General features: G+C 36.5%; 2 protein-coding genes across 5 annotated transcripts; one reads left to right on the top strand and one right to left on the bottom strand.

Annotated features, from left to right (window-relative positions):
• Window positions 1-10,171: 10,171 nt before the first annotated feature.
• On the bottom strand, window positions 10,172-118,378 carry LOC6572985 (headcase protein). 4 transcript variants are annotated; one of them, XM_001999051.4, is made up of 6 exons: window positions 116,785-118,378; window positions 72,070-72,166; window positions 13,868-14,056; window positions 12,821-12,909; window positions 12,615-12,714; window positions 10,172-11,943 (listed from the first exon to the last, which is right to left on the bottom strand). In XM_001999051.4, exons 1-6 carry the CDS (start codon window positions 118,050-118,052, stop codon window positions 11,770-11,772), a joined length of 1,917 nt encoding a protein of 638 aa, XP_001999087.3. In that variant the 5' UTR covers window positions 118,053-118,378; the 3' UTR covers window positions 10,172-11,769. The 4 variants fall into 4 exon arrangements, with proteins under 4 accessions (XP_001999087.3, XP_043863423.1, XP_043863422.1 ...); XM_044007488.1 differs by lacking the exons at window positions 10,172-11,943; window positions 12,615-12,714; window positions 12,821-12,909; window positions 13,868-14,056 and adding exons at window positions 32,337-34,562; window positions 50,407-50,457; XM_044007487.1 differs by lacking the exons at window positions 10,172-11,943; window positions 12,615-12,714; window positions 12,821-12,909; window positions 13,868-14,056 and adding an exon at window positions 50,386-50,457.
• On the top strand, window positions 76,897-79,137 carry LOC116804135. Its single transcript, XM_032730326.2, has 4 exons — window positions 76,897-77,976; window positions 78,038-78,129; window positions 78,188-78,323; window positions 78,385-79,137. Exons 1-4 carry the CDS (start codon window positions 77,868-77,870, stop codon window positions 78,477-78,479), a joined length of 432 nt encoding a protein of 143 aa, XP_032586217.1. The 5' UTR covers window positions 76,897-77,867; the 3' UTR covers window positions 78,480-79,137.
• Window positions 118,379-119,672: the final 1,294 nt, after the last annotated feature.

The raw sequence follows: 119,672 nt of genomic DNA, 5'->3' as shown, positions 1-119,672 counted from the left end.
AACACCCTAAATACTCGCTGAGATATTCTAGATATTCAAGTTTAGATTAGTTTCTTTTCAAATGCATTTTCCGTTAACCGTTTTCTGTGGGGGTTTCTGGGGCAGCTACCTCTAAAATTTTCACTACAATATTTTTTGTTTGCTTTTTTGTTTGTTTTTGGAATACGAATTTCATTTTCGTTTTTATATGGCAGCTTTGATTTTGGCAGCATTAAATAAATAGATATATATATATATATATATGTAAATATTGGTTGATGATCTATGACTGTTCACATATATATACATACATATGTATATGTGTTTTACTCTTAAGTCTGGAAACGTTTAAAAAACCCCTTAGTTCATATTGTTTATTAAATGGCTCTTGAATTTCACTATTAAAAAATTTCGCATAATTTGCATACAAGTACTGTTTTTTTCGTTTTGGATTTTCATTTTAGGTGTCTTCTTCTTGATTTATAGTACGTACAATATTTTGTTGTTTTTTTTTTTATTTTTTTTTTAATTTTTTTATTTTAACATTTATATGTATATAGGTATTTTGTTGTAAGAATTAAACTAGAAAAATTCTAATTTGAGGTATGTATTCCATTATTTTTGTAATTGTATTTTTGTATGTGTGTGTTAAGAAATTGTTAATGACAATTCGATTTGCTTGACCCAGTATGGGGTTTACTAAGAAGCGTGCTTAGTCTAAACTCTAGAGCTTACTTAACCTAGATATACATATAGATTCCTATCCGAAGCGATATATATATATGCTATAAATAATGTTGACACCGAAAGCTTAAGATTGTGAGAATGGTATCGATGGATCAGTATCGATAATCGTATGTCGTTTATGGGTTAGCGTTTTATATTTTTAAGCAGCCACAAAACTATTTGCAAAATGAATTTTGATTTGCTCTGTGAGCAACATATTAAGAGTTTCCTTTCGGTTCGAATTTTTCACAGTTATGAGTAGTAAGGATGTTCTTTTTTTTTTTCAATTATATAAATAATTTAATGCAATGATTGTTTTCGATAAGCTTAATCCAAAATATATTCCAAAATAGACTGTGATGTCTATGGGAAATTTTATTAAAATATGACATCAGATTATCTGGGAACGCTCACTTCAGTAAATACCACATATCCATTGCTCATGCTTCACAGATCGAATCCCAAATTAATTTTTTTTTTAATTTTTTTTTTTTTTAGAAAAATATTTTTTAATCAAAATCCAACTTAGATGCTAAGCCAATGCTCACAGTTCGAATCCCAATTCAGTTTTGTTTTTTCTTTAGAAAAATATTCGATCGTCCGACAATTGAACTTAAATGCTAAGCGAATATGCTCACAGTTATGAGTTTTACAGGGTATGTCCAATGCTCTTTGCTCATTTTACAAAATTTTGCTTTTGCTTTTCACATTCTTTACCAATTAAATATCACATATCGGGGAGCTCTTTTCAAGGAAAACTTAGTTTTTTCTTAAACAAGAAAATCCAAAACAAACGCAGAAAAAAAGAAAAGCTTTTTCCAATTATGTTCGTGAAAAATGATTGTTTAGCCGAGTTGTTTGTCATATTTATTATTTATACTTTTATTTGATTTTTTTTTTTTTTTTTTTTTTTTTCTTAGATTTCTCTTACTTATTTGTAGTGCCAATTAATGTGAAATATTTTTGTGGCTGGCCTAAAAAATATATGTACGTATATATTTACTTCTAAAACTATCAAACTGATTTGAATATTTGTATATGTGTATCGATTATTATTATGTGGCGTTGCTTGCTTAAATATCGTACGATATCCGAAAATGTATGAAACACAAGATACGTTATGCTAGATGTGTGTAAATCTATTCAGAATAAATATTTGGTGTTGCGTTCTTGAATATCGTATTTCTTACGATATACGAAATTGTATGTAAATCAAAATCCAAATCAAATGATATATGCGTTATGCTAGATGTATGTGTGTAAATCTAGTTAAATTAATTATTTGGTGTTGCGTTCTTACATATCGTAATAAAACGACTTTTAAAATGCTTAGAAAAAAAGTTTGAAGAAATAATAAAAGTTAACCGTGTGTGTGTGTGTGACTGATAATGCATGACGAATGACTAATGACTGATGACTGATGATTGATGACTGCTTGTTGACCGACATGACATGAAGTGATAATTATTTATAAACAATTAGCTTATGTTTATAAAACATCTACATTCATCGGTGGTTAAATGTGTTTTTTTTTTTAATTATTATTATTTTTGTTTTGTTTTTATTTTATTTTATTTTTTATTTATTATTATTATTATTATATATTTTTTTTTTTTTGCATTGAGGTATTTGGGCTCTGCAACACATTTTTTTATGTAGTTATCAACAATGAGGTAGAAATTTTTGTTTGCAGTACGTTGCATTTGAATTTGTATCTCATTTAGTCTCTATTTTAATATTTTGCTTAAATACATGGAAGTCCATTTGAATGTTTCGTTTTTGCTTTTGTCTTTCAAATACCTGAATTGCTTGGATGTTATTTTTTCATTTTTGTTTTCGATTTATCAGATACGTTTCTTAGTCTATCTATGAATCATCACGAGTTTCCATTGTTTTTTTTCAGTCATTCAGTCTTTTTTATGCATACACTGTTTACCGTTAGCTCGAACAGTAACTGTTACGTTACTGTTATTGCTGCCTGTTGCTGCTGCTGTTATCATTACTGTTAAGGCAAGCCTTGCATACTTTGCGGCACACTCATCACATTTTCTCATTAACACACACACAGATAGCGAATGTTGATCTTAACTTTTACTTCGATTTCTTTCTTCTTCCTTTGCTTCGGCTGATTTGCAACTTAAGACTAACCCAATTAAATACTCATGCTTATAGTTTATAATTCTAGTTTATCATATAGAACATAAAGCGTAAAGCACAGAGCACTACGACAAGAACCTAAGTACAACACATACGACCCTTGGCTTGGAGACTTCTCTATATATATATATATATATATTGAGAGAAATAAATGGCAACGATTGTTCGACAATTCATATTCAGAGATTGATTTTCCCACAAATTATATTTTAATACATATATCATTATATATAATGTGTAAGCTATATGATTATTATAGTATTTTATGGGGAATTTTTTTGTTTTAGTTCGCGAGACCAGGCCACGGCGCTTCCCGGGGGAATTTGTGGCCTTGTTGGGCCCTCGCTCGTATTGCTTGCTTAACACTTTTGCTTGCTTTCTATTTTACTGAATCAAAGCCTAATGCTAATTACAAACATACAAATGCGCATGTATGCGTATGAGTTTGGGTGTTAAATATAATAACTTATCATGATTTATGTTTATGTTTATGTTAGTTTCATCGTTAGCATGTTTAACCGATTGGTTGGTCCACTTTACCAGCGGTTCTTGTACCCATGCTGACCAGCTATCGGTTTTTCTTTTTGGTTTTTATGATGTAGTGCTTAAAGACGATCTGTATCTAATATAATAGTATGCTAAAAATGCATATATATTTATACCAATTAAATCCGAATCTAAATATATATAGAGCAGAAGAATTTGAAAGGAAAATTCGTTTCTAGCAAAACCTTTTCGATGCCTCTACAAAACTGGGCTCTAAAATAATTATTCATATGCTTCTTCTTGAATGAATCTCTTAAACATTTACACACAATATATATGTACTTAAGCACTAACAAAGTATTCGAGTAATAAGTATGGTTGCCTACATAGCTAATATTATCATGAGAAATTAAATGGAACTAAAAATCGAAATAGGGATTTTGAACTCGAATCTGAAAACGAGCGAGTCGCTGCTGGCTTTCCTCTAACTTTCCTTTACTATAATCAATGTTTACTCACTCCTTGTCTCTCTCTCTCTCTCTCTCTCTCTCCTTCTCAGGTAACTCAAAGGGTACGTACACTTTGTCATTTAGGAATTACAAGGAATTGATTTAGTTTGTTTTGTACTTTGGCAAGAAATTTGTAACATAACGAGAACAAACGTGAACAAAAATTCGACTACAACATTGACAAAGACAAAGATGACAAAATTCAACTAAGAAATTGATTTAGTGCAGTTTTCGTTTTTTTAGGGGTCGGGAAACCGTTAAGGGGATTAGCACACTAGGCGGGGACATGTACAGGTAACTCAGTAAGTAAGTTTTGCTAAATAATAAACCTAAAAGCAAAAATTCTCTTTACCAAAAGCAAAAACAAAAACTGTTGCATACGCCGAGGCGCGACTTCAATTGCTAAGCTATTTTATATGTATATGTATATATGTGTGTGTGTATTTGTGTATTTATGCGGCGATTAACATGTTCCTACGTTATACAAGTTGCTATTTGTATCTGTATTTAAGTAAGGAATTGGGGAACTTAAAAACAAATTAAGGTATAACACATAAAAGTGAAAGTCGGATGAAACCGACTACGTAATACTCGTTCATGAAACAGAGATTTAAAATTGAATTGAATGTGGATATTTAATTGTCTGTATGAAAAGAAGTTGTAAACCGTAAAACTGTGGAAGAAGTTTTTTTTATATGCTATATGGATATATTCATATTCATATTCTTTTAATATCTTCAAATTCAAGATTTGTCAAGACAGACAAACAGGTAGATAAACGGACATTGCACGGAATTAATAAACTCTTCTTCACACCTTGAACGAGTATAAAACTTAGATAGGCCTTCAGCATCTTCCAATAAATACTATACAATACACTTCACGGTAAAGGTATACGAATCGGATTGGTCTAGTCTACCGATTTAAGTACTCACTAAAGGGATTTTTACTCACGTCTAAAAAGTATGCAAAACTCGGCAGTTTGTCGTCCGGCAAATTTATATAATTCAATTTTTAAAAATACTTGCTTTAATAAAAGAAAATTTATCATACAAACCAAAGTAAACCAATACTAAATAAATTGCAATAAACAATAATAAATAAAAAAAACAAATTTTTTAAATAATACAAATATTTCATTTAATCATTTTAAAATTCAACAAAAATTGTATATTTATTAAATGTAATAATAATAATAATAATAATAATAATAATAATAGCAAAAAGTTATTTGTAGTTGTAATTATTTATGTGATTTTTCTTGTTTTTCTCTGTTTATATGTATATATTTTATTGATGTATAATTAAATTTATTTAGTTTTCAATTATGAATAGTCATAATATAATAAAAAATCAACTAAAATATTCAACTAAATTACATTAAAAAGTAGACAAAGATGGGATTTTGTTTCGTGTTGTTTTTATATATATATTTTTTTTTATTTTTTTTTTATATTTGTGGGCTTGATGAAGAAACACAAAATGAAAACAAGTTAGAAAGTGCTCCAGCCGGGAATATTCGACCAGAAAATACCCTGAACAGTGCGCAATGCTTGAATTTCCATCATTTATAAGTTTTTTTTTTAAATACATTTTTAGGGAAATGTAAATAAAAATTTTTATCGATGTTATGCAAAAAAGAGGTTTGAAAGATGGACATGCGGATAGAGAAAACATATATTAATATTGATATATATTAACTATATATTTTATGGGTGTGACCAGGCCTACTGCTGCTCTTTGCATTTGCACACACGATTTCAGGGTATCAAACACACTGGGACTTGCCTGCTTCTTTAACATAAGTGAAAAAGGTACAAAGTATTATATTACACATTAAACAAATAATGCTTAAACCAAAATAAAAAGTGTGCTAAAAATTTTGTATACGATTAGAAATTAGAGAGTGGGGGGCAGACAGATATACCGAAAAATAAGAAAAATTGATTTACAAATGAATATATAAATACATGTGAGGGGAAGAGATAAGTAAATATCTATTAATACGATAAAATAAAAAATAAAAACAAACCGAAAACAAATATCTGCTACGCTTTGAAATACAGTTTCTTATTAGAGACTGGGCACCCCCTCGCAACAAATTGCCAAAAATTTCGACCAATTTGTACATTTCGTCATCAGATGATCTGAGAGAGCTCATGGATGCTACTTGAAAGTCCACTAAAAATCGATCGTTTGGGGAGCTATCAAAAATTTGGTGTGTATGTTTTTTTTAAAGAAATTTTGGCTGAAGTTTTAAGCAATTTGGTGATATATATATATAGATGATTTTTATGTGGGGGTACGAAATTTGAATATATGTATATATTGAAGATATTGTTGAAGCCATATAAATATAGTTTACTATATATATTATATGCAAAAATTTTGGGCAGCGTGCAAATATTTTACTTTTCATTTGAATCAAACATAAAAATAAAACAAATTTCAAAATTGATTTTAAAATTAAATATTTCATATTTAAAGTTAAATAAGACTAAACAAAAACTGTCTTCATTTTGAAATATTCTCTTCATTTTTTTTTTTTATAAATTTTGTTATATTCTTTATGATTTGTTATTGATTTTTGCTAAGGAGGTAATATAAATTATATTTAAATGTTTTCAATTAATTAATATTCATTTTTTAGTTATTTAGTTTTTTAATGTTAAATTATTTATTGCTATTTGCGTGTGTATTGAAAGTTGTGACTACTGTTTACTTTATTTATTGTTTATTTAAGGATTTGCGTTTTTTTAATTATTATTATTATTTTTTTTTTTTTTAATTAATGGTTTGTTTTTCTTGGTGGCTGAGGTGGGCATAAGTTTTTTATTTTTCCTTATTTTATTTTTAGTTAGTTTTTACGCTTTTTTTACTTTGCACATTGAACTAAAACAAAAATAAAATTCAAAACTAAATAAAAAAACTAAGCAAAAAACGTTATAAACACGGGCTGACTTATATCATAGTTGGTAGTGCGTGCTGCTACTGCCTTTGACCTTGCATATAGGGTATGTGTGTATTTAATCCTTGAGGAATATCTATAAAATTCTTAGTGAGTGTGAGGGTATGTGCGTTTGCCAATTAAATGTCTAGGTGTATTTGTGTGTGTGTGGGTTGTATATATATATATATATATATATATATATATTAATGTATTTTATGAAAATTTTCTTTTGAATTTATAGATAGAGTTAAATCTTAAATTTAGACGAAAATTATATACGCTTGTTTGCCAGATTCATATATATCTAAATATATATATATAATTCTCTCAAGTAAATGCCAAAAGTGTTGTTGTTGGGAGTTTTCTTCTTTGTTAATGTTAGGGTATATATACTATATGTATATATGTATTTTATATACTTATAAACTTAAGCATAATTTTATATAGTTAAGTATGCAAACGAAACATTTCTTTTACTATCACTTCGTTCATTTTTCCCCATTTTATTTTTCCTGCTTGAATGAATATATTTTGTTTTTGTTTTTTGGTATACTTAAATGGCGGCAAATTCAGAAAAACTGCCAAGATTTTCAGTGTTGGGAATCGCGGCACATGCACAAAAATCCGTTAACTAATAACTATAGCCCATAGATACGTAGTCCCATCGAGCTTTTAAGGTATTTCGGAGTGAAACCAAGCCAAAAAAAAAAGTCACCAAAAATGTAGGGAATTAGGGAAGAGGGCAGGATTTATTTGTGGTGGTCTATAATATCAAAAGTTTATCACACTGTTAAATATATTTTTATTTTTAATTTTTTCAAAAAATTTCTACGTTGCGTAGAGTTTACACAGGTATAAGAGAGGGAGATTGAAATATACAAAATTGTATAACAAGACTGAGAAGAACGGAAAAAGGAAAATTTTAATTTAAACTGAATTTAATTTTTGCAATATTTACAATTTTTCCACGTACACAATGGACTGAGATGGAAAGAAATTTGCGAATTGTATCACAAGACTAAGTATGAAATTAAATAGAAAATTTGTTATAATTATCTATTTCATATAAGATACAAATAGAAGAAAATATACAAAATTGTATCATAAGAAAGAGGAGAAGGGAAAATAAAGTGGGAATTAGAAAACAAATCAAAAGCAAATTCGATAGACTTGCTTAATCTCTAAATGAGTTCACAGTTATTTGAGGCTGGGTTTTTAATATATTTATAAAAAAAAATTGTTCGCAACGAACGAGTCACAAATTTTGAATTTGGTTCACAGTTTTGGCTGTTATTTTTTTTTCATATCTTATCGAGGCAATTGTGGTAAATATTTTTAGACATTTTTATAAAATGTTTAACACAGGGGATGGGTCGGGATGATTTTTAAATTTTTATAAAATTTCTTGTCACAGGCAAATGTTAAGTGCGAAGCGAACCAACTTTGGAAATCACTAACAAAAGGATTCAATGGATGCGACGCAATTCACAGATAGTTTGACGAAAACTTAAGGAAAGAAATAAGTCTGATCGCTAGAATCATGACGTTATAAACGCAACACAATACACCGATCGAGGTTAATTAAAGTTAAACGTTTAACACAGTTTCTGCTGTTTAGATAGGACCGAATCATTCGCTGTCACAGTTGGAATTATCATTTTGGTTTATCCTTCTAATTCAATTAAAAGTATAGATTGAAATCTTTTGAAATTTTCACACAATTTGGAGTTGATTTTTGAAAGAATTTCACAGTTGAATATCAGATTTGGTTTTTCCTTCTAATTTGATTCAAAGTAAAGATTGAAAATTTTTGAAACATTACCACAATTTAATTTTTTATTTTATTTTATTTTTTTCACAGTTGGGATCAAATATCAAATTTGGTTTTTGCTTTTAATTTAATTAAAAGTTCAGATTGGAAATCTTCAAACATTTTACACAATTTATGAGTTGGAAAGGCTGTTTAGTAGAGGGGGGAATTTCTGGTGACTTTTTTTTATTGATGCACAAAATTAAAACACAAAACAGGAAACATTGAACCGCTCTTTAAATTGTTTGGGATGTTTGCATACCATATAAGTATATGTATATATAGTAATATCGTAAATTGTTAAATTTAGAAAAAAATACTTGCTTAAACCTAGAAAAAAGCCCTATCGATAGCGATTTGTGATTTGCGAGTGCAATGCACACAAAACACACAAGAGATCCATCACAAACGGCTGTTCTGCTACTAATTTGTCTTGCTGCTAAACAATTACTACAGATAGATACATAGATACACGAATATGATAAAGATACAAATATAGTGGGGAGAGGGAAATAGGTTGGGGGAGGGGAGAGAAAATGGTGCCGACCTAAACATATTCATACATAGTACAAAAATGATAACCTAGCCGAAATATGAAATACGAAAATTTTGAATTGATTTTTCATATTTCTTAAGGGGGAATTCTTAGCTTATTTAAGACTTATTAATTAATAATCACGCTGCGCCGAAAATTTGTTTTTTTTTTCTTCTTTGTTTTATACTTTTATATAAATAAAAACAAAACTTATATCTTAGGATGGGCGGGCAACTGGTTCTCCTCCTCAAATACCATTTGGGGATTTTTTTAATGGGGCTTTGAACTATTTTCGGATTGCATGTGCCGGTTCTAACTGAATTATTGAATTTGTTGTGGAGTGCTTAAGGGTGGATGTGAGAGTGAGGGTGGGGGTTGGCCTGGGGTGTTTGTTGGTTGCAACTGCTTTTTCAATTCGCTGACTATAATCTAGAAATAATTACCAATCGTTTAGGTAAAGATGTGCAACTTATCGCTTAATTTAGTTAATAAATTTATGTGTAATTTTTGTTTTTCGTAATTATATATAAAATTGTAGCAAAAATTTGTTTTGTTTCCTTTCTCATTATATATTATTTAATTTATATATTTTTATATTTGTTTGTGTGTGTGTTTTATTTTTTATGTTTTTATTGAGCAGCACAGCAAATTTTCATCTTGTTTCAACGAACCTTAAATGCTTTGCTTTCAATACATTTTCACATCATTCTTCATACTCGCTAAATAATAGAAAAAAATTTCATGCCAAAAAGTAGGCGAATCGTTTTCCTCTTCTTTCCTTTTTTTTTTTTTTTTTTGGTAGATTTTTTTGTAGTATAAAAATTTCTTTTATAATATAAAACTAAGAATTGCTTTCATTTAGATTTTGTTTTCTTCATTTTTGCTTGTGTGTGTTAAAAATGTTTAAACTCAACAAAAGTAACAGAAATATTGTTTTTAGTTACGTTTTGTTTTGTTTTTGTTTTTTTGCTTTTTTAGTAAAATCGTTTTGACGTTTTTTGTTAGATTAGTTTAAAAAGAAACTACAGCAACTTTTTTGCTGGCAGGGGGCAAAAGTAGTTGGTTTTTCTTTATTTGGATATATTGCTATAAAAGTTCTTGTTGGAAATTTGCTTTTACCTGCCTGTTGGTTGTTTGTGTTGCCGTTGCTCTGTTAGTATGTAATGTTACTGTTAATATTTACTGTTAATGTTAATGTTACTGTTACTATTCTCTGTTAAATTTGGCTAGAGTAACATTTGCGGCTTTAGTTGGTCATGTTTAGATAGTCGTTGAAGAGCTGCATGCAGGCAGCGCCACCTGCCGGCTCCTCAAATAGATGCTGCTGCTGCTGGGGCATGGCATGTTGCATGCTGCTGCTGTGTCGCCAAATGTTGGCCATCTCCAATAGCTCGCCGGCTGCGGATGATGAATTGGAGCTCACATCTGAAGCATCGTTGAGCTTGTTGATGTTGTTGTTGTTGTTGCTCTTGTTGCTGCTGCTGTTGCTGCTGTTGCCATCCTGGCTAATATGCAGATTGCACAGGAGATCGCTAAACATGTCCTGAGCAGTTGGCAGCTCCCAAATATTCTGCGCAGCACTCAACTTGGCATAGTGTGCCCCATTTCCATTGCCCCAGCCATTGCCGCCGTTCGAGGAGGCGCCCGAGGAGCTGGTCAACGATGCCGTGGGGGAGGCAGCATGCGGCAGCATTAGCTCCTTAGCTATGTAGAAATTATCCCTGAGCTGGGCGCAACTGGGCGAGGTTTGTGTCCAGAGCAACTCCTTGCTGTGGCTGCTGGTCGGACTCAACGACGGCTGTGAGCCGCTGCCCGACGAGCAGCCGCTGGTCGAGCCGCTGGTTGAGGCATTGCTGGCGCAGCCCCACAATGCGGATATGGCCTCCGCCTGGGCCATGTGGGCGGCGGGTGCCGACTGTGACCAGGCGCTCAATTTGACGCCATTGTTGCCGTTGCTGTTGTTGCTTTGTGAATTATGGCTAATTAATAAGTTACTAATACTGCTGCTAACGCCAATGTTGTTGCTGTTGTTGCCGTTGTTGGCGTTGCTGTTGTTTGTGTTGCTCAATAAAAGCCCGTTGGCATCGTGGCCCAGGCTCAAGTGGCCCAATTGCTTGAGTGGCTGTTGCTGTTGTTGTTGTTGTTGTTGTTGTTGCTGCTGATACTTGCTCATAACATCCGCCATGGCCATCAGACTATTTGAGTAGCTCAATTTGTGCTGCTGCTGCTGTTGTTGTTGTTGCTGCTGGTAGCTGGCAGCACGAGCAGCAGCTGTTGCTGTTACCAAATATGCAGCTTCTGGTGCACGTTGTGTGGCAGCCACTGCTGTGGGGGCAACTGTTGCTAATTGCTGCTGCTGTTGCTGCTGCTGTTGCTGTTGCTGTGGTGGCTGCTGTTGCTGCTGCTGTTGCTGCCTTACCTGCTGATGTTGTTGGGCGTGCGGATGGGCGCCAATTAAGTCGGGATTAATCTGCTGTTGCAGGGGGGCGGAGTAGTCGATGGCCGCATTATATAGCGGCTGCTTGGAGGCCGTTGAAGCACCATTGCCACTGGCTGTGACTGCGTTCGCATTTACATTTGCGCCAGCAACCGTTGGTGTCTCCAACGGGGCCTCATGTTATGCGATCGCCTGCAGCCGCGTCGCGTTGCTCTTGGTGTAGCAGTAGCTAAGCGGCTTAACAAAGTGAGTGTCCTGCGTGTTGCAATAGGGGCAAGTGACGCCGTGCGAGTAGTCGCTGTAGAAGCTCAGCCGCTGCTGTGGATGCATTAGCATCTTGAAGCAATTATTGCACTGCAAGAAAAATACAAAAAACGAAAAAAAGAAACAGAAATGTAAATGAAAACGAAAATTTTATTTAGAGATTAGCTGGAATTGCAGAGGTGGTTAAGTAGTTAAGCATATGAAAAGCTCACGAAAGAGCATAGAGCAATAAAGACTATTTGGATTATGTTAAACTAGTCTAGGCGACTTTTTAAAGTTGAGCAGGACATGCTTCAAAGTTGAGCTTTAAATATTAAATGAGGTTGACTGTCTTCGAAAAATGTATTAAAGGCTTTGAATTTTGGCTTAGTTGCTTTGGCTTAGCAAATAGTTATCAAAACATTCAGATAAAAATATGAATATGAATATGCCCATGAAGCCTTTATATATAAAATTACATTTAAATTTAAAATGAGATTTAAAAGCTGAATGTACTTTTTAAGTTTACTGGATATCAATAAAATAATTGAGGAATATAATAATTTAAGCTCTTAATGAACTTTTAAAGCTCTTGAACTCTAACGATTACCCAACTCTGAAATCATCCTCATATATGTTTATTATTTATTATATTATTTAAGCTTGAGTGCAATTAAATCAGCTTAATTTCTCTTGGCTCTTATAACTCTTTAAGTTATAGTATAATATTTAACATTGCTTTAACATTAAATGTTCACAGCTCAAACTTAAATTTTACTCACCTTGAAACGCTCAGCACAGCAAGGCATAGCCGCAAAGATATCGTAGGCGTACATTGTGCCAAGCACCAGGTTGGAGCCATCCCAGGGCTCATTGCAGAATCTATAAGAGATAATCGAATTGATTGAATTACATTGAGACATGCAGGCAAGCAGGCAGGCAGGCAGGCAGGCCGGAGCCTTCTTGAGCTTCGTCTCAGAACACTTACCGGCAGCTGATGACACGACAGCTGGAGGTGCCATCCAGGCAGCTCATGCATACGCAGGTCAAATAGAGCATGCGTCCCTCGTATTTGACCTGGAATGGGAGAACAAGAAGAACATACACATTGAATAAGCTTACTTGGTTGGTAAGAGAACAAAAAAAAAAAAAAAAAAAAAAAAAAAAAAAAAAACGGAGCTCTAGTTCAGTCGCATAATTCATTCGCTCAACAATGAAAAATTATTTCTTTGCAGCTTTCTACATGGAAAAAAAGGGCTTCAACTGGCGACGCGACATAATAATTTCAAATAAAATGCAAAATGCATAGCAAACGCCCACGAGACGCTGGCCCTCCGACGGTGGCAGCCAGCAGTCGAGGCACACTGCACAGAGCCAGGGCCCAGACAAGACCCAAACAGACCCAGCCAGACCAGACCAGGCCCGGCCAGCTGGCAATGAATTATAAATCCAGGTTTAAATTAAAGCGCAAACAAGGGAAGCGGGAAGCCATGTCAGCCCAGGCATGACAAAAAGCCAAAGGCTGGCTACGTAGGTTGCTCATGCTTTTGCTGCGACTCTGTTGCACGTGGGTCGTCGCATCGGTTGCTTCGTGTGCGTCTGTGCTGCAGCCACTGCAACTGCAACTGCAACAGCAACAGCAACACTGTGCCCGCTTGGCAGTTTATTAGGCGCTGCTGTAATTATGCTGACTGAATTGGGTCATAAATTGCAAATGCTATAAAGGCGACTTAGGTGCGCCAAGGTGCCCGCTCGCAGCCCCTCTGCTTCTCCTCCTGCTGCGCATTTCACATTTCACCCATTGTAAAGACACATTATACATATATATGTATATAAATCTTTTCTGCCTGCTGTCAAATTTGCAACAACTAATTGCAGCTGAAAGTTCTGCCTGCGCCACGTGGGCGAGTGAAAGCGGACCGAGCGTGGGTGTAGCCCCAGCGCCAACATTTGATGGTTATTAATGATGAGCATTTAGGGTCGACAAAGAGTAAAAGAAAGAAAGAGATAGCGATAGAGAGAGAGATGGACTTACCTCAATGCAGCCGCTGGAATGCTGCTTGGGACTTAGAAAGAAGGAGCCATCGACCAGGGGATAGCGATCGAATACAAGCAACGGCTCCTCGCACAAGATGCAGGCGACGCGACTCATCTGCGACTGGGCCAGCGATGAGAGTATGAAGAGGCGTGTCTCATCATTGCCATGATTGCCCTCGTCCTCAATCTGCAAATACAAAGAGAAAGAACGAAATTCGTTTAGCATATGTGTCTGTGTGTCGGTGTTCGTTGAATTTAAAGTTGAGCTTCGAATGGTGGGGGGAGCAGGAGAAGCATAATCAAATATTGAGCGGGAATTTATGGGTATCTAAGAGAAAAACTATAATAATGCCAAGGTGCCAAGGCATAAGCACAATATGTTTACGTACTATACAAATATGTTTGTAAGTGTGTGTGTGTGTGTGTGTGCAGAAGCAGGACGTTGGCGTCTAAGCGCAACAACAAATGAACCATAAAATCCAAACGTGCCCAGCCATTCAGCCAACCAAGCAGCTAGCGACGTGTGTGTCTAGCTGGCTAAGCCAAATGGCTAACAGGATGGCTAAATTGAAAGCATACATGCACACACACACACACACAAACACACATATATACATATGTATATATACAATGGCTAGCGCAGACCTGAGTCAGGCCAATTCCCCAATCGATAATCAATATGGCGAGCCGCAGCTCTAATAAAGCCGTCAAGCAGCCAAAGTCAATAGGAATGCCAAAATAATAAGACTGCATGCACGAGGTTAACTGCATCAGAGATACCCTGTAAGTCAGCTGAGTATGGGTTTTACAGCCACAGTGAAGCTTAATTTCAATCTGAGATTCAAGTGAGTAACAGTACAGCTTAGGCAGTGTCTGCTGTATCTGTTGCATTGATCTATGATCAATTTCTTTGTCAAGTGCGATATTTTAATATTAAAGTAAGCTTTATAGATTCTAAAATAATATGGAATATGAAGAGAAGAATTCGAAGACTCAATATGTCTACAAGAAAAAGACGCGACATGGAAACTATCGATATTTATCGATTTTTTAAGCCGGAAAGTACAATTAAATTATCCACTGTCATATGACTAAATCAAATGCACATTTCCTACTTATCAGACGTATATTCATCAGCAATCTCTACATTTTTATACAATATCAACATTCTCTACATTAAATTTACAGGGTATATGCGCAAGGTGTTGAAGGATGCACAAAATATAGCCAAATACATAAAAGCTACAGCAGACACTAATCAAAGTTTGAGAAGCTTCAATACCACACAGGTAATTGCCGTTTGCCCAGGTGACCGAGCACTCACACGCACACAACAGCACACACGCACACCTGTACACACTCTCACCCGCCCGCATAACGACACAGACATGCTGCATTATTTAGTAATAAGAGTTAAAACACACACACACAAGGACGCCAGGACACGTACATCCTAATCAATTGCAGCAATGGGAATTGAAGCACTACGTGTTTATGTGTCTGTTCCAGCTGCGGGACAAGTTTAATGCACTTTTAATAAGACGCGCTCAAGCCAATGCAGATGAACCGATAAATTGTTGTGCAAATATTTGCAAAGAACTTTTAATCACCAGCCCGAGAGCAGAATCCCGTTGAATCGAATTAACCAAACAAAAACAGTCAAAACTAATGCGAAAAACAAAACAATCAGCAAATTAATATTTGCACAAGGTGCTGAGACTCTTGGCCTCTTCCCAAATTCTATTCTCTAGGCTGAGCTAAAAGGGGGCAGCCATTCAAGAGTCCTGCTCTATGTTTGTCTGTCTCATAAATTCGCATCCAACAATGAAATCAACGCGAGCTGGCGCACTAAACTCGATTAATCAATGTTTGCTTTAATTTTTGGCCAGGCTTGTTTGAGTTTTGGGGCGTGGACATGGGCGTGGGCGTGGTGGCTGTTGTAGAGTAAGCGATACGAAGCACAAATTTGACTCATTAAACAAAAGCGCTTTCGGTATGGCAGACACGCTTAAGCCGCAATTGAGTTGATTGAGTGAGGGCTGGGCATAAAACAATTGCATATTCTAGGGTTACACAAACAACAACAACGGCAACAGCAACAGCAACAATAACAATAACAATTCAAGTTAAGCTCTAGCCAAAAAGCACTGCCAAAGACACGCCATCAATTTCAGACAATGCCTTTGGTCAATAAATAAAGAGAGAGTGAGACAGAGTAAGAGACAGACGTATAGAAATTCCTATACAAAGAGTGAGAGTGAGGGAAATATCTATAGACATTTCTATATATTGCTTGGCTACGTGACAATTTGTTAATTTGGCTGCCCAAATGGTCAAGTGGCGCAACTAGTTGCAACTGCCACAAAACGCCCTGCCACATCATTTATGAGTGTCGCGTGCTTTTTTTTGGGGGGCTTTGCCCCAAATGCTCGAATGCCACAAAATTTTCATAAGCATGAAAATTTATTTTTATTTCTCTTCACTTGAGTTTGCTCACTTTTCTTTTTTATTGTCAAGTTTCGGCAGGAGTGCGTTGCCCACCGAAATTGTTAAAGTCAAAAGTCGAAGTGCAATAAACTTGGCCAAGTTTGCTGGCGCTAATGAAGCCATTCAGTTGTCATTTCCTTGGCCAACAGCAGGCACACAGCCACACAGCCACCCAGCATAAATCAGCTTAGACAGCGTGCTTCCCTTTGACCATAAATATTCACATGCTATTAAAGGGTCGTCGCGTTGCTGCTGCCACACAACGAATTTGGTAACTCGTAATTGTACTGGCCACAAATCAAAGTCCAGGCGGCGCTTTGAATACTCTTTAAGAGGTTATTTTAGCTAGGCGTCTTCTTTTGGCTCACAGAGCAGAGCAGCATTTTAGCAATTTTAATGGACTATATGGCTTTATATATCTAGTTTAAAATGATTTTTTCTGAAAACTAAAACCATTTATTTCCAAAAGCAAAGCCTATATCATCTATATATGAATAATATAGATAGTCTTGAATAATCTGATAGAAGCTGAACTATAGGAGGTATAGTTTTTATTTACAACATTCAACACTCAATCAACTTCTATGCTAAATTTAAATTGTATAGCCAACTTATCTATTGTTAGTGCATACAATAGTCGTCTTGTCCGCTTTCTACTCTACTTTTTGTTTGCACTTACGAGTCGACAACATGTGCCACACCCCCTATGCAGACAATGGCAATTCAATTGCCGTTGCCAAGTGCTACGATTTTCATAAACACATTAAATTAAATTGCAATTCAATGGGCTGAGCTGTGCAAATGGGGAAGCTAAGCGAAGGGATATATACAAAGATATATATGTATATCTACATTCTATATACTTCATATACGATGTATAGTTGCCAAGTGTCTCAAAAGTTGGTGAAATCCATTAAAATTGTTACTTTCGATGGCCATAAATATTTGAGAGCGAAATTTCATGAGTTTATCCCCCCTTTTTGGTTACATTTGGCGCCACTATGCAGGCTGAGCAAGAGAGAGAGAAAGAGATAGTATTAGAGTTGATTCATTTAAAACTTACGCGTTATTTAACTTTATTTTTCTTTTTTTTTTTTTTTTTGCTGATTTGGTTGATTTACCATTAAATGTGATTTAATTACTGAAATCAATATTCCAATCAAATTTAATTCCATTTTTTTTTTACAGCAGACAATTCAAATTGTTGTACAGATTTCAGTTTAAAAATTTCCTTTTTTTTTATATTATAGTTTTAAAAAATTTACTATTTTGATATTTCATTTAATGCATGCCAAGCATGTATTATGTACAATTTAGCATGAATTGGTTAATATTAATATTTAAATTATTTGTAGTAAATTATGCGGAAATTATGCAGTCAATAAGAGTTGGCTTTCATTTTTGAATGGCAAAATATGTTGCAGGCAGTTTGAGTGCATTGAAATGGTTGCATGGAAATTACAAAGTGTTTACCATAAATATGTGAATAAATATTTTACGCATATTTTATTTCATATATTTTACTGTATGAACATTTTAAATTATAAACATATTTAAATGCATAAATGTCTATTTTATACAGCCTTATTTTCGCCTTTAATCATATCTTCGAATTAAATTCTTATGCAAAACTTTTGTCACAGACTTTGCTGCCTTGGCCGCCTCTTAGCCTTTATTAAAAAGTTAACAAGTATGCTTCTACATTTACAACGTATTTACTTTTCAGCAAGTTAAAAACTCAAAAGGTTACAGGCCTTGCACATGAATACTTCTATGTGTGCAGGAGTGTGTGGGTGTGCGAGTGTGTGTGTGCTTACGTGTTTTGTTTGTGCAGACAGTAAACAAACACGAAACTCGCTTTTAGCCCCTTTAGGCAGCTGGCAGCAGCAGCTAGCTGTTATTAAATATTTTAGTTGCTTTTTTGGGCGATGTGAAAGAAGTGTAGTTGTTTAATTTATGCGACACTGTGTAACGCCTCATTAATCGACAATTGATGTTGCTAGTAGCAGCCTACATGGTGCCGGCACCACCAAACCACCACCACCAACAGCAACTGTGGGCGTCCTCTCTTAGCAGCCATTTGATGTCAAACGATTTTATTAAGCCTGCCTGGTTGCTTGCCTGCCGGAAAAACTATCAACGTCAATTGACGATTGTCATTTGTGGAAATTGAAAAATTGTATTGCCAGTTGAGTGAAGCACGAAGCAAATGAAACGGCTTGCCATAAAGTGGGCGACAACAAAGACCAAAGACAAAAGAAAGTTGCAACAAAAACTGAATTACAAAATGCCACTCAAGGTGCCAGTGGGCGTGGCAGTAGGCAGCAGGCAGCAGGCGATACTCAAGAGGCAACTGGCTCTGCTGCTTAATTTGGCCAAGTGGCAGCCCAGATACAAAATGACTTTTAATATTGCGGCTGCTCAGCCAAAGCCAGCTGCGCCTTTCCACTACAGATTAACTGGCAGCATTCAAAGCCAATGACAAGCCAGAAAAACAAGCAAACGTCGTATGACACTGACAATGAAATGGAATTGCAAACATGCCAAGCCCCAACTGTTTAGCTAGAAATCTCCCCCCACACACACACACACACACACACACACACACACACACACACACACACACACACACACACACACATACACAACCAGAGACAACACTCTTGCTAAGCAACTGCATCTGTGGCTGCAGCACAATAATCTTTAAAAGCAATCCAAGCGAGCAAACAAGCCACAGTTAAAAGGATATGAAGTAGCGCATAAATAGCAATGAGCATTAGCCAGATACCCTGTAATTGCTGATAAGCTGTTTTTAGAAATTATACAGGCTGCAGCACAATAATCTGCGAAAACGATCAAACAGTTTGGCGTTAAAAAAGGATTTGAATGGGTTAAGGTAGAGTGAACGATATGTACATAGATACCCTATACTATGCAGAATAATAGATCTGAATACCTTACACAATAGGTACTGTATATCCTTGGATATGAAAGGAGCAAGTGCTCTCCAGGAAGTACTAGAGCTAGGCCTAAAACTGTTTCGAATCTAATTGTGTTAGCTTAATGAAAATCACACAACTATAATAGAGATCGTTTATCCACACATTTCATATAGTCAGTCTATCAGCTCATACAATCTGCCTCAAGCTCAACTATCCAACTTACTCACAATTCCTACCACTGAGCATAAAAATGGTAGCATAAAAATATTGTCAAAGAACATTGTACAAATAGAGGCAAGGACCGTCACTAGATACGAGAGGAGTTTAGGTTTTAGGTGAGGATTTGACAGGAACACGGGGCCATAAGGAACTAGCAGGCGGCACTCTTATAAATGAAATGGAGTAATAATATTTTGCGACAACAAACGCTGCGAGAGGGCCACAAAAAATACAATATCCACAGGAGAAAAGCAGCGGGTGAGCATAGGGATACGCTATGCGGCGCATAGGAGCCAGGACTCTGGGCGCAGCTGTGCCATGGCATATAACAATGCAACCAGCAGCAGTAGCAGCAACAGCAACGAATGCAGACAAACAAACATTTCAATAAATTCAGAGAAGACAAAAAGGAAAACCCAGCAGACAGACAATGGAAACAAAAAAAACACGCAAAAGGAGTGCCAAAGCAGCCAAGCAACGAGCCAAAGCGACCAAAACAGATACCGAAGCCAGACCAGACTGAACCAGACCAATGTCAGACGGAAGCAGTCCTTACTCTTTGGTTAAGGCAAATGCGGGGCAGCCGCACGCAGCTGGAGGGGCACATTTGGGGGTTAAGCGCTACTCGAAGTGGCTTAAAAGCGTGTCGTTTGTTGCATGCCCCCAACTACAGCTCCAGCTCCACCTGCAGCCATCGTATCATTTGCACTTAATTCAAATGCGCGACACAATTGCTAAATGAAAGCTCTCTCTCACTCACTCTCTACATCTCTCTCTCTCTCTTTTTGGCAAAAACAAGTGTAAAATTCTATTGAAAATAATGCAAAATGAAATTTTGCTGTTATAACTTCATTAGGCACTTTACCCGTGGTTCAGTGAACTTGAAGTTTGCTTTTGACATGAAATAATTCTGTTTGAATTTTTCATCTTGGACACATGCCAGTTGAATGCAATGCTGAGCAACCTTCTTTAGCTTGTCAAATGCCAAGCGCTCTTCAGTTACAACTGTTATTTAATTTGTATTTTTGAAAATATTTGTATATATGCTTGCTAAGGGCATTCCAGATCTGTAATAGCGTAGGTAATGCATAGCTTAAGTGACTGCTGTTGATATTAGATTAGCCATGTAGTAAACTTGATTTATAAGATGACCTGCATGAAGTTGCGAATTATATTTCTGTTTGTATTGAAGTCGATTTAAGTAGCTCTAGTTCATATGCAAGTATATATATAGTATATATTATTTATATCTATGTACTAAGAATTTTTAAAGCTATAGTTTGCTTTTTCTTAAAACTATTAGGTCAGCTAAATCTTTTTTTTTTTAATTTATAAATATTATAAGCCATATAGAGTATTTAGCCTCGTCACTTTCTTAATAAATATTTCAACTCGTTTCCATTTCATTTGCCTCATGTTTTGCTTTGTTTTGATTTTTTTTTTCATTTCGGTTTTTCAATGACATTTTTTTGCATTTAGCCATTAGCTTTATCTCGTGTTGTTGGGTATTCACTGTCTTCTTGGCAAATCATTTATTTATGCGCTGACTTCGCTTTTTGCCTGGTCTGACCCTTAAATATCAATTTGCAAATAAATTGTATTTGCCCTTTATGTTGTTGTTGCTGCTGTTGTTGGTGCTTGTCCAGTCTGGTTTATTTATTGTGCGTTCAATGTTCTATAGCATAATGGCCTTTTATTGGCAAAGCCAATGCCAATGCCGATGGCAAATGCTAAAAGCTAAAAACTAAATGCAATCTCTTGAAATACCATTTTTTTTTTTTTTTTTTTCATTTTCATTTTGCTTTAGCCTTGACTGGCGCCCCTATAAGTATGCTTAGAAAATTTTTCCGTCGGCATCTGTCGAACAGTTTATTGAACTGGCCCCGCGAGCGAACGTCTGTCTGCCACATTTACGTATTTTAAAATTGGCCCCGAAAGGCAATTATAATCATGTTTAGCATAAAGTACATAAATAAACCTTAAAGTTGCCACGCCCACGGCGTTTAAGCATGCCATTTAAATGCATTTGGTGGCGCTAATAGTTTTCTTATGGAAGAAATTACCAAACGACAAAAAAATGGCAGCCAAATCATAAAATTTAATTGTTTAATTATTTTTCTATTATTATGTTCCTTTTTTGTTTTTTTTTTTTTTGGTGAGTGTTCCTTGAGTCCTTTGCAGTCGTAGTCGCAGTTGCAACAGCATGCGTTTTATGTTCTTACAGTAGATTGCTTTGATTGGAAGTTAAGCCCTAGCATATTACCAGGCCAACTAAACGAACTGTAAGCCATTTGGCTGGCAGAGACAGAAAAGAAATTACACGCTGTTCTCTCACTCTCGCTCACTCACAGCCTTTCTCGCCGACTGTAATTTCTTCCACTTAACTTAATGCCCTGGCGATTTAGCGAGTCGTCTGCGTGTGTGTGTGCTACAATGTGTGTTACTATGCAGTTGCTTGATGTTATTTTTGTACACGCTTATCAGGTCAGAACGAGCACACGGTGCGTATGAGTGATAAAACGAAACTATTTTTATATGGCAGGCCTTATCGCCGCTGCGGATCAATGAACTTTAAACACACACGCAGAGCACAGCAAACAGCACTAATAACTCGTTCTGCTTGCATTGCGTTGCTCAACTGATAAGCAGCCAATAGGCGCAGCAATTCGCATTGCATTTTTATCACACACAGCTGATAAGCAAACTGCTTTTGTTGCACTTTTTCAGTTTCTATTTTTTTTTTTTTTTTTTTTTTTTTTTTTTTGCAGTCAACTAATTGGTGACCAAACCCCGAGGGCAGCAACTGGGGAGCAGTTGAAGTAAATTACTATTTTTTTTTTGCTGCCCCCTTTTTTTTTTTATCAACTTTGAACGCATATCTTTATAATTGCAAAAAAAAAAAAAAAAAAAAAGAAAATTGCAAAAACAAAAAAAATATATTTGTATATAATGAAAGGAAAGCAAAGCTAAGCGGAAAGCAAAGCAAAACTGAAATGCCAAATGGCTGTCTGCATTTTAATTACACGGGCACAAAAGAGCAGACCAAATTCTAAACTCAAATGCTCAAATACAATAGCGCCAAGAGTTGCATTCGCCCGAAAGAAGAACACAAAGAGAGAGGGAGAAAATAACGTAAAAGTGAAAAACTTCATGGTAAAAGTTTGATTAAGAAAAGCAACCAAGTTCAAGTTTTCATGTTGAACTTGCATTTAAATTGTGTATATATATAGGATATTATATATATTATATACATTTCGGCTGCAACTTTGCAGTCGACACATTTCAGACACATTTCAGCTAAGCCAAGAGTTCAAAATGTGCGGCGTGAAAACAAAATATAATTAAAAGCAACAACAGCCACACAAAAGCAAACTCGAGCGTAATGCAGACAGACAACAGGCAAACACGTACACCCACACACATACACATAATGAAAATGTCAAAATAAACACGACATTAAAAAATGAAATCTCCTTCCTCCAAAAAACAAAAACAGAAACCGAAACTTGAAGCCAGTGCACTCACTTCGAAGACATTTTTAAGAAGGCCAATAAAAGTCAAAGCAGCGCAGCAGCAGCTAACTAGCAAGGCAATAACCGCAGACACACACACACTCAGACACACACGTACACATACACATATGAGACCACTAATCGACTGATACGCTGGCAAACAAAAGGTAGATGCGCTCTCGTTCTAGGTGTGCGACATGGCGTATACGCAATGTCGCTAAGTGGCTTTGCCACGCGTTCTGATTAGCATTTCTAATTAAGGCGCTAGCATGTGAGTTAGCCAGGATAATGACAGCTGCCAGACAAACTAACACCAGCTCACACACACACACTCACACACATCCTTTTAGTATTTAATTAAGCACAGTATTTTTTCGCTTTGAACAGCTTATTAAGCGCAGTTTCTTTTTTTAGCGGCTGTCCAGACCTAGCGCCACGCCCATAAAAATGTTCATCATTTCAAGCGAAAACATTTACATAAATAATTGGCGACACTCTCAAATGCGGCTGCTGGTTTTTCACCAAGTGCCGCAGAAAACTGCAATTAATCAAGTGGGCGGGGCGTGGCATTAAAAACAAAACACAGAAAAAAAAAAAAAAAAAAAACCAACAAAATACTTAAACACACCCAGCTGCCCGTGCTCCAACGTCTGGCTGACAGTTTAACTGACTAAACAAGGTGCGATAAGTGTCCAGCGCAAAATCAGCGCAGGACAATGACCAAGTATGAAGAGAGGGAGGGAGAGATGGAAAGGGGGAGGGGGAGGCAAAGGCAGAGCGCTGCTAGCAGCCAGCAGCCACAGCAGCTGCTGAAAATGAAAATGATTTAAAGCACATGGTCGTTGGCAAATGTGCGAGGACAGCGCCCCAGGATAACCTCCGACGGCCAACGGCTGCTGCTGCTGCCGCTCCTGCTGCTGCTCCTTAGATTCCTTTTGTTAGCAAGTTTGCAGCAAAAGTTTTTGCTGCTCTTTAAATTTCAGCTCAAACGCTTTACAATTGTCTTTTAAGTGGAGTTAACCAGCCTTCAAGCGAAACCACAAATTGAAATTCATGCGCTCAGCGACGACATTGTGGATTGTAATCAAACTAATGAACAGGTATATATGTATATATGTATGCATGCATACATATTTAATAGGTACACAATGAGTTGATGCTGACAGCATTCATCAAATAATGATTCACAACAAATATTTAAATATATGTATGTACATACATGTAAATATAGTAGAGTCAAAATATATAGGAAAATTCTAAATTTTTAAAAAATATATACCCATTTATTTATTAAGATTTTATAATATAACTAAAGATCCCTTAACATCCATTTATAATCTCTTTCAATTTTAACGCTAATAGACGAATAGACCTAAAAATTATTTGAGATTTTTGGTCAGTTTTTGCCTCTTAAAAGACTATGAAACTAAGGGAGAAACTAAACTAATCACAAAAGACTATAAAATTATTCAAAATTATCACCATACCCAACACCCTAACACTTGCTTAAAATCCCATTCTCTGCCAACTTATTTATTCCATTTACTTATATCCTATATATATATATGTAAGCATACGCTTACAGAAATCTACTTTCATTCATAGGCAGCTTTCACTGTACACATGCTCTGCACACGTCAGAACAGCAACCTATGCCCTCAGCTTCCTAGCTCGCCTCTCATGAATATAATGCAGCTTCTTGCCAAAATGGCTAAATTGAGTTTTTGTTGTTGCTCGGGTTAAATTTGTGGCATTCACACATACACACACACATACATACATATGTGTGCATGTGTGCATGTGTACTCTCGAAATACCAAAGGCAACCAAAGAAAGTAATTAAATTGCAGTTGCGAGCAACTCGGCGGCTGAAGGACGAATTTTGAACCTGAGTTGGACGACCATTGATTGGCTGTCGAATGGAAGGACTCAAGCAAGAGCGAGGCAGGCAGACAGACAGGAGTTGCCTGCATGTGAGTTATCATTGCAAATAATTCCATTACACGCACACGCGTGCACACACAGAGTGAGATGCAGTCGTGAGAAACAAATAAAATTCAAGACAGAAAGCGAAAAGAAAGAAAACTTCAAAGCAGACAAAATAAAAGCAAAAAACAAGCAAAGGGCGTAACACGATTGCGTTTTCAACAACCAAGAGACGACGGCGAGGGGCGTGGCAAACAGCACTCTTCGATAATTAATTTTGCGCTCAAGGACTCGCGCTCGCATTACATTACAAAACTAAGCGCCTTATTGGTAATGAAGAAGCTTGGCTAAAAGTAAATAAATCAGTCAACAGAAAAACAGCGAAGCCGAAGACAAATCAAAAACCAATAAAAGGCAATACAATAAAAGTAGCATGCATGCAGTCAGGACATGGCCAGGAGGCAGGCAGGCGGAGCAGGAGTCGGCTGTCAGGTTCAATGCACCACGCGAGGCGCTTTATTTGACTTGATTTTATTTTTGCCATATTATGCTTCGCAATTGGTTTTTTTGTTATTTATTTAAAAGATGCTTAGACAACGTGGCAGGAGGCTGGCGAGCAGCTCAACTGATAACAGAAGAGGAGACAAGCAGACAGTCAGACAGTTAGACAGTCGGCCAGGCTGGCAGGAGAAAGCAACGCGCATAAATTTTGCAAACGTTGCACAAATACAGAAAGCAAGAGCGTGGATTCAAAAAGGATAAGTGCGCCAGTAACAAATAAGTGTGGAATGAAAAAAGGATATGCCAAAGAAATTGCAAACTTAAATCAATAAATAAAGCATAAAGCGTAGCTGAGCAGATCAGCGTAGACCGAAAGTGAGTTTGGTGTAGCTCTGGATGGATTCTGGTTAGGGCTGAGGCTGCTATGGCTGCTATGACTGCTATGGCTGCTAGCGCTGCTGCTGCAGCAGCTGGGAGTCAAAGGAGTCGCGTCAACGTCATTAAATCAATGCTGCCGCCTGTCGTTTGCCGGCAATAGATAACGAGCCGGCAACGACAAGGACCGAATCTCGATGACGGCAACGGGGTGGCGGGGGGCACGGCGACTGCAGCGTAAAACTTTTGCCAAGTTTACCAAGTGACATTAACACAAACGACACAGGACTCGGGCAAGCAGCAGCAAGCACATTAAAATATTCAAGTCGAGGTCTCTCCAGGACGAGACAAGTGTCTGCTGCTGCTGTTGCTGCTGTTGCTGCTGCGGCGTCTGTTGAGATGCTGTCAGCGACAATGCGTTAGACAATGCCAAAAACACAATTGGGGCGTGTCCAGGACATCAACTGAAGTGCGCATTAAGTGCGGGCTGAAGCAAGCGTCTACTGCCAGTCAGCCAGCATAGACTGAAGATAAAAGCGAACACGGCAGCAGCAACACAATTGTTTTTATGCATGCTGTGGCAGAGGAATTTGATTGAATTGCAAGTTGATGGATTGGTTTAATCAAAGAATATATACATACATCTGCATGTATGCTCGTCGGCAACAATGTGGCATGTCCTTGGCCTTCAAGCATGCAGACAGCCTGTCTGCCGGAAATCCTTGTATGTTGTCCTTGGCCATGTCTTAAAGCCTAACACAATGTTGCCGATAAGCCAAAACGAAACAAAACAAAACAAAGCAAAACTCGCAAATGTCCTGTAAGAGCCGTTGGCTACGAGATGCTGAAATCCTTTAATGTGCTGTTAACGATAAGCCGCCGGGATATGCAAAAGACTTTGGCCAAAACTAGCGAGAGACAACGAGCAGCGAATATTAAAACAAATAAGCCAGCATAATGGACTGGCCCCTAGGACATGCACAAGAGAGAAAGAGAGACAGAGAAAGAGGGTCAGAGCGAGGGCAGACTATAAGCGTTCCAGACACAAATTGTGTGGGCTGTTAGGGGGGACGTGCCTGGGCTGAGCAGCCACACTGTGACCCATGTCACAGCAAACAACAAGTTTGAACAGCTAAGCAAAACGTTTTGTGCCAAAAGTCAATTCAAGCACTTTAATGCCCCGAACTGAACTGGTCAATGACATTTGCAAGCCAAGTTAGTTAGTTGATTTAAGTGACTTTCATATAGAAATATACATATACATATATATATATTTGGAAAATCAAATAAATGCCCAGCATGCAATGCAAATGTTTGTGGAGAGCAGAGGATGCGACTAATTGGTGTTAACTTGAAGCTGTCGCCATTCCAAAATTAATGGACACACATTTTTTTTCTGTTACCTGGCCGAAATGCCCAAAAATGGTCAACATAAAGCCTGCCTGGCTTTCAGGTAGTTGTTGCTGTCGGGGTTCAACAAACTTTACCTTTGCCTCGTAAAAATCAATAGGCGGCGGCGGCGGCAGCAGCAGCAGCAACTGTCCGCCTGTCCAGCTGTCCGAACCGCCGGCTTCCCAAGTTTTAAAATACATTTTTGCCCAAATGGCCGAAACAAAAAAACGAAATGCGCATCAAAGGCACTTCAAATATCAGCATAATCGTTGCCAGAAAATGAGCTCCGAGCCAACTGAAGCTGAAGACGTAGTAGGTGATGCAGGCACCACAGGCAGTTGCCACACCAAAAAGTCGAAACATTAACATGTAAAACTATTCAAATTTGATGGGCCTTCAGTTATCCTGTAGTAGATGAGAGCAGCTGGCAAGGATATGTTATATGTGCATAACACAGGTAGAAAGATATGTAATATACATATGTATTATACATGATGGAACTGGTCTGATTGATTCAGTGTTTTAATCAATTAAAAATTAGATTTCATAGATCATGTGACCCCTGAGGTTGTACTAAATATAATTTATTAAGATCTATAACAACTTACAATTAAAGTATTCCCCATAATATAATATCTATATATACATTGGAATTTGGAAATTTCAACGACTTCTGTTACATCATTAACATATTTATTGATCAGCTTGTTTAAGTCACATTTATAGGGTATCTGGAGCAGGCTCTTATGAATGAATAAGGGCAGCAAACATAAGCATTCACACACACTCACTCACCCGCTCATATTCATGCCCATTCCCACAAATCACATAAAACCGAATGAAGTGGAAGTTTGCGGCAGACAGCGCGGGTTTCTTCCTTTTGTTGTTCTTGTTTTTGTTGCTGTTGTTGTTGCAGCTGGCTGCGTTGCCAAGTTTTTAAAAGCTATTTTTAGGCAGCTTCGTTTTTTTTTTTTGTTATATGAAGCAAGACATATGAGAGCAGTGCAAGCGAGTTTAGCTGACTGCCTAATATTTGTTCGATGTAAAAGAAAAACTGAATCGGCAAACATAAATGCTAATGCCAATAAGCTCTTTCACTGCTCATGACAGAGTATCAATGTAATGAAAACGAAATTTGCAAAATTAATTTCGTGCTACAGCTAGGAGCAAAGGGTGCCCCAGCTGAATGGGGGCTTGTGGCAAACGTTTCTGTGGAAACGTGACAAAACTTGTGGCAAGGAAATGGACGGCAGTTGGCGACGATTGGCAGCAATCGATAAAACACGATCATGACCAGCAGCAGCAGCAGCAGCAGCAGCAGCAGCAGCAGCAGCAACACCAGCAACTGTTGCACTTAATTGAGTTGTGGCCTTACAATTGCCCCAGCGGCGTGGCAATTGTTGAGTTGTTGCCACAAAATGGGGCGTTGAACAATTTGCTGGCCGGCCTGCAGCATTCGGCACGCGCGATAAGCAGCTGCAATATAAGCACCTCTTATCGCAGACAGATGCAACTATTAATTGGCACAGCATGTGCGCCAATGGTCTCATGCCTCTTAGCTTCAGCAGAAATATTACCGAAAACAATGCTCCCCGTCCGTCCGTTCATAATCGGAGTGTTGTGGGTGTCTTGTTGTGCCGCTGCTGCATCGTGTACCGTTAACTTGCCACAAATATGGCCGGTGTTGACCCCCCGGGGAAGGCGTTGCAACCATTGCACAACCAAATGCCAGCGACAACATAGTGCAGAGCAGCAGCAGCAGCGGCAGCAACAGCAGCAGCGGCAGTGGCAGCGGCAGAGGTGGAGACGGGGGCGGACAAGAGTTAGTCAATTTGATCGACTGCCTTTAATAGAAATTGTCTAGCCAATTGGCAGCTGGCGGGTCGAGCTGTGTAGGCAATGCATTTATGTACATAAGTAAATTTGTCCGCATTGCCAAGTCAAACAAGCCATCAACAGCTTGGCCAATAAACGTGCCCAGCGTTGCCAACTCTTTCAACTGTTGCCAACTGAGCTAATAATGACAAAGCTCACCAATGCTGCAACAACAACAATTGAGCAACTGATGTTTGTCTACAATCAATATGCATTTATTTATGATTCATGATGTGTCATGATGAGAAATTTCCTTAAACAAATATACCTTCATATTTGTCTTTAGATATATGTGCAAAATATTAAAATTGAAAAAAAAAAAATCTTCCTTTTGCGAATAACTCGACAAAAATCGTTTAGTATGGAGTTCGTAAACTCCCTAAGGTCTGCTTGCATAGCTCGTGAAAGCTACACCAAAGATGGGATATTTGTTTGCTTAGGGAATTTTATATAAGCTTAATATAACTTTATCTACATGGGGCTGTTATATGGTATTTAATAGATTGATTTAGTAATATTTGGTTTCTTAAGGTACTCTATATAACTTAGTTCTCAAACTGTTCTAAATGACTGCAAAGAAATGAAATTGGACATCGATATTAATGTTTACTTTTTAAGAGTATATATATTATCTATTGATTCTAATCTATAGATACAGTGTTCTACATTTTATTAGTACATAAAATTTTTTGGGTATATACATATATAAATAGATTATGATCTACATTGTTTTAATATATAGTTTTTCTATAGTTTTCTATTGAGACTTTTAATTATAGTAAAAATATGAATCCATAATTATTCAAATATAAATTAATATTTTTTGCAATAAGACTAATCAATGATTATTCAAATTCAAATGTCGTTTATATTTTGCAGCAAAATTGGACAAAAATTCATATTTTCTAAATATGCGAAATCACAGCGAAACTTGAAATAAGCTCAAAAATTGTCGTTCTTGAAGCAGCTAAAAATCAATACAATCTAAAGCAAATTATGACAGTTGTTTGATCTTGTGGCAAAACTTGATCTTCAAAAACAGGCTGCGATCAATTTGTATTGATTAATTTACGACTGATTTAAAAAACCATTTTTTTTTTTTTTTACTTTGCATTGCTAAATGTATTGTCTACTTTTTGGCTGGCCTTCAAAAAGCGTGTGCTGAGAGAGTAAAAGAGAGAGAAAGAGAGAGAGTGAGTGATTGAGCATGAGAGGCAAAAGCTGTTGGCTAATTGCGTCGCAATCAATTCGCTAACAGCAACAACAACAACAACTACAAGAACGGAACACCTTAGCAAAGCACATGTCATTTTTTTATTATTATTATTTCATGCTTGGTTGTTGTTATTGCTGTTGCTTGCTGAAGCTTGCTAATTATTGTCATAGGTTAGTGTAGGCAGAGTCCAACAGCAACAGCAAACGAAAGTCATAAATAAAAAAGAGCAGAACTGAAAGCTGATGTTGTTGTTGTTATGGCTGTTGCTTTTGAGCAGCTGAAAGCAAAAGTGTTTTCAAGTTTCAGTCTCAATAGTTGTTGTTGCTGTTGTTGCTTTGCCATTTTTATGGCACTCTGTTTGGCATTTTAAGCATTTTTACAGCAACAATGTTGCCCACACACACACACACAGAGGGACACACACAAGCTCATATAGAATATACAGCAGTCGCAATAATTACCAACTAACAACAACAACAACTGAAACTGGCCCAAGCATTAGGCAATAAGCAAAAATTTTCTGGCCTGACATCTTTTGTGCTTCAATTTTATTATGTATTTTTTTTTTTTTTTTGTATTTTTTTGTATTTTTGTATTTTTGCTGTTGTTGGAATTACATTTTTAGCATGTTTTTAAGTGCTTTGGCAGTTTGTTTTTTTTTTTTTTTAGTCTTTTTTGGAGGGCAACTGCCGCTGCTGCATATGTTGCCACGCATTTGAGTTGGCATCTTGTCAAAGTGAAACATGTGGCAAGCAGCAACAGCTTTATGATTTTATTTTATTTTATTTTTTTTTTGTCGTCGTCTTCGTCGTTGTTGTCCATCAGCTTATAAACAAACATTGCATTGGGTCTGTCATTAGAATGGATAATTGTGGAAGACGGCACAAACGGAACGACTTGATTGACAGCCATAAGCGGCCAGCCAAAGCAGCTGGTCAAATGCGGTGGCCGGGGCGGAGCGTGTGGCAGATGTCAACTGACTTGTTGGCGTTTTATGTGGCATACACAAATACACACACACACACACACGCACGCACACGCAGACATGCTTGTTTAAATATATGAGCAAACACACATATAGCAACATTCTTGCAACTTATAGATTATCTACGTTCGCACCGCATTTGGCGATGGAATCGAGCTGAAGCTCAACCAAATGACAGATTACGCTTAAGTAAAAGTATCTCTTACAGCTGTAAGCTGTCTGCTTAGCCGATACCCTATGCATAAGTTGGCTGTGTTTGATTGACAACATGTGCTGGAAAAGCAGTTTATATTATTTGACAAAGCAATATATTGATAGAGCTTAATTATGTTTTCACTTATTTATTAACCTTGTGCGCTGCTCGAGCTCTATTGAAGCTACTTATATAAAAGCCTTGCATATATCACACAGCGCACTATAATCTTGTTTAGATAAAGTGTTAGGCAGCTATTGCTATGCCCACTGATAACAAAACTGGCATGATATATGTATGTACTATATATAAATTTTACAACTGTTTTTAATTGCCTTAAGAACTAGGCTCAACTGGATTTATATGACGGTATAAAATTTTATGTTTAATAGAAACAAATAATACATGAAAATATATTTATTTATTATTTATCAGAAAAAATATAGATATAACCAAATGCTATATATAGAAAAATGTATATACAATATATATATAAATGTGTTTTGTTTTTTTTTTTTTTTTTAAATTTATATTACAAAATATATGTATTCAATCAAAAAATATTTATAAATTTGTGAGGGTAATAATATATATTTGTGTAAATATATAAATAGCACACTACAAATGTATTATTTTTTTTTTATTTATTTATTTTTTTTTAATTTTTTTTTTTATTTTTTTTAAATTTATATATGAATTGTTGCAACAAAAGTAAAATGGTTATAAAAAATTTTGTTTAACACGCCGAAAGTGTTTACATATAAAAAGAGTATAGACCAGTTGTTCTATTGAGTTTCTCGTTCTTTCGCTCTATGCGCAACTCAACTTTTTTTTCTTTTCCTAATTTGCATTCATCATCAGTGCACAAACTAATTGCAAACTTTGTACGAGTGTGCGTGTGTGTGTGCGTGTGTGTGTGTGTGCGTTGCGCTGTGCTATTTCTATTTTTCACATTTTCCACATACAGTTAAACATACAGACACACACACATACACACATAGTCGTGGAGGGTTAGCGACCGCAAAACTATCTGACATTAGATTGCGATGGCGGCCAAACGACAACAGCCGACGCCAGCAGCCACAGTTGCTGCCGCTGCCGCTGCTGCTGCTGTGTTGTTGTTGCAATCAGCGTTGGCGACGTTTTTTGTGCCATTTGGCACGTACGTTCTACAGCGCGAGAGTGAGAGGTAGAAAGAAAGCAAGACTGAGAGAGTATGTGTGTGTGAGAGAGAGAGAAAGAGAGAGTGAGTGGGTGAGAGAGTGGGGGCAGTGCACAATTATGACACACGCTGCCAATTGGATGTACATTTGCGAGCGATTGCTATTGCAGCAACATGTTGCATGGCAACAGCAACAGCAACAGCTGCAGCAAAAATATATTTTTTGGTCAGGCGGAATTGTTTATGTAGAATTTTTAAGTGCAAACTCCTGTTGGAAGCACACACACACACACACATTGTGCAACACAGATTTTTATCTGCTTGCAGCAGCAGCAACTATTGCTGTTGTTGTTGTTGTTGCTTGGAAAGAGTTAAAGTTGTAGATCTGCCAGGCAGATTGTTAGCGCACGCTTGATTGAACGTTTCGCTTTTATTGCCACAACAAATCAATTTTTGCCAGCTAAGCAGCAGCAACAACATGTTGCAGCAGGCACTCCCCAGAGCGCTGTTGATCAAAAACTTCAGACTACTTTGTACCCACTTGCAACAGCGCTGCAAACGCAAACGCAAACGCAAATGAAATGTGTGTTTGTGCATTGTCTATGCCATTGCAACATGCCACGTTTTTCAACGTTTCTTTTTTTTCCAACGGTTGCAACTTTGCAGCGCGTTGGTGGCGCCGCCGCCGCTGCTGCTGCAAATTCGAAAATTGCAAGCCTCGGCAACGCGTCGGCGTTTCATTTTTATTGCCCATGTAAAATATACATCAATTGACGGCCCCTGGGGGGCGTGGTTGTGTCTATGATTTCTTAATTGATTTAGCAGTTGCCTCAAGAAGCAAGACAGTCGAACGATAAAAGGCAGTGAATTAGATTGATTCGACTAATGGATACCCTGTAAGCTCAAGTGTCTCTACTGTAGGGCATAGCAGAACAGCTCTTAATAGATATTATTGAGCTCAAAGCTATATACTCAAAATAGTTCAATACGGAATTGTCTAACTATTTGAAAAAATTAAAAACTTTCTATATAAATTCAATATCTAAACTTATTTATTTTATTTTATTTATTTATATTTAATCAATTGATCTCACAATGGGTTGTATGTTTGAAGATGTTTTAGATGTTTAGCTTGTATTCCACATTTAATTTTGATAACTCAAGTAACTCTTCAAAGACTGCATAGTCATTCCCTTAAATTTCCAGGGTACTTGCTATGTTATGCAAAAGCGCAGATTGTTGAACGTTGCTCGAATAGCGGAAATGCCCTCGGCGCGTTAATGTAAAACAACGCCCACAAAAAAAAAGAAAAAAAGAGAAAGAGAGAGAGATAAACAGATATCGCAAAACAACAACAAATTGATCATCTACCTATGCAGCTGCCTATCAGAGTCAGTCTTGAGCTGGGTCTAAACAGCTGTAAGCCTCGAATTTATGGGTTTCACATCTAATTTATGTGTGACGCATACTTTATTTTTATTTTTGGCTTTACAATTTTTGATTTTACGATTCGGATTTTAATTTCGTGTTTGATCTTATTATGTTATCAGCTGTGCTTTTGATGTTGTGCCGTGGCTTTATTTATTGGCCAGGTGACCCGTTAACGTTATTAATTAACAGCTGTGCGCTTATTATGTAAATTAGCTACAGATGTGATGCCAGACAAGCAACAACAACAATAGCAGTCAATGTGGGGGCAACCACACAACGAGACAAAAGCTATATACATATATAAATTTATGTATTTATGGACATATCAAGGTAAAGCACATCAACTATATATATATCAGACTTTGATAGCATTTGCTGTTTGCATTTTGTGTGAACTACTCACGTTTGTATTAGCCGTAGCGGATGAGTCATCTCTATACAGATAAATGTATATATATAGGAAATGTCTGTACATACCTGCAATAGAGAGAGCGAGAGAGAGAGAGACAAAGTTAAGATTAGTTTTATCACATATATGAAAACTATATATTACTATATCTAATATAAACGTTAATACATAATAGTTCTGGTTTAATTAGTGGCGAATACAACTATAAATCTTGGCTATATTGAGGAAATGTTTGCTTAATCTAGATTTTAGAAAATAGAAAATCCATATTCAAAACACAGATTGAGTTCAGCTTATGATAATCATTTAAGTATTCAATAATTTACGATTCCTATTTCATGTTCAATTTATAGGAAGATTTCCGATTTAATTTAAAATAGAAACATTGATACTTTAGTGAAGATTTATAAAGCAACATCTAACAATTTTTTAGTTGATATATCAGCAAAGTTGTTAAACTCTTTATCAACAACAGCAATGATTAAGGCTAAGACTATCTCATATGCAATTCATTGCAGTAAACGTGGCCATTTTCTCTCAGCAATAAATCGCAGTTCATTCCTTTTAAAGATGGCCCACTATTTGTGTGAGCTGCATATGTGCTTAGGCCAACAATTTTAAGTAGTTGCCGGAGTCTATAATTTAGCATTAAGTTATGCAGAGATAAACGCAATGCAAAGCAGATGACTGGTGACTGGGGAAACGGTGCATGCATCATCTCTTTGTGGCGCATTGTCTCTCAAACAATTGGCCAAATACAAAACCAACAATTTATTTTACAATCAATTTGACAAATGCTCAAAGCCTGCACACATATATGGCCTGAGGCAGATAAGCGCACAGAGACTGGCCAACTGACCAGCTGGCTAGGCTGCATAGGCTGGCTAGCGGGCTGGCTGGCCCCAGTCGAGTAAACATGGATTGGCAACAAGTAGTCGGCCGTTTGCGGCAAGCATCGTAAACATTTTTGTTTGTGGCCAATTGTGTGGCACATAAATTGCGTCGAAATACAGCAGCTGATCTAAGCTTAGAGCTTTTGGGTCAAAATGTCTAAATTAACAATGGGCGAGATTTGCTGGCATTGACCCACACACACCCATATGGCTAATGTTGTGGGTGGGTGCTATTCGAGGGTCAACGCAGCCGTTATGAAAATGTATGCGTGACGCACAAAAATGGAAACAAAATTATTCAAAAGCATGCGATGCGGGCACAGGTGAAACAGGTGTGTGCTAAGGTGTTAATTACAAGAGCGAGACGCAAACACACACACATGTGCACACAGACACCTTGTCTGTGTGTTAATTAAATTGAATCTCATTAAGTTCAAATTACATTCAAAAGTTGTCGCCCGTTTGTCATTTGTCACAGGCGCCGCACAGCGCCTGTAATTATGCAGCGCTAATCGTCAATGACGCCGTCTAAACAACAGCCTGTCCACCTCACCACCTCCCAGATGTCTACCCAGAAGTATGTATGTATATATTGTTAGTTATTGGCCAATTGCTGGCATTCAAGAACACGCCAAAACAAAGTTTATTTGCTCTCGACTGTAGGTGTCACAAATCGTGATAGCGTTTGAAATTTATTTCAGCTATGCCAAAATCTTGGGAAATCGTAGTTTTAAGCAAATCAAGAAAATACACTGAGAATATTTGTGAGTGCTTAACATTAAAGACTTTTGGCAGCCCTGAATTGAAAGAAAATCAAAAAATTCGAATATTAAATGATAAACAAATAAAATAAAAATAATATAACCGTATGTGTACAAATTGGGGCTGTGGAATATCCAAAAAGTGGATCCACACAACGTTCTTACTTATTTTTGCACAGAGTAGTGTGTGAAGAATAGAGGGTTAAAAAAAAATTAAAATAAAAATTAATTATTTAATTGCAAAATCGAGTTTTATTTTAAGCATAATCTAAATTGAAAATTTTCCACATCTAAAACTTTTTTCGCATATATTAAGTGCAAATATTTAAATAGCGTAAAAAACTGCATAACTGATTTGCAATTTATGCTCAAATGCAAGCGAAATATATATATATATACAAAATAATAAAATAAAATACTTCAAAAAATAATTTGTTATTTAAATGATATTCGACACGTTTCGGCGCTCGTTTGTTTGTCTCGTCTCGTCGCTCGTCTCGTTAACTGTTTGCGTTTGTTGTTTTATGCACATTTTTGGTTTGTTGTCATGGACATCCATTATGGGTTGTTGCCGTGCGGTCATTACCATGAAAATCGCAACCGAACCCCCTGCCCTTGCCCCTGCCCGCCTCTCTCAACTTTGCACACAAAAAATATTTTAATTGATTTTGGTGTGAAAAATATGTTTGCTTAAAAAAAAAATCAAATAAAATATGAAAAACTGTCATGAGAAGTGCATATTTTTTGTTAGTAAGGCTAAATCGAAGGACGCATCAATATGCACACATTGAGCATGTGGGAGTTTGACAGTCTGCAGTTAAAAGCTTTTCCAGTTCAGACAACATAAATAACATGATTATTTTTTGCGAATTCTTTTGCACTTGTGGTTTTTTAATGTTCCAATGAAATAATTTTTACCTCGCCCTTAGAGCGAATTTCTATAGTTGCTCGAGTTCAACTAATCGGCGCTCATAATTAACACATTTAGCTAATAACTTCGAGTGAAATAAACAACATTAATCACGCTCTAATGGCGAATTAATAAGACAAACAGACCAGAGGGCTGAGGGCAATATACACATTAGCTTCATTTCCTCAAGCCAACTTGGACCATTCGCTGTTGGCTGCTGCCAACATTTCTAGCAACTTTCAACACACACGCACACACATACACATACATACATACAGTCACATGTGTATTTGCGAAGCGGCTTTTCCAATAACAATAAAATAAATCTTGGCCAAGAAAAACAGATAAAAACCGCATTAGCTGGCCATAAAGCAAACTGGCCAAAGGCAGAAGGCAAAGCCCACTATGCTCGCAGGTTAACAACAACAACAGCAACAGCAACCAACACGGCGACAATGACAAAGACGGCGACAGCAATGTCTGGGGACAGACGGCAGCGACTTGCAGACAGACAGTTAGACAGATAGTCAGACAAGTGCCAAGTTAATTGCATTAAAAGTGAAATAAAAAGCGAGCGCGATGGCAGCTCAGATAGCAAAAATTATGAAGTGCAGTTGTTGCTGTTGCTGGCTGCTGCTGGCGTTGTTACTGTTGATTGAGGCGCATAATCAGCGGGGCGACGCCATCGAGCGCATTAAGTTGTTAACAGAAAATGTTTGCTTCATTTGCGCTATGATTGCTCTGCAAGCTAGACAAGGAGCAGGTGAAAGCGAGAGAGAGAAAGAGGCAGGCAACATCCGGTGGGTCAGGCGTTGGCTTAGCAACATCTGCCGCCAACTTGTTGCCAGGCAATGCAAAAATAATTGCGGTCTCAATCAACTCGCTACCTTCTACCCTCTACCTCATTCACGCACGCACTCCCATTGCTCCCTTCCCCCCTCTCTCTCTTTCTCGCTCTCTCTTGTTCACTTCATCGCCATCCGTCATGCGTTCGTTTGCGCAACATTTCTTGGCACTCTTGCCACATTTTCTTATCTATAAATAGTTTTACTGCCCACGCCGCGGTCAATAAACTCGCGACACATGCAAATTGCACTGCTGCCAGCAGCAGCAGCAGCAGCAAGCAAAATGCAGCAGCAACCAAATGCAAACAATTAGCAGTTGAAAAAAAAACACACACACACACGAAAAGTTAAACAGTAAAACAAAAGCTGCAAAAGCTTGCCTAAAATGATCGATGTACATAAATACCCTATATATGTAAAATGGGTATGCTCACAAATTATAATGATCAAATACTTGATCAAAAAATAATAATACTATTATTATTGAATTTTCGTTGAATTTGTATTCGTATATTTACTTATTTTACTTCTCTCCTTATTTCTACTTGCTCTGCCTTCATTATCAGTCGCATATACCCCTTTTCCCGACGCTCATACGAACAAAAAGTAGTACCGACCTATCGCACACTTTTTGTCATTGGGCCGTTGTCGCCGAGCTGCTTTTTTTTCCTATTATCAGACAGCGACGTTGCCGTCGACGTCGACAGCGCAGTCATGTAATGCGCGTAACAATTTCATTTTGTTAAAAAAAAAAAAAACAACAACTATTCGCGCTCTGCCATGCATTGTTGTTAGTTTCATTTAATTTTTTTTTTTTGCGCGTTTCTTTTGGGCTTTTGTTTCGCTTTTGTTGCTGGCTGTTTCCTCTGCTGCTGCGCCGCTCTTTGCATTTCATTTGCCGTTTTTAGTTGGCAGCAACGTCGTCCATTGCACTCCGTTGCCTAATGTTCGACTGCCGCTGCTGCTGACGTGGGCGGCCCCCATATATATTTAAGCAACACAAACTGCGCAGCGACTGCGCTGCTGCAGCGATCTTGGCCGTTGCAACGGCACGTTAACAAATCGCATAATGAAATTCATCATTTATAGTTGTTGTTGTTGTTGTAGGTAAATTTGACTAATTGCCACAAGCGATGTCATTTTTTTATTCGTTTTTTTTTTTTTTTTTTTCAGCCGGCTTTGATGTTTGTAGCCGATAGTTGCACTTGTTGCCTGTTTTTAATTTTCATGTGCAACATGCTGCAGCTTTGTAATTAGGCGAATGCTTGACTTTTAATGCTAAATGCCGCTTGTTGACATTAATTTGCATTGTTTTTATGTAGCGTGGGGGAAAAAACATTAAAAAAAAAACAAAAAAAAATCGAGGATCGTGTTGTTTAACAAATTTTATTTTTGCCTGGCGGATGTTTGGCTTCGTTAATTTTTTTCTCTGCTTTTTTGCCAAAAGAAACTGGCACACCGAACTGTAAATACAAGTGCAATATAAACAGATTCCAAATCTAGCATGAATGTAGTGCGGAGAGGTTGATATACTCTATTAAAAAAAAAAAAAACAGTGTTTTGGCATGAGTTAACGATGAAGAGATACCCTAAATGTAATTATCGATAAGCTACTCCATTCAAGCATTTCCTAAGATCTATTAAGAAGTAGATAAAATTTCTATACGATATACCTTTAAGTATTGGCTGATATTTATAGTATAGTATAGTATAACTAAATACTATATATTATAGTGATTAATGTTATTATTATTTAACAGCTCGATAAATTTATAAATCATGACAATATTTTAAACATATGCCGAAATCTTTATATAGCATCATTCAATATTCTTTATAAATATCCTCTCTATATCAGAGAGACAAACACATTTGTATAAATGTAAATTTAACATATAAAAATCTATAAATAGCTACTTTATTAATTGATGCGCGCTATACGCTAATTAGCACCATTTAGGCTTATGCTAATCAACTGTTTAACTAATTAATCACGTGGAATAACTAAACATGTTTGCACATTAAGTTGACATAATTAATGCAAAGGTTTATGCTAAGTGTGTGTTAGCATACAATACTCCAGCTCTAACAACAATGTCAAATAGATAATCAAAGTCGTTTTATATCGAATGTCGATCATTAATCATATAGATGTGTGCATATGTATATATAGAGAGATATACAAATAGTATTACATATATGTCAGTCAACATACATGTATGCAAATAAAGCTGTTGCAAATTGCTTGTAATTACATAAAATCAGTTAAACGCTTAGCAGTTAGATTTACATAGATACGAGGTTGCCCCATTTCAATGCACAACATTGTGGATGCTGTGGCTGCAAATGCGACTGCTGCTGATGATGATGACGTCATCTGCCAAAGATCAGCGTGCATTGAAGTGAATGCACTCGGAATGCGCTTCATGGCAATACGGCCAAGTGTCAATAGCTGCGGCAGCTACGCTCATCAGCTGGCATGCAAACCAAGACAACTGTGCAACAAACTGTGAGCGTGTATGTGTGTTTGTGTGTATGCGAGGGCTGTTTAGTGACTTTGACAAAAGCAATACATAAGTTGCATGTATATAACTGGCAACTCTCTTTCATAGAACTGAAGATGTAAGAAAAAGTGACAGCCAACTAAAAGATTACTTCTACAAATAATATAAGTACATATGTACTATAGATATATACAAAATATTTGAAAATTTATTTGACTCAATATATTTATACAACATATAAAACTGTTCACTATTTCCTGTTAGATTCACCTATAAAGGTGGAAGATAAGTGATTTCCTGTGATTTAGAGGCGTTGCATGAGCACAAGAACCAAGCCGAGAATAAGTGTCTAATATAGTTTGATATTCATCAGACCCTCTTTCTCTCTCTTTAAGTATGTATATTTATATGTCTACATGTCTTCCACAAATTAATTAAATCATCCTCTTGAACTTTCCGTTCCACCCTCTAGTTCACATACACTTCAACGTATTTCTTTTTGCATTTTTCATTTGCATAGCATCCAAAATTGCAAAATGTTGACAAGATGCGTGAGAGCTGCTGCTGCTATTTTCAGTGGTCAGTGGCCAGATAGTGCCCAGATTTATATATATGTATAAATATATATATATCTGTATATATATATACATATATGAATAGTTAGTTCTGCCTAACATAGGTATAGCATTGATTTGGAGCGATGAACTCGCACGGCCTTCCATCTCTACCTCAACCTCCACCTCCATCTGCACCTTCACTTCCACCTCCGTCTCTTGTTTACATGGATTTGCATTGGGGCCTGTAAAAATGGAAAATGCAAACATTTCGAAGCAAAGAACACAAAACCCAAACAACATGAACATTAACAACAATAACAACAACAATAATAATAATAACAATAATAATAGTGGAATGCAATTATTTAAGTGTACATTACGACTTGGAACACACATGTTATTAGCTATAACAATAATAAACAATTGCAGGCGATAATTATGCTGAGCACTTTTACGATTCAATTAACAAAAGAGAAAAAAAATACACCCAGAAAACTACTAAAACGAGGCTCTGTGTATGGCGCAATATGAGGTCTATGAGAGTGGGCTGTCTGTCATTCATATGCTTTGTAATAGCTAAATACGCAATTGCATAATTCCAAATAAAACTAGCGTGCATGATTAGGAAGTACCCTACCAGGAATTACCCTATTTATAGAGCGGATAGATGCTAGATAAGATATCGAAAATATGGTAGGTAAAGTTAAAAAACTCGTTCCAAGTATCAAATATGTAATATAAAAGAGCTTCAAGTTGAAAAATGTGAAAATCGATATTTATTGTTATATATGGTAAACTAGAAATAACCCCAAATTTGATAAAGCTGATATAATAAGAAAAAATCGAAATGAACTAAGAAATTATATAAAAGCGAGAAACTTCTTTCCTCAAAGACTTTCATTACTTTCTTTATTATATATATAGGGTATCTATAAAGCACACAAAACTAACAAGAACAGAAATTTAGCACACAAAATGCGTAAATCTTTAAGGAGACGCAAATATATATATGTATATATATAAAAGAAAATGAAACATTACAAACTATTGAGGTTTCAGTTTGCACAGCTGGCATCACATTTATGTTGTACGGTTCTGACCCAGACAAGGTTTATGGATTTGTTTTTCTTCGTTTCCAAATTCACATATGAAATAAATACATATATTTGTAAATCGCATAAGTCACGTCCTGCACAACATTGGGGAATGAGAATTGAAATGGAGGTTGCTTTGCAATTATTATGGTCAGTTCATTTTGGCTATTTACATATGAAGTATTACATTACATTGCCCATAGACCATACAATAGTCATAAATATTACGAGTGCACGACAGTGAGTATGTGAGTGTGTGTGAGTAGAGCATAGTTTTTCCTGTATTAAAACTAACGCTTATCGTATACCCTTACCGCGCCGTACCCAACTGACGCAACTGCTGACTTTTGCTGATTAACTTGAGCTTAAAAAAGCAATTTGTTTTGCGATTTTTTATTTTATGACTGAAATATTGTATGGCTTTTTATGGTGTCTACATCCTTGAAAACAATGCTTCTGACGACGGGTCAACAAGAGTGTGTGTGTGTGTGTGTGTAAGGTTTATCAGCTAACGTCTGGCCTAAAGGGAATTTGTGAATATGTACTTATATACAAATATGTACTCTTAATTGACTTGATATTTAAGGCAAACTCAGCTTTTGTAGCTTGAATTGAGTAAATTCTAAAAATTGATTGATAAAATTTTTATAATAATACTACATATATAAAGACCGATAAATCAGTTGCATGACGTAATTTTTGGTTGTTTTCCTTTCCGTTTTATTTTATTTTGTTGCTCAATAATTTTATGCAAATGTTCTAATTGTTGTTGCTGTTGTTGTTAGCAGCGGATGCTGTCCAATCGTAAAAACAATAAAAATAACAACAAATGCGCTCTTAAAAATTTGCATCAACATTTTCTACTGAAATCAACACTAACAACAACAACAACAACAATAGCAATAAACGTAGCAGCACAACTGCGACATTCTTAGTTTGTGCATTTCCCTAATGGGTCGCCAACAGCATGCGACAGAAAAATTTAGTCAGTTTTGTTTTCATCACAATTTCTTAGCTAAGTATACCGTGTACAAAAAGTAAAATGGTGTAGGCTGGGTATATTTATATACTATATATATTCTATGATTATTATATTTATATTTTGCTTTGAGTATTTAGCACATATAACAACCCTGGCACTAGAATAACAAATCTTATAAAAAAAATCCCATTTACGTCTATTGTTATCTAATAATAGAATTCTATCTTTCATCAAGATACGGAATACCTTTTAGCAGCCTAGAGCTAATCTTACAGATCTTAGAATATTCCATACAGGGTATCTGTTAGTATATAATTATAGTATTGCTATACCCATACAGCTTTTGCTCCTGCTACTCTACAGGCTATTTTTTTAAATTTTACAGGGTATTTCAAATCTATTTTAGATATTTAAAGATCGATTTTGGACTTTTAGAGAACAACCTTTTATTCCATATCTACTACAAGGTATCTGTTAGTCTACTTCAGTTAATCAGAGCATTTCATATACTTAATTTTCAGCTGCTCTCCGTCTCTGTGCTGCATTGCATTGCCTTATTCTTTTTGGGTTAATGTCTTATTGTTTTACGCGTGACAACAACAACAGCAGCAGCAGCAGCAGCAACACCATTAACAGTCTCTACCAAAAGCAGACGATACAATTTCTGTGATAAATAAAAATGATTACAAGCCAGCCAAAGCGAAGCACAAAGACCAAACATGTCTTCGCACAGCGGCAAGGATTGTCAATGATATATACGAAATTTATATAGAGAAAAATATGTTTCTATATACGAGTTTATATACATGGCCTTATGTGAGCATGAAGCCCACAATTGCTTGATTTATGTGCGGTCCGATAAAGAAATAAATAAAAAATACAAAAAAAAAAAAAAAAAAAAAAATGAAAAATATATGTTGTAAATTGGATTTCAAGCGTATTGTAAGTATTTAGCAAGAACTGGAACTCCCAGCTAGCAGTTTGAGTTCAGACCAAACGATAACGATATTCTCAGTCGGCTAGCAGAGATTAGCTGGAAAATTGTGTTTTTACATGTGCGCTCGATGACCCAAATTTGATTAACTAGCTGCGAACATGGGCTCTAACTAAACACGGCCCTTTTAACTTGGCCTGTTTTAGCTTGGCTAGCGACACAGGCCTAGCACGGATTGTTTTGTAGTTCAACAAAAGGGTTAAGAGAAAGCCCTCAGGGCGACGATGCTAAGGAATTCAGCGTTTCGAAATTAATTATGTCACATTATGTAATCTGATAAGAGCTGCTGCGGTTGCTCATGCTGTTATTGTTATTGTCATTGTCAAGCCGGTGGTTGTTGTTGTTGTTGTTGTTGTTACTGCTGTCGTCGTTCTTATTGCTGCTGCTGTTTCTGCTGCTTGGGCAAGGCAAGAAGACCCATCGACAATGCGCAGCCGCAACGTCAACGCGCCACTGCAACACGCGGCGCGACCCTCTTCAAACAGAAAAGGATCAATGCACAACAATGGACCCTACCGAAAAAAAAAAATATATAAGGAGAAGTACCAAAAATAAAAAAGAAGCCAAAGATTCTGGTTCGGCTTCAGGTTCTCTAATTCGCGCTCAGGTAGGCGCACTGCCAGCCAAAAAGACAAAACTTTGCTGCGGCAATTTCTTTTTGTTGTCTTTTGGGCACTGAAATAATGTTTATGCTCGTTCACAACATGATAAGGGAATATTGATTTTGCACTAATATAATATATAAATATACCCTTGTCACTTTGTATATGAGCTGATCTAACAATTTACGAATCTGAAATTAAATTACGTACTCGATGTATGTAAGCTCAGACTGTTTATAGTTTTCGATGCAATGAGAAAATCTTATTAAAAAAGAGAGACTTTACTATGCTTTTTCGAAAATGTGTATAGATTTTTTGTTATCCGAACGCGTATTACGCAGTCAGTACAACCCGACGGCACTCTTTATATTTGTTTTTCTCTCTTTCTTTATCCCCTTTCATATAAATGTAATTCGGTAGTTGAAGAGCATATGCCTTCGATATATTCTTGATGCTTTTGTTGGGTTTCATTCAAAGGAAATTCCTACTTAACAAAAAAAAAAAAAAAAAAACAAGGGATCAAAATGAAATGAAATCTGGGGAAATTTAAGATGGGCATGGGATACGCCAATAGCAGGTAAAAATTATAGCACATCATTATATGTAAGTGCTCATGTAATTAAGTGTTGATTAAGCCATATTGAGTTGCATGTGAATTGAGCTTATGAAAATATATATAAATATATGTACATATGTAGTAAAATTAATAAAAACATTTTTTTTAAAGATTGCAAAAATATTATATATGTAAAAAAACACTTTATGTGTTTATCTGCATATATTTTCTATTACAGCTATATATCTATCATCTTATATTTAAAATCCTTTTAGCAGCTTAAGTATAATAAATAGACTCAGGCATTTACAGTCATTCATAGCTTAATAACAACCCCCAGGCTTTTGTCTTTTCCTATAATCGACTTTTAAGCAATAATTTGTTTTTTCTCTCATTTTTCTATAGAATCCCATTAGCAAGACACAATTCACTGATTTCTCGAGTGTCCCGCAGTTGGTTTCTGCGCGACCAACTTTTTGAGTGGACTTCGCAACTCGAAACTCTTCTGCTTCTGCTGCTACTCCTGCTTCAGCTTCTGCTTCGCTTTACACTTAATCCGCTTTAAATATATTTTATACACGAACATAAAGACAAGTTATGAGCCTTAATGTGTGCCGTGCAGCAACCCTTTGCCCGTTCTCAAGTGATATCAAAATAGCTAGCGTAAAGCGAAAAAAAGGTGACCATACAAGACATAAAATGAAGCTTAAAATTAATTGAAATTGTAATTCGCTCTCAGTCATAAATCGCTTTTAGTACCCAGAAATAATAATAAGGAGTTGGAATATTTCGCCTTTGCATTTCACATAAAATGCATAATTGACGTAAATTTTGCTTTAAGCCAAAATAATTTGTGCATAATTTAAGCGCCGACGGCGCGTCGCAGCTGTGTTTGGGCCCACTTAATATGCAGGACACACATAAAAAAGCAGACGAAATGCCCGCACAATTTGCCCATTGGCCGTATCCTTTTTGAGAGCAGCAGCAGAAGGAGAGAGTGCAAGTGAAATGTTTATAATATGTTTTTAATTACATTTCTGTTTTTTTTTTTTTTTATTTTTTTTTTTTGTGGTAACGACAGCAATTACCACGACTAGCCAGCCAAGCCAAGAGCTGGCCATATTTTAAAGAACTTTACTGCACTCCATTGGTACCTTTATCTGGCTTGTCATTTGCATCAGGAGCACAAAATGCACTTTATCGGCCACGGCGGCGGTCATATCTAATCTCAGCTCACAAAGGAGTAAAGGCCCTTCAGGGAATTGAGCTTGGTCGAAAGTAAAAGCTATGCGCTGAAATTGTTCAAATCGCTTTTTTAGCAAAGACGTCTTCTATACCCGTTTACGAACAGAACGCGGGTATATTGGTTTCTGCATGCCCTAACTAGTAGACCGGATATTTGTTATATGATTTTGACGGGGATTTAGTATCCAAGAACTCCCATATATTCAGAGCTAAATTTGGTAGCACAATTTTTCCTACAGTTTAGCTATTTTAGCGACATGAACAAGCATTATGCAGTGTTGCATACCCGACTGTTCGAGCAGTTCTTAGTCGTAGTTCGTCTGCGATTTATCAGCGGACATTTAAATTCATAATTTTGTGGCATGCAGCATGAAATTTATTTAAATTGCTCAGTTGCAAGTGCGGCAGACAGCTTGCGGCAATGCACAGACAGACATACAGCTACAGACAAATATATATGTATATACATAGATATTTCGTGTGCAGCGAGCTGAAAAGGGAGAAATAGAGACAGCAGCAGCAGCAACAGCAACAGCTAATCCCAGGACGACGTTGTCCTGCAACGCTCGCTTTGCTGTCTGCAACTAAAATTGCGGATTATGCAAATAATTGCAAGCTGCAACAACAAGAAATAAAAAACAAAAAATAAAAAACAAAGTACAAACAAAACAAACAACATGAACAAAAGGAAAACGGAAATGTTTTTCCAATTTAGTTGCAAGGACATGCGTCACAAAAAAATTGCAATTATGCAACAGCGTGCTGCACTTTGTGGCATGAGGCAATTAAAAAGCACTGCATAAATTAGCAGAGACTCAAAACACAAAACACGAAAAAACCAGACACAGATGAGTTGTGGCAAATTCGTGTGAATTGCAACTTGCAGTTGCCGCCGCAAGCAACAGCAATAGGCAGAGGCTGAAGGGTGGCAGTGCACGAGTACACACAGACAATACACACATAGAGATACACACGCACGCTCAGACACACACCTAAGTGCACACACGTGCCAGCCAGACCAGCCAGTTTAATCCAACCCTCATGCACATGCATCATAATATGAATGCTGATAATAATTATAAAAACTAATACAGATGCTTATACAATTATAACTGCTAATAATACTCAATATACAAATGATTTAAAATTGAAAACGAATTCGGAAACTCAGCCTAATATTAATAGCAATGTCAATGCTGATGATAATGCTAGTGTTTATAAGCATATACTAATGCAATTTGATATAATGATAATGATATATGAACATATATATCGTAACATTACTAATGCTGTCAGGATTTGTAGCTGAAATTTATAAGAAAAATACTTATATGAATGCTAATGTTCATCATAATAACTCTCATTGTAATGATTATGTTAATCATGTGTATCTACAATTTATAATTTGCAGTACTAATGAATACGTCTAAGTTGATTTAAATGCTAATAATATTTAGAATTGTATTGGTAATGATAAGGGCAATACTAATGCCAAATCTATTGCTGTATAAAATAGTATTGCTAATAATAAAGCTATTGTAAAACTCATTGAAATTTTTACGCGCTAATACTAATTCCAATCTTAGTGCTAATGCTGCTTCTAAACATAAATAATATCCATGCTAATGCTTATAAATGTATATTATTTTTTAATATTTTAACAACGTTAATGCTAAAGACATTTCCGTATGTCGTAGCTTCTTTCGAAACCCCTATCATCAGCTGTCCCTCAACTTTGCGCACTTCATATCTGCACATGGTAGGGATTTACTCGCACGGTCCATTAGTTTCTAGGCAATCCAACGTCAGGGCTAATAAAAATGTGTTGGCATTTGAGAAACTGGTATTCGGGAGCAGCTTAACGGCGATTGTTTGGCTAACAAAGGGTTTAAGTAAACGTAAAGAACATTGCCTACAATTTCAATTGTATTCATTGTTATTATTTCTGCTCCTTTCTTCTCAATGCTGACAGCTTCGCCTCCTTGACTGACTTTTGCGTTGACTCGACACAGCAAATGGCGACGCCATGTGGCAAATTAATTGCTCAAAGCGGGTAGGCAACATAAGAAAAGGGATCAAGCTATGGCTCGAGCACAAGAAACCTGCGCAGTTCGAAATTTTGCGTCTTACCTTTAACCCAAAATGCGCAGTAGCAAAAGGAGACCCAGGATTCAGGACCTACAGCCCAAACATGTGCGCAGCAGCGATGTCAAAACTCAAATTGATGTGACATTTGAATAAAGAACTTGCGAAGCATTTGACGCAGAGACAACCGCAGATAAGCCGAAAGGCAAAGAAACAAAAGCAAACACCGTACGTCGCTATCTCTCTCTCTCTTTCTCTCACTCTATCTCTAAGCAAATGGAGAAGCAAATAGATGCCAAAACACTGAGCGTCAATGGATCACAATCAAGATTTCAATACAAACCAAACAATGAACGGCAGTTTGTTCACCTTTACAAAAGAGGTGTAGGAACAGAGCCAGTGGCAGGGGCAGAGGCAGAGGCAGAATTAGTAGCTATGGCAGTGGCAGCTTTTGAGCTGCCACCTCAAGCGGCAACTCAATTGAGTGTTGGTGCGCGGCGCATAAAAGCGAGAGCAACAACAGCGGCAATAAAAACTCTGCAATGCGCTAATAAAAAATACAAATTTAGCCATTGCTGCGTTGTTGTTTCTCTGTATTCCTAATAAAATGCGCGCGATCATAAAAGTTGGTGGCAAGAGCAGCGGCCAACGTGTCGTATGAGCAATCTGCGCTGTTGCAAATACGTTAAGGTCGCTACTAATAAACTTGCCCCAAAGTGCTTTCGGGCGCAATTTAATGCAGCGGAACTTTTGGCTAAAACTATTTTAACTTTTTTTCAGTTTTCGCTGTTTTGTTTTACAACTGCTTTTGGGCATCAGCATGCGACGTCCAACGTGCAACGTGCAGCGCGCAACGCACAACTGGCTACGTGCAACGTGTGTTGTAAATAAAAAACAGTAAAGGATGGCAAAAATTCATTTTAAGCACAGAGACAGAAAGAGAAAGAGAGAGAGAGAGAGAGAGAGAAAGAGCAAGTGACACAATTTGGTCTATAAAATATTTGAATGTTCTCGACGTGCAACGCTGCAGCTGCCAAGGTGCAACGTCATTCGTTCTGCCACAGTTGAGTTGATTTGTTAAATTCCTCATAAAAGCTGAACATAAAAATCTCCCAGAATTAAGCTATTTCTTTACTTTAGTGTATAGGATTAACTAAATATACAAAGCTGGTCTGATGACTCCTAGAAATGAAATAATTCGCTATCGCTGTATAGAAAACGGTTTTATAAATTCTATTCAAAAGATTTTTGCAGGTTCAGGTTTATCAACACTTCTATTTATCATTTACCAACACTTCTCTAAGTCTTTTCAATTTGCTGCTTATAATATTATAAAATATTAATAGTGTTTTATTTTATTAAGACTATTTTGCCATTTACTAACACTGAATTTTAAACATCATTTTTGTCTGACTGATTTTCTAGTTAAAACAACCATGAAAGTAGTTGCGATTTACCAACACTGTTTGTATCATTTAACAACACTTATTTAGAGCACCTTGTTTAGCCTCTACCAAAACGCATTTATAAACTCTATTGAAAATATACATTTACCAAAATAAGTTTTCGGACACATTTACCAACACTTCGACTCTTTCCCCCTTTCCATTTATAGCTCCCAGAATCTAATTACATACCACAACTTTCAAGTGCACTTGCAAACATAATTCTCCTTTACCCCCTGACCTTTGCCTCTACTTCACTCCGTTTAATTCCCAATTTTCTTCAATTCTAACCTCAAGTAATTAAGTTTCGAGTCCTTAGCTAAGCAAAAAGTATGCTTGATACCAGAACTTTTGAATAACTTTTGCCAGACTATGACCGTGAACACTTTTTGTTGCAGTCTATAAAGTTTTTGGTTTCTAGTTTCCGTTTTACACTTACCAAACTCGAAATGCAACATTAGATTTATGTAGAGAAAAGTCCACAACATACCTGCAAAGAGACAGAGAGAGAGACATGGAGATATTAATATCAATTAGAGTAGATTTTTGGTCATGTTGAAATTAAATTTTAATTAGTTCAGCAAAATATATAAATTAGAGCAGCTCGGACTGGACTGGGCTGAGCGGAGTGAAAGTATTCCTGCAGTTGAGTGAAAGGCAAAAAGAAAGAAGAAAAAACTACAAAGGCGTCGAGCAGCATTTTTCCATTACACATGAGACAGGATACAGAGAAACAGACAAACCGACAGGCAGACTTACACACGCAGACCAAAGGACCAAGCGAAGCATCATAAATATCACATTTGTGGCAGACATACACGAGCAACGAAACACACACACTCACACACGCTTGTCTGCCGCATTGTGTTTAGTGCTGCATAGAACGCAGCGCATTTGCCATTTTATGAGGTGCAAATAAAAAGTTTGCCATAAAAATACCATAGACATGTGTAAAAATGGCCAAACGGCGCATAAAAATGCATGTCTGCGCCAGCAAAGGAGTCAACAAAGAAGGGGGCGTATCCTTAGCTCCTCAGTTGCTCAACTCCATCTCCACCTATTCACTCCACACTGACGGCAATCGGAAATGGGCGTGGGCCCATGTAAGTATGCTGCCAAGCTGTCTGGCGCCCACAGCGCCACAGCGCGCACAGAGCAAAAAGTGAAAACTGCACTTTAAAGAAAAAAATTGAGAGACAGACAAATGCTTTAATTAATTTGATGCGGCCAAAAGCTGCCACTTCATCATCACGCAACACGTCATGCACAGGTGCAACAGTAGACAGAGCGGCAGGGCGCCGCAGCGGCTTGGGGGCTGCTGCAACTGAAGTGCAACGCTTGAAACGGTAATCCTGACAAAGCCAGTCACATTTATTATTGAACCCAAAGCTATTTGCTACGTGCCGCGGCAGGCGAGTGCAACAAATTATTAGCACACACACACACACACACACAGAGAGACACATGTGTTAAAGAAGATATATATGTAGACGGCAATCAACAGCTAGAAAATACCCATGCGGAATATTTATAAATAAGAGCTTATCAATTTTATTTAAATATTAGGTTTTTGCTATTCTTGGAATAGAAGAATAATTTATGATTTATTGTAAGACATTTATAGGAAAACTTTCAAGCAAAACTTATTAAAAATCAATACACCCACTTCCATTGCCATTACAGGGTATCCCAAAACATATGGCTAAGGGTGTTGCCTGTCAGCCATGCAATGCGTGAAAACAATATCGATGCATTGAAATTGATTTGCCAGTTGAGCTCCAGCATAATAAATAGTCAAAGCCACAGCAAGTGTTTGGCATTCGTCTATGCATTCAATTTATGCTCATAGTCAATGCATTCGCTGCGCGGCGGCAAAATGTATTCATGTATTCATGCATTCAAGCACCCACTCATTCAAACGGTAAGCTCTAAAGTGAAGCAGTCAGCGAGCGGGTCAAAATGAGTTAACAAACTTTAATTAGCCAGAGTAAATAAGCTAATTACGAACAGCCACAGAGACAAAACTTGTCCAAATCGAATTAGTTGTGTTTATCTAACTGATTAAATGCATTATTAAGTGTCTGAGAAGCGCAGAGAGCGGTGCGGACAGACAAATAGGGTAGGAGAAGCGACTAGAGAGGCGCGGTTAGTGAACTATATACAATTTGAAGTAACATTTCGATATATTAAAGCATTGTATAGAAATTCAGTTGAAGCAGGAGAGATACATTTATATATTTCTATATATATGATGTGTGAGAATTGTATGGAACGGCGCGCACATACTTAAAGCGCCTGGAGCGCCGTGAGCGCCTTTGAAGTATTGAAATTAAATTCATTTTTGTATCGCAAACACATATATTCCATATGAATCAATGAACGGAAATGAAGTGTAGACAGCAGCAACAACAACAAATAAAGTTGAGCTGCTACCTATTTTTTTTTCTCATCTCTGCTTCTACTTCTTGCCACTCAGTTGCTTGAACTGCCACAAAAACGCTCGTCGTCGACTGCATTTTACAAAAGAAATCGAATCGTAGCGACCAACTTTATATATATATATTTTTTTTTTCTTTATCAGCGTCGCGACATCAGCAACACGAAGCCAGTAGAAATGTTGGCAACAATTCGTGGCAAGACGCCGGCCCTTTGGACAGGACAACTGCTGTGAGGTGCAAATTTCTTATGCACAGACACACATACACACCTTGAAAAGACACACACACACACATGCAACTAACAAGCAGCACTTGGAAATGCCAAAGTCTACTGCCATGTCCTGAGCAGACACTTCGGAACTGGCCATAAAGGTGACAATAACTTAACGAGCAATGAACCTACACAGCCAACTTTTTGTTGTTGCTGCTCTTGACGTTTTGCTGACCGGCAACGATTTGGCGCTAGGAAGTGCCACTAAATTGTTGCAGATAACAAAACGGGGCAAGCGGCAGCCCAAGAATAAGGGAAATGCTGAAATGTTAGCAGCATGTGGCAACAGTCGCAGCTAAGACCAATTGCTAACTGACCTCCACAGTTAGCCAGTCACGGCACCTACTCGCTCACACTCACTCTCCTCCTCTCTCTTCCACTGTCTCTTTTTATTTAAGAGTCTTCGACTTTAAACATGCCTCACCGCCCAAACATAACTTAAATGTTGGCTGTTGTGCATTTCTGATCAGTCGCATTTAACATGTGCAGCAAACGCGTCAATTTTGGCAGTTATTTCGCATTGAATACACAGCACACATACACACACACATATGTACAGCTGGTACAACATTGCGTATGATAAATGGCAGTTGAACTACCTTTTGGATTTGCACGTGCAGAAAAAGGCAGCAGACAACGAACCCGCAGCCAGCAGGCAAACAACGTAGTGAAAGCAAACTGAAGAAAATGAGAGGAGAGAGGGGAGAGTGTGAGAGTGAGAGAGACAGCGGAGTATTTGCTGTTGTAGGAGCTGAGGGGCTTGCTCTTTAAGCCTGGGCATGCGAAATGAGCTGTTGAAATGGCAATTTAAGTGACTGTCGAGTAGCTGCTGAGTAGATGCCAGATGCCAGGATAAAAGCACAACACGCGAACAGCTATAGCAACAACAACAATAACAACAAGAGCAACGACAACAACAAAACAGGCAAACAAATTTAACAAAAATACAACAGAGTTGAAGAAAAATAAATTTATAAGTAAGAGAATTTTAAATACCCTTACGATATAAATACTACAAGTCTGATATTCCAAATGTTCATTAGGAAGAAGCCTCTCTATTCGCTTCTCATACTTGTTTATAAATTTTCTTTTCATGCATTTCTACTCAAATTGTTAGTGTGTCTCATCTCTTTAGTACAGTCTAAACTCTCTCTAAGCCATTACAAATTCGGAATACCCTATCTAAGCTAGAGTATATCAGCTGTACTTGAAAGCGCTGCCAAAGGGCGGGCAAATACAAATACTTTGCGGCCAAATGCTTAGGTGCAAATCATTTGCACTCACTGTCAGCCAGGCCGTCAGTCAGTCAGTCAGGCAGCTCAGGCGACCTCGGGCATTGTGCGAATGTATCTATAGCTATATTTGCAGCTTGTATATGTTGCCTGTTAGCTGTTGGCTGTTGGCTGTATCTGCAGCCTGTATCTTATAGTTTACAGTCTGACGCCTTTGCTGCAAGGCAGCGACGGCGCCGACAGCGGCGGCATTTGCTTTTCATTCATGATGGATGCATTTGTCGGAGGCGACATGAACACCACCCAAACACACACGCACACATACACACAAAAGATGTTCGGCTCAGACAAGGTAAGAAATTAATGCATCAAAGCGTCGCCAGACGACAACGCCCGCCGCTCAAGTGGAAAACAAAGTCGAACGCAGCATCCATCCAGGATGCGAATGCCAGCGAAAAGTGCTGAAGCGTAAGTAAAACGTTTGTCGCATCAGAACCATTAAAAAAATAAAAATAAAATAAAAAGAGAAATAATACCATTGAAATCATGTGTAAACAAACGCAAATACATGAAGCCAAAAGAAAGCAAAGCTAAGCAAACCAAACTGACCAACTACACGAATGATTAATCGTCGAGCCAAGCGAACGTTCGTCCAGCTGGCAAATTTAAATACCAGATCAAATACTTAAACGCCACCCGCTGTGGCACCCCGATTGCAATACTCATCAAAAAGCCATCATTTAAATTAATGATGAACGAACAAAAAACGAGCAGGAAAAAGGCGCAAAATTATTATTAACAAAATCATTAAAAATTTTGAACAAAGCATTCAAAACGAACACCAGTTTAAGAACTTTCGGGAACAATGCACATTTAAATATTTTATGAAAAAAAAAAAAAAAAATTACATTAAAAAGATTTATAATTCATTATGAAAATTAGAGAATCGAAATTGACACGCTGACGTTTAGATACACTTCCAGACAATGGAGTCTGATGTGGACTTGATTTGGGTAGACCAAATAAAAGACTCGAGATGGAAGAGAATAAGCAACGATTGTTTACTTTTTTCGACTTTCTGATATAAAGTTTATATAACTAAATCCAAGTAATAGTAAGATCGTCTGAACTCTTCAACAGAGATAAATAGTAATGCATATGATATACATACAATATATGTGTATATTCATATTACTTGCAGTAGTCCAGATTACGTGATTGAAGTTACAAAAATACTCCCTGCGTAATAATTAAATTTATAATATTAATGAGCACAGCTTTGAGTCTTAAATATTTTTTTAAATTTTATTTCTTACAATAAAATTGAAAATGCAGCGCTGTCACAGCCGCTCATTAATTTCGTCAAACTTTTGCTAGCCAAAACATTTCCATTTTTTCTGCTTAAATCAAACGCAAACAATGTAAAACTCGCATTTTCTTTTTATGAAAAGGCCAAAACGAAAAATATCAAAAGTTAAATCAACATCATTATTTACATGTTGCGTGCCACATGACGTCATCGCTTCATTAATCATACACCCAACGCTGTATAGAGCACTAGGGTGGAGTTGGGTAGTGCAGGGTATCTGTGCACTGCACATGCACATCATCATTAAACGACTGACAGCAGCAAAAAAATAAATAATAAAAAAAACTCTCACTTTCCTTTGCCGCCAAGGCAATTAAATGACGTCGAGACTCTGTCACTCACTTAAGCGCTTTTAATTCCAGCGTTAAAAAATTATATGAAAGAGCAGAAAAAGAAAAAAAAAAAACATACGCTCAAAAACTCGATTCGCAATTTTTCATTAAGCGAAATTAAAAAGCTGATGAAGCCAAACGAAAAATGAAAATAAGAACAAGCTGCAATGCAAAGACTGCAGCGAAAAGCAATACGAAAAAAAAAGTAAAAATAAAAATAAATAAATAAAATGAAAAAGCCAAAGAAAACCCCGGCACAAAGCCAAAGCAAAGAGAGTGGAAAAAAAAACTTTACATTAATCATGTGAAGCGCGGGGCGCTGGGAAATTGTCGCGTGCGACGCTTTTTGCTTTGCCAACCATTTGTTTTTGCACACACATACACAGACACACATAGAAAATTGCAGCATGCAACATGCAACATGCTTGATGTGCGGCATTTGCTAGACAAATGCATGATAATGACCGCCATGTAAATTAAACAGCCAAGGCGAGCGAAGAAAACCCACAGAAAATAGAAGGCAAACAAAAAAAAAACAACGCATGGGCAAGCCCCAGCTGAATACACACACACACAACTACAACAGCCCTACACACATACACACGAATAAGCACAAGCACATGTCGAACAACAACAATTTAAGCGCCATAAAGTATGCCATAAATAAGGCAAAAAGTTTACAAAAGACTAAGTAGAAGTAAGTGTGCATGTGTGTGTGTGTGTGCGTGGACAGTGGGGCGTTGCTATGGCACGTCATTAGCTGAGGACATTAGTCATGGGTAAATTTTAGGGGTTTGGTGTCGGCGTCAACAACTTTCTCGATTTGCGGGCCACAGCAAGACGAAGTCGAACACGTGGAAAAAAAGCTGGAAATATCTGTGAGTGGCAGAGAGGCACGCGTGGCGCCTCCAGAACAAAACGCAGGCATGCAGCAAATGTATCTATACGGCTGCAAAGGACATTAAACCCAAGCAAATTAGAGATAGAGAGAGCGAAAGAGAGAGAGAGAGAGAGAGAGAGCGTAAGCAAAGCGCAGGCGCCTACAATTGGGAGCCTAAAAAGAGCTTTCATTAAAGCCAGGCCGGCCGGCATTTACTCGTGGCCATGGCCGTGACAATGAGCCGCCGCCGAGCCACAGAGCCAGGCCCATGGCCATGGCCGTGAAAGCCCAGACCAGCCCAACCCACGGCGGCCCACCACCGCCCCCTTTTGGGATAGGCGCATGTCCTTGCACTTGGCCTTTTGCGTAGGCGCTCAACTTTCGACTGTGCGAAAGCATGCTGCCTTTTTATGTTTATGTTGCGTAGGGAATATTTTTGGTTGCGTAAAATGTTAATAAACTTCTGAGTGTGTGTGTGTATGTGTGTTGGGTCTTAGGGAATGCTTCTGTGTGTATATGTGTGTGTGTTGTCGAGTGCTTTGACCTTGCGACGCGCTGCTCCGCCGGGAGGCATTTCGCAAATGTGCGGCACGCAGACTTTTGGCTACCCCACGAAATCTGTCTGACGCACTTATATATTATTTAAACGAAGGACAAATGTTTCTCTCTCTCGATGTATATATATAAGCGTGGGAAAAAAGCTGCAAAGGAGGCAGGAAGCGGGAGGCGTGTGTGTGTGTGTGTGTGTGTCTGTGGCAACGGCAGCCAGGACATTGGAGCATTAGGGAACTGAGCTTTAAGTGCGCCTTTTATGGCATTTCGTTAGCCTAGACACAATTTAATATAAAGGTGTCTGAACTTGTAATAAATAGCTGGCAATCTAAGCTGGCTGTCTGGCAGGAGGCGGGAAACAGTGCGTGCTGCGAGCAGGAGGCAGGCAGCCACATCCAGGGCAATAAAAGACGCGATTTTTTCTTTTACACTGTTTCGCTTTCTTCATTTTATTGCTTTAAGCATATTTAAATTTGTATGTTTGGGTTCGAGAGGCTTTGTCATAAAATTGATTGGCTTTTTATAAATTCTGGTTTTTAGTCTGGGCAAATATTTTGAATTTTCTTTTCTTTTCTTCTTTTTTTAGTTCTTTGGGCGGGCAGCAGGTGCTGGCGCCAGGTCAGTGGATGACCGACCACGGTCAATGCACAGTGGGGCAGCTGCTGTTTTAAATATGCATGCAAAGTTTTAGTTATTTTCTTCATTCCTTTTCACATCTAATTGGCAACTTTGTAGACGGCAGCTGCAGCAGCCAAAGAAACGACAGAAAGCAAGCAGAATGAGAAAAAATAGAGAGAGAGAAAGAGAGAGAGCACGAACGACCTCATCCTTGAGCATATTGCCTCATAATGACCATAAAAATAAAATGTGCTTCAAGCGCATTATATAGCGCCAGCCTGTTGGCCATCTCTTCCTCTCTCTCTCTCTCTCTCTTTATCTCCTTCTCTCACTCCGTCTGTCTGTCTGTCTAATGGCGCCAACTTGTTCCCTCTTACATTTTATGGCCAGAAATTGGTAATTTTGTGCATCGATGGCAGACGATGGCAGGATACGCTAGCTAGATGGAACGCGGGGCCAAAAGGCGACGCATACAAATTGTCCATAAAAGACATTGGATCAAAGCAGTTTTCTATTATCGTTGGATTATGCGACATAAGGAAGATCAACCAGCCATGGGTGTGAAAGTGTGTAAATTTGTGTATGTGTGTGTGTGTGCAGTGTGTGCTGTGTGTGATGTCTTGTGTTGATTAGAAGCTGCTGAGCTGCTGTTACAGTCGATTAGATGCACATTGTGTGCGGGTTACTTTTAAAGAACAACTCTCTAGCTCTCTCTTTCTCTCGCACTCTCTGCCTCTGTCTCTGTCTCTGTCTCTCTAATCCTAAGCAAAGGCAAATTTGATGAGTTGCACTTGCCAATATTAAAAAAAACCTCTTTTGGGACAAAGTGGCACATAAAATTAGTGAAACAGACTGCAAAAACGATTGCAACTAATATGATTGCATTTAAGATTAGCTAAAGTAGAAATTCAATGCTCGTATTGATGAAATTAACTTGATTTTAATGCAACGTCTAATATTTGCAAGGCAAGGCTTCTCATGGGATAACATTTTTCCTCGACAACTTTTCTCTTTATAATAAAAATATTTAATGTTCTCAACTTTCTGAATTAATTATTTTTGTATTTTTATCTTTATTTCTTTATATTGACGTTTGTTTACTTATTATTATTCATTATTATTCATACATAAATATTTATTTTTATTTATTTTTTATTTATTTATTTTTTTTTTTATGTTTTTAAATCATTGCATTTTTTAAAAATATATATATATATATATATATATATATATATATATATATTTTTTTTATATATTTATATTTTTTTTTTATATATATATTTTTTTTTTTTTAATAATTTTATATCGTTTTGCACTTACACATATATTTTACTTATTTCATTTTTGTCTTTTATTTATAACATTAATATATTGTTTCATAATATTTCATTTCCTCATATTATATTCCCGTTCTATGGTTTCCCAGCTCTTAAAATTTCAGTCTTTCTTTCAATTACATTTTTATTGCAGCCCTCAATTCCCTTTTATAATTGCTTCCAATTAAATTAAATTATTCAGTCTATTGTCTCAGCCCTAAAAAAAAAAAAAAAAAAAAAAATCCAGCATGGCGCTTAATGCTTTTATTGCACATCTCAAGTGCCATGCCCTCGACGCCTCAGATTCGCTGTGCTGCTTATTTAAAGATACACTCGAGCTTATATTTATGACTCTCATATTTTGCGAATGGCATTTCATTTTTATGATAAATGATTGGCTGTAATTAAAGTGGCCCTCGCTGCTTTGCGGCTTTTTTTTTTTTTTTTTTGGTTCGTGTTTTTGGCCCTGCAGGAATATGCAAGCCAGAGCTGTGGCATGTCCTGGCATGTCCTGGCGCATTGACCTCAAGCACAGGACGTAGAGAAACGGAAACTGAGCAAAAGTTAATAATGTGCAGCAGGCGTTGGCGCAGTTTTCCTTTCTTTCTTTATTATTATTTTTTTTTTTACCTTGTTTTCTTTTTTTTTTTTTGTGTTTCAATGACTGGCAGCCTGTTCAGTGTTGTTCTGTTCGGTTCCTCCGGCTGAATGACTTCGCTGAGTGGATGACTGGCGGCTGTTTCCTGCCAGCCAACCATCCAGCCAGCTGCAAGTGAGCGCCAAAATAACAGAGTATATAAAATACACATACAGAAATAACATGAATGAACAGGAAGTGCATGACTAGGAAATACCCTGGAGGCGGTGTTGTATGCCTAGCTGTTTGATAAACGGGCGAAACATAGCTATCGTCTAGAATACCTCTCCTCTTGCTCTTTATCAATATATCTTCACCTTTTTCAGTTACTCATCTTCATCTGCCTTTTACCTGAATCTGCTAACAACTAATCTTCTCTCTTTGAGCCGGCCTACAGGGTATAACGTAAATAAATTGCAAATTGCACCGGACCTGTGAACAAGTGAACATACATATATAGATATATACATACACACCTATGCACATATGCTCTACAGCATACAACTGCTCGTAAGGACATCTACTGTAGCATAGCATTACACTGCGCTACAAAATGCACGCTCTAATTGTGATTTTATGGCTTTGTTTATGCTAAGGCGAGCCAGCTCAGAGTAGCGAATGAAAAATTACTTTTAATTTTATGTAAACTCTACAAATTAAGCAATTTATTTTCATTAACGCAAATAAAGGCGACCCGCACAAAACTTGCAAATAAAATAAGCGAAATAAAGAGAGCAGACCAAAAAAAATAAATATTTATATAAATATATATATTTATATGATTTCGACGCCCTCAAGCGTAGCGCCCACACACACACACACTCACACACAGTCTCACACAGAGAACTGTGCTAAATATGAGAAGAAAACAAGTAAGAAGGCTCCAGTCGAGACTGCTCGACTAGGAGATACCCTGAACCCTCCAAGCTGATATTCTAATCAGTCTGGACTTCTTTTATGCACACATACATACACATGCACTTATAAGCACGTGCTCTGCTGACTGCGCAGTTAGCAGCGACTGCGCTTGGGCTGCGCTGCAATGTGGGCAATATTATGAGAATTTATTTGTTGAATAATTTCTTTTGTAGACATACGATCTTAATGAAACTTTCAGAGCGAAATTATATGGTTAAAATATGTGTACATTCCAAAGCACAAGTCTCTAGTACTTGAAATGCGTTTTTTACAAATTGGGGGAGAAGGGGGCGTGGTATCCAAAATCTGTAAATTACAAAATCTTTGTATCCATTAACTTTATATACAACCCAAATTTGAAGTCTCCAGGTCTAAAAGTGTTAAAATTATGCTGAAAAAACCAAGTCGATTTTTCGATTATTCTCGATAAAAAAGTTATCGGACGAGTTATCGAAAAAATAAGGCAAACTTGTACTGCCTATGGTATACACGAGTATGCATGCCAAATTTCAGCTCTCTAGCTCTTATATCTTCTGAGATCCTTTTGCTCATACGGACGGACGGACGGACGGACGGACAGACGGACAGGGCTATATCGACTCAGCTCGTCGTCCTGATCAAGAATATATATACTTTATGGGGTCTGCGATGATTCCTTCTGCCTGTTACATACTTTTCACAAAACCATTATACCCTGATTTCCCATTTTCAATGGGTTCAGGGTATAAAAAATATTGTGAATTCGCATGAATATTACAGCAGCAGCGTCTTGGCCATATGTTGACAACAAAACAGCCGCAATTAAAAAAGAAAATGTTGTAAGTGGCCAAAGAAGAAAAGAAGAAAACATAACATGCAACGGCAATAACAATAAAAGCAATTATAACAACAACAAATAAGACAAAAACCGAAAATAAATCAAAGTCAAGTGAACAACGCAAACATCAAAATTAAATGTGCCACTTAAATGTGCCACATATAAGAGTCGAGGCGAGGCGAGGCGAATCGAGTCGAGTCGAGTTGAGCTGCCAATGGAACTTGCCTTGAATCGAAAATTATTTGCACATTAATCAGATTTATTGTCCACAGCGCCAGCCTAAATACTTATGCGAATAGAGTTCTCTAATAGACATCTGGGGGCGAGACAATGCCAACTACAACAGCAACAACAACAACAATAGCAACAACAAGAACAACAAACTACAATTCTCGTAGCGCTGGTCTCGTTGTTAGGTGTCTCGAGACGCGCTTTTGAGGGTGGCTAATGACTGTGTCGACTTCAGCGTCTACAGTCTGGGATTATGTCATCGACGGCATTTGGTTTTAATTAAAATGTTCGCCAAAAACTGAAATGCAATCGGTGGCGCACATAAATCTTCAAGCTGTCATTGCAAATTATAGCAACGATTAAAACAATTTTCAACAAACTAACGCATCAAGTGCACACAGCTCATTGAATTGGTTGAGAAATGAAGTTGATGTGAGAAAAGATGATGGGAAATACTCTTTCTGAGAAATGGATAATAACTATGTAGATAAGATCAAAATTAAAGTGTAATTCAGATTTTAGAATAATGTATCCATATATGATAAAGTTTCAAAGAAAAGTGCTATCGATTAGATTAAATTTATCGATAACATTATTGTGTTAATACAGGCAAAACTAACTATAATAGAACATTTATCGAAGAAATTTAAATAAAAAATTGAACCAAGTATCGATTATACTCGATATTTAGATAACTGGATTAAAATTTCTTCTCTATTTGCTTAAATCTTCATATCGTAACTGAGTTACTTGAAATCTAAAAACTCATAAAATACATCGATGTATATACTAAAATAAACATATACATATATATACGTCACATACATACACCTTAAGAAAATAAAAACATTTTACAGAGCTCGATTACGAAATAAAAAGTGTTTTAGAATAGATTATCGTTAATTGACCGCAGCACAATTAATTAATAATCTAATCAACACACACATTATATACCTTTTTTCCGCAATTAAGTAGATTTGTTTTCCCAAGAAAAATGTGCCCACAATATAAAGCTTCAACAAATACAAGTATTCCCCACATGTGTTTCTGGTGGCAAATGGGGCTTGTCTTGAGTGAGCTGCTGCACATTGGGTCATTAGCGGCACAAAGGCAGTTTGATCGTCACAGAGAGCACTTGGGAGCGCTGTCAGATGCTTGACACACGGCCGATGCGACTGAAGCGTCAACGTCATCATCATCATCATTATTGTCCACATGATCATTAGTAACATCATTATTGCTCATCAGGCGGGCGCAATGGAAGCAAACTTACAGCGGACATTATGTCAGTCAGCTGTCATACAACGAGTCTCAGACTGAGGCTAAATTCGAGTCTGGCTTCAATTGCAGCAGCCAAGCGACAACAACAACAACACCAACAAAATGTGAAAACAATAAACACATGAAATTGTTTGCCGTAAAGTTTGTTGACTTGTGTCGCCGCTCGAGTTGCCAGCAAACAGCGAAAAATATGAGAAAAGAAGAAGAAGATGAAGCGAAAAGCTTTTCGTAAATTTTAAACAAATTATAATATAAATATGAATGCGAATGCATAAACAATAAACCATCACAAAATGGTAATAACTTAAAGGACAGACGACACTTTAATTGTTATTGCCACAATTCACGTTTCAGCCCGATTCACACAAACGCACTTGCCCCCTATCCCCGCCTGCTATCAAAACGCAGCCAATTTCACTTGCAGCCAAATGAAGCGTTAACTTGAAAAATTGCAAACCGTTGCGGTTCACTGCAATTGCAGCAACCAGCTGCTGCTACTGCTGCCGGCAAACAATGCAACAATAAATACACTCGTCTGTCGGGCCGAACCCTAAATTCAATTAACTTTTGCGCCCAATGCAATAAACTAAATAACTTCAAAATTGTACATTTATTTTGAAAGTTTTTTAAATGAGCAAGAAAGTTGTTGAGTTAAAACATTTCAAGTATTTCCAGGCACCACTTTCGATACTATTTTTAAATTTCGATAATTACCTTCGTGAAACGATGAGTTGTTAATTTAACACGCAGCAGGAGGCATGAGATAACTGCCATATTATTTTCATGAGATCAATATAAAGCATATGTGGTTTTAGCATATCTCGATCTAGATCTTGTAAGGTACGCTTTGAATATCTTCTCATAGATATTCTTCTAAAATCGATAAGTAGCGTATATCTAATTCGAGAACTTGTATATTTTCATAAGATCGTCTCACAATATTCACAAGAATTTTGGGTACATACTTATATAATTTGTTGTTGAATGCCAAAAGCTTCTCAGTTATTTCCATGTCTAATGACCAATAGAAAAGCCACATAAAACAATGCTTGGGTTTTGTTTGTATCGATAGATGTCATACATGCATACATATATTATAGAGCACATTAAATTGATATAAAAACATAAAACAAAAATAAAAATTGCCAGACGAGGTTTTAATTTTTATTGCTGTTTGGGCTTGGGTGTGGAAACGTCTCGCAGCTTTAGAGTGCTTGAAGCTTGAGCCGAGACGGTGGTAGATATAGAAATACTTAAACAGATTGCAATTGAGCAGGAATAAATATGTATAAATATTTTATAGCTTATTTTTTATTCATTGCTTTTTTTTTTTTTTTTTTTAATTTGAATTTTTATGTATTGTTGTTGGGGGGGATTGTAAACAAATGCTTAATTGTTGATGGTGGCAATGCAAATGACGTTTCACGCTTAACGTGTGGGCAGACATTGAAGAGCTTTTGTTATTATTTTGTTATTGTTGTTGCTGTGATTTTTGTTTTTAGGTTAAACAAGTACATTGTTATGTGCGCGTGTGTGTGTGTGTGACACGCTCGTTAACATCAAAAGTCAATGCATTTTTAATTTGTTTAATGCGTCGCTCGACGCATTTGTCGTTACAATTAGCACATACGAAAGCTACCTCAACAGCACACACACATACACATACTCAGGTGTGTGTGCGCTAATATTCATATGTAATGCATGGGCCAGGCCAACTGACAGACAGCCTGTGGCAAGAAAAATTTGACATTTTGTAAATGTGCAAAGCCCAAAAGTTCAACAACATTTCAATGTCATATCAGCACACGTTCCATCCCTCTCTCACTCTCTCTCTGTATAAGTGTGTATGTGTGTGTGCGCCGACATTATCCTTGCGCCTGTCTGTTGTAGGCACAATCAGCCAAAAAAAAAAAGGGACACCTAACGAAACTGGCAGCAGCCTACAACAACAACAAAAGCATTTTGATGAGAAAATTGAAATTAAATTTTCCTCTCGAATGCCATTCAAAAAAGCATGCTAAAGGACATAAGCCGTACATTGAACTGCCCACAAATACACAAAATGTTTGGTTTACGCTTAATAGAAGTACAAGCAGCGCTCAATGGGTATACGTGAGAGAATGTGTTAATATGTGTGCGTGAGTGTAGGTTTTGCGGGCGCTTTGGGCTAATTTTAATTAAGCAGCAGAAACCAGGCACAAACAATGCCAAGTCTCAGCTGGCACGTCTTAAGACACTGCCGTTTGATTGTGTGAGCCTTGAGTGTGGCTGCGAGTTTAAGGATACAAAACAACAGCAGCATAATTATTCATTTTGCCACACAAACGTCTTGTGGCAGCCACTTAAGCCTTAAGTCTTGTGCATATGATTGCCAGCAATTTGCGCGAGAGATGCAAAAATTGAAATAAATGACAATGTGAGAGCTTGATAAGAAGAGATATATAAAGATGTATATACATATATATGTATATGTATATGTGCAGACATGTATATATGTTTATAAATTTGTGCATGCTTTCTGTTAATCTGTCTGTCAGACGTTGCAACAGCAAATGCTGGCAACATGCTGCCATGACAATGACTGCGACTACAACTTATCAATGATGCCTCCGCTGCTGCTGGCGCCGTCTGCTGCAGGGCATGTCTACCACAATGCACATCAAATGTTTAAATGACAACAACAACTTACAACCTGTAACAATGTTGCTGCTTTGCTGCGTTGCGGCGGCGACGGCGACAGTTACAATAAATGTCATGTTAAAGCCAGTCAAGCACAACAACAACAGCAACAAAAGCAACAACAACAACAACAACAATAGCAACAACGTCCATCACTTACAGCTGACAGAGAGCTACTACCAAAACTCCGGCGTAGTCTACAGACTCCGCCAGCCACCAGACACCAGACGCCACTCAACACTCCAAAAATACGTAGCAAACATGGCCCAAAGCACAATTTACCTGTATGTGTGTATGTGTGTATGGGGGCGTGGCCAGAGTAGAACTTTTGCATAAATTGAGGCACTTTAAATAAACCAAAAAAATATGCCACATTATAATAAACTAAATATGCTCGACTAGCACATGCCCTCTAAGCTCTTGGCTCAACTGGCTTCGATAGCAAATCAAGGCTATTAAAGTGAATTCCGCTACACATCAAGCAAACGTTCACACCTGATGAATTATACTATATCATAAAACTGCCACAAATTCTGAGCACCCTTTCGAGCTTTTAAGGAAACAGGGTATAAAACTTCCAAATAGCAAAGCGTAGTCAAAAATGTCTGTCAAAAGCAACGATGAGTGATTCGGGCCATAAACTATATGGTGCATGGAAATGAACTACACAAGAGAATACACACACACACACATGTGAGTGTACACACTCACTGATAGCTGTTGCTATGCTATGCAGCATGCATAAATATATTATATTTGGTTGGGCAATTTTTCGTTTGCCTTTTGAAGAGTTCAAAATTGCATAAATTATTCTCGGACTGGCGCCTACGAGACGCATTTCATGTGGCACGTTGCACAAACGCCTATGCAGGCAGGCAGGCCGCCAGGCAGGCAAGCACACAAATATTTTTTGGGTTCAGGCCAGACCAACAAAATGGCTGGCAGCGGAAAGGGCATCAAGAATTAAAAAAAAAAAAAAAAAAAAAAATACACAAAAGTGCAGCTATCAATCTTCAGAGTGTCAACACTTCCTTCCAAGAGTGTCAACTGACGTGCAACAAAAAACTATTCGGAATGTTTTCCATACCCGCTCATGAAGTGAGAAAAAGTATATTGGTTTTATGCAATGCGTTCGGAAGAGAATTATTATTTGTTAATCTTTTATCTCTCACTCAATTCTCTAGAGATAAGGAATACTTAGTATGCCTCATCTTAAATAAGGTAAGTATTAATCATTCTTCACTTCATCAGCTTCAACTATTGCTTGAAACGGAAATGCTCTAAGAGAAAAACCTTGCAGCTGACATCAATGACCTCTAAAAACTTACACACTCATAAATTTTCAATTTTTTTACACACATACCATTTATACACTCTCAAAAAATATACGTAAAAATTAAAAACTTTTTGAATAGCTAGCAAATGTCTGTGCAAATATTTGCGTATCGTATTTATCTATATGCATATTCCAAATTTCAGCTCCAATTCACGACATCTGCGCGCTATAATAGCCAGATGAACGTCGTGCTCATCAATCATTTAAACAACAACAAAAACAACAGCAACAAGAACGAACTTATTTTCTTGTTTAAAGTTCGCTTTTTACCAGACTTTTTTCGCAAGCAAAGACAAAGATTGATTGGCAGACTAAACATCGCAATCGCAATCGAAATCGAAATAAACGAGCGCCATATAGTATAAGAATACCCTTACTGTATTTGAGAGCAATTCGCTTTAGTTAGTAGTAAATTAAGTTCTAACATATTGATACGTATTTGAACGTCATGAGAAAGGAATGCAACTGAATGATTATGAATTAATTTAAAAAAAAAAATAAATTGAAAAAAATATATATTTTATGTATATAATATAAAATATGAAAAATAAAAAATAATGAATTTATGAAATTTGAACAAAAAATCTATATATAATGATAAATATTTTTTACACATACTTAATTCAAAAAATTTTACTTTATGCAATTAATTTTGACTGGAAGCTCTACACAAATATTTTTCCATAATCTAATACACTCGTCATCAATTTGATACCGTGGAGTAGAAGAGCACGCAACAATCACGCAATTTTCCACGCTCAATCATTAATGTGGGACCTCACCCCATAAACGAAACAAGAATGGAAAAGTAAAGGGTATCGCCGACAGAGAACAGCAACAACAATTAGCAGATGTGCCAACAACAATGTGAAGCGTAATAAATGACGAAACAAGTTGACTTAAGTCGTAATGAAAACACGCTAGAAACTACCCGGAACATTTTCCTAACTTGGGTATTCTTTTTTTTTTTTTTTTCATTTCTCATTTTATTTGGTAATTATAATTATAGCTGATTAAAAGCTGAGACGAGAGTTCGTTGAGGGGTAATAAAAATGTTGACAGCTGACGGAACGAGTTGATCCCGCGAAAGGGACCCGCGGGCCAGTCAGTGATATGCGCTGATTAAAAAATCAGCGATGCGGCTTACAAACAACCCTTTTGGGAATCAACTGCTGCCAATTGCTCAATGATTAACAAGTTGACTTGTGTTAATTATTAGAGAACCAGTTTTCTTCTCCAATTTTGATAACTTAATCCTTTGAGCAAACAATGTTCAGGCGCTGCGCCATCGGCAATCTGTACAAAATGCCAAAAGCTATTCGGGCACAAAACTAAAAAAAAATTCTTCAGTTTTTATCATTTTAAAAAAGTTACGTCCCGCCATATTCGCAGTTTGCAATTCCAAACTAAAACTTGGCTCTCAACTGGCTCGCCTCGAATAGAAAAACTTTTCTAGCTCTTGAAATTGCAGCACCAAGCTACCAACTAATATGATGAGCACAAAGTTGAGTTGCTTTAACCAGCAAACGAAAAAAACAACTTTTGGTTTGGACATCCTTTGCTGTGAGGCAAATCCTAGACAGTTAGTCATGGCAAGGTTTATACAAATTTAATACGCCAACGCTTCAGAATCAGTTTGGGGTTTTGGTTTGGTTTCGTCTCGCTTCGGTTTGGTTTGGTTTCGTTTAGTCTGGGCGATTGCATGGCATTTTGAATGGCATTAAATATTTATAAATTCAATACAAAATGCAATTTCAAATGCATGCCAAGCGGCAGACTGCCAAAATAGAGAAAGAGATGGACAAGGAGGGAGAGAGTTGGAGATATAAGACACGCACATATACAAATACAACGAGAGAGCGAGAGAAAGAGTGAAAAAAAATTGAATTGTAAAGTTTTGAAGCAGACAAAAGCTGGCACCAAGCTGGGCGCAGATGGGCTACATAAGTTGGCTAGGGATTCAGCAGCTATAGATGTAGATACAGATACAGATACAGTTATAGCTGCAGCGACAGGTAGCCACAAACATTTTGCTATTGTAATGCACGGTGTTTCCCTTCACCCGCTCAAACTCCTGCCCATAGCCTTTTCGCATTATCTACTCGGCAATTGCTATTGTGTCCTGCGAGAGTGTATATACATATGTATGTATGTTTGTATATCTGTCATAAAATATTGAACACGAACTCTCACAGCTTCAGATTTTCTATTTATGTATTTTTCACGACTGCGTCTACAGCTTCAGCTAATTGCTACTCGAACAACTTGTGCGGTCTGCTCAATGGTGTACAGTTCAATATCCGCTCTCGCATAACTATTATCAGCAATAATAAATAATAACAATAATATTAATAATGAAAAAAAAAAAAAACCGCAGCATATCCAAAACACTATGCAACTTAAAATTGCTTGCCTCATTCCTTTAGCATTGGCTCGCTGCTCCGCAACGCACACACATAAAATACGCCGACATTGCACTATGGGGAATTTTGCCGTTTTTCGGGTATTTAGTCATTTTTGCGAAGTATGAAAATTTATAATTTTTTTATGTTAACATCTTAATAAAACTCCAAACTTTAAGGTACTGTACCCAAAATGTTGAATAACAGTCCACTGTTAAGCCTAACAGCTGTTAAAGTCAGCTGTTATCTTCGAAAAGCATTTGCCTTCAGCTTACAATTTGTGTTAGCCGATTTTCAAATCATCGTTATTCAATGACCAGACATTATTTTTGAGAAATTTAAAAAGGATATGAATTTTTAGGGCTTCTACTATGCGTTGGCTTAAAAACCAATTGATGTTTGAACTTATTTTAATCATTTATTGTATAATTAGCAAATGTTGTCAAATTTCATTTCTTGTAAATAAAATTAAACTTTGCAAAGACATATAAAACAGCCACCAGGGCGCACCAGTGTAATTCCAATTGCATGTTATAGAGTAATCAATTGGGATCTTAGTGCCTTTGTCTCAATGTGCACTTTTGCGCACAACCGGCGCAAATCAATTTTTAGCAGGTGACTATGAGCTGACCTGTGTGATATTTGGCTCAATGAAAAAGGCAACTCTAACCAAGAAATAGTAATTGTGATTTTGAAACTAAATAAGACTAATATTGATTCAACTTATAAATGATATTAAAAAAGCAAAAGCCGCTTTTTTTGCCAAAATATAAATTACAAATGGAAGAAATGCAGCAGGAACAAAAACTAGCTGACAACTATGAATGACTGCCTATGACAGCAAATGTTTATAAAAATAATTGTTCATTTGAGGCAGATTATGGAAAGTACTGTTCATCCTGTAGGCTTTTTTGTAAGGAAGCGTCTGATTTGCCCAACCAGGTCTATAAATCAGACTAATTTCATCATGCATGAGAGCATGAGAGCAGAATCCATAATTTCGCTGATGGTTTTTAACAATGGATACATCTGATCAGATTATTTCTTCGGCAAATCTTTAGAAAAGAGTTTGAAAGCATAAAGGTCGCTGTCTAATGAAGTTGTACGTATTGTATTATGTAAAGTTGAAGGCACAATTAAATCAGTTGAAGAACCCGAATTTTTTTAGCGGATCAATATTTCTGGCTGATTTGGAACTCGAAACTGAAGAAAACTAATTTCGATTTTATGAAAGTTCGATTGTTTTCAATTAAAATTATTATTTTAAAGTATGAACAAGCAAAATTCTTTAAAAAAAAAAAAAATTTTTAATACAAAATTTTAATAAATTTTTTTTGGGTGGGCGGTGACACGCCCATTTTTCTAAAATATATTTCTGATGGTATACATATTAATAATACAAAAACCGGATCAAAAAATCTGGCTTAGTTTTTAAGTTATTAATTAATACCCGATAATTTGGATTTTTCCCCATAGTGCATTGGCACAAACCGAAAGTGTAAACAGTAATCTAATACACAGTTAGCCACAACGAGAGGATGCCACAAGAGCACAACGAAACACAAATACTCTAACAAAGGCAAAGTCCAAAGTAGAAATTAAAAATGCTTATAGTAAAAATAAATGTTTATAATAAGAAATTATTGTTATTATCAATTAAATTTGAAATTGCATTGAGAGATACACAATCAATATAAAAATAAATTTAATGGCTTTTGAAGCTTACTTGAACTAGTTGACAAGGGAGAGATTGTTTATATACTTAAGGTATTCAATATCATGGCAGGCCAAACTTTTTATATATCTATCGAATATGGGTTGCAACTTGCGGTCCTTTTAGGAGTGTCTAATGTCTAAATTCAATAAATTGCTGTTTGATAAATAATTATATGTATATACTATGTTCTATTCAATTAACCCAACAATTTCAAAATTTTTAGCAGTGCATTCCTTACACATCGTAATATTATATTTAAATATTTCCATTTAAAAGATTTGTCATTCTGTATTGTACATTTTAGCTACAGTCTCTCCCTGACTCACTCTCCAACTGACTCTCCTTCCTCCAATATATTCGATAAGAATACCCAACAAAATTTCACAGTTCTACAACCTCAACTTTTCTTAAATCACTTACTAAATGCTCTATTTCGCTTAGAAAAAATATCGCCCAGCAGTTCAAACAACAAAACTCACATATTTCAGTGCCTTTATGTGACACCTAAAACATATATGAAAACCGAAAACAATAACAAAAGCCAAAAACAACATCAGAAAACTTTGCCAGCAATTTTCTTATACTGCTTTTTCCATAGAATTTGGTCATTTTCTTTTTGCTGGCTGACTGATACAACAACATCTGCAAATTATCTAAACTATTGCGCTATGCAAACAATGCCACAGCAGCAGCAGCAGCTGGCCCCTAACCCATAAGATCCCTAACATAGCCATGGCCTGTCCCAAGACCATATCCAATTGCTAGTTTGCCAAGTCAGGCGATTTCATATACATATATATGATTGTGTGTAACTTCCAAGAACTGAAAGCCCAGCGAATTGAACATTTGTGAATGAATGAATGCAGTATAATCAAGAAATGTGAATAAGTGAGAGAGTAAGCGAGTCAATGAGTGTATAGAAATAGCTAAAGTCAGCTAGAGTTGTAGTTCGTTTAGCTGATTAATGAGTAAAGAGCGCGACTAATTGACTATATTCACTTATTCATTGTAGAATATGTAAATTGTATATGTAATAGATAGAGATAAAGATATAGATATAGGTGTCAATAACTCACCTTAACTTGATAAGAATTTAAACGCGTCTTTGGCAGCAAATTGAATGATGAGAAATCCACGCGACGTGAGAAGATGCCATTGCAACCAGAGGTGGAGCTGTAAATAGAAAGAAAACATAAACAAAATATGATAAGCAAATGCAATTCAGAAAATAAATATAAAGATATGCATAAGATACTTATGAAAGGAATGCACAACTTGCAACATATCCTATAATAAAATAACTTTTTTTTAGCTAGAAGAAAATTTTGCATAAAAAAAAAACAAACTAAATAAGGAAATTTCTTCCCAAGACTTTGTATGCAGATGAGGTTCTTTTAGCAATTGCCTTTTACCTTTTTTATTACACCCATTTCCGCCCACACTGCAGAGTATATTTGCAATAAGCTTATGCTTTGTATATACATATATATATATATATATATATATATATATATATATATATTGTATTATACATTATGACAGCATTTTTCTTACAATATTCTCTCGCATCATAGCAATGCATATCGAATACGTTGGCAGTTGACAGCCAGCGGAAATTGCATGTGCCTTGCTGCACAAAGTGACGTCGCCGTCAGATAAAGATTTCCTTTAGCCTCAAAGCGCACGTAACTACGTTGGCTATGAGAGGCGACAGAGGCACCCCCAATCGCATATCCCAAGTGAAGCTATTCAAAAGCTATATATGTTACATGTAAAATGTTTGGCTTTCATTAAGCTAATACGTGACGATTTCAACTCCAAGATCCGGCCATAGTAAGGCACAATATAACAAATACAAAAACAAGCTGCATTATCTACGCACATGAGTCATAAATTCTAAAATGTAATAAATTTGCCTTTTTACTGTTTTATTTGAATTAGACAAAACGGAAAGTAAGGTAAATATCATAAAAACAAAACAAGTAACTGACAAATTTTAAACAAATAACAGCAAAAACATATTTCAATCGTGCAAAACTGACTGCATCATACTCGCTCATGTTCAGATTGCGGAATATATATTTTATATACAGAGGTGGTCAAAAGTAATTACACACCGAGCTTTTTTCTGCATGCTCAGCTTTAAAAGCTTGTTGTTGTTGTTGTTGTTCGCTGTTTTTGAAAAAAAGCTTTTGTGTCATAAAGCTTATTCTGTGTAGAAGCGATCGGCAAAAAGAAATTGCTAAAATAACGGTACAGGTTCGTAGATATAGCAAAAAGAACAGTTACCTAGAGGTTGTCAAAAGTATTTACACACATTTTTTTTGCGTCATAAGTATTTACACAATGTAAATTTGCCTTTAGTCTTTGATTTGCGTTGATCATGTGCGGTCTTTGACTAAGATCGGAATTCAATTTGTAGTTGAAATTGTAGATGTGCTGTAAAATGGTAAAAACAAAGGAACTATCAGTCGAAACAAGATCCGAGATCGTAACCAAGTTTAAGAGTGGTGTTGGGGCATCGGAGTTGGTAAAGATATTCAAAATATCTAGAAAAACGGTGTATAACTTGGTTAACAAAAGGGATACACTTGGAAATTTGAATAATTTACACCGAAGTGGGCGAAAGCCAGCATTGAACACCAGGGAATGCAGAAGACTTGTCAGCACATTCGTAGAAAACCCCGAGATAAGCCCAGTTAAAGTGTCTGCAGCATCACAACAGATAATTGGTAAACATGTCAGTGATGCTACTATTCGTAGAAGGTTAAAGGATGTTGACATAAACACCTATGTCGTCCGAAAAATCATTGATATCTCGGAAGCAAACAAAGCAAAACGTCTTGCTTTTGCTTTAGAGTACATTGAAAAGCCTTTGGAGTTTTGGTACAACATTTTGTGGACAGATGAGGTTGCATTTCAGTTTCAAGGCTCATTTCGAAAGACTTTTATGCATTTAAGTCGACAAAATAAAAAACTGCAGTGCAGCCTCTTAGCAGGTTTGGAGGTGGCACAGTAATGTTTTGGGGTTGCATGTCGTACTATGGTTTTGGAGATTTTGTGCCAATAGAGGGCACTCTGACCCAATCACGATATTTGCACATATTAAATGACAATGCTTTTACTTCGGCGAACAAACTATTTCCAACAATCGAATGGGTATTGCAGCAAGACAATGCTCCATGCCACAAAGGCTCAATACCCACCAAGTTTTTGGCGGACTTAGATCAAGCAATCCTGCCCTGGCCTGCGCAAAGTCCGGACCTTAACATTATTGAAAATGTTTGGGCTTTAATAAAATCCAAACGGCTATTCAAAAAGGACCGGAAACGGGATGATACCATTCAGGAAGTTACCGGAATATGGTCGGAGCTCACAGTTGACTTCGCCCGATCATTGGTAACATCAATTCCAGCCAGGCTTCAGGCTGTAATTGACGAAAAAGGGGGAATGACAAAATACTAAATTAAATAAATAAACCCTTTATTATGTTCAACAAAAATTAAAAATAAATAACATTAATTAATGCCATTAAAAAATGTTTAAATTTTGTGTAAATACTTATGACGCAAAAAAAATGTGTGTAAATACTTTTGACAACCTCTAGGTAACTGTTCTTTTTGCTATATCTACGAACCTGTACCGTTATTTTAGCAATTTCTTTTTGCCGATCGCTTCTACACAGAATAAGCTTTATGACACAAAAGCTTTTTTTCAAAAACAGCGAACAACAACAACAACAACAAGCTTTTAAAGCTGAGCATGCAGAAAAAAGCTCGGTGTGTAATTACTTTTGACCACCTCTGTATATTCCTGTAATATATATTTTCTATAACACTTTACAAAATCATAATACTCTATTTACCAACTGAACGAGTATAATAAATAAAATAAAATACAAAGCAAATTTTATGCCCAAAGCTGGATTTTTGGCCGCTTTTGTTGTTGCTGTTGGAATTTTGTCTTGTCACGGACTGTTGAAGAATTTTATTGTTTTTGTTGCTGGTGTTTTTTTTTTTTTTTTCGTAAAGCGCAGGCAAATAAAGTTATCAACAATACTCAATAAAACAAAAATAAAAAAATCCACAACGAGGCGAAGCAGAAAATAAACAGAGGGAGAGTATATAAAAGCGAAAAAATAAAGAAAAAGAAATGTCGGGAGCAAAACAAACGAATTTCTTGTTGTGTGTCTCGCTTGACCTTGACATTGAATAGATTAAAATATTATTTCAGTTGTTGAAATTATTTATGCAACAATTTCAAAGTGTTATCTAAACAGCTGGAGAGTGAGTGAGGCAGAGTGTTAGAGAGTGTGTGTGCGAGTGGGTGGGAGTCACCTTCAGCAGCACAGCAACCGCCCCATCTCGCACCCACTGAACTTGAACCCAATATCAGCCAAACGCCCCTTATCGAATTAGCGCAATAACAATTAACGTTTACTATGAGTAGCGACTATTTTTAAACACTCAACTTTAAGTGCTGTAAAACGATTAACGCTATATATGGATAGACCAGTGTGTGTGTGTATAAACATATATGTATTCAACATCTATTTGAATATTAGAAATAGTAAACAACTCGAGCGTGTTACTTTCTTAGTCAACCTGATCGCAATTTGACTCAATTTTAGAATAGTGAATAACATATTGAAGTCTCATTGCTCGCAGCTGAAAATAGAGCTCTATATAGCAATAGTCTAACATCAATATAAAGATAATACAATGTACTTATCTAGAAATACTCAGAGAGCTACAAAGCTTTCTGCGTGTACTTATCTTATATTTGACAAATGTTTAACATCTATATCTCTTATTTATATTTAAACAGCATTTCATACCTCGATTATATAACATACATAAAAAAAAAATTAAGAATGATATTAAAAAAAAAAAAAAAATTGAAATAAACAAGAAATAAGTATAACAGACCGACTGTCTACGTGCCTTCATATCTGCACCGTCCTACCCCGTTGAACATCAAGCTAAAGTATTAGTCATATGCACGCCTATCAACACGAAATTAAACGAAATTGTAATTTATTTTTAAACAATTACACAATTAAGCAAGCACAAGGCGAGTTCACGACGAGGCTTGACAATTACGTCATTAAAACGAGAGAGGGCAGAGAAAGAGATATAGATGAGTAAAAAGAACCTTTTCTACTCGCTCCTCAAAAAGAAAGAGGCTATATGCGTTACGCTAACTGAACCCAAAATTCAAAGCTATTTGTTGTCATAGAAATCTGACATAATAATTTAAAAAAAAATTGTATGAAATATAAAATAAACTATCAACACTATAAATTAATAGAAATATTATAAATATGTTTACCTTATATATTTATTTCTTATTAATTTTAAAAATTGTATGAAATATAAAATAAACTATCAACACTATAAATTAATAGAAATATTATAAATATGTTTACCTTATATATTTATTTCTTATTAATTTTTTTTTTTAAATTAAATTCTTTTTATTGTGTTTTATATATTATATTTTTATATCAATTTTTTTAAAATTTGAATTACAAAAATAAATACATTTCTTAATAACACACTTTAAAAAAAAAATTATTTCTTGCTTCACTGAACCACAAATTATATATTGACTAACATAAATATTTAAACCCAAAAAATAATTGATCTACAGTAATGCCCCTAATGTACTTTTGACCCTCTCAACCTTTTTAGTTGGGCCAACGAAGGGCCACGCCTTTGAACAGAGAGCGTGCGAAATTGTAGCAGACAATCCAAAAAACCAAAAACTTTTTTGTTGCTTAGCTGCTGATATTTTGGCCAATCGAGTTGCCAATGCAGCTGCTCTCGTTACCAAAAATTCATAAATTCGTTTCATCATTTATATTATATATATATATATATATATATATATATTTTATTTTTGTTGCTTGGTTTCTTTAATGTGTTTTATTGTTTATTAATAAAAGCGCGACCGATGTGCATATAGCTAATGAATTTTAATGGCTATGCCTCTCCGGCTTAATTTTCATTTTCAGTTTTCTGTTTCTGTTTCATTTCTTTTTTTTCGGTGCGGCCAGAAGAACGCACGTGCGTCGCTGATTGCCAGTGCTGACTGTTAATTAAAAGCTGTTTGAATGGGTATTTTATTCATTGGAGTATCGCGAAAGGTAAATGGATATACATATAGTATACTTTATATATAGCAAATATACATATACATATATATAGTGTATAAATTTATATCTACTCCATTTAAATGCCAAGCACCCGCAGCGACGACTCCTCCAGCTGAACGAACTGTAATTTATAGAGACGCTCAACGACTTTGTCTTGTCAAATTGGAGTTACTGCCACTCCCCCTAACCGCCGACGCCCCCGCCCACCCGGTATGCATAATCTTTAGCAGCTCATAGAACAAAGCCTAAATTAGAATATTAAACATATAACACAGCAAGCACTACATATACAAGGTTTTTTTTATACCCTAGAACGGCTGGATCTAGAAAAACATGGTATGATGAATTAGCTAAGCTTTATGCCACAAGCAGTATGTATGTAGGCATGTATTCTTGCTCACGATCAGAACAAGTTCGTTTTGGTATTTTTAGACATTCTTATTACTTCTTAATTTCCCACCAGTTCGGAAAAACAATTACTTAGGGTATGTTTTCAACGTTCATTTGCGTCTAGAGCATTTTTACTTGTTTTTTTTTCTGCTATTGTTTGGTTGGTTTTTATTTTTGTGGTTCCGAGCAGCTGACTTTGACCTTGCTGGAAATTCCGTGTAGTACGGCTAAACAACTTGTTGTGTGTATGTATGCCTTAGCCTAGATCAGGGCCTTACAGCTAGGCCATGACTTTTGCATCAAGTGTATTTTATACAGCAAATTAAAATGAAACCCTTAAAGAAATGTTGCTTCTGTGTAGATCTGCGTTGCGGTTCTTTTATCATCTATGTCTTTGAGTTCATGTTATCATTTTACGCCATTTGCCTGGGTCAATGTAAGTTCAAATCAATACAGAGTATAAATGTAAATAAATAATTATTTCATCGTTTAAACAGGGTCTTCTGGAAATAAGTTCTTGATAGTGAGTCGCTTGGGTGGCATGATATATCTGATTGGCAATGTGTTTCTGCTAATGGGCATTATTTATGTAAGATATAATATCAAAAGTTTTCTATTTGATTATCAATATATAACGGTTCATTTAGAAATCGCCAAACTTTCTTTTGGTTTATTTGATATCAAGTGGCATACATCTGGTGATCAGCCTTATATATTTTATTATATTGGCTGCAATATGTAATTTCTGTGTCTATTTAGTTTCCTTCATACTACTTACAATAGGTATGTATGATATCTATTCTATATGTATATCTATATATCTTATATACAACTCTTATGACAGTTTTCAGCGTTTACTTTTGGGCTGTGGTTTATTCATATCGAGACAGATGCAAATGGGAACGTTCAATAAATTATGACGGAGGAGCTAAACATTAGCATATAATTGATAAATATAAATACAAATTATATTATTAAATACATTTTTCAAATTAATAAATTTCAAGTGTATTTAAAAGTCGTCTGACTTGCCTTCAAATCTTTTGTTTTCTTTACATATTATTTTAGCAGCTTTTATATTCGGTGAGTTTGCTGTCTGTTGTTGTTGCTTTACTTCGTTCATATTTTTTGTTCTTCCTATTTTTTCGGCGGAATTACTTTGTTGTTATTGTTGCCATTTGAGCTGTTCTTGTTTGTGTGTGCCTTTTTTTTTTTTTTTTTTTTTTTTTTTTTTTTGCCATAATTTCACACTAATTTGTAAATTTGCTTTTAATGCCAAAAACAAAGAGTCCACACCAACAAAAATGCGATGTTGTCTGTAATTTTCCAAATTTGGAGGTACAAGAAAATCTAACTTAACATTCAATCGAATGAAATGCAAAAACTGAAGTGAAATGAATGCGAAATGAATTGTGTGCAATAAGAACTAAACATTGTTGTTGCTTTTGTTGCTGTTGCTGTTGCATTTGCTTGCAATCACTTCATTCCGTTGCAATTTTCAATCACGTGCTAAGTGCTGCCAGACAAAGCAGACACGAGAGACAATTTGTCTGGTAGTTAAGCATGCAACATCAAGGGGGGCAGGCAGCCTGCCAGCTACAACAACTATAATAGCAACAACAACAACAACAAAAGCTCTATTTCTACTTGGCGATTGCTGCATAATTTCTGTGCTCAAACATCAAAACAAAAGCAAGAGCACAAACAGCAAATGGAACTCGAACATCATCGAGTAGCAGGCAACAACTATGTATTTGCCCTATCACGTACAAATTAAAAATGTGAAATGCTTCAATTTGGTGCAAGCGCAAGGCAAGCTTGCAACACAAATGCAAACACGCACACATACACACAGAGATGTTGACTATAGCTTGCCATAGCAGCAAATGATGCTTCGTGCAACGTGGCGTATGAATATTGTGAGGCATCAAATAGATTGAATTGCCAAGTTTCTGTCAGTTGCTTCCGACATGTGTGTGTGTGTCTAAATGAAAAACACAATGCTTGACTATGAAATACCCTGTATTTAGATATATCTATCGAGTGAGCTACAGGTCTCATATACCTCTCGTATATATCTTTGACTTAGTAAATTGTTTAATTTATGAAAAACAGACTAAACGTGCGACAAAATATGTTTAATATTATGCTTCAAATGGCATTAAAAGATTTCAAACTTGTTGCTTTTTATGCCAAAAACTACTTTTGTAGTTCAAACCTCGCATTGATTGTTCAAAAAACGAGTTTTCGCCTTAGCAAATATAGCATAATAATTAATATAATAATCTTTGATTCAAATATATTTGAATTAGGTCTGTTGTCAGGGCGAAGCGCGTGTGATTTAACAAAATTATTGACAATTCGCTTGCCTCTTCCGTTGTGTCAATGCAAATCAATTCAATATCAATTATAAACTAAATGCCAAAAGAGACCTTAATAGCTACAAGCGCCAATTGCCAAATATTTTTTGGGCAACAAAAATTTGTCATATTATCTGATTTGTTGATAATTTAATTGCAGTTATTGTTGTTGGGCCACACCTAGCCATAAATATCGAAATACATATAAATAAATATCAAATAGTAGCGCGGACGTACACAGTTTTCGTGCAATTGCCGTAACTCACGTTTTTCACATCAATTTTGTGCTCAGAGACACAGAAAAGAAAAACAAAAAAAAACCCAAAACTAAACAAAATCCAAATTTAAATTCAAATTCAATGTGCGCTGACGAGTGTACTGCGACTGCACTGTACGTATTTTATATATATATATATATACATACATATATATATTTGGTTGCAATTGCAATTGCAACTTCCATCCATAGCTGGTTATTGATTGAATTTGCCACTTGGGCTACTTGGTTAGCCACGCCCCGTCAAACATCTATAGACAGCCAGCTAGCCTCGGGCTTGAACTTTACGAAGCGTATACATACACACACACACACACACACATTAGACCGCTGTAGCATTAGCTACCTGCCAATTTGTTGCCTCCGGGAAAGCCAAAAAGCAAAGAAAAAACTGCTAAAACTGAATCATTGCGATTGCGAGGTAGCGAATTATTGCATTGCATATTCCAAATGGCAAAGTTGAAGCCACAAGCCAAAAAACACAAAAAATCCAACTAAACAGAAAATAACGAAAATTATCTCTAATTGACTTTTTACTTTCATTTTGCTTACAATTCTTCTCCATTGAAAGTCAAATTTGTAAAAATAAAGGGCAAAGGGTGAAGCACTATAAATATGTATGTAATAGAAAATAAAATATATACTGTCAGTAAATTGTAATGAAAAATTAAAGAAATAATGAAAAGTAGCCTAACATTTGCCTAAGTAATATTTACGAGAAACAATGGCAGGTGAATGACTTGTTTGAAAAATCATTTTAAGCACATTTTCAGTTTTCGAGGAAGCTGCAGGAAACTTCCACAAATTCAATATTAATGAAAAACAAATTTATATACAAGCTAACAAAAATAGCTATATGACAGTTGAAAATATCAAAAAGTCTCTTATCATTTGATATTATATTTGACTTTCATTTCACAGACACAAATCACTTTTCAGCTGATTATTGTGTGGGTCCAGTGTGTCTGAGGAGGAGCGCTTGAAACATATTCACAGCTTCTGCGAATATGGGCAATTTATAAAGATTATGTCAAATGTGAATTATTATTGACAATTTGCATGAATGAAATGGAAAATAGAAAAGCTGCTAAACATTTAACAAATTATGAGTAATTCGAACCGACAAACATAAAACACAGTCTAGACGGAGAGTAAAATAAAAAGTAAAAAACTAAAAGTGCAGTTTAATTGGTTGCTGTAACTAGCGTGCTTTTCGCTTTAGCGGGTGTTTATTTACTGGCCACAAATCCCGCCAGAAAATCGCCAGCAACGAGACTGCAAATTGATTAATGGTCACTAAATGCATTCAACAATTTCCACCCGGCAGCAGCAGCAGCAACAGCAACAAGTTTTTTCCTTTCAATGTGTAATGTGAAACCAAATTTTCTACTCGATCGTTTGGCTGCCGATCTACGCTTAATAATTGTTGTTGTTGTTGCTGCTGTTGTGGCATAGCCCCAATATGGCCGAGCGTTTATCCCATATCTGATCGGTGCAATCTTCAGCAGATATCGAATTGCAACAGAAATTTGCAGAAAATTTGCAGCGCAAATTAATTGCGCAAACCGTTTGCAATCTGCAGTCTGCGTTGTGATTTACATTGATGCTGAATCGGAATTTATCATAGCTCGAAGAAATGTCTCATTGGCATTTCATGTTACAAAATGTATGCATGCATTTGTGCCAATCGTGTCTCGTTCAAGTACAAACAGTAAATTAATTAATATTGTATAGTAATAAGGAAAAAAAAAATAAAAACAATAAAGCTAATATTACATTTTTTCTTCTAACTTTTTTTTCTTTATTTAAGAGAAATACACGAGCTAATTTAAACAACAATTGCTAAACAACCCACATGACAACAGACGCCCATAAAACAAGATCAATCTGTGAATGTAGATAATTGTATATAGCTAATGAATGTTAAATACACTACAAAAAATTCGTTTTTCATAGAGGAAATACAAGTATAATTGAAATAATTTTATTTTTAAAGGCTCAAGTAAGATTTGTTTTCTAAAATCCCACAATTGCTAATTCTTTGTTATAATATACATAACTTTATATATATAATCACAAGTCATACATTTTATATAACAGCCGACAGTAATAGCTGCTGATATGAGCTGCATTTCAAAGCTCTTGAAGCTGATTAAGAGTATATATATTTTATATATTTATATACATATCGAAAAGTCTGTCTCACATACAACACAATACAATCGCTATACCCGTTAACCGAGTGTATTTAAGTATATGCACTTGAAGCAGAAAAGCGCATACATAAATCATAGCTAAAAGGCCATGTCAGATGAGATCAGTTGCAGCTAAATGGAAAATGTTGTCTCTTAAACAGCTCCAGCATCCAGCATACAACAAACAATGACAACACGCACGGGCCAAAGGAGCAACACTGTCTCCCTACCTCCCACAGCACCCGACCCCGTGCTGAACTTTAAGCCCAGTAGCCAAGCGGGCTGCCTGGCGTGTGCCAGGCAATGGGCAAACTGGCAACAGCCAATTCGCAATTGGCAATTGGCATTCGAAATGCAACAGAAACGTGAATGTCATTAGAGTCAAGTTGATGAGCGAATGGAGTGAAGTTACGAATGGATTTAAACTAGTTCTGAGCCAGGGTGCGGTCAGCTACACGAATTCAAACTTTAAGCTTAAAAAAAAAATAAAACTCAAATAAATAAAATAAAATAAAATAAACTCAACTAAAATAAATGACAAGAGAGCGTCTAGTTAAAGTTACAATTCGGGCGCTTTAACGATTTTTGGGCTGAAAGTGCAAGAAACTCATAAATTAGACTGATTGTGGAGCACACATACACACACACACATGCACACAGCTGCTGTCAGACGGCAATGCACGTTGTGCGGTGAAATAAATAGAAAATTAGCCAGACATTGGCCAGTCGAGCCAAGCAAAAGCACACAAAAGCCGAAGAAAAAGAAAAAAACCCGTACAAATAATACGGCAATATGTTGCTGCAACATAAAGAAACAAAAGCAACGCACATTAGTTGCCATAAAGGCAACGGCAACATCTCTCATTGCCGTTAATTAATTGCAGGCAGCGTCCTGGCTCCTGGCTCCTCTACTCACCCATGTTATAGCTAATACCCGCAAATAAATACATAAAACAGAAAAAAGAAATGAATTCATTTGGATTTACTCTACTTTACGTTACTTTGCACCCTCATAAATTTCTGCGCCAGCTGCCAGCCACACAGCTCTACAATATATAGCACCTTAACTTTGCTCTGAGGCGTAAATTTGATCTAGAAATATAAAAAAGGTCTACAATAATATAGGTATGAATATTTTTGAATACATGCTATGCATAAATTAACCTACTCCATTGTCGAGACAATATTAAAATAGACTATCGCGACTATCGCAAAAAATGTATAATCAACTATATATGTTTCTTTAATTTCATTTTAATTTTTTTATCTTTCGGGCCGATATGATTAAATATTTAATTTATTCACATTCATGTTAAAATAATATTACAATATTTATATTATAATGGGAAATATTTTAAGCAGAACTTATCTGTAGATAAAAAATATATATATAATAATAAAAAAAATAAATAAATAAATAAAAAAAAAATAAATTTTAAAAATTTAAAAATTTTTTAAAAATATATTTTTCATTGTTTAATTTACTTTTTCCATTTTTTTAATTTATTTCCTAATTATTTTATTTTATTATTTGTTTTATTTGTTTTTTGTGTGTTTTTTTTTTTTTTTTTTTTTTGTATCTACATATAAGTTAAGTTCTGCTGAAAATATTTCACATTATTTATAATGTTTGATCTCCATAAAATTTCTATTGAATTCTACATTCATAAGTTTTTAGCTTTCAACAAATTTATTGCCCTATTAAAACACAAAACGAATTACTATAGAGATTAGAGAATAATTATTTCACTATTGAGTTTCTCATATATGTATGTATATAAATATATATATGTATATAAACATACAAGTATATACTATTTATAACTAACGATAAGTTGTTTTAGTTTAATAATCTGCGACACATATCAAAAAATTTTATGAGTCAGACGAAAAAGTATGTGTGCCTTAAAATTTTTAACGTTCGCGTGTTAATCGCAAACAAATTTAAAATGCCGCAAAGACACACACATTCGCACTCACACACATGCATGCAGACAGTCACACACACACGCACACAAACTTGTTAATGAAAATGCCACAAAATTCCCATAATGCATTCTATGCCAGAGCCAGAGGCGGCTCTGCTTGTGGACAACTTCACGCTGCGCTGGTCCCCATGCCAGACAAAAGTGGGCGTGGACTGATGGAGGAAGGCGGCGGGCGAAGAAGTGGCAAGACACTAGCGCGCCAAGCTGTGAAAAGTCTCATTACTTTGGACAAATATGCAATTTGATGTTAGTAGTGTTATGGTCGTTATGGTGTTATATGCAGTCTTATAGACCAACTACCGACCGCCGACCGTCGACTGCAAACTGCCGACTGCCGACTTCCAAATGTGAAAACTTGCCCCACGTTTAGCTCTGCATTCGATGTGGAGATGTGAGTTTGGGGCATTCAGCGCGCATGTGGTTGTGGCGCGTTCGCGTGTTGCGGTGGCAAGTTCAGGCAAACAACGAAAAAACTAAGAGACAGACAGTCAGCCAGACAACAGATAGCTAGAGACAGACATTGGGACGGACCGCGTCATAGATACGAAACACATGCGGGCCAGCAGACCGCACTGTGGCTAGCAGGCGGCGACGCGACACGACGGACCGACTTGCACCACTGGGACTTGTGTGACTTGATCCCTTTTCATTTCTCATGCCACACGCACAGTATCTGTATTTTTTGCAATTAAAATGGGTTTTAGCATTTGGTGTAGATTGTGCTGCTTTTTTCTCTGCCTTGAATACCCTGTAAAGCAATGCTTAGAAGGCTAGCTGACAATTGACAAACCATTTAGTTCATCTCGAAATTTTTTACATTAATTTAAAGAATTAATTTCCTAGATTAAAATCAATTTTTTTTTTTTTTTTTAATATGATTTCTCTTTATATTTTAGTATGTAGTTCTCTATAACACATTTAATATAGGGTATCTGCCTGATAAGCACAGTCAATGCATCGCTCTCGTTTTTCTTTCATTTGCAACATATGTAGACATTTTCCAGAGGCGTCAAATTAATTGCCCCAAGTTGAGCATGTGTTAGTATGAGCCTATATATTTTACATACACACACACATATATATAATATTTTTTTATTTGTTAATTATTGATATAGGGCTGGCAGCAAAAAAAGTGAGAGCCTTGCCTGTCTTTCGTTTGTGTGGCGCAAAGATTTGAGTAAATATTTGCGACTGGGATGCAGAGCTTAACGACTTTTGGTTTGTTTGTTAGTTTGTTTGCTGGCACAACACACACACACACACTCAAACAGTTAAACAGACAGACAGTCAGATATATCGATGGCCAGACGCTCATTTACACGTGTTAACAGAACCAGACGAGACATCTAATCGTTTGATTTTGATTTAATTAATGCTGTTAGCTAAATATGTATGCACCCACATACACACATACACTCCCATGCTCACACACATACACATTTAATTAGGTTTTTGGTCGGTGCAAAAACATTTCATGGACTTTCCATCAAATATTTAAGCAGCACAAGCAATATTCAAAGTTTGAACGCAGCTGAAACTGAAACTCTCATGCGTAAAACTAGTTGCATTTGGCTTTGACTAACTGAAGATCGTTTGGTTAGTTCTTTGCGCAAATATCGGCGTTTGGGCCATGGGAACGTAGCTTAGCAGAGCTTGGCAAACGAAACAATACGCTCGAGACGCGCATTTGTTTCGATCTATCTCAATAACAAATTGAGCTGTCAGCGGCACTCTTTAACTATTTGAGCCAACTTAACAACAGATTTTGAATACTTTGCTGCCGCTGGGCGTTGGCCAAACACACGCAAAAAGCCGAAACAAAAATGTACAAAAAATATTCATCAGATAATTAGGCAACAAGCGAGTAGCTGTGGCCGTGGCTGCTGCCACTGCCGCTGCTGCTGCCTGTTAAGCGTTGGCCATTAATTCCAATTGCCAATATTTTTGTAGCAATTTATTTCGGATGCCAAACAAAGGCGTTCGCCGCACGTATCTGTGAGTTGTGCGTGTATTTGTATCTGTATCTTCAGTTGTATTGCTAAAAGTATCTGTATCTAAATGCCTTTAGCATGCATGTGATAGCAGTATCTGTATCTACAGAAGTATTTGCATCTCTACGTGTATATGTATCTTGTATCTGTATATATTAATGTATCTGTATCTATATAGGAATCATTCTCTATAAATGTAATTGATTCTATATGTGTATCTGCATTTAAATAAGTATCTGTAACTATTAAAATGTAAGTGTGTTTTAACTGATTTGTATCTATATCTATACACGTATCATTGACTATATCTGTGTTTGTATCTGTATCTATATAAGTACGTGTAAGTACGTGTATAAACGTTTCAATATCAATATAGAAATCTTCTATCTGTATCTATATCCATATATGGATTGTATCTATATATGTTTCTATAAACCTATTAACATCCGCAAATGTATCTAGATAAATAGAATTGAATTAAGTGTTTCCATCTCCAGCTTCTCACTCAACAAATAATTATTAGTCTACATGCTAACATTTTTATCAAACGTATCTCTGACTGTATCTACAAGTCTATCTTGAGCTGTATCTGCAACTGTCTTTATGGCCAAATCTAATTTGTGCACTCCACCCAAGTGTGTAGGCCAAAAACACGAAATCGAAGAAAAAATGTGCTTGCATTTAGCCAGCTCCTAGCTGACACATGTCATGACAGGCCCAATGCTTCAAGTCCCAGAGACAAGACAACGGGCAACGAGGTAAATGTGAGCCACAACTTCGGCAAAACTGTCTGTGATCTGTCTATCTGAATGCACACACGCGTGATTTATACATTCAATTAAAGTTCGCCGCCGCCGCCAACGAACAACAACAACAACAACAAATCGACAAACATTTTTCATGCGCCTCCAAATAACTACCCAGAAACTAGGCGCGCACATAGCACTAGATTCGATAGATCAAAACTACAATAACAACAACAAAAAATACTTTTTGTACATTTTAATTGCCCGCATGGGCAAAGCTCATAAGACATACACATGTGTTCATTAGATTGTACTCTATATAGATTTCGGTAAGATCTACACTCCAAACATATTTGATTTGCTCGCTTATCTAGACTTTTACAGAGTATCCAAGTGCTAGATTACTTGACTCAATTCTAAGCCTTCATTTTTGTTTTGTTAATTAAATAACATTATTTGTAGGTATTGCCACTGTAGCTGTTATTATTATTGCTGCTGCTGTCTCGTTATTTATGAGCCACAGCATAGGCTTAGATTTTTAATTAATTCAAGGCTTTTATGGCACGCTCGGTGTTGCTGCTGCTGCTGCCGGTCGCGCAATTGCCGTGTAGCTCTTCAAAAAGTGTTTGCCTTGCCCAATAATTGTGTAATTTAGTTATATTTGGTTTGTGTGGAGCTGTCTGAATGTGGTCGGTCAGTCAACGCACTCAGCTCAGCTGCAAATTAGACAATAAAACAAAAGTCAAACAGCAGCAGCCACAAAGCAAACAGCAACAACAACAACAACAACAACAAAAGCACATTGTCAATGCTTAATGGGCGTTGGCGTGAAAATTCTTTAGAAAAATTACGGAAAATTAGTGCGCGTTGAGCGCTCACAGTTGAGCGACCTTTTCGTTTTTTGTTTTGTTTGAAGAGCAGTCGTATATAATAAATAAAAATAAATTAGCTGGCCAAAATGCAGCCCTCAGATTGCAATACGAATTAATTAAAATGAAGTGGGAAAAACGCTACAGGCGGGCATAGCCGACTTCCTGATGCTCCTTCACAGTTGTATATGTGTGGCAATGTGTGCATACAAAACCAATATACTCCATTCAACATATCAAGCAAATTAGTCGAGTCATGTGGCAGGTGCACGCCTGACCAGCAGCACGTCAACATAATTAGACCAAGACCGAAAGGTAGCAAGAAAAAAAAATATTAAAAACAAAAAAACGAAATATATAACACCAAAGTGTTGGCCCACGCAAGATGACGTTGGCAATTGTTGTAGTTAGTTTTGGCTACCGTAGCCATCGTGTTGCACCCTAAAACCACACAAACATCAAATACAAAATGCCGCTTTAATGGTCAGGGCCAACTGGCCAAATTGTCAACTATATGTATATATATGTATGTATATATGTATGTAAATTGTGCCTGGGGGCCACCCGCAGACGTGTTGGCTGCTTGTGAATTGGAGTGAAAACGCGAGTTGCTTAAGTGAAAAACATGCAAATGAGACAACAACCGACAAAAATTAAATGAAATTCATATGAAAATGTGGCAAGTGCTGGGAGGCCATAGCTTAGGCCGAGCCCAGCCCTTAAGCCCTAGCAACATGTTAGACGATATTTATATGCTTTTTTTCCACCAGATTTCTTATTAAGATAACAAAAGGAAAAAAGCCGCAGGTAGCCAGAACAACGACAGCTACGCTTAGTTGCAGGTAATTGTTGTTGTTGTTGTTGTTATTGTTGTTGAAGTTATGACAGCAAAGGGCATTTTTCATATGGTAACAGAAACAGAAAAGCTGCCGGATAAGCTAGCCCCAAACTTCGGCACAATTAATTCTAGACCCTCATAGACAACACAATAAAAGAGAAAGAAAAGAGAAGGAAGAAAGAAGAAGAAGAAAGACATCTTGTTTCCACTCGCTTGTTACTTATGAATAACACTTAGAAATCCGCACAAAACAAATTGAATGAATGAAAACAGCTGCCTCGCTGCAGTTCTCTATATAGATATCAGATATGTATATACATGTATACTCGGTATATGGCGCCCAGAATCTGTATCGGAATTGTCGTCATCATGACATAAGCTCGGCTATTGGGTTGCCATGTTGTACAGGCGTATTTAATTAATATTTTTGCGCTTTCATTAAACATATAACTTTAAGTATATGATGTACAAATTGAACTGCTGATAAGGCAAAAATATATACATAATATATAATAATAATATATTAGATAAAAAATACTTGTAGAGCACACAACAAAGGCGCGTTCGCAGAAATAAACAAGTAAGAATGCTCCAGTCGAGACTGCTCGACTAGAAGATACCCTGAACCCTCTAAGCTGATATTCTAATCATTCTGAACTTCTTTTATGCACACATGCATCCACACGCACGCATAAGCCTGCGCTCTGCTAACTGCGCAGTAAGCAGCGACTGCGCTTGGGCTGCGCTGCGGTGTGGGCAATATTATGAGAATTTATTTGTTGAATAATTTCTTTTGTAGACATACGATCTTAATGAAACTTTCAAAACGTAATTATATGGTGAATATGTACATATGTACATTCCAAAGCACAAGTAGTACTTGAAATGCGTTTTTTACAAATTGGGGGAGAAGGGGGCGTGGTATCCAAAATCTGTAAATTACAAAATCTTTGTATCCATTAACTTTATATACGACGCAAATTTGAAGACTCCAGGTCTAAAAGTGTTCAAATTAGGCTAAAAAAACAAAATCATTTTTTCGATTATTCTCGATAAAAAAGTTATCGGATGATTTATCGAAAAAATAAAGCTAACTCGTACTGCGTATGGTACACACGAGTATGCATACCAAATTTAAGCTCTCTAGCTCTTATAACTTCTGAGATCGACGCACTCATACGGACGGACGGACGGACAGGGCTATATCGACTCAGCTCGTCACGCTGATCAAGAATATATATACTTTGTGGGGTCTGCCACGCCTCCTTCTGCCCGTTACATACTTTTTCACAAAACCATTATACCCTGATTTCCCATTTTCAATGGGTTCAGGGTATAAAAAGTGAGTAAATAAAATTATTAAAGCAAAGGCAAAAATCACAAAAAATATACGATAACAAAATAAAGACGCATATGGCAAGTAGTTAACAAATCCAAAGTAAACAGGAAAACTGCATGATCGAGCCTAACATGACTAATTCTTCACTTGGAGCTGAAGATGTGGGGCTATTCAAATATGAAAATTTAAATAAATACAAAATTTACCGCAAAGAATCCCCATCAATAATTTATGCAAATTTCTAGATCTATCATTGAAGTAAACAGCAGCTGCTGCTGCCGCTGCTGCTGTTGAGGCACAATCAGTGTGACGATAGTTGACTCATATAATTATTAATTGCATACAATCTTTACTATTTTCAATTCTATTATTTTCTTTTTAATTTATTATATTATTAGTTTTATATACTTGTTTCAATCACGATTATTATTTCTGTGCTCTTTATCGGAGTTATTCTTATCATTATTAATGACTTTTTTATACCAACTTTATTTTATCATTTTTTAATATTATATCATACTCATAAATTTCATTTCCCTATAATTAATTGCATTTAATTTATATTATTCATTTTCCACCTACACTAAAGTCACAGGGCGTCTCTGAATCCAACTTGAATATATAACACATTATCCAACTCAATTATCAAATTTGAAATAAATTATAGCTCATGAAAACTCAACAAATCTATAAAAATTATACAAGTATAAATTATATTTTTTGTAAAAAAAAAAAAGAATTAAATAAAAAACTAATATCAAATAAACTAAATCTAGGTGCAGGTACCTCAACGGCTAACCGGTTAGCTATGGGGGGAACAGAGACAGTCGTTCTATACACAAACGATCAATTAATTTATATATTGACATTTCATTAATTATATTCAATTTGCAATGAAAACATTACCAAAGCATGTGAAATGCAAAAATTACAATATATGAAGGTAAAGAGAGACAGAGAAAGGGAAAGAAAGAAAAACTGCTGTTCGGATGAATCATTGAGAGAGAGAGAATGAACGTGTTGCAAATCAATTGGTTAAGCATTCTGGTTAGACAAATGCAATCAAGCTAGCTCACTTGCTGGTGTTGTTATTGTTGTTGCTGTTAACTATTTACTGTTACAGCGTTGATAAGTCGACTTTAAAGTGCATTGAAATTCTAGTTAAGCCATAAACAACAATAAATATATGATGTCAACTATTCAAGCGGTCATTCAAAGAGCGAATGTGTGTGAATGTGTGCGAATGTGTATGTGTGTGTGCGAATGTGTAGAGGGTGGGCTGCGTGGGCAGCAAGTTCAATTCCATTTCATTTCATTTAGCGCCGACACGACACAAAAGCAACAGCAATAGCTACAACTACAACAACAACAACAACAACAACAATTTTGCTAAGTAATTTGCAATAATTGTTAATGCTGACGCTGTTGTTGTTTCTATTGTTGCTATTGCTTCTGCTGCTCGCTGGCCGGGCAATTTAAATGCAAATAATTTTGTAAGAAATTTACATAGTTTTAAATTTGAATATAATTACGCGAAAATTGGTAGCAAGAAAAGCTACAAACAGCAACATCCAACTAAAAATTGGCCTGAAAATGAGGCAAACTTTGACACGCCCACTTGCCCAGTTGTACACTTGCTCAGTTGTTCAATGGCCACAGTGCGCTTTCTACTAACATTACAAGCCAATTTTTTAGCAACAACAACTACGAAAACAAAAAGTTCAACAAACGCAAATTGTGCAAAAGCAACAATAGCAACAGCAGCAGCAGCAGCAGCAACACCAACAACTTGCAAGTGTTTAAGTAACTTGTAACAGTAGCGCAACAAATAAATTTATTTGCCATTGCAGCAGCAGCAGCAACAGCAGCAACTCCGAGACCGTTGGCAACATGTTGCTGCCACTGATCACGAAGGTAACAACAGCAACAACAGCAATAGACTCCGTTGCTGCTGCTGTAGCTGTTGCTAATGAAGATGATGTTGCAAAAGCATTTTGCGCCGCCTTCACTCTTTTGTGACGGCCGCTTGTCGCCGCTGCTTTGTGGGCGTGGCATGCTGCACGCTGCATTCGAAACTGAAAGCGACGCATCGTCGCTTTCCTTTTCCATCGTTGGCGCAACGATTGCTGCTGCGGCTTTAGAGATTAATTAAAGAAAAAATAAAACTATCCAGTTTGCAATTGCTGAGTTGAGTTGAGTTTTGTTCTCACGCTTCGCACAATGCTATATACACTGGAATATACATATATATACAGAGAGAGAAAGAGGGAGATAGAGACATATATATATACTATGTGTATAGGAATAATAATTATAAAAATCAAGCACGTCAGTCAAAAGCACGCGCTCACAATTTTAAATACGTTTCATTGTTATGATTATTTGGGGCTTTATTTAAGTTTGTTGGTTTTTTTTCTGTCCTATCTTTTTTCCCCCTTCTTTTCCTATATACCCTTGCGTGCGGGCATTAGAGTTTTGTAACGAAGCACGATAATGCTTTGAAGGAGATATGTTCACGGACATGGAGCATTATGCATTAAGTATTATTCATTATAACCTTCAGTAAATATGTTTTCTCTGTAGTGTATTCAAGTTTCGGTCATGCTCAGCATATTTATTCATTGCTCAAGTTAAGAAAGAGTGTTTAGGTCTACTTTTGTTAGACATTAAAAGTTGAAGAGTTTCAAGCTTCATCCAAACAATGAGCGCGTATTACACCGTCACATATAGCCATCTACTACCTGACTGTTTGTTTGTTTTCATTTTTTCTCTTTTTGGCTTTGCCGTTTCACCCAATTGGCGTAAGAAACGTGCCAAGATCGGCACCGAAAATTAATATGCAATTAATCGGGCACAACAAGGAACATGCCGTCAATACCAAGCACAGCAACAACAACAATTGTTGTACGTGCACATGTCGCAGCAGAAGGTAAAAATGTGTTGGTGATAAGCGATCAAAAGCGACAGCAACAACAGCCAAGCGACAGCTCAAAAGTCACCTACTGAGACGCAACAACAACAGCCACAATGAGCCAATTTTAAGTAAAACAAAAGAAAAGAAAAATAAAATAAACAAATATAAGCGAAGCAGGAGGCGACGTATTCAATGTAGCCGCACCCCAAAATGTGTCAAAGATCAACTGACAAAAATCGTCGGACGGCGGCAAAGCAATAAACAAAATTCAAATAAACCAAAAATATATATAAATAAATGAAAAAAAAAATTACAAAAAAAAGGCTTTGCCGGGAAGCAAAATGCAATTGAAAATAAAACTCTAACTGCAAAAAAAATTATTATTATAATAGTGATCAGATAACAAAAATAAATACAATATTAATAAACAAAATGAAGCCTATTAAAATAAATTAATAAACAATAAAAAAATTGGAATTTTTTTGAAGATTTTAGTTTAATAAGAAAAAAAAAATATTCAAACGAATAAAAAAAAAATATAACAAGTATAATAAAAATAAAATAAATAAATTTTAAAAAAATTAAAAAACTTAAATTTAAGAAAAAATTAAATTAAAAAATTAAAAATGCGACAAAAAATGATTTAAAATTACAAAATTAAAATTTAAAAATATATTTAAATTTAAAAAAAATATAATAATTTCAAAACAAAATTTAAATGAAAAAAAAAAGTTAATTAATAAAAATAAAATGAAATAAACCATATATACCTTATTTTATTATACTAATAATTTTTAGGTCTCTTTAAAGGCAGCCTTTTTTTAAGCTAATTAAAAAGCTGAATCCGCCACCATTAGATAAGGTTTAACAAAACTAATATACTCCGTTTATCGCATGAACGAGCACAACAAACTTCAGCCGTGAGAATCATATTGAAAACTTGTTGCCCCTTTTTGTGTTTCTGTCTGTTTTTATAAAGCATGTGAAATTTTGGCTCGCTTGGCCAGTGGGTGGGCAGTAAAGGTGAAGCAACACGCAAACTGGGCGTGGTGCCGAAAATTTGAGTTTATATTTCAGTAAATTATCGTAAAAGTCGAAGCGTTAATAATAATAATAAATACAAATCTATAGAGAAACGTCATTTAAATGGCAACGTCTGTCAGACTGCAGGTGCGGCGATCTAATCTCTTGCCCAGTTACCAATTGCACAATTTCTGTGGGGCAGATTAAGCAGCGCGAGAGGCAGCGCACCAAATCGGGGCATTCGCCAATTGCAAACAAAATGTAACTAATTAGAGCCCCATGGAACCAAACGGCAAATGTCAAGCTAAAAATTAAGATAAGATTACACTTGAGAGCTGATATTAAGTGAGCTCAACTACAGTTAGATTGAAGTTAATGAAGTTTAAGCTCAGCTGGCATTTCCCAAGCTGAGAAGGAAATTAAAAAGTATTTCTTTACTAATTGGAATCTTGGGTGAAAGAGAATTAGATTTTTATTGCTTTCAAAGCACAGGAAGAAAATCAGCTTTTTAAGACATCCCAGAGCTTAAAAGCTCTATCAATATTTTTGTGTTTAGTTATGCATATATAAATATATATTCAACAAGAACAGGCAAACTTTGATCGCAAATTTTTTCTAAATATATTTTTTATATTATATACGAAATGAAAATAGAAGCGCATCTAAAGCTTGATCCATTTAACTACGCAGCAAGCTTTTAAGCTTGACTAAATGTAGTTGAATGCTAATAGAACTTTGACTAAAAAAGCAAATGCTAATTGCCACTTTCAGTTAATGTCATTGAGCAATAATCATTCCTAAGCAGTTGCTGTCGACTTTTACCGAGTGCTTGAGTGCTTGCTCATATACATATACATACATATATCTATATACATACCATGAGATATGCATTTCAAATTACATTTCATTTGCAAATGTCAATTGGCGAGGGCCGATAAATTTCTTAACAAAGCGGCACCATTCATACTTAGCATATATATGTACATAATATGTAGATAGTGAGTATAGAGTATAGGCACGACTATATACGCATAATGTCATTGATAGATTGTCGATTAACAGCGGTGGCCTGTGCGATAACAATAACAACAAAAACTGCTTTTAGCGCCTAATGAAAGGCCCTCTTTCTTTACATACAAGTCTGATGCAAATGAAAGCCAAAGTTGACCATTGATAAGACATTGAGTATTTGCTCAAGTGCGAGCCAGTTCACCCCAAGTACAACTCCAACCTCAACCACGAGCTCCAATCCCAACAAGACAAATGCAGCTGTCAGATAAAAGTGTGAGAGCTCGTAGTCGGGAGCAACTGACTGCATGATACTGGTTCAAGTGGCAAGGTTTATTGAAATTGGTATTTAAAATATTAAAAGTTAATGTATTTTATAAAAAAATTAAGAAAAATTCAACTCCTAAGCTGTATTATGCTAGTTGCAAAACTTGAGAATATATATAGTACTTTCTTATTTGTCACCCCTTAAAATAAGATAAAGGCATGCCTGATTGTATATATGCCACATTTCAAGTCTCTAGAAACCAAAGTCTGACAACCAATATACTCTTTCCACGTCATGCACGAGCATGTAAATTGATGAAGCCTTATCAAGAGCCTTGAGCCTGAAATTGCCAAGCTTTATATTGTAATAAGAGACTCTCACACAGATATTTATATATACAATCATACGTGCATATATATTTATAGTATATATATATACTATGTATATTATACATATGGCTATGACAGCTGATCTTCTCAAGTGACCCACTTGGCGCGTGTTTGCGTATCAGCAGCAGCAACAACAACACTTTCATTTTCACAGCCCTGAAAAAACAATGCATGTGTCTTGTGTTGCGAGCTGCTTTGTTTAATTTGTATTTCGTAAATATTTGTGCGAGTTTTTTTTTTCTTCTTTAGTTATTTTTACAATTTTTTCGTAGCTTTTTTAGAAAGTGCGTGCGCAATCGAAGTTGATTTTTTTTAGGTTTTTTTTTAGTTAAACAGCCGCCCAGTCAATAAATAACCGCTTCATGTCAATAAATTACGCAAAAAAAGCTTTAACTAAAACGCTGCCAACAACAGCAGCATCAGCGACTGCAACGGCGGCAGGCGAATGAACGCCGCGCCGACAATGCACTTTGCCAAGGACAGATTCATTGAATAGTGCGACTAGATTGTGTATGAGTGCACGTATAAATACATATGTGCATGAGCATGATTATGTATACAGCGCTATGAGTGTGAGTGTGCATCTAAGCGAGGGTGGCTCAATAACAAGGTCATGAATAGTCAAGAGAGAAGCTTAAGTAGAAAACAAATTGTGAAACACTAGCTTGAAACAGTTAAGAACGGTTGAATTTTTAAAGACATTTTGTATTAAAAAAATTTTTGTTTTTAAATATTACAAAATATGAAAAAAACATGCTAAAAATAAAAAAAATTTAATAAAATAATTTATATCTATTTATCATAGATCATGTAAAAAGAAAACCTACATAAAATTAAGTAATTTTTAAACCACTTGAAAGCTACAAATAAACTGAACTTAAAATATGAAACAAACTACCTATAAAATTATTAGGAATATTCATTATTGCGATCAAGCTGGAATTCAAATGTAATAGAACAAAAATAATTAACGGGTAATCAAAGCTCGCTCTGGGTTCTATTACAAAATTTTTATATAAAATCATGTTCATAAATCGTCAAATATGACCCTATATATATCCCTTATTATTCAACATTTATTTGAACCAAAACTATCAAAATCGTAATCCTATTTCTTTTCAAAACTGATTTTCATTTTAAAACCCTATTCTAAATTAAATCTACAAAACATTTTAAGCCCACCTAGTCACCGTTTACTGCAATTGCTCGTAGTCATATCTTATTATACTGCTTGCATATCAGAGCTGCATTCAATGTGAAGCACATCAACTTCGCCGTCTGTTTTTAAAAAACAATACAAATAACAGAAAAAAAGTAAAAAATTAAAAAATAAGAATACACGGCGTATGCGCTATATTGACAGTGAAATCGTAGACCCATTGGGGATTTATGTCTACAGCAAATATGTGCATATCGAAATACAAATACATAAAGATTGTATGAGCTATATATGTGGTTTAATGGCCGCTGAAACAAAGCGCAAGGTTACAGCAATAACAACAACAACAACAGCAACAACAGGAATATTGCGAGGGGAGCTTAAGAACTCTAGGAAATGCCAACAGGCAGACAGACAGACAAGACATGGGATCGCCCAGCTGTCTTTCTGTCTATCCGTCCGTCCGTTCGTCTGTCTGACTGTCAGGGCCAAAAGCTCCACTTTGCGTTCGTGTCTGCATTTGGTTTTTAATTTTTAAATATTTGCCATAAATGCTGAATGCGGGGCGAGAGCGAAACATCATACTTCAATGCTTTGTTTTCATTCATACGGCCCATGAAATGCCAGGCACGTACTCTACCACAGTGTGTGTGTGTGTGTGTGTGTGTGTGTGTGTGTGGATTTCAAGGCTTCGCTTTTTCCAAGCATATAGCGCGTTTATATTCCGGGATTTGCCGATTTTTTTCCCCCTGTCAGCTTGTGCTTATGGAGCAGCAGAGCATGAATGTTTGTTTTAAAATATTTGTATGTAATTTTTTATTATTTTTTTAATTTCTGTTCAATATTGACAGTTGAGCAGGTCCCCAGCCGCCGCATGTCTGTAAATGAAAAACTTTTTGAAGTTTTTCACAGATTTTTTTTTCTTTCGTCAATTTTTTTGTAATCAATATGCAAATATATTTTGTGCATCGCGGCGACAAATTGAAAGTTTTTTTTGGATGGTTAATTAAAAAACATAAATTGTCGCATAATGCAATATATGCGAATATTTCAAAAACTTTGCCAACAACTTTTTGTCGTCTTCTTTTTGATTTTGTGTGTGTGTGTGCGTTTGTGTAGTTGTGTTTGTGTGTGGCAAACGTTAGCGACAAGGCATCATTTGATTTTAGCTAACTGTTTGACAGACACGACGCATAGCAGTGCAGCGCAGTCGACGTCGACGCCGACGCTGTAAAGTGCATTTACCTTAAAGTGCAACAAACGTGTAAGCGAATGGGCGTGTGTGTATGTGTATGTGTATGTGAATGTGTGTGTGTAAGTATGAGTATCTATGCGTGTGACTGTCATGCGTGGCACGTTTTTTTGTGCAACAGTATTGAGTGCTCTTGTCGCTGTTGTTGCTGTTGTTATTGTTGTTGTCAGCATTGCTGTTGTTGTTGCTGCCCCATTGCCGACTTGTTTCGTTTGACCAAGTTGAGTAGCTGAGCCTATTCAAGCGGCAGCAATTGTCGGTGTGCCTAGGCGTATGAGTAATATAATCAAATGCAAAAAATATATATATATTAATAGATGCAAGCGACTATGCTAGAAACGTATATATGTAAATATATCAAATATACAGTATTTTTTAAATATCGAAAATAAAACACATTCATAATTAAAGCCAAGTAAAAGGCAACAAATTATAATAGCTGAAGGACATAAATACACATAGAATTTTGCAGTATTTTTAAAATACCACATAAGCGTCTTCAAGGTACAACATTGTAACATTAAGCAACCACAATTAAAAAACAATTTATATGGGTAAAAAATTAAACGCTAATTAAAATCGTATAAGCGCATATTAAAATATCATAAATCAAAGGAAAAAACACAATTTATAAAATGATGATATTTTTTAGTGTTTTCTATTTTGTAAAGTAATATCATTTTTTTTTTTTTTTTTTTTTTTTTTTGACAGCATTTACAAGTTTGGCAATTTCAAGTCAAATGTAATTTGACAGTGAGTCAACGTAATAAACGGCACTTAAAAACAAAAAAAGGAGAAAAGAAAACAAATTAAGATTCAAACTCAAACTCAAAGCGAACACAAACAGACGCAGAGATAAATAATATAAAAAGATTTCGGCCAAATGGCAATTGACAACTCGCAAAATGCTTTTTATGGCCATAATCAATTGTGCTGCCATTTTTAAATGGATATAAAGATATATATATATATATATATATATATATATATATATATATATATATATATATATATATATATTTATGTGTATTCAATTATAAGCAAATATATTTACAATGCATTAAAAAAATAAATAAACAATGCTTGCATAATTGATTTGATGTTAAACTCATTTCACAATTTTTAACATTTCAAATAATAAATGCTGAATTTAAATATTGAAACAACAGCAATAACAATAACTAGCTGCAAGCGCTGTCCCATTAGATACAGAGAGAGGGAGAGACAGAGAAGAAAACATTTGCAACAAGAATTCCAAATTGCGGGACAGCAGAGACAAAAATGAGACGAATGAAGAACAGCAGCCCAACGAAGATTAAATACTCTTATAATGAAGGAAATATTATTGATAAATTTATAATAAATGTTTAATGGATATTGATCAATAGAGATAAGTTTGTATAAAACAAACATGAAATATTATTAAATAGAATATAAAAAAATATAAAGCACATTTAATAAAGACAACATTTTTGTATATAGAGGTTTTAAATATAAACTAAAAGGAACTACTACATTTCAGGACTTGAGAAAGAAAAATAAAAAAAGTTTAGATATTCATAAAAATGTTCGTTGCTACCAAAAAATGAATAAACAAAAAATATATTTAACATTTATTAATGAAGAGCAAATGTACATATATATTATTCTGCCCCAATCCTCACATCAAATCTAAACCCTTCAAGAGAATTTAAAAACAGAGCTTATGTTTCTCTAAAGATTCTCTTTAAAACAACAGTTGGCTGGTTTATGTCTGACAGGCAAACAATGCGACTGAGAAAATAAACCATTAACAAAAAAAAATAAATAAAAACAGGAGGAGATGCGCAGGACAATGCTACAACAACGACAGCAACAACTATAACAACAACAGGAGCAGCTGCTGCTGCAGCCGCAACAACAAAAGCTAGTAAAAAAGAGTTGAGAAAATTGAAAAATAAAAGTTACATTTACAGTCAAGCGAGCCAGACGACAGACGAGTCATAAAGTTGAATGAATGAATGAAATGTCTAGTCATTGTCATTGCGCCACGCCCCCATCTCAAACAGACTTGATCGCGTAATTAGCGCGTCTGACCCGACAAAAGCACCCTACCCAGTCTCCCCCTCTATCTCTCTCTCTCACACACACACACTCCGCATCCTCTTTCCCACTCTGTCTCACTCTGTCCCTGCTGTAGTTAGTCGCATAAATCAGAAACAGCGTCGCGCCCAGTTGGCCAGTTGACTCTTTGCTCGTCCGTGGTCCTTGGCCAGGGCCTTGTCTAGGGCCAGGACAGGCGCCAGGATAATACGAAATGGAAATGGAAAATGATAATGAAAATGAGAATGAGAATTGATAGCGTGTAGCGTTTAAATATTTCATCGATTTAATGTGCGTAGCTTAAGCGTTGCCACTTTTTAAGCTCGACAACATTTTTAAGTCACAGTTCGTGTAAGCCCTTGGCAAAAATGTTGCCCAGGTGCTTGCCTGGCGGCGTTTGCTTCATTATTTACGAGCCGTGCGCAATCTTTTGGCGCATGCTAAGCGGCTTAAGTAAAGTGGCAGCAGCAGCCGTGGCTCATGTTGCATGCACCCGCTGAGCCAGCACTGCCGAAGCATTTCTTTAAGCCGTCTTCTTTTGTTGTCCTCTTGGGTTGCATCTTTAGCCCAAACTCAAACCCAAAGTCGAAGTCGAAGTGGAAGACGTTGCCAAACCCAAAACTTTAAGCAGCTAACTCAAACTCCAAACTTGGCCAAGTTTTTGCTTTTGTTTTAAATCGTTTTTTTCCCCGTGATGTTCAATAAAATATAAACTTAAAATTGTTCAATTAAAAAACTTTTCACTTGCAGTTCGAGCTGCAGTTGCAGACGACCAACTATTGTCGCTGTGAATACCCTGGCTTTAAGTGCCAAACGGGGTAGATCAAGGTATATTAACACAAGTTCTAATCAGATTGAAGTTATGGAGAATTTAAAGTTAGATGAATTTCCTTATTTATTCCCAATTTAGGAGGCAATCTATACGCAATTTATCTATTCACATTTCTCAAAAACAGAGTATGCAGTAGTCGGAACAGACTTTTCAGTGGAATTTTTACTTTTTCTTTTCATTGCTGCTGCTGCCTTCTTTTCAACTTCATTTCTTTTTTTTTTAGTTTTTTTTCGGCTGGTACTTGTAAGAGTTCCGACTTGCAGCTTGCAAATGCAGGCGCATAACTGTAAATAAGTTGGCGGCTGAGGCTTTTGTGTGGCAGCAGCAACAAGCAAGGACAAGCCGCTCAACAAAGACGAAAGACGAGCAAATTGCAAAAGCAGCGGGGGAACGGCGCAATGCGCTGTGGCAGAAAGGACAACGTTGTGTCTTTTGCGGTTTGCCCCATTCCTATGTCTGTCTGGGCTTCCGCTCCAGCTCTGGCTCCAGCTCCGGCTCTGACTCTGTTCTGTGTCCTGTCCATGTCCTGGTCCCTGATGCCGTACTTAGCATGTAAATAATGTGCACGAAAAATTATGAATGCAGCTAATTAGCTGGCAGCCAAGAGCAGGAGGACAGCTACTACTAGTGGCAGCGTCTGCTGTGCGCGTGTTGTTGCATATTCATTATGTCATTGAACCATTAAATTGCGCTTAAATGTTGCTTTATGACGCCGCGGGGAGCATTTAACTTAAAGCGTCAACAAATCGCATAAAGTGAGAAAAGAGAAAGAGAGTGCGAGCGCAAGCTGAGTGCAGAGATCATCTTTAAGCCCAGTCGAGACAAGGCAACTCACCCACCAATAGGCAACGAGGCAAAAGCTAAAATTATGCGCCATTTGCTGCGATTTATTTGTCCGTTGCCCGTTGCTCATTCCGGCACTTGAGACACGTCGCAAAGAAACCAGAAAGATGTCCACTTGACTTACCTGCAAAAGAGAAAAGAGCAGAAATGCAGGGTATGAGATAATGAAGAGATATTTTAATAATAATCATTTAATATACATATATGTATTTTCATGAATGATATATCATTTTATTATTGACATTTATGCTTGCCATATAATATAAAATAATAAAATATTTCATTTATTTTATTTTTTATTTATTTATTCATTTTATTTTTCATACAAATTAAAATAAACAAATTTTTTAATTAAATTATTTGGAAAATATGAAACTAATCATTTTAAATAAATTTATAATTTATATCTGTAATAAAATTAATAAAAGCAATATTAATAAAAAAAAAAACCAAAAATAAAAATAAAAATCAATACACTAACACGCTTTTTCTAAATACAAAAATGTATTCAATGGCCACTGAACAAAGGGGATTCAAGGCTTGCAATTTATTTATATCATCGCTTCTACTATATATAGCAGTTTATATATTTTTAAGCATTTATACTTATACAAAAAATCAACCTATATAAACTATATATATATATGCTAAACAGCCTTTTTTCCTGTGGTTTATGTGACCTCAAAAATCAGCCAAGTTGCCGTTATTGTTGTTGCTTTATAATTGCAACAGATATGAAGCTGAAGAAGCAGGAAAAAAAAGCAAAAATAAACAACAACCACAAAAGCCGAAGTGATTTGCATAAATAAATAAAAAAGTTCGCCTTTTGGCCATTTTTGCAAATGTCCTGCAATAATTTTTAACAGGCCGCTGACAGTTGCGGCCAGCAACAACAGCAACAACAACTGCAGCAACAACAATGACAATGACAATCGAGGTGGTAAGCTACAACAGCAAAGGCACCAAGTGAACATGAACTCAAAACTGACTGCCTAATGCTCGCTTAGGGTCTAAATTAATGGCTCAAGTCGAGCAGAGTTCTTAGAGCTGTCAAAGATGATGACAGATATCATATTTTCTGCTAGATTTATAAATAGATTAAACTTATTCAATATCAATTTGTACTTATAGCAAGCCTTACAGCAGCAAAAGCCAATATACTCCCTTTTCTAGTTGAGTGAACGAGCATAAGCGAACTGATGCTGCACATGGCCATGTTGCATGACTTTGTAAACTTGAAAGTCAGTTCGAAGTTCGAAGCAAGTCGAAGTTGTTGCTCAGTGCCCGCTCCCCCTGCTCCGTTCACCGCCCACTCTTACTACGCTCTGCCCCCCTGCGATCAACTCCCCAACCCCCACTCCACATTGCAGCTTGTTTATGCACCCGATAAAATTGCTGTTAAGAAAACAAAACAACAACAACAACAACAACAGCAACAAAAAACGACGAAAATTTACTCTGAAAAAAAAAAATGAGAAACAAGACAAAAACAACAACAAAAGTCTTGCTGCTGTTGCTGCCATTGTAACTGAGCCTTAATCTTAAGGTAGCATCTGCTGACGGCTCCTCTTTTTTTATACCCTGTTTTTTTCTTCTTCTTTTTCTTTTTCTTTTTTGTACAGCTTCTCAATGGCATTTCATTGTGTGTGCATCAGAGCAGAGGCCCGACCGCGGCCCTGCCCATGGTCTTATCAGCTTATAAGTAGTAGCAAAAGGCCTAGGCCATAAATATTAACCAGCAAGTATATTATGAAATGTATATACATACATACGTATATATTGCTGCTGCAGCTATATATAGCAAATGTACTTTGTGTGTGGCTTTATGGCAAATCTTACTTGCATAAAGGAGTAACAAGCAAAGCGAAAAGAAAATATATAATCTTGAATTATGTGAGAAGGTCTTAAGAAAACAGATTAGCAGACCATGGAAATTGTGAAACTTATGAGATTTATATAAGCTTAAGCGTGCAACTATTTATTTTAATTAAATATGTAGCAGCTAGCAACAGAATTCAATTTGCAATAGCGCTGCCAACTTAACAAGTTAGTCAAGTCTAGTAAGCTGTTATACCCAACTTAACAAGCTAGTGCTGACTAACGGTACATACATACGTACTGCAGTACTATCAACTATAGTTGAACTTCAATTGACCATATAAAAGCGATTGAACAAATGCTACAATTATATTTAGCTACGCTTATCTGCAGTGATTCCACCACGCATGCAAATGGCATCTATTTTATAGTTACTTTCTTTTCAATTTGTGTTCCATTGATACGAATCTGTGGCAAATGCAATTTTTATGCGCTTTTTCATTAAATTAAACTTTATCTTAAGCCTAAGAAAAGAAAAAAATAAAAAACATTGAAATAAAAACGAAAGTGAAGCTCGAGACGCCAACGATTCGCAATAAATGTTGCATTTTTATTATCAATTTTTTTTTTTTTTTTTTTTTTTTTGCTTTTTTGCGCTTTTTAGTTTTTTGTTGTCATCAATTGAGAGAGGAGGGAGACACTGCTTCAGCCTCAGGGGTATGGGGCATGGGGCATGCAGCAAGCGGTACTCGTCGCAGGCACTCAAAATGACCGAAAGTGAAAGTTGCTTCGCTTTTTTTTTTATTTTTGGTCTTATATATATTTTTTTTGTAGAGTAGCTAAATGCACATATGAGCAGGTCTACCTGACTGCCTACAAATACATATATATAAAGATAAATATATATATTAATATGTGTATGGCCTGTTAAGGATCTCTAATATCTTTCAGTAATTTTGTCGCTGGGCTGCGCGATCGCTTTTGTTTTCTACCCTGTAACCATAGGCAGTGAGCAAAGGGTATATATGCAATGGGCTAAAAGAAGGCGTGCCAAAAGTGAGCTACATTCTGCTAGCTGTCCAGCTAGTCTGACTTTTTAGATATATTTATATATCTTAATTCTGCCTAAAAATTTTATGGCTCAAGTCTGTTTTATCGATAGCATTTCTACTGCTTATATTATCGATATTTTTCGATATGTTGGGCTAGTTTTAAAAATCACAAATATAAACATCTTTCAAGGTTGATCAAGCAATTAACGTATACATAGTTTCCTAATGAAATTTGAAGCATTTTTTAACATTTGGTATCTTCTCATATTCCCCATTAATATGTAAACAAAACTATTTAAAATACTAGACTCTTGGGACTCTGTGTAGTCACACATATGCAAGCTCAAAATTTGTAAGGCTACCATAAACTACATATTGTATACTCGTATCTCTATACGTATATTTCAAAAGCATCCCCATTTTAATTTCCTAAGGGTGTCCATTGCTCAGGGTATTTTCAAGTCTTGCATTTCCGCGCACATTCTTTTTTTTTTTTTCGCAGTAGTTTATTTTTTAATTGAATCAACTGACAACTTAGTGAGGGGTTTAGCTACTCTATGCTTCTCTTTTTTTTTCAATTTTAAACATAAAACATTTATTTTTAATTGTAACTGGCGCCTGCCAGAAGTTCAATAAACTGTTGTTGTTACAGCTAAATTGCAACTGTTACTGTTGTTGTTGCTGTTATTGTTGTTGTTGCTGCTATTGCAATAGATACGTTGCAATTTCATTTGAGCGCCGTCTTTCAAAGCGCCGCCAGGCAAAAAGCAACAACAACAACAACAACAACAACAACTAAATAAAAAGCCAACAGCGTTCATCGCAGCCAACGAAGCAGCAACGATCATTGCCAGAGCTCATTGGCCTGAAGTGTTGTTGTTGCTATTGTTGTTGTTGATGTTGTTGTAGCTATTATTAATTATATCGGTGATTGGGTTGGCCATATTACAACAAAATTGTGGCGTGAGAAAGTTTGGTTTTTTTTTTTCTATAGCAGGCTTTGTGATAGTTGTTCAAGCCAAAAACTAAACGATGCTCTATTAATTGACACATGAACTTCGCTATGAATGGGGGAGTTTAGTCAACGGAAAATTGAACTGTAATAGCTACAACGGTATATTTAATTAATTGATTTGATATAAAAAAATACTTGCAAGCAAAATATTGTAACTTGCTTAGAACAGCTTAAATAAAGTTGAAGATATATAATAGATGATATGGTCTACCCTTGAAGAACTCATCAGAAACCACTCTAAAAAAAATATTCCAACTTAACATAAACTAAAGAAATGAAAAGATTTTCCATCAAAAGCAAGCCTTATCTTATCAATACTATCTATCTAGCTATCTAACTATTTCTAGATAATATTTTAAGCTTCCCACCTTTACATTTTCATTATATTTCCAGATATAAGAGTCAAGAGTGATAAATATGTCTATAATATATAAGTTTCTGATTCAACTTTAATATATGGAAAAATTAATTTTTTTTTTTTTTTTTTTTGTCACTTAACCTTTGCAGCGACAGGTCAATTTCATTGCATTCGTTTTATAAGAGACAACTCAAGTACACAGACTTATAAGCTATATAGCTTAACTCTGCATTATAATCGCATTTCACACATCTGTGTATATATGTTAATATATATTTGTATAGCCCCAACGATTATTGACACCTACTCAATCACAAGACAGCTTCTTTGACGGCGTATTCAGCCAGTCAGTCAGTCAGTTAGCCAGTGAAGCATGCAGCCACACCCCCAATCGACGCCCACAACAAAGCTCAAATGAAGCTTAAATTTTAATCGTCACTCTCGACAGCGCAAACATTGACGATAATGTTGATGATTTTTTTGTCGCCCTGAGCTCTGTGTGCTCTATGCCACTCGCGGCATGCCACACGCTGCTTGCTGCTGCAAGATGCCCCAAATATCCTGTCGAAAGAGAGAGAGAGAGAGACAGACAGACATACAGAGTCTGTTGCGACGTTCAAACTCATTTGGTTTTATGATTATTAGCTTGTTTAGTTCACTAGCTCAAGTACTACTATGAATGGATGGATGGTGTCGGAGAGAGAGAGAGAGTGAGAGTGAAAGAGAGAAAGTGCGAAAAGTCTTCAATTTCTTTCTTTAGCTGGCGGCAAACATATTCTTTATGCTTATATAATATCTATTTAGTTGCAGTCAGCATGTGCTTAGTTCTCTGTGTTGGCTGCTTGTTTGTCTCTTTGAGAAAGGGCGAGAGCGAGGGCCAAGGCGGGGGCTAGGGCGAGGGCTAGAGACATTTCTCTGTCACGACTGATTGCGTTACTTTGGTGCGATAACCGTTGCCATTTGTATCGTCTCATCTTATGCTCATAACAATTTGACGCTCCATGATTTTGATCGGCGGCGAGAGTTGGGCGTTGCATATGCTATGGCTATTGAGCTGAGAGCCAAGTTAACAACTTTTGCGTTTTGTTTAATTGAATAAGTGTTGAGTCCATGGCCAAAAACCAAATATCAATGGCAGACAGACAGAGAGGGACAGAGGGTGAGAAGGACAGCAAAGCGGAAAGAAATATACAGATGGAAAAACAGATGAAAGGCAGCCCACAGCAATTAAATACACGTGTGTGTGCATACAGACATACATACGTACATATATGTAAGGAGCGCAGACATGCTGCAGGCAGTCATTGCATGAGTGCAATTTGTATACCCTGTAATCATTAAAAATTACGAAAAACGGGTATACATCAATTATGCAAGCAACAGACCCATTAAGGAAATATATATTATTAGAGCTGTGAGCTCGATCTATATAAACTTAATAAACTATTTAAGCGAACTCAGAAACTATAAAAGCTATTGTGTTTAAAGTTGGCATATAAAATCTTTCATACCATACTCAAATAAGAACTATAACACTATCATCTCCCATTGTTTAATCTTTGAGCTGTCTGTGTCAACTCAGAAACTAGCAGAGCTATTGTGTTTACACTTGGTATACATATATACCGTTCAATAGTACCATAGCTAAATAATACTTGTACCAGCTTCTAAATATCAATCCATATTGTCAAAAATTGAATCCATCTACACAATCTTAGGAACAACAAAAGTTAAAGTTAGCTTAAATTTGATACATAGAGGTTTCGAATACCTTACTTAAACAAATATTATGATACATTTAAGTTATCATAACATGAGTATTTCAAAACAGGAACTAAGAATTATGAGAACTACTAAATATCATTCCACATTTATCTACACTTATCTATTCAACATTCATATAATGTATAATATAAGAAAAGAACAATGGAAAATTTAGTTGTTACATATTTCTTTTGTCTGTCACAGAAACTATTTTATAGTTTCTTATATTGAAAACAAAGACATGATTTATTGACTCAGATATTACATATAAAATCATTATTTCAGGCAAAATTCTAGAAATTAAGCTAAAATATTCACAGGAATAAATACCAAAAAAAAAAAAGGGTAACTTTCAATCGAGTACTCTTGATTGATTTATTTTAGTTTTTATTTTTATTTCTTTTTTTTTCGGGTTAACAGAAAGCGAGCGCATGTGGCGTTGATTTGCGGATTTGCAACGGACCCCAAATTAAAGTCGGGCCCCAACAGCATGACGAGGACATAAAACGCGTTACGATTGCCTTTTTTTGGGGCTTGGGGTTTACGTACTTTTTGGTTGCATGCAACATTAGCAACAGGCACAACAATGACTGCAACTTGACTCTGCACAAGTCTTTCTTTTCAGCCTTTTCAGCCTTTTTCTCCGACTTCATCCAAACAAAAATTTTTCCATGGCAATAAAACCAAATTATTTTTACGATGAAGCAGCAAAATAAATAAATACATTCATGTTTCCGTTGTTGTTGCTGTTGTTGGTGTTCTTATTGCTTTTGCTGCTTAATGTCTGACTTGCCGTAAGGGGGCGTGTCCGGGGCGATCATCAAGCGAACGAACTGCTACCCAAAAAATTGGTTAATCTATATGCCGAAAGATATGCAATTCCCGAAAAAGCTTACCCCAGTCCAAATGAAATGTCGAGCAATGCAATTACAATTATCACTCAACACCGACACTCACACACACACACTCATAAATTACGGTCTTAATAACCGGCAATTTCAATTACCACAATTACCAGCATTATATTGGACGAAAAATAATCAAATTGCGGCTGCCATTATAATTTGCAAAATTTGTTTTCTGTTTAGTCAAAATTGAATTTCAATTCATTAATGCGAATGTAATTTAATTGAGTTATCAAACAGTTATTAAATATTAGAATTGATGGAAATAATTATAAGACTCCAAGGTCTAAAAACACATTTTTGGGAAGATTTTAAAACGTATTTCAAATCATTTTTGCATATTTTTAGATATTAGAGAGATATTGAAACGTAATTTATAACTTTTAATTGAATTGAAAAAAAAAATAATAATAATAATAATATATATATTTTTTGTATTTTTATTAAGTAAAATTATAAAACGTATTTTTTAAATTTTATTAGTATTTAATTTAGCGTATTTGTAGTTTAAAATTATTATTTATTTTTTTGAGATTACGAAATGTGTGTTATATTTATCAATAGCATCAACAAAAATTAAAAAGGAATTTAATAATTATTATCAGAGTTTTATTGTCTATATAAATTTCTCTATAACCATTCAATCGGATTTAGCTGATCAATTTGAGCTATTTACAATTTTTCACTCGGCTCTTAGCCAAGCTTAGCTTAGCCTATCTTGATCTCAATTAACAAAACATTTGCAATGGAGCAACGCAACGGCAAAATGATTTATGGCTGCCAGACGACAGGCAGGAGGCGCCGCACAATATCGAAATACATATACCATATCTCTAATTTGTGCACACCTCAACCGCCCCCCTCCACCCAAGCAGCTCCAATGGCTAAATGAAAATTGCAACTGTGCGCCCAAAACTAATAAACAAATAAAAGCGAACATAGAAAGCATCAGGCAGAGTCACAAAAAAGGATGCAAAGCGACACAAATTGAAAATCAAATGGACACCAATACACTTACACACACACACAAGCAGAGGATGCATTTGCATGCATATTTTCAGAGATTGGGAGTATAAAATGGCAACTGAATCGTTTTAATGGATATCAAATAGGGCACAGGCAAACAAACCAACTAAAGTGAGTGCTGCCTATGAATGAACGGAAGAGTGCGTGTGAGTGAGTGGGTGGGCTGTGTGAGTATGAGTATGTGAATGTGTGTGTGTGTGTGCACTGCTGCCATTGTGGAGCCTCTATGTGGCCCCAAAAGAGGGAGTCGACATCTATCGTAATTTTTTTATTTTTTTTATTTTGCAAAAATGTTTTCATATGCGAATGCGACTGTGAATATACATACATATACATACATACATACATATACATATATAGCTGCATTTGTATATGTGAAATTTTTCATTCTTGCTCTGAGAGCTGCTTTCATTTACGAGCCTCGTTTTTACTGTTGCCAGCTATGTTGTAGGTTGTTGTTGTTGTAGTTGCTTTTTTTCTCATGTTGCGTTTTTGTGTCTGGCAGCTGCTCGATGGCAACAACAACAATGGAGCCCCGCAATATTGATTGCAATTTCTGCTTGCAGCGCAACGGCAACAACTGCGACTGCTGCTGCTGCTGCTGCTGCTGCTCCTGTGCCTGGGCCTGGGCCTCGCCTCGTTTGGCTCGCACAAAAGCCTAAATGCACACACATAAGGGCAGACAGATAAACACAACAGGCACACACACACACACTCACGTACTACATTTATATGTACATATATATATACATATATATATATATATAAGCGCATACACTGCGGCTCTTTGCCGGCTTTGGCAACTTGAAAGGCTTCAGTTGGCTCAGCATTTTGCTCCACATGCTTCCTGCCCAGCATGTTTGCTATAAGCCAGCGACTCCTGTGGCAGTGTGTGTATGCAGCTGCTGGTGGGTGTGTGTGTGGGTGTGAGCGTGTGTAATGGAGTTTGCCCTGGCATTGTCTGTTGGCAATGAAAATGCAACTAGAGTTGGGGGCAGAGCAGAGTGAAAGAGGTAGATACGACTGTCAGACATGCGCCGTTGCATGCAAGCGTGTGTGTGTGTGTGTGTGTGGTGTAGGCGCAAGCAGACGACAGATTAATACATATATATATATATATATATGTATGAGTACCTATATGCATATAGCAGAAGACCCGTTTGGAAAATTAACAATAAATATTAAAATACAGTTTATGAAAAATATTAATAATAATAGAAATAATATAAATTATATGTTTATAAATTTAATTTTATAATTATGTTATTTACTGTTATTAACTCAAACTTAGTTATAGGCAAAAAAAAAAAAAAAAAATCAATAAATTATAGTTAAAAACATATTTACATAAATTAATGTTTACTTTTATTTCACTACCCAAAGCTCTACTTTTGCATGCCTCATTGGCACTACTCGCGTTTCGGCAACTATTTCCTACTGGGTACTTTGGCATATGATATGCTTGTATTAACGCACGTGTGGGCTTTACCAGCTGCAGCTGTGTGTGCGTGTGTGTGTGTGTGTATGTATATATATAAGGTATGCATGCGTTTTTTGGGCAAAGATTTCATTAATAGCTTTTGCGGTCAGGTGTGGGTAGGCAAGGCACTACAACAAGAAAAAAGAGAGTTCGGTTGGGTGTGTTGCGGGCCAAAAGGTTTCGCCACTGCATAGTTTTTCTTGCTCTCATCACTGCCACATGGCACAAGAATGCTAGTGCTTTAATTTGCAAATGGGCTCTGCGGCTAGGTAGGTAATTCCCCTTAGAATATCGTGCATATGGCAAATGCTGCTTTAGCAATACACAGACATGTATATATACATAGATTGAACAGGAAGAATTTAGAAAATTGTTCACAATTTTTCTCATTTCTTTCTATTCTAAACCAAAATCGATCATCTTTATATTTCTTTATGCAGCTCTACTATTTTCATGAACAAAATTATATATTTTTAATGCATTATATAAGTATTGGAACTTAAATTTGTTTTTAATAATTCTTAATATTTAAAAATTTTTTGAATATTATTTTGATTCACCTTAGCTTTCATATTTTGTAGAAATGTTTGTTTATATTCTTCAACTCCATCTTACACTTTTTTCAATTCTACCATTTTCAAACAGAAATCTAAAACTTTTTGAAGAATTTCTAAAATGAAACCCCCACTGTTCATACCCTCACCAAATGCCCAACAATAATTTCTAATTATTTAACGCCAAGTGTCAACGTCTTTTTTAATGTTTCCTCAATTTGGCTGTAAATGGACATCAAGCCATCTGCCCTTTGACTTCTGACCGCCCCCTTGAGTTCAGTTTATTTCATGCTTCGCTGCGGCCCCTATATGCAAACAATTTTATATACATGAACGTATATGTTTTTCCAAAAACCTAACCTTACACAAAATATACATTTTCTATTTATATTTATATACGTCTATTTGTTGCCTGGTATATTGATATTTAGTGAGAACCTCTATTCCAATTCTTCACACAAAAACCCACAAACAAAAACAAAAACAACAATTAATGTAATGTAATGGAAATTTGCTTCCGCAATAATAAAATTTTTACATTGCAGATTTTATGCTTCAAGTCTAGACGACAATTTTGGAACGTGCTCAATTAGTGTTATATGAATAACAGGCTAATACCTCCCGCTACCCCGCCGCCGATGCCAACCCCATCACCCCCCTTTTGCCCGGCCTAAGCAAAAACAATTTGCAAATGACATCTGGCAATGCGAGTGACGCGACGGCGGCAATAATACTATTTCATAATTTTTACTACACACAAGTAACTACATATATTTATAAATACATATATATGAGCTGATATATGCATATACAATATATTCTCAAGCTGCACGATATGGTTTAAATGGATTGGGCGGGCAGTCCAATACGAGTGCCCCAGTCGTAGTTCCATATAATCAACACCAGCTAAAAACCAAAGTCGTGCGAAATTTGTTAATACTTGTAATACCACATAGCGCTAAGTGGGCGACTAGGGGGTATGACGGGAATACAGAGATACCTAGCACAAATTCAACTGTGTGAGTCATCGGTAATCGATAACATACCGATAAACATACGATTTCAAGCTGTGAAAACGGATAGAGAAACAATTTTATTTATTTTAACTTATCGATAACATTATCGATTATCTGTCAAACTGCGTCAAAAACATAATGAGAGCAAAATCTGGTTTGTATAGTAAATGTGGTAGCCGATATATTATACTGTAAATTATCGATCAAGTGGTTTTTATTGTGGGGAAAAATATCGATAATTGCGAATCATCGATCGCCGTATTATTAATAGTAGTATTATTAACAGGGTATTTCGCCTGTCGCAGGTCGTGCCCACCTGACAACATTATGCACACTTTTTAAGTATAATTTTTCACGTCGCACTACCAAGCAACAGCGAGGGAGGAGGCGAGGGCGAGGCAAAGACTTGCGCCTGATGGCGTCGATAAAAACAAATTCGTAGACACTTGGTAATTGTTTTTCATATTCCGTTTGTGTATTTGTTGCTGTTGTTGCGATTGTTTTTATTTCAAATGCACATTAGTAAAGCTACAACAACAACAACTGCAACTACAACTATTTGCGGCGCGGAGCCCTGCGCAATTTGTTTTCAATTGAGCGCGGGCGCTATTCCCTAGTTGTTTACTTTTTTTCTCTCCCCTCGTTTCTTCAGGAAAGTTCGTGAATCTCATGTATTTAGATGCAAGCAGGAAGACAGCGCGAAAAGGCGGAGAGGAATAGTGGAAGAGGGCACGGCCGTATGGCAGCGCCTACGCAAAGAATAGTAAAAGAGGCAATAGATATAGATTTGAAGCACACGACCGAACAACGCACAGCCATTCGCAACACGTGGGTGTGAAGAGAGACGGACAGGCGACATTTGAATAGAGTGCAAATGGTCGGTAGTGCGGAAGAGAGAGGGACAGAGAGGGAGAAGGGTGGCGCTGTGCACAGACCATGACTAATCACAACGGTGGGGGCATAAATCATTTGCAGACAAAGCAGCGGGAGAAATCTTTTAGCTCTTTATGGTTGCTGTTGTTGTTGTTGTTGCTGCTGCTGCTGCTTTTGTTGTTACGGCTGCTCCAAACAGGAAGAGCTTTCTGCACACACACAGAGAAAAAAAGTTTGTTTTTACTGTAGGCAGACGAAAGAGCGGCAAAGAATAAAAAATCATAAAAACAAACACCCAAACAAAATGAATACATAAAATATGTCTTAACCTTGACATTGAATACGACGAATACATAAAAAGAAAATGCCGGCAAACACGTTACACATACAGAGTCACACACAAATAACAATGTGCGTTTGTGTGTGAGTATCTGCAAAGCTTAGGCACGCTCGGCAGCGGCAGCAGCAGCAGTAGCATTGGAAGGGCGAATTAAATAAATATTAAAGAGCTACAAACGCGCGAATAGCAAAGTCAGAAAATGCCTAAAAACGTTTGTTTATCAAATATACTAAAAATAAAAATAAAGTCGCCGCGTGTGGCGTTATAAATAGCAAACAACAAAAAAAAAAATAATAAACAAATACGCAAAGGAAATAAAAAGCGATAAAAAAAATTGTTTGCTTTTATGAATTAAAAAGTGCAAACGCAGAAAATAATACACATCAGCCGGTTTTTTTTCCATCTCCCTCTCTCTTGATAAGCAGCAAATGCAATGCATAAACAGAAGCAAGCACAAGCTTTGCACCGAGTCTTCAAGAGAGAGAGAGAGTGTGTTAAAGAGCGTGAGAGCGGCTGTGTATGTGACATAGGCGCAACAACTGTGCGCTTGAAGCAATATAACAGATCAAAATTAAATCAGAGAAGAGACACAAAGAATATTCGAAAGCTGCGACAAGAACAACAACAACAGCAAATGAGAGAGCTGAAAGAATAAAAATAAAAACAAATATTACGGCCTTGAAAACTGGACAAAAGCAAGCACAATAACAACGAAAACAGAAAAGAAGAGAGCCTAAACGATGAAGGGAATTAGAAGCTGGTTTGTTTTTGTCTTCTGTTTTTCGGGGTTGAACGAGCACACGACACATGATGAAAGGGTAACGCGGGACAGGCTCAGGCTGTGCAGATCTTGTGCAAAACAGAAGACGAAGAAGAAGAGAAAGACAAAAACCCAGAGCGGAGCACACAGGCATGTCTATGAGTATGTATGTATATACATATGTATTATATGAGAGAAGAGCTTGGAAATCAATAAGAAATAAGAGCAAAAAGAGGGCCACAGCCAAATATAAAAGCACGATCTATTTTTTTTCGTTCTTCGTTCTTCTTCGTAGTCGTCATGTTGTTGTTTACCATTTGCAGCTTGTTTTGCTCGCACACACCCACACATACACACACATTTGTATTTTTTATCGGACTGGAATGAATTCTAATGCGCCCAACGACGAACTCGCGTTGAGAAACGGAAATTTTAAAATTGGTCATAATGAAAATAAAAGTATATACACACACATACACAGATCGATGTATATGTATGTGTGTAAGAATTTACATAGTTCTTAATATATTTCGGCTGTTGAAGCTTTCAATAAATTTTGATGATTAATTTCGCATGTGTGAGGGCAAGTCTTCAATCAACGAGAAACGGCGAGGGCAAGGAGCAGGCGAATACCAAACCTTGACCCAAAGTAATGGATAAAAACATACAAACAGATAAAGCAAGCGCACAAGCGAAAGAAAAGAAGAGAAACAAAATAAATAAACTGAATTCGATAAAAGTGAAACTCGTAATACAAGTACAAACATACACACACATATGTATGTACATACGTACGTACGTATATAAATAAATAATAAATGTGCGACCAAAAAGGAAATAACAAGCAGAATGGCAAAGCGAAAAAAAAAAACGCAACGCTTGAAATTCGCAAACAGAATGCGACGAGGCAGGCAGGAATTGGAAGATCAGCGAGAGAGCGAGCGAGCGAGAGAGCGAAAGTACTGTGCAGGCGAAAGGAAGTAAAGCTGCGAGGAAAACAGAGAAAGAGACATACATATGTATAGCTTGGTGTGATTAAGTGTGCTTGATTTGCATAATGCAAGCGAGCTTCCTTGAAAGTATTTACAAAAAAGAGAAACAAAAACAAAAAAAAGATCTTGTGATTTATTTCAAGAGACATATTTTACAAATAATTTGAATTAATTTCGGCGATTAATCTTTTTCTTTTTATATTTGGCAGCTGTTTGCGAGTGAGAATCGTTTTGGAAATATCAAGGTTATATAAGCGCAACAATATTAAAAAAAAAAAAAAATACTTCGGCAAACAAACAAACATTTGCTTTCGAACACTATCAAACAAGAAATTAATCACAATGGTCATGGATTAAAATCTTTAAAATGTGAAATACTCCAATGTTTATATGATTAGCATGTTATAATGAACACAAAAAAAAAAAAAATAAATAAATAAAAAAAAAAAAAAATATATATATATATATATTATTTTCATTTATTTTTATTTATTTTTATTTTTATTTTTTTTTTTTATTTATTTATTTTTTTTTTTTTTTTTTTTTTCAATGAAAGAAGTTTTTTTGTAAGTAACCGTCTATGTATGTATATATTTTCTATTAATTTAATTTTCTATTAAAGAAAATATCTTTCGTAAATAAATTAAAATACATTTATGTAGCATTAAGTATATTTTTTCAATGAATTATTTATTCTCTTTTTCATTGTTTCTTTCATTTGCCCAATTTTGTCATTTAGTGTAGATACAAATTTCTAATTTTGTTCCTCACTTTTGTTTCGAATTTCGAATTATTGACATTGCGCCCACATGTTGGGAAATTTTCAAATTCAATCAAGTGAAGGCGCAAACGATAGGGGGGCAAGGAGTGAGGGCTGCACTGGAAGGCTAAAGTGTGTATTATTTACTGTTAACTTACCGCACACGCTCCGAGTAGATTTCGACTTCTTTGTTCTTCTGCTGCTGCACGAGCTGCTGCTGATCGTAGCTGGCGAGCGGCTTGAATCCGCTGATGTTGGCCAAGGAGGGCAGCTGCGGTGCTGCTGCTGCTGATGGTGTTGGTGGCTGCAGCAGGCACTTGGCCAGGCCGAGGCCGTTATGTTGTTGTTGTTGTTGCAGCAGCTGCAATTGCTGCTGTTGTTGCTGTTGCTGATAGTGCAACTGTTGCTGCTGCACGGGCGAGAGCGAACTGTCCGCGCTGGACTGCGAGGCCGAGGGCGAACTGGAACCACTGGAAGAGAGGCTTCCAGCGCGAGCACGCAAATCTAGGCCCAACACATTGTGATTGTTGTTGTTACCATTGCTGTTGTTGTTGTTGTTGTTGCTCATGAGTATGTTGCTGAGGGTTGCCACAACACTGGGCTGCAAGCCAGTTGCCTGATTATTGCTGCTGCTGTTGTTGTTGCTGGCGTTGCTGTTGTTGTTGTGGGGCAAACCAGAGCCAATCACGCCCACATTCGGATTGGGCGTAATATTCGCCGCATTCGTGTTGATTGGCGCTAGAGCAACAACACCTTGTTTTAGGTTGTTGGCTGAGTTGTTGTTGTTGTTGTTATTGTTGGCATTCCCATTGGTATTGCGATTTCGCTTCTTCTTCGCCTTCGCCTTTTTGTCATCGTCATCGCTGCCGCTGCCGCCGCCAATCAACGACCGCTGGAAACAAATTCCAGTCGGCGGCCATTCCAGATCCTTGCGCAAATGCCCACGGCCGCACTTGCAGCTGCAATTCTTATAGACCAGATCGTAGCCCTTTTTGGTCCACAACTGCTGCACTCGCTGCCGCTCCGACCAGCTGCGACCCCGAGCGCTCGCCTTCAGCTGCTGCAGCACGCCCGCCTCCCACTGCTCGAAGCAATCCCGATGCATATACTGGCCCTCGTTGCAGTTCTCATTGTTGCACACCACGCGCACATAGTCGCCGAGCCGACTCTGATCATCCAGGGCGATGAGGGTGTCCAGTTTGGTGCATTCACCGTTAGGATAGCAGCAGCGCGTCAACTGAACGCCGACGCTGAGCGTTTGCTGCATGGGCGCCATGTTTACTGGTGGAGTCGGGAAGTGGAGAGTGGAGTTGTAGAGATGCAGCTCCTGCTGCTGCTGCTGTTGCTGGAGTTGTAGCTCTAGTTGTTGCTGCTGCTGCTGCTGCTGTTGAGAGTTACCGCTACTGCTGCTGCGACGCGGCGCCATAAATTCGCACGTGTCTAAAAAATTTGTTGCTGCTCTCAACTATTTCCGCTTCTTATTCTTAACAAAGTATTTTTTAAGCCCTGCTAAGCAACTGCCTCAGCATGTTTAAATATTTTTGGTTCTTCAAAATTTTCGTTAATTTTTCAACTGTATAAAAAGTGTACACAAAATTGCAGTCTATGATTTTTTTATTGTTAATTTATTGCTAAATTTATACCTGAGCTGAGTTTACAACGCGCGTTTCTAGTATCAAAAATTTATTTTGTTTTTTACATTTTTATTTTTATTTTTTTAATTCGCACACACGCACAAAAATTGTTTATTTGGCGGCGCCGGTTTAGTTTTTTTTTATTATTACACCACACACTGTCTTTTTTGCATATTATATATTGAGTAGGAAAATATATATATGTATACAAAACGTATTCGATGCCGTTTATTTATTTTATTTTTTTTTATTATGTTCTTCGCTGATTTTGCATTGTTTCGCTTTGCCCACTTCCAATTTTTAGATCAAGTGCGGCGAACGGAGAGCGCTGCGATAAACACAACCAACCAGATCAAAAGCGAAAATCCAACTAAATGAAACGAACGGTACACACGAGCAGCCGAACCGTCAGCGAACGAACAACAAACTGAAACTGAAATTCGAAGCACACACACACACACACATGCACATACACAATCGCACAGCCGACCGGCAGACGCAACACATACGCACACGTATTCTCGCTGCTGCTGTTGCTGCCGTGCCTCTGCCGCAGCCGCAGCCGCTGCCTCTGCCTCTGTTGCTCTTGTTGTTGTTGGTGGGTGGATGGGTCGAGCAGCTCGATGTTGTCCGTCGAACTGCACAGCCGCTGCATAGCTCGGCAGCGTTTGGTCCAACCACGACGCTGGCAGCGCAGTTGCAAGTTTTATTTTTTTGCGGCTGTTGTTATTGCTTAGGGGTGAGTGGGTGTTAGGGTGGTTTGGTTGGCTGGTTTCACTTTCCACCACCACCGAAATAGACGTCGCCACCTCGCTTCGGAAAATGCTTGTTTTTCATTTGAGGAAAATTTCGTACAAGTTTTGGCGCTAAAAATCGAGAAGTCGGGCGGGGTGGTTTTTTGGCAATGTATTTTCCATGGGGTTGGTTGGTGGAGCTTGCGGCACTTGAGTAAACGAGCAAGGGAGACAGCAAGAGGTATTAACGAAAAGTTCTATTCAAATTCACTTTCAATGCGGCTCGAACATGACGCAAACGCAGCTCGTTTCCCCTACAACATGTTGTACTGCGCTGCGCAAAGTCAGTAAAATGCTCGACAGCGCACCAGGCGCAACATGTATGAAGCTAGTGTGTGCTTGGTCGTGTTTATGGTCGTGTATGTGTGTGTGACGCAAAAAAGCCGGCAAAACAAACAACAGACTGCGTTGAGCAGGGTTGTCGAGTTGATTTGCGTTTAAAAATTTACCAAGAACGTTCTGGCAGCTGATCGGAATATTCCATAAAGTTTCTTATTCTTAGATACAGTCTAATTATACATTTAGATACATATACTCGCATGTCAACTAGATGTGTACAATTCGCAATATGTATTGATACCTGTGCCAAAATATGTGTCTTACCTGTTTCCTAATTGA

Source organism: Drosophila mojavensis, unplaced genomic scaffold, assembly GCF_018153725.1.
Source record: "Drosophila mojavensis isolate 15081-1352.22 unplaced genomic scaffold, ASM1815372v1 contig_16, whole genome shotgun sequence".
NCBI lineage: Eukaryota > Metazoa > Arthropoda > Insecta > Diptera > Drosophilidae > Drosophila > Drosophila mojavensis.
This window is presented reverse-complemented; position numbering and strand designations above follow the sequence as displayed.

Bases quoted from the DNA above. Each gene is read 5' to 3' on its own strand.
- LOC116804135 (XM_032730326.2), top strand. From the start codon at position 77,868: ATGAAACCCTTAAAGAAATGTTGCTTCTGTGTAGATCTGCGTTGCGGT. The intron at 77,977-78,037 runs GTAAGTTCAAAT...TCGTTTAAACAG, and splicing joins CGCCATTTGCCTGGGTCAAT to GGTCTTCTGGAAATAAGTTC. The intron at 78,130-78,187 runs GTAAGATATAAT...CGGTTCATTTAG, and splicing joins TGCTAATGGGCATTATTTAT to AAATCGCCAAACTTTCTTTT.
- LOC6572985 (XM_001999051.4), bottom strand. From the start codon at position 118,052: ATGGCGCCGCGTCGCAGCAGCAGTAGCGGTAACTCTCAACAGCAGCAG. The intron at 72,167-116,784 runs GTAAGTTAACAG...TTCTATTTACAG, and splicing joins ATCTACTCGGAGCGTGTGCG to CTCCACCTCTGGTTGCAATG. The intron at 11,944-12,614 runs GTGAGTAAAATT...TTTTTCTTGCAG, and splicing joins GCTGTGCTGAGCGTTTCAAG to TGCAATAATTGCTTCAAGAT.